This window comes from Poecile atricapillus, chromosome 4, assembly GCF_030490865.1.
Source record: "Poecile atricapillus isolate bPoeAtr1 chromosome 4, bPoeAtr1.hap1, whole genome shotgun sequence".
Classification (NCBI taxonomy): Eukaryota; Metazoa; Chordata; class Aves; order Passeriformes; family Paridae; genus Poecile; species Poecile atricapillus.
The window spans coordinates 54689470-54833648 of NC_081252.1; the positions used below are offsets into that span (position 1 = coordinate 54689470).

At 35.4% G+C, this 144179-nt stretch overlaps 1 protein-coding gene across 1 annotated transcript; it reads left to right on the forward strand.

The window, feature by feature from the left end:
- Positions 1–10198: 10198 nt before the first annotated feature.
- Positions 10199–118582, forward strand: ARAP2 (ArfGAP with RhoGAP domain, ankyrin repeat and PH domain 2). The gene is made up of 32 exons (XM_058838005.1): positions 10199–11152; positions 17348–17418; positions 18334–18413; positions 23283–23365; positions 24143–24499; positions 26763–26832; positions 32588–32708; positions 35373–35554; positions 61047–61162; positions 62325–62524; positions 63266–63351; positions 64013–64195; positions 65924–66098; positions 67606–67740; positions 71007–71151; positions 73369–73471; positions 74112–74310; positions 75531–75594; positions 83193–83356; positions 85352–85564; positions 87194–87299; positions 89139–89286; positions 89991–90059; positions 92283–92357; positions 93422–93539; positions 98297–98425; positions 104052–104191; positions 108769–108851; positions 110223–110258; positions 110733–110796; positions 114359–114490; positions 117810–118582. The coding sequence occupies exons 1-32, from the start codon at positions 10290–10292 to the stop codon at positions 118158–118160; spliced, it is 5061 nt and encodes a 1686-aa protein (XP_058693988.1). The 5' UTR covers positions 10199–10289; the 3' UTR covers positions 118161–118582.
- The last annotated feature ends 25597 nt before the right edge of the window (positions 118583–144179 follow it).

Below are 144179 nucleotides of genomic sequence, written 5' to 3' on the forward strand. Positions count from 1 at the left end.
TGGAACCTCATGTTGTCCCAGGGAATGTATTCTGAATTGCTACCTTTGCAGACTTGTGTTGAAAGTGAAATCAGGTTTTCAATGTTCCTAATTCACCCATCACTACTATATGAGAGGTGCTGATTAGAACAAATTTTACTGTTGGTTTACAAGTAGTTTCATGATAATTCGGAGCACCAATTAATCTAATAACTTCTTGGGAGAATTTTGCATGTGCAGTTGAGTGCTATATACAATATGTGAGCCAAAAAATTAATTCAGACTTAACTGTCACTAGAATTAGTAAAGGAGAAAGGAAAACATCGATACACTGTAAAAGTAACTAAAAAAAATACTCTGTGGGATACATTCATTTCAAAAGTCATATACCAATATCAAAATAGCTGAAGGGACTACTTCATGAGTCTGTCAGTAGTTTTAACAAAACATAGACTGCATTAAGGTAAAACTTATAGCCATTAAAAGAAGATGGTGAAACTGAATATCATTGTGTTATCATATCTGTATAAAATTACATTAATAGCTTATAAAATGATAGTCCAAGAATCCATCATGTGGTACAGGGAACTGTCTTACAAAGCTTCCTGGAAATCAAACTGACTATTAATTAAATTAAAATATGGGGTATGGGTCAAACTGCCTTACAGGTCTGACTAAAAATGGAGGCTGGTATCCAATATGACATACAAAAGCAACTGACATACTACTTTGAGTAAGTGGCTGAGAGGAATCCCAAAGACACATATACAGCTGCTAGAAAATGCAAAAACTTATTTTTACTTTTAATTTAACTCTAATGCTTATTCTTATCTGCAGTCCTATAATTTTTCTGAAGCTTTTTATCATTTTGTCTTACCCTGAGTGAAACATGTTAGCTCATGATAGAAATCTGCTTATGAAAATTGTAATGCATTATTTAATTTCCAAGGTTAGTTTTCCTGATATTTTTATTAATAATAATAATAATAATATCAATGTTATACTATAACAATAATAGTGAGGCTCTATGAATTTTATTATCTCTGCTTTGAAGAGGAGCAAATGAGACTGAATCAATTGCAGAAGACCAAGTTCAGAACTTAGACTTTGCTTGGACTGATCAATAAGACTAGTCAATAAGAATATGTGGGCTATTTGTTTTTTTCCCAGGAGAAAGCGAAATAATCTCATTAAAACTCACAAATAAACTCAGGTCTCCTGTGCATTTTTAGGTTGCTGACAAGCTTAATGTAAATATCAGAGCTACTTGTAAGCCATCCATAAAGGAAGGAGTAGCAGTTGTTTCCCCTACTTCGTCTTATCAATCAGTTGTTTGTGCAGCTGGATTTGGAGTTCTTAAATAGAATAAATATGCAGCAAGTAGAACTGATCTATAGTTTTGAAAATATACACATCTAAAAATTACAACATTTGAATGTGGACAATGTCTGACTACTTGAATCAACTTCAGTATAAGCTTAAAGAACACAAAGAAATGTGACAAACATCTATTTTGATATACGACAAACCACACACTGTGGAAATCTGGCATATATTTATATCCTAAGGATTAGTTCCTGTACAGTTTGATGATATTATTCCATCTTTAAATACAGACTTACAGGGTTATTCTTAAGGACTGATGTTAAAAACAAAAAAAAATTAGGTCAATATTAATGGCTGGAAGCCAGGCTTTTAAAAGGTTTTTTTAATGATAAATATGAGCTGGAAGGTATTCTTAGCATATTTACTATGAATGATCTTCTTATATGGTTAAACATATTTTAGGATACAAAAGCCCTAATGTCTTTCAGACAACGTACCAGAAGTCATACAGCTCCTATTTATAATTAATTTCTGGACTGAAATTTTGTCTTGATCTACTAAAAAAAAATCTGCCTAACACTTATTCATGACAGCAACATAGAAACACGAAGAGGAAATTATCAGATAAAACCCCTGCAGTTTTCAGGCCTATCAGTGGATTTTTTGAAACTCAGTCTTATCAACAAGTCTTAGAATGTACTCTGCCTTATGTCATATCTGAATTACACCAAAATTAGTAAGATGCAATTTCCTGCTAGATTTTTGTAAGACATTTGTACTGTACTGTTAGAAAGTTGTCATTCCATGCTAATCAGAGAACTAAATGCTGTAGATAGAGACTTGAGAGCTTTCCTAAAATATGACATATTATGCTACTTGATCTCTAACAAAGAGTAAAATACCATATATCAAATTATACTACCTTATTTCTAACAAAGAATAAAACATCATATGGGTTTGTATGGTACTGATGATATAACTTAAACACAAAACAAAAAATGTCAAGAAAAGCCCCTAAACCCCTAATAGCACAATATGACTTAAAATGATCTTGTGTGTATTGCAATTTTTCTGGACCTAATGCAAACAGGAAGAAGAACAACTGGGTACGTGTTTAACGTTCATTTCTCCCATTCCTTGCCCTCTCACAAAAAATGCACTGAAAAAAAATGTATCAGTTCTTGTGATCCAGTGTTGTGGTCAAGGAAACTAAGTAAGTAAAACTCTGTCTGAGACACTGTGTGTGGGAAGATACCAATACTGTACAGGTATAAATGTGCTGAGGGCAATTCTTTCAGTGAATTCCATGTGAGGGTCTCACACCCGTTTTTTAAAGACAAATGCTGAGCAGACCTTTATCTATAGTCTTCTGCCACTGGCCCAGTGGCATGGGCAAATCACATGGGTCCCTGGAAGAGGAAGAAAAGTGGGCTTTACAGAAGGACTTGGGAACTTTTTGACAGAGAATAGAGCTCAGGGTATTGACCAATGACCATACTCTTAGACTTGAGAAGAAAGAATTTCTAGCCCACCACAAACTGCTAATTAACTGAATTTTTGTATGGTGAGGTAAGCCTTGCAGAAGAGGTCGATCTTTTGTTGTTTACAGGGCCTGAATCTTTCAAATAGTTTAAGTTACTGTGGTTAAAATTCCTTTTCAAAGTCAGTATTCATTGGCATTCCTACTGTTCTGAAAGCAAGCTAGGCTTAGCTGGAAATGTTAGGTAAATCTGTGATCAGATGACTCTGTGAGTCATTAGGTTACAATCCAGAAAGGCTATGACAAAAAAGGGTGTTAGTATACTTACCTGAATCACATCTGTGCACTCAATTGGTTTGGAAACATATCAGCCCCTTAGCAAATAATTGGAAAGGGCAATTCCTTGTCTGAGATAGATGCTACAACAGCATTACTAAAAAGACAAGCGAGAACACAATAAATTTCTTTAGAATGTCAAAAAAAGGCAAATGCAAAAATGTGCTTGCCTAATAAAAGCTCAGGAGGTAAAATTAACAGCATTTTTGGGGTACACAGATAATTAAGTATCTAATAATTAGAACTTGCAGCTGTATTTTCACAAGGCTTGGGCACTGGTGAAACTCACGCTGTAATACTGAACTGCAAACTTCTAATCTGGAAATTTTGTCTGAAAGGTGTAGAGTGAAAAAGCTGTTTTCATTCTAAATTGTGATGCTGAAACCACACTTTAGTATCATGGCACACAGGTTTACTTGCTCCTAAGTTAGCACTTTAATTATTACCTTTTTTTTCTCAGTATATCTTTGCTTCTGTTCTTCTTTGGTACGATAGGGTGGGTGACAGACCTCGGACCTCAGCTGCAACACTGTAAACCCTCTGAAACCTCCTTGGATTTAACTACAAAAGTTGAGAGTTTACTCTTCAAGAAGACGATGTGTATGTCCACCAATGGACTACCTTAAAGTACTTTCCGTATAATTTTGTCTAACAAAATGCTGGTTTCATCTGAGTGACAATTTTTCAGAGACATAGAGGAGTTCCAAGAATTGGGGAATTCTTGGAAATCACTGAAAGCTTAGTACCTTTAGGTTTTTTTTTTTTTACTCAGGTGATGGGAGCTGTGTCACTTCTGGCAGGCTGTCCTGCCTCCTCGCAGCTGGAGCGCTTGCCCTCAGCGCGGCTCGTGTGGTGACTGAGGCGGCGCCGGGCGCCCTTTGCTCACCGGCCTGGCAGGAAGGGACACTCTCCGCCTGCCCAGCCCGGGCTGGGCAACACGGGACGCCTGTGAAGCGATGCGCTGGCGCACACAGCGCTCCGCAGCCGAAGCCCTGCCTGCGGGCTTCCCAGTGACTCCTTGGGAACTATGTGGCCCGGCCAGAACGCCCTGAGCCGCGGCGCGGGCGCGGAGGGCGCTGCCGGCGCGCCCAGGTGCGGCCGCCTCCTGCGGCAGGGAGGGCGCTCCGCGGGCGCGGCCTGCCGGGGAGCAGCGCGGGGGGTGGGGTGGGGTGTGGGGCCAGGCAGGCAGGCAGGAAGGAAGGAAGGAGGGAGAGAAAGCAAGCAAGCAAGCGAGTGAGCGAGCGAGGAGCCGCAGGGAGAACTGAAAGTTGAAGCAATCTAAAGCCCTGCGCTTCCTTCCTCTGCCTCCCTGACCCTGTCAGCCACTTTGCCAAAGGTGAGGCGGCCTCGGCGGGCGCGGGGTGTGCGGGGTTTTGGGCAGGCTCTGGTCGCTGCCGGGGGAGATGCTGCAGCTCCCGGCCCCACCGGCCGCGAACGCCGCGCTGCTGCTGCTCTGGCCCGAGAGCTGCCGAGTGCGCGGGGCTGGTCCCACAGGAGCGACACATAGCCAGGCCGGGATCGGACCAGGAACAGCAGGTAGGCAGATAGAAAATAAGGCGTGTATTGCTCTCTGTTTTCCTTATAGCTTCCATAGTTTTAACGATTTGTACGTAAATGTCACGCTAAAGAACAGTGCTTTGCTATTGTGTATTTATTTACTCACTCTGTGAGTTGTTTTTGTGAAATCAGATGTGAACAGACCTCATGTTAGCTGCCCTTATATACCTGGAAGTTTTATCAGAAAATTTAAGAAAGTCGAAGAAGATGTAGTACGTCCTGGATTCTGGAGAATACGAAGTGAATGGTAAAGCACCCGAGTGCTTTGCCCAGTTGCCACAGCAACTTCCCAAAGTTCCAATTCCACCTTCAGTTTGCTTATTCATGCCATGCAGTTTCTTACTCCAGCGACTTTGCAAGTTGTTCCACTGGAATTTCTTGCAGCATGAGGCTTGACTCCGAGGTAACGAAGGTTGCAGAACCTTTTTCTAGAAGGCAAGTGCACTGAAATAAAAAAAAATAAAAATAAAAAACCCCAACCAAACAACAGAAAAAACCCCCAAGAAACAAAACACCAAAAAAACAGCAAAGAAACAGTTTGACAGAAGATGTAATTAAAGTAATTTTGTAATCATCCACTAGGTTGACCTGTGCTTAGTAACTTCCTTGTATTGGTAAAGGCAACAGTTCTATAGGAGTTCTTGCAATCAATCAATCTATCTATCTATCTATCTATATATATATATATATATATATTTACTTTTTTAAAAAGCAGTCAGTATGCTGATTGTATAATGTAGGTTTTGGAAAAGATCTTCACAGTGTTTTGTATGTTAATCTTGTCAGTTTGTATGGAGACAATTACAATACGAAAATGAAATTCACTACTTGCAGATTTCATTCTGCTCCTTGGTAAGACCTGTTTTACTGTTTTATTTTGCTGGGGTTTTTTTAACATATTTATTAGGCTCTTAATCTAGTATGTGGTTTAGCAGAAGTTGGGAGCAAGCCTGAACTTGCTTGTGTTTGTTGAACTGATTGCTCACAGCATGATTATCTTGCCATGTACTTTTGAAGGTTTGACAGTTTCTTCAGGCTTGTATCTGTATCGATATTAAAAAAGGGGAGAAAAAAAAGCCCACTTGAGTGTTTCTGTCTTCACCTATAATCTACTGTTCACACATTATTAACATTTGGATTGCTTGCTTGCTTCAACAAAGATTTGTCTGTCTCCCAGTCAATTTTGTCTTCAAGACTTTTCTATTTGAAAAATTGTAGAATGAAAGAATTTAAAAATTAGTAGAAATAGCTTTCCAGAATTCTAGATGTAGGTGCTTACCCTCCACGCGAAGAAGGTTTCTGAGAGTTAGAATTGCCATTTTTCTTTGAAGGTATTTAGCTGTCAGTTTTAGTAAAAGAAAAGAACTGTTAGGCCACTCAGAGTTTTTTTGCCACTCCTTGTCTAAGTCCCTTCCATAAAATGTGAAAAAGAAGAAATTGACAATTAGTTTGTAAACAAGTGTGAGAAACATCTTCTTTGAAAGAAAGGAGGATGATCCTATAGAAGGCTTGGGGTGTGCAACACACATTGCAGTTCATCCCCTGCTGAATTTTTTTCTTAGAAGAAAAGCCCAGATATTTTTCCTTGTATTGCTTTTTTCACATAGCAATATAGGTGTTTTGTCCCTATTTTGATAAAATAGAGTGGTCAGGTGTCTTCCAAGAAGTTTGAGGTTGTTTTTTTTTTTAATAACCATTATAGCATTTTCCTATTTTTAGCAACCATGTTGAGAATAGTGATTTTTTGTCTTGGTTACGCTACTTAGAAGAATATAATATTACAACAAGAATCAATTTTATTTAAGAAAGTTCAAATTCCCCTGGTATTTTTTTGTTTCTTTGTTGGTTTTTTTGGGGATTTTTTTTTTCTCTTTATTTCCAAGTGGGAAAAATCTATTTTGCCTTGTTTCTGAGAAGAGGTTTGTTTTACAGAATATATGCAACCATGTACACTAATGTTGAACAAATGCCAGATTTGTAGTGGTAGAAATATGGATGTGAAAAAGAATGAACGTATTTGTTCGAATGTGTATATGTCACTCCATTTCTAATACTGCACATTCTTTAGGGTTTATTATAACTTACTTTGCAGTCAAGGCTAAGGAGGAGATTAAATTATTTTTTAAATTGATAAAAATCGTATCAAAGAGTAATGAATAAGGTGGTCCTTGTGTTCTGCCTTTCTGTATACTTCTTGAGTTCACACCTTATAAAACATTTTAAGAAGTTACTACATATTTATGTTCTAGCCTGCAAAACACTCACCAGTGTGTGTAGATTTGTTTAGTTGTTTGTTACATTAACCTTTGTGTAAGTAGTGAAACCAAATCAGTTGTCAGCATAAACCCTTGCTCAGACCCACAAAATACGTGATCTTAGTGGTATTTAACCAGTTGGATAGTTAGGCCAAATCTATAGCAAGTCTTCAGAAATCTTGAATGATACACACTGATATTTTCTGCCATAGACAACTACAGAAACAGAAAGTAGCTTTGGGCTTTATCTTCCAGCACTGTTGGCATTTTGTGGGCAAATTGTCTTCGTCTCAGCAAGAAGTTCCTTCCTTCCTCTGCTACGTGCTTTGTTCATAAAATACACAGCAAAACATAATCATTCTTACAGATTTGGAAGCAAAGTTTGTTCTGTGCTAGGTTACCCTTTGCATTGGTATGTGGTTTATACAAAGATGGGTTAGAATCCAAATAGCTGATAACACATGGCTGTTTGAGTTCCTGAAGTAACAGCACTGGAGGTGTTCCAGAATGAGATGTAGGCAAAGCTATTGCATGTAGAAAAAACAGGAATAAGATAGAGAAGAGAGAATGGGTGGGTATAAATACATACATTTATATATAACTTTATGCATTTATTTATAAATACAGAGCTAAAGGTACTTTCCCAGGTGAATTTTTGGTTATGAAAGGTGGAGGGATTGATAAGATGCTACTGTCTGAAAATGAACACTAACACCTTAGGGAAAAAATAGCCAAATGCTACCATGAAACCCAGAACTGTCAAGGAAGGTGGAAATGGCTGAGATAACCAACTGCAACTTTGAAAGCCTTAGTATATGCTAACACTGTAGGGATTTTATATACTTGAATATGTGTATGGTTTGGCTGTTGTTTTTTGGTATTTTTCTTGTTTGCTTGTTTTTATTTCTCATTTTTTCTTTTGTTTGTAGTCTGTTTGATTGTGTTTTCTATTTAGTTACTGGGTATCTGAAAGACTATTTTCTGGCCCAAACAGTACTTGTGTGATAATTTTTTCCCCAGTAAGAAATTTCTGTACTAATTTTTTTTCATTCTGTGCTCAGAATCTGAGAATATATATTCATCTTGTTAAGAGACTATACATTTACATTTTCCAGGGTTTAGAGATGGGTGGAGACCACACTATTGAATTTTATCCTTTATGACTAGAGGCTGCCATGAAAATTTTGAGGAAATGCTGAGTTTTCAAATTTTTAAAGGAATGATGAAAGTTTATATAAGCATGCAGGTTAGGCTGGGACAAAGGTAATTATCAAAGTGGATTGTTAATAAGTTTAGGTCAATCAAACACTTTTTGAATTTAAATGACTTGGGAATCTTTAACTGAGGGTTAACTCCATAATAAAGTTAATTTCTCCTGAGAGGTTGATATCTGATTGACCTGTAGAGTTGTCTCTCTAAAAGGTTTTAATTGCATCCGTTTGTTATTCAAGATAAGTCACTTCTCAGACTTGCGGGTCTGATAAAAATACATCCAGAAAAATGAAGCTAGAGACTAGAGAGAATCCGATGATTTATTTTAAATGAAGGAACATTTATAGTAAGCATACTGTAAAATGTAAGTTTGCTCATCTCCTTTTTTTTTGTTCTTACTATGTCACATACGTGTTTACATGGTGTAAGTATGAAGAGTCTAGCTTTTTCCTTGATTTTGATTACCATTTTATGAAAGTGTGGGAGTAATGAAGATATTTGCAAAATTTTGCGAGAAAAGACATCCAGTGATTGAGATAGTTACTTCATAATTTATTTCATAATCATAGGAAAGTACAATTGCCAATAGCAGTGATAGCAGCTGTGCTTCATGCAGTACATTATTTTAAATTTAGATTTATCTGTATGTGGCTTTGGGTAATGAGGAGGGGCATACATATTTATTTATTTATTTATTTATTACTACCTTGCTGAATAATGACTTAGATATTCAAAAGACAGAGGAATCTTACAGGAAGACAGTTCATCCTTTATTCAAGAATTGATGCAGTAAAAATGTAAGCAATGTTTTAACCTTCCATTCTATATCATAAGTACAGCATTTTTTGTCATGAAACATACGGAAGAATTAGGTGTCAATGCCTACTACCACAGAAAAATTCTGGGCATAAGATTTTTACTCTTTCTAAATGCTACTTAAATTTGATGCTCTTCCACTGAAGCTGATTTTCTTTTCCAGGCTGCTTAAGGCTAGTGCCTGCGTGCCAGGACAGCTGCTACAGTCAGCAGGTTTCCCTGAGGCCAAATATACAGAAGTAAAGAGAGAGGTGAAAAAACCTGTTGAGTGTTGGTGATCTTAAACCTTCTTTGAAGAAATACTATTTCAGACTGTTACAAACACCTTCAAAAATGTACCATCTGGGTTTTGTAAATTGTGAATTTAGATATGGCCTTGAAAGAAAGAATAACTTAAATGGATGAAATCTGGAATGTAAGAGCTGTGTTGGAAAATACTAAGGAAAAACTCATGGACAGCTAGAACTTGCCTATTGCGTCATGCCTTTTTTTCTCTTTGTGTCCAAGGGAAGACTGCTTCCTTGTCAGAGTTGAGATGCTGGTGGTTACCTGTTTCCTGTGTTCCTGCAGGACACTTTGTTTGAAGGGCTTGATGTACTGTTGCAAACCATGTTATTGAAGATAGTACTTGTTCAGTTGAATTCTCAGTTGAAGAGGGCTTGAATGCTCAGTTTACGTAGAATGCTTTAGGCAGTCGTTTTTCCTTTGTTCCATTTCAAGTGTGTTTCTATGCTAAAAAGATTTTGAGATTGGACGACAAGAGAGTAGAAGCCCTGTTCCATAATTAATTGGTGCTAGTGTGGAAATAGAAAAGCTTAAGGTTCCAGTTCTGGTTTTGAATAACTTTTTTTCTCCCTGATATCCAAGTACTGCATAATAAGAGAGTGTGTGTAGGTAAATGGTTCATCTCTTAACTGTTCATTTTAATGTTTAATTACTGGGAGTATGTGTTTTAAGTCTGTATTACTTGTGCTGAGACTTTGATTTTGCTGTTTTCTTCATATAGGCTAAGATACAAGGATGGGTTACAATTGTTGAAATTATTGTATACTAACAGAACAATTCAAGTGACAGGGAGTCTTTCACAATTTTATTCAAGGTAATTGTGAGGTTCAGGTGAGAATTTTTTTTTATGTCCTTTTTCTTTTCTGTATGTTTGCAGTCTTTAAAAAAAATCAGTTTGAACTGAAGAAACTTGAAGAGGTGTGAGGAAATGGGTGTTTTCTGCTGGCTGGTGGACATCAAATTCAAGAGAGTTTCTTGCTAGTGAACATGCATACAACTTGACTATTTCTACATGACTGTGTGGGACAATATGAAATGAAGTCATGTCATCCACAGGCAATGGCACTGATATTGAAGAATTTTTGGTCAACATTAACCTTGTACAATATCTTCCTAACTTTAAAAAATATGGCTATAACAGTGTGACAGATTGTGTGGGAATAAATAACAGTGTGCTTCAGCAAATGGGAGTGTTACCTACAGGGCATCGCAGAAGGATTCTTAAGCAGTTAGACAGTCTTTTGAAAATTCAAGGAAGTTACTTTTTCTGTGAAAATCTAAAATTCAAAGACTTGAAAGGTTTGGAAGAAAAGCAGTATTCATCCTCAGATCAGGAGTCTCCTGTAAGCAATTCAAGTTTAGATGGGACTGACGTTAAACCTGCAGCATCATCAGAACAACTTCTTAAAAAATCTCATGTTAATAAGGAAAAGTTTGAACTTGCAGAGGAAAACTCAATGGAGGCAAATGATGATAGTTTTACAAATTTGGATTTTTCTAGGTTATACCAGAATTCAGACAGCATAGTAAAAACTGTCAGTCAAAGCAGAAATATCAAGATGAATACTCAGCCAAATGCATCACTGACAGAAACTGCTGCATACCAAGCTGATGAGCACTTGACTGGCCCTTTGGTGTTTCGTGATCCTCCTTCATTTGTTCGTTCATGCGAGACAAAATGCAAGGAAAACAAACATCAGAGGTTTGCAGATGAGGGTGATTTATCTGGTAGTAGACCAGATTCTTCATTCTATAAGTTTAAAGGAGAAATGATAGACAATGACTTATATGATTCCTGTACACCAAACTGCATGAAAGTATTTCCAAGAGCAAGCCGATCTTTTATCTTAAGGCATCGACCTGTACCAGAAATTCCTGAATCAAGTAAAGTTCAATCTTCATCAAGGTAATTGCTGTTCATTACTAATGAGAAATTCCTGTCATGGTAGAACTTACAGTCTGGGGATTCTTGATTTATTTTTTTCTTTCTTTCTTTATTTCTTTCTTTATTTTTTTTTTTTGGTGTGGATTTTTTTAATATGCACTGTAAAATAGACTTGATTTGATGTGAATGTTGCCAAGTTAGTTGAAGAAAGATTAAGCTTCAGTATAATTTAAAAGCAAAAATGAGTGTAAAGAGAAATTTTAGAACACTGTGTCCTTATAACCTCCCATGTTTTCTCTGCATCTACATATTAAGAAATAAAGAAATCTTTATTGCTTTTGATATAACTCTTAAAAACAACCATATAAAGCATAAGCAAGAACTTGCTTCAGGATGGCTTTTTGTTAATTTCTGAACTGGTAGTCATTTAATTCTTATCTTTGGAGAATGAAGGCAACCATTTATTTATATTATGTGTTGGCTTTTGCTGGTGGTCTCATAACAATAAAAACATTTAATGATATTTCTAGTTAGAAAATATTTTTGAGATATTCCAGCAGGGGAAAACAGCAGTAGAAAAAGGAGGAAAAATAAGACAATAGATGTGAAATGTTTTCAGATTTTATGGAATCATTGACTTTGTTTCTAAGTATTCAAGTGATGTGACTATGTATTTTTCTTCCTTCAAAATGGTTGAGTTCATAATGTGAATCCACAAATTACTGAGTGGCACTTATTTTCTTGAGAAGCATTAGTTGTTGTAGCTTGTCTTGGAAAAATATGATAGATGTTGAGAAAAATATCTGCTGTTGGGACTTAATTCAAGACCTATCTTAATAAAAGTATAATTGTTTGAATGTTAAAAATAATAGGCACTGAATATGTAGTCAATCACAATACAGTATTACAGTCTGCAAGCAAAAAATGTCTCCATAAATGTTAATTTGTAATATTTTTGGATCTATTAAGTAAGTTTTAGTTTTCATGCCGGCTAAGTATCTTAAACAGAAGAAAAATTAATGCAAATGTGTATGCAAAGTTTTGTTGGTGTAGTCGTATCCAAATCATTAGATTGCATTTATTTTAGTTTTTAAAAAATTTTGAACCACAAGCTGTGCCCAGGAGGGACATGTCTACGAATGTTTTGTATTTATCTTGGGTTTTTCATCTGCATATCTCAGCAGTTAGAAACATGTCGAGTTTATACATGCTCTAAATGCAGGATTTTCCCAGCATTTATAAGTTTTTTTAGATTACCAAAAGAAGTCAAAATTAATCTTGTAATACAATCGTTTGAACGGGTGGAGAGACAAATATTCCTTGCAACAATTAGAGACTTTTTTGTGCGCCTGAAAAACTTCTTCATTGGTGTCTTCTAAATGACAAAAAAATTGTGATCACTGAAACTTAAGTATATGTATCTTTCAGTGAGGAACAGATTTATGTTAACTTTTGTCGAGTGATTATCCCAACTTCATTTAATAAGGTTGTCTCTCTCATGCTGAGACAAAATGGGATTCTTAACCTAAAAGATAATAATAACTACACAATAAAGGAGTACTCTTACTGTCTCTTTTGAGAAATGATCATCCAGTTGAGAGAATATGCTGTATTTGTAGTCTTCCCACCATCGGAGTCAATCCTCCAAATCCCAGTCTGTCAGTGATTGGTATGTGACTGGGTCACTAACTTCATTACCCACCATTTTGATTTGTGAGCTCCAGCTTCTTTTCTTGGTCATTATACTCTAATTATAGTAACAGGGAAATCCTGGGGGATCAGTCTGTCTGCTGAAGATTGAGACTAAACAAGAACTGCACAGCAGAACTTAAAACTTCGCAGAAACATTCTTGATGACCTTGCTGACAACCTCTTCATAGGGGCAGAGAACTAATACAGAACTTGAAAATGGCATTGTGGAAACATTTTAGCCTCAGGAAAGATTGCGTCTTTCTCACAGAATCACATAGACAGAGCCTCAGCTGGCCTTATTGACAGATGCCTGTTTCATTCTTAGCACGTTCTATAAAGGCTGTTCCACAGAGGCAGAGAAATCCTGCCAAAATCTGGCAAACTCAGCGTTTCCTTCTAGTCATTCATGGATATTAGTCATTAAATTTTTATGCAAAGAATACTTTTCTCATCACCTCCTATGTGCCTTTGGCACAGAAAGTTCATACAGTGGGTCTCCTTGTGCCCCAAGGTAGGGCTATGACCATGTCATTTTTTATTACTAATAATGCACTTACCTGCCTTGCAATTTTATCTGTTTCCCCGTGCCTCACTTCTGCTCCTGGTTCATGCCTGTAACAAAGCATGCTGGCAGCTGGAAAGACACTGCAGCATTTTAGAAGTTGAAAATACTTTGGGTTTATTTCTTTCTTGAATTATGGCACTACAGTGTGCCATCACTGTATTATTGGGTGGTGCGGAATTTAAAAAAAAAAAGAAAAGAAAAAAAGTGACAATTACACAATTTTTCTTAATAGTGGAGTTACTGTACAGATGTTGGTTTTTGTTCAATACTAATATGTAGTTACACTAGATTATTTTCAGCTAGACTTTTCCGTGTATCATTATGAGCACTCTGTTGTTGGAGAATTAGAATTAAAGATCGGTCAAAAGGTGTTTAAAACCACAAAGTGAACAACTGAAGGTCTTTGTAAGACAAAACAGTGAAGGTATTGCAATGGATGGAGCTAACCACTTATGTGTCCATAGGACAAGATTAAAGATAATTTTGAAATAGCTTTAGAAGCTTTGGATAATGTCAACTAGCAGTCTCTCTTCTATGAAATAGTTACCATTGCATCATTCCATGAAAGAATCTGTTCAAACAAAAAGCTGAAGCAGATTTATAACGTGGTAGATCTGATTTTTATACAGAAGGATACACAGATAAAATCTCAGACAGATGAATTCTATAATTTTTTTTAGATTTTTTTCATGTCACCCATCTATGTTACTTGTGTTGGCTGTAGTGGGGTTGTTCTGATTCTTTATTAAGAGAAGTAAGAAAAACTAGACCAAAATTCTGGGAAACATCTTGAATATGGGAGAAGATACAAATAAGTAAAATAGGTAATGGTGCTTGGCTTGAGCAGGCATCATTTGTTTTCTGCAGCTGGCAGATCCTGTAGTTGGAATTTCTTGCTTGGTGCTGATATCCTTTAGACTCCATTTCTTAACATACAACTGGTCAAGATTTCTAATGAGGCACCAAGCTGGTGTTGCTGTGTATCTCTGCTGTATTCTGCCACACAAAATAAGTTTTTTAGAAGAGAGGAGCTTCTCCCTCTCTTTTCCTGTGGTAAAGTATCACTATTACTTTACCTCTTCTAGCAGTCTATGAACCTCAAAGTTTTAACACAGCATGCTAGAGCAGTTTTGATGTGTTTGCATTATGGGAGGGTTAGGTCTTGAGATAGATAGAAAAGAAAACATGTCTTGAATGTTTGAAAACAAAAGCTGCTTTCATTTAAAACACTCAGCAGATGAATGCCAGTAAAGACTTGGAAGCACTGACTGCTTGCACTGACCTCCCTCCCTCACTTTATTTGCAAGGCGACAGGAGTATATTGAATAAACCAGCTTGGTGCAAAGTTCTGCGCCAAGGTTTAGGTTTCTAGCCTTTCAGCATTTAGCAAGACCAGTCACTGCCTCATCACATCCTTTCATCCTGTTTATGCATATTACAGGGTGCTAGAGAAGTATATGTAGCCAGAGCTGCATCCGGTACCTCTTAATATATGAAAACAGGGAGTCTTAATCACCACAGTTGTAACAAAGTCAACATTGAATAATAATTGAAATTATTATTATATCTTCGAAAAATTGGCACAATTTTTCATTGGCAGACTGCTTGCACTAACCTTCCATTAAAGAGCAATATAAAGAATATCAGTCTTCTTTGTTTGAGGTACTCAGTTTTTGAATTGAAAAAATTCAAGACAAGATGTATTTGCTTCCTGAAATGGCTGAGAAAGTCATAGATTGATATAATTATAAATTTTTTTTTCAATTTTTTTCCTCCAAAAGATGTCCTCAGTATTTTTCTCCCTTTTAATCCAGATATTTAATTAGTTTACTAGCTTTAACTAGCTTACTATTCTAATAAGCACTGACAAATTATTATTTTATAGCTTGCACTGTGGGTTTTTTATGACATATAATCTTGCAAGCAGATATTCAAAGTGAGCTCATTTAATTTATTTTTTATCTTGAGGCAATTTTTAATTAATATTATTTATAAATTTGCTTTTCAGAAGTTGTAATAGGTTATATTTTTGAATGCTGGAAAAAAAGACTATAGTTTTCTTTTTAGCAGGATTTTTTGCCACGTGTACAAAAATGTAGGTGCATGATCAAAAAGAATACACAAATCCTGAAAAGTATACAGATTAAAAAAAAAAGTGTGGGGTATTTTTTTGTTGCTGTTGTTTTTTCAATCTGAGTGGTTATTTTTCATTACCTGGTGAAATTATCTGTCTACTGTGAAACTAAGCAAATTACTCACTGTTCTACCTAAGGAAAGCCTCCATAATTTTAAAAGCTCTTTGAGTCGAAGCTGTTCATATGTAAATCTTAATTTAGTTTAGTGCTGCTAATACCCTTCAAAAGATACCAACCTTACAACAAAAAACTGATCTGTGTTGCAATACACTAGGTTAGGTTTTCAGGATTTTTTTAAGCATATTAAGTTCTTTAAAATTAGGTACATAAAAACACATGAAATTGATTTGCTAATGGAGCTTCAAAAGGTGTAACTACATGAATTTTAGTAAAATGTATGATGAAATACAGACTTTTAAAGTATTTGCTGTGTATTTATTGTAATTATGACTCAGGAGAATAGGTGATTATATATGGGAACTAGGCCGTGATTCACTTTCACTGGCCAAATTCACCCTGTGTTTTCTAAACCCAGGATTTTATAAAGTAATCATTGGGAACTTAGTTTGTGTTACCTGGATAACATTTAAAATGTCAAGTAACTTTTTAAGGTGTGGCTTCTACCTTGAATTTAATCTAATAAAATTTTTGAAAGAGATTTAAGCATGAAGTAAAAATTATGTGAAATAGTAGTTCATGAATGTCTGCCTTCTGTCACGAAGAAGCACCATTTTGTAGTTAGGAGTAATTCAAGTTGGACTTCATGGGAGAGTAGGTTTAAAGTTCTAAATGCAGCGTATCTTAATAGAGTTTCTCAATATGTTAAATGGGGAAACAAAAGTTAGGAGATTAATATTTTTAGTCAAAGATAATTGGCTTTAAAAGGTGGAGGACCCACAAACTGTTAGGAAAACCAATAAGGATCTTACATGGCATTTATCAGCCTCAGAATATTCTATAAGGATGCATAAGAACCTTTAGTACTCTTACTTTAAGCAGAGAAAATGTAGTTAAGAGGAAAAATGCTAATTTTGTTAATGGGTGACTTCAGAGCTTGACTGAAAAGACCTCTAATACAAACTGATGGACTAGTGAAGGTGGCTTAGAGATTTTCTAATTCTGATTATAAAGCTATGTTCTGATTATAAAGCTATCTTGGCCTGAAATATTAATACTAGCAATAATATTGCAGTATACTTGAAATTAAGGAAATATACAGGGCCAGCCCACCACTAATAACTTCTTTGCTGTTTATGGAGATACATTCTTACCCATGTATAAAATGTGTAGGGGTTGTCACAGGCAGTTGCAATGCAATGCCATTTATGCCTTGGTTTTAAAGCTTTGTGGGGAGAAATAATTCACCTTAGGAAATCAAAACTTTATGGCAATTTTTTTTTTTTTCAGTGGTTGGGAGCATGTTTTGGCTGGATTCTCAGGCCCGTTATGAGTTTAATGTTAAAGTAGATTTGTATAGTGCATCCTTTCTAAAATGCAGTAACTGGTAGTCATTGTGAAGGAGAAGGGAGAACTCTGGGATCTCCATTCTTCAAGCAGTCTAAAGGTTTTTAAGGTCACTTCAGAATAAAAAGACCCCGAATTTGGGATGTCTTCTAGGATCAGAGAAGTATTCAGTGTCATAAGGGGAGGAAAACAGATTGTTGTGTGACTTTTAAAATAAATCAGAAATTTTCCCACTTTAAAATCTATTGTTTCTATATTTGTATATAATTTTAATTGTTTAACATGAGATGGTTTTGCTTATTTTCTGGGAAATTCCAATTCATGTTTTCATTCTTTGTTTTGTGCTTTGTTTTGTTCAAGTTCCCTTCAGAGAAGAAGAAATATGGACCTTGTAAATATTTCTTGCACTGGGAGGCAAATTTCACAAAACAGTGAGTTAAGCATGCTCATATTTACAACTTGAATATTAAGGAAAAAGAAACATTGGACCGGTTGTCTGAAATAAGTATTACTTATATGTGTTAAGAAATATTGGGCATCTCAAAGGTCTAGAAGAATTGATTTATGTGATAGCAGAGAATTTAATCACTTCTGCATTTTTACTTATTTTTTGATTATGACCAAATAAAGTAAAAATAAGAAAATCTAGTCTTTAAGCTCCATTTATTTTAATACACTTTTTCCAGATTTTTTTAAGCAGAGTTATGTTCTTGAAAGATATAAGGAGTGTATTGCTGACTAATGCTGCTTAATTTATTTATAAGTGCTCATAGCTCCAGGAAACAACAGGAAATTTATTTTATTAAATAGTGTACTGAAGCATTTAGAAGTCTTGTGCAGTCAGCTGGAAACGTGTTTCATATTCGAAAAATATGTTTTGTTTGAACTTCTGTTTATTATTTCAAGCAAGTACTTGGTGACTAAATGAAGATTATGCACAAAAGAGTTGTATGGTTATTTATGTTTGGTGTTTTTTTAAAGTTAGAATAAAGAGCGCTTTGGCACTATTGCTTCTTAGGTTAGACAACTCAAGGATTTTTTATTTTAACTTGATGCAGGGTAGGAAAGAAGAAAATGCCTGTATACAAGTTATATTCAGATTACATAACAATTGTGATAATGTCTGTGGTGAAAAGAAGGTACCTGGAGTAAACTTAGAAATAGGAAATTGTTTCTTGTCCCTCAAAGTTTTTTTCTGGGAAGGACAGAGAAATTGCAAGCTGGAAAATCTGTGTCCCTTGTTGATTTTATTATGACTTTAGCAGAGCATTTGTGACTCACAGTAGAGAACTGTGTGACTGTCTTTATTTATTTATTTATTTACTTATTTATTTATTTATTTTAAGATACTTTCATGGAAGAAAAGCCACCCATTATCTCTCCATATGGGGAAACCTTTATTTGTGACAACTCTAAAGCTGCTAAAGTAAGTTGAGAAGCCTGAATATATATAGTCTGTCTTCACTTTAATCTTCATGCTAGGTATTTCATACTGGCTTTAATTCTTTTTTTATTTTGTGCTTTTTTAGATGCCAATACTTTTTCTGTCTTTTTAGGTATATGCAGAGGGTTTGTGAGGACTAATGACTTTTGTGCATAATTGAGGTTAAGCTGTTGAAATCTGAAACTTAGAATTTACTAAGAAGGGTAAGAGGTTTTTTTCTCATCTGAGAATTGTAGATCAATTCTGGGCATCTCTACTCAGAGTTTTGCATATCCTGTGAAAGCAGCTTGCACATTAGGTTAGGTGATATGATCGTCACATTTGGCCTTGCCCTTTTTCAGTTCCTGTGTATGAAAGCTCTCAGGACTTCTTAGTTCTTGCATGATATTTTACATGCATCTCCTAAACTTGCTGTGTACCCAGAAAGTCACTTTGCTTTTAGGATTCTATGAAGTGAACGTTTTTGCTGGGGTCAGTAGTTGATGATGTAAATGCCACAGATGACATGTGGACAGACTTCTGAATCACCTGGAGGGAGATATAGGAGGTAAATTGGCTTAGTGAGGCATTTGCCAAATGCCACGAAGCTCCTGCTTCTCTCTCAGCAGGAAGTAGACCAGAAATTGTTGGTTCTGTGATTACTTACACTTTTTCCAGCCAGTGTCAAGCCACAGAATTAAAGATAACAGAAAATTCTTCTCCTGGTCTTCAATCTAAAGTTTCTTTTTTAAACTATTGTGAAGTATTAACTAAATTAAAAACTACTCAAACGGATGTCTAGGGTTTTTATTTCTCCCATTCTAATTTCTTAAGAATTGATGAATAAGAGTAAATGGTTCAAATTCCATCTTCTAATGAGAGTAGTTTTATAGGAATAAAAGTAATCTCTTTTTGATAAATACTTTCTTTTGGAAATATACTATGCCTTTTTTTTTTGTTGTTGACTTTTTAACACAGTACACAGAAAATCATACCTTGTCTTTCCTTCTTGTTCTTACTATGTGCATACAAAGATGACTTTTGACTGTTAGCTTTCTTTCCTTGAATGCAGTGTCTTGTCTGCTCTAGTTATTGTTGTCTGTGCCAATGTCTTTAAAAATTTAAAATTTAACTTCTTTGTAATTACTTGAATGGTTTAAGCTGATTTTCTAAAAAATGTTTCCTAGCCCTCTTGTCACTTCTTAGCATTATTGTGTGCATTTCATTGAAATGGTTGTTTATGAAAAAGCACACCCAGTAAGGTTGTCAGCACTCTTTCTTATCTTACAAAGGCACAAAGTACAAAAATACCATGCTGTTAAACTGAATCAGCTTCTTGAAACTAAATTGCTATTTTGCTGGTTGTAGAATCATGGCTAAAGCAGTATAACATCCTTTACTAGATCTGAAGATTTTGATTTTAGTATCACTTTCATATATGTGAACAGTTTCTTATATTATGTTTATTACATGCCTGTTGGAAACTTCGTAGCTGACTTTAGTTCCATTAGCACTTAATTTTGGACAAAGGTCATAAAGAAGAACTATAAAACAAACATCTTGAGATACATTTCACTTTCAGATTTTTTTCAGCACAAATATCCTAGGAAGAAATAAGACTATTTAGATAACACGGTGAAGTATTTGAGATTTTAGAGGTTGTTACTGCTGCTTCATGTTAAGTCATGAGAGTATAGTTTGTCCATATAGAATGAGAGGTGTCAAGTTGTTATACTTACTGAGATTTTTTCTAAGGGCTTGTATGTTAGCCATCACCCTTCTTTTTGTTTCATTGGTGTAAAGAAAAGGCTTCTGCAGGCTTTTATGAAGGGAGTGCCTGTAGAAATAGGTAATGAGTCACTACAGACTGGAAGGGGAATGAAGGTTATAAAGAAAATACGCCTTTGATTTGGGTCAGGAAGAAAGATAAATTGAAACAGGAACCTGAAGGGCAACCTGAAGAAGGAACTTGTTTTTTTCAATATTGATTTAAAAATAATGCAAAAATCCAAGTGTCTTCCAAATGTTTTATTGTTGTATCTAACTAAAAGAGTCAAGTATATTAGAAATCTTTCAGAGGAGGACTGAATTCTAATGAGTTTAGGCTTCACGAGTGAAGTACTGGCTTTATTTCTTGCTATAGACAGACTAAATTAAACATGCAATCTGAGCTTGGTAAATGGTGTGAGCTCCTGAGCATTGGGATGATGTGGAAGGCTGGCCACATGGCAAGCTTTACCACTTGAACATGAGAAGCCTTAATATTTTAAAAGGAGGAATTTATCTTCATGGACCTATTGCAAAGTTGTGTTGCCAGACCATGATTGAAGAATTAACCTGACAACTGTGTGACATTACCTTTAATAGACTTAGGTGGTATCTCCCAAGGAAGATGCCTCTCCTCAATGGCTTTGAATCTTCATTTAATGTAAGCTCAGTCCTGATACCCTTTGTGCAGTCTTTTAGTGTTCAGGTTTCCTGTCTTGCTATTGAAATCAGAAAGACTACCTTTTAGAAAAAGCTAAAACCAGAAATGTATCTGAATTACTTTCTGATTAAAAGTAGAGTGTTTTTATACAGGCCTGAGAGTAGGTAATTCCATCTGTCTGGGATCCAGAAGCCATATTTCTTTCTTAAAAATAGGTACTTCCTATGCATAAGAGCAGTATCTATGTAGAAGAAACGCTTCCCTCTATAAATGTGTCTACATGAGAAAATGCTGCTGTCTTTGTATAATAACTCAGAGACTTGCAAGAGGTGGGGATTTTGTCTTGCATTGAGCCTGAGCATCTTATAAGGTATTTCTGTAAAGAGGACAATGCAAATGCTTGGGTTTTAATTTATTTGAAATAGACTTTTGTGAGCAAATAGAACTTCCTTTACCCACAACCTGTCTTCATTTGTCAGCTTTTACATTTTAAATTCTACTGACAAGAGAAATGCTTTTTTTAGTTGTTGCTTGGAAGTTACCTGGCTCGCTGAATTCACTTGCTCAGGTACTGAAGATTATGAAGTGAGCACAAGCAGGACATCAGATTGTAGTGGGTCATGACAGTCAAGAAGAGGTACTACCATGTAGCTTCAGGGGATATGGTTTGCAATTGTTTGCTTATAAACAAATGAAGATAAAGGATACTGATTGTTTTTACTCTGAAGATGTTTCATGCACCATCTTAGACTACTGTGCAGAAGTGTGGCTATTTCCCCTTCTTTGGGGAGATTCAAGGGAAAGCAATGGATAGATTCTTTCAGAATTTTCTGTTTACTTTGTTTACAAGGTATACTGATGCTTTTTGCTTTTGTAGGGTTTGGTTGATTGGTATTATTGATGTGTGGGGGAGTTTGTGTTGGTGTTACTATGCTACAACATAGTACTGTGATGTGGGGGGAGGTTATATTTTGGTGAGTTTTTATTTTTATAATAGGTCTGGTTGGCAGAGGAAGGCAAACAGTTCACCTAGGTTTATCCTAGCATCAGACTGTGTTTGCTGCACACTTCCTCTGCTTTGAACTGTGTCCTTTTTTTTAGTCTTGCCTTTTTGTATTGCCAAGGTATGGTCTTCAAGTACAAGATGCTGCTACTCAGGAAACAAATGGCAATGTTATAAAAGCTTATCCACTTTGTTTCTGCCATTGTTCAGCTTCATTGCATACGCATAAAAGCTTAAATGAGATAATTAAAACACTTCTGTCAGAAAGCATGAAGATGTTAATTTTATTTTTTGTTTTGTTTTTTTTTTTTTTGAAGGAAGAAAGACATGTTGGAAAGCTTAATAGTGCAATATGATTGTTAGATTGTGTTTAGGAAGTGTGAAATGTAATGTTCATGAGCAGTGTTAATCTTGACATTTTGTGCACTGTGAGCAGTTTATGATAAAGGTTTCTAAGCAAAAGTTAATAGATGAGCCTTTTAGGAAGAAGATCTTGGCAAAAAAAACCCCAAAACAACAAGATACATTCAGTATGGCTGAGTTCAGTGTTGCTTCAGGATTTTGAGTTTGCCATTATTTTATGTTTAGTGTTCTATGAAGGCTGTACATTTATTCCAAGAAGAAATGCTGTTATGTAAGAGAGGCTAGCAGTCTCAAATCATAAATGGTACTTTAACTGCATGTAACGTGTGGCTTTTGAGCTTAAAAACTGTTCAGTTATTGTGGTTTAACCCCAGCTGGTAACTAGAACACAGCTGCTTGCTCACTCCCACTGCAGTGAGGAGAACTGGAAAACAAGTAACCTCTTAGATGGCGGAATAAAACCAGTTTAATAATTGCAATAAAGCAAAATACTATATACTACTACTACTACTACTACTAATAATAATAATAGTAATACTGATAGTAACTCTAGTGGAAAGGAGAGAGCATGATGCTCTGTGGTATGGAGCATCCCTTTAGCCAGTTTGGGTCAGCTGTCCTGGCCATGTACCCTCCTGTGAATGTGCTTGCTGGCAGAGCATGGGAAACAAAAAAATCCTTGACTTAGAGTAAGTTGTACCCAGCAACATCAGTGCATTATCAACATTATTCTCATTCTCAAATGCAAAACATAGTACCAGCTGCTGGCAAGAAAATTAACTCTATCCCTGCCAAAACCAGGGTGTAAGCGCTGCCTTGAGAAAAGTCAGAGGAGTAGTATTTCTATACACTGAATTTCTTTATCTGATTTGTTTGTATCATTTGTTTTGGGCCATGCTTAAATGTTGAAAATAACATTGCTTAAAATACAAAAATCATCTTTCAAGTTCATGTTTGAAAATGTGGGAAAGAACAGCTTTTCTAGTTAGGCTGTTTGTGTGTGATTTATATCTACAGTAATTTAAATATCACTTACTCCTTCAGTACAAATGTTAGTTACAATATATTTCTTTTCTAGGAACTTCATGGAGATGAATTCCTGGCTTGTGAAAATAAATTGCATCTAGGAAAGAATGAAGAATATTCTTCCAAGAATCTATGGTATTAAATAAGAACTACTGAGAAACTCAAAGTGTAAAGAAGAAAATGTTATTTGCTGATGTCACATGGATCTCTAGCTCTGAGGGCACAGCCATGACTATATACGTTTTCTTCTATTAGAGGCTTTACCCCATCCTATATGAGGCAAATCTGGGCACTGTGGCTCTTCTGAGACTGTTTAATTAATTAAGAGAATCTCTTGAGGATTTGAAGAGTGTCCCTGTTTTCCCTAGTCAGAATAAGGGAGACCAAGTTCTATTTTTGTGTGTCTCATAGCTAACTGTATCTGAATGCTCTCATAATTTAGTTTGTCATTAGAGAAAAAGCAACCCATCCAAACAAAGACATAACTAAAACACACTCACCACTCCTGTCATGAGACAGTGGCCAGTTTGATGAAGTGGGAGCTAATATGCTTCTTAGTTATTCAGTCTGCACCAGGCTCCTGTTGGGGTGGGAGAGGGAAAAGAGGTGACATTGCAAGTCAACAAGTGTTCAAAACAGCAAAGCTAGTTTGCTGAGGAAGGAGATTTTAATTTTACATTTCTGTTCAGGCTGTTCAGGAGTGTTATTTTGGTACTGTTCCTGTTGAATGGAGAAAGTAGGATTCAGGATGGTCATAGTTGTAAGGTAGATTGTGTTTAGCATGTCTGTGGTTATCACTGTGATTATACAAGTTATAAACATATAGTACAAGTATTTGTTCTAATTACTAATTTCATGTATTTGTGCATTGTAGTAATAAATTTTAAGAGAAAATTCACTTTGTATTTACAGTTACTGTAATAATCAGAAGGAGAAGACAAAAGAATTTGCAAAAAATGAATTCTTGTCTCAGGAAGACCCATCATTAACACCAGAAGAATCTGAAAGTGAATCTGTATATTCTATTGTGGAACAACATTCTTTATCTTTAAAGAAAAAGAAAAATAAAACGAAAACACACTCAGCATCTTTCAGTAAGATACAAAGTGGAGATTCTGATCGCTTGGCTAGTGAACAGAAGAATTTTTGGCAATTTAATGGAGATAAAACTTTGATTGGAAATGAATCGATAACACCATATGCTTGCTTTTACGGACCATCAGTAAAGAAGGTTAAAGCAGGATGGCTGGATAAATTATCCCCTCAAGGGTATGGTATTTGCAGTGGTTATAGTGTAATCATGACAATGTATGTTTGCATGAGAGATAGTAAGTTTGTATTTAGTGACTGCTTAATATTTGTAGTGGAAAGGGAATTGTTTTCATTGAAAGAGCATCAAGCCTTCATGTATTTAAATATTTTTAGTGATGTTACCTATGCTAAAGTTTCTTTAGGAGATGCTTTCAGGAAAAATATTTTTCTTAAAATTGTTGATCACCACTCAAGAGCTATAGTGGAAAAATACAGGATGAATTTGTACCAGTATTTCCAGTTGCTACATTTTTGCTCATTTTTTGTGGGCTAGAAAGTGAGAACAAACTCTGATTCTGAAATACTACTTTACTAATTTGATCATGGATTATAACTTAATAATTAGTGTGACTGGGGGCCCTGTTGCTTTCTGTCTGTGTTACTTGAGCTGTGAGCTTAGAATTCACCTGGGGTGAATTCCTTCTAGTTAAATTTATTTTTGTATCTAAAATTTGATGTGAGAAATCTCAGCTCAAGTCTTAATATTCCAAATAATTAAGAGAAGGGTCCACAATAGAAAATGAATTCTCTGTCACATTTGGAGGTTAGATGACAACAACAGATGACAACAACAAATCTATATTTAATTTCTGTTATAGGTTTTTTGTTTTATTTTAACTGACCTTAAACTCCAGCTATTGTTAAACTGTCAAACTGTTTTTCTTTCTTTCATTCTTTTTTTTATTTTTTTTTATTTTTTTTTATTTATTTTTTTTTCCCCAGAATTATTAGGGTACTGACATCTTGGAGAGCTGCAGTTGCTTGTAACTTTTGTTTTATTTTACTTACAGGATTTTTTTTTTTTAAACAACACTTTTGCCAGTTAGCTAGCAGAGTGATGAAAAGTATAGTTCTTGATTCCAGCTGTCTTGTCTTGCTCTATTTGAAGGAATAGAGTTGAGAATAAGCTATGAAAACTTCAAGAAAGTGCAGTGTGAGAATTATTTGGAAAAGATAATGAGTTAACCACAAAATTAGTGCTTAGTACTGAGTAGAACAGTTGCACTGTCATTAGCCTTGATCCAGTGACACTCCACAGCTGTATTTCAAGGACTTTTTCTCAGGGGTGGTTCAGTGTTTGATACATTTTTGTTTCTTTTTCTTACAATACCATTTCTCAAACATCTGAAGAATTAAAAAAACCCAACCAAATTTAGAAAAGGATTTGTTTTTTCAAACTATTGAAGCTCTGTCATATTTTATTTCACTTCCCACCAGCAGAGAATTTCATTCTGTTCTACACCTCCCATTCGTTTAATAAAGGTCCAGTTTACACCCAGCAGTTTTTGATTCCTTGGGGAAAAAAATATATACTGTTTCCTTAAATTGCTACAAATCATGCCATGACAGTATGGCCTCTCTTTTTTTAGTTAATTCTCTAGAAATTGTATGGCCATTCAGATTGCTCACATTGTGTGTGGTGCTTAGATTCACTCGACCCTGTATAATCTTGAAGTTTATTGACATTTTAATGCAAAATAAATGGTACATTGACCTTACCATGTTATGAAAAATGATGATTTATTGTAGTCATATAATTCAAGTTAATTAAGCCTGAGCTGCTATTTGATTAAAGTTTTGATAAGCTATCGCAGTCTACTAATCCTAAAGCAGAGCACTCAGTTAAAAGGAAAGGAAATAGTGTTGGGAAAAGATATTAGTGGGGTCTTGTTCTTGCTTAATTAACATGTTTAATAGATTTTAGAACTGAGACATTTATAGAAGATAGCTAACAAGCTGTCAACATTTTTAATGAGTGTAATGGACTACTTCAGGTTGATGTAAAAATATATTTTTAGAAGGTCTTTATGGGGCTTGAGTTAATGGCACACCAAAAGTTTCTCATTAATGGTGTCCAGTAGATAATACACATTGAAAATAATAAAATTTCATGTTGTACTTGTTGGGAGATGTGGTGTGCTGCTATCGATTCATTGGCCAGAAAACAGAGTCTTGGGGAGATATGTTGATATTGAATGACTGAGGGACAGATATATCCCTGTCATAAGCATAACAGTGAGATGGTCCATTTGATGTTCTCAGCTTTCATTTTTGGAAAGTATCTTAATAGAGCTTGTAGCACTTAAAGTAATGTTCTATGTTCAGAATATTCATTTGAACAGAAAGGTAAACAAGACTTGACCTTTCTACAAGTTGTGATTGAGACATTCTTAAAACCAGTGTTAGCTGTACATTAATTGTGTTAATTTTTGGTTCACAGCAAACGTGTGTTTCAGAAGCGCTGGGTCAAATTTGATGGAGAGAGCATTTCTTATTACAACAATGAAAAGGTAAGGGATATGTTTTGGCCATATTTGGACTTGGAACAGAATACATCTGTGTAATACAGAAGGTACTATAAAGAAATTATTGAATAATTACAAATGAATATTCATCTTAAGTTAATTTTCAATTATAAAATACTAGGGTGAGATGTAATTAAATATTTTAGGGTGTCCTTGTCTTCATGTATTGTTCATCCTTTTGTTTCCTAGAAGGGCTTGTATTACCTTTCCAGGGGGATATCCTCAGATATTTTTTTTTTAAATTTAGTGAGACACTGACACTGCTGTCTTCAGACCAGGATCATACTAAACACTTTTGAGAGATGTTCTTTTGATGGTTTTTGCAAAGGGTCTTGTCATGGGAACCTAACATGCTGGAGATTGTAAGAGAGAAATTAAAAAGTAGCATGGAAGACCATTAAAAAAAAACCCAACCCAAACCTATATGCTTGTTGACTCTTTGATTAAAAATGTCTTTTTCCTGTTTATCTTCTCTGAATAATTGCATGTCATGAAACCAGGTTAGGTTTGAATGGGAGTGTTCAAAAACATTACAGTACTACAGTGTACATGGCTGTTTTTGTTTCGGTACCTGAGGATTGAATCTTGCTGAAACATTTGCAGAGTCATGAGCTACTTTGATTAAAGTAATTCACTTCTTATATGTGATACAAAAATGCATTTTGAAATCATGGTTTTCAACAAAGCTTATATTCCTTGTAATTCTCTTGTACTTCCACGTAATTATCCTTCAGAGCACTACAAAATTTATTTATTTTTTTTTTGCTCTGTGGTTTACTAATTAATTTTTCCTCTTGGAAGTAGTGAAGATGTTCTTAGACTTAAAAGTGATAGATGACTGTATGATCTACATGTTAAGGGAAGTTGAAGTTCCCTTCTATATGCATATGTGTTATTTTAAATGCTGTAAATAATTTCCTGTTGAAGATGCATATTACATTAGGAAGAAAATACAGTTTTAGGTAAAAGTTCTGAAATAGTATGTTGATTGGTGGTAAGAGACCTATAGATGCCTTATGATGGGGTGGGAGTGTAAGAACTGAAGTAGGATGAGACTTAATTTTCTGAGGGGCTAGGGAACGAAGAACAAGATCAAAAATTATTTACATTGATACTGTGCCTAATGATTACAAACTTGAAACAATTGTTTTAACTTGCTTTGCTTCACTTTCAGTAGAAGACATGATTTTGTTAGTGAAGGGAACAATAGAATAAGGAGAATAACGTTTAGATTGCAGTGACAAAAAATGGTACCCCTTTGCAGAATTGATCCCATGGCTTCAGAGGAGCAGAAAAGCAGGGTTGATAATTAAGAAAGACTTGAAAAAATACAGCAATGGGATGTTCTTAACACTATCTGTAGCATAATTAGGGATAGAAATGCTAATATAGAATTTAAAGTCTTGTATCTGCACTGGGAATTTATTTTTATTTTTTTTCTTCTTTTTAAAAGTCACTAAAAATGTAACTTGGAGGTCAGTTGTGCTAGAATAGCACTTTTTATGCATCTGTTTGTCATAAGAGATTCCAAAAGTCTTCCCTTCTGCTGAAATGAATGTTCAGTGTGTCACAGAATGCATAGGAAGCTACCAGCTCTGCATCCTCTATTTAAAAGGTCGGTGTGGTAGGTTAGACTATCAGCAGCTTGGCAGACACCTGTGTTTAATCCTCTTGCCTTGCTTTTCCTGGAATCTGAGTCCAAGTGTCACTCTGGGTATTGAAGATGCTGCTTGCTCTCTGTGTGTACTGTTTGACCAAATCTGGGTGTCTGACTTGTTAACTTGGTGAGTCACATACGTGAAGAAATGTTGTATCGGAGAACTGCAAGGCCTGAAGCAGATTCCGGGAAATGAGGACTTGGTGAAACTCAAATTAGCTTGCAGGTAGGAGGAAAATATAGTTGGGTACCAGTATTTCTTAGTGCCCAGTGGGATTGTGCTGAATGAGCAGCGGTGTCACTCAGGAAAATGAGTTTTTGTGCTGTGGTCTCTGTTGGATCACTGTCTCCACACCTACAGGTGTTTGTATTTCATGTGAGATAGATATCAGCATTTTCCTGCTGTAGCTTGTGTGTTATTACCTTGACATTATTTGCAGACCTGTCAAGACCTGCATGCAGCCTGAGCACCTTGCATGTCCCCCTTCCTACCTACATGGCTGGCCACTTATATATTTAAGTGGGGAAGTTGTTGTTTTAATTTTAGAACTTAATGGCAAGTTCTGTCTATTCTAATCTGTGTTTGGCTTAGGATGTTCCTACACAGACAAGCCTGTTATAAAGAAACTATACTTTTGGTTTCATGTATCAATTAAAAGTAGTTCTCAGAAGGAAATCAATTCATGCTTGATATTTTTCTTCGTACTACAAGCAGAGAAGGTTAGGCTCAGTGGAATGGAACTGTTTATTTTACCCAGAAACACTACCGATATTGAATAGCTCTATTTGTCATTCGAATTAGGAACTAGAGAGAAGTGAGGTTCTCAAGAAGGGGAAGTGTACTACATGGCTAATGAAGAGTGAAGTAACTGGTGACTATAGAGGGAAGACACAGAGAATATGTGAAACATTCCTGGAAGTGCCCCTTTGAATGATTTAAACACCAATTTTATAAATCTTTCTCTAACCTTGTTGTGTACATCACTTCTACTTGATAGAGATCTGTTCTTTACTTCGTATTTGAATACATGAAAATAAGATTCAGCTTTTAATGAACAGCATCTGACCAAAACTGGGAAGGTTTTGGGTTGAATCTGTGTTGCTTTCATTTCTTCTGTGTTTCTAATCCTGAGAAAGCTGATGTAATCAGATCAACATCCCATGGGGCTTTGTCTCAATATAGTGTGGTTAACTGAAGAGGGGAAGGTAGAATTTGAGATTTTTTTTCAGCTACCCTATATGCACAAGTTTTGTTTCAAATTTCTTCCTACTTTTGGCAGAGCTGTGGTGTTTTACCGTGCACTTTATAGTAAGACAAAAATTGCTGGTTATGTTGAAAGTTTTTATTTAAAACAGCTTGGCATCCCTGATAAATCTCTTAGTGAATTAGGAAAAATACTTCACTCTTCAAGTGGAGAACTTCAGTATTTTGTTGTGTCACGATACAAGTTACAAAGAATTTACTGCAAAACAAGTGAATCACTGTCATTCTTGAAATAGGTCATACTTAACCTGTTGTCAAAGTAGTCCAAAACGGTATTTTCCAGGATCCATTAGTTCATCTCTGAATCACAACTGTCAAGGAGTGACATAGAGCTTTATTTGAAGATAAAAATTTATGTTGAACCAGCTGATACAAAAAAAAACCCCACCCAAACATTTTGCTTTCCCTGCTAGAAAATGTTTTGTCAGAGAATTCTTAACAGCTCTAAAACTAGTTTACACCACTCAGTAACAGAATAAATTGGCTATGTTTGTTTGGCTTTGTTTTCTATATTCTTAAATAATTCACCTAATTTATAGTCTGGAGTATTTCAAAGAGAGATATTGTGTCTTGATCTACAGGAGCTTTTTAACAGGCATTATATTTGCACATGAAAGAAAAACTGCTGCACAGGAAAGATAGATTGATAAATTATTATGGTTTAAACTGTATTTGAAAATATGTATGCCTTGGAGAACAAACCTTTAAAAAGGATGATAGATGATTGTTTAAATAAGAAAGCAAAACTATGCTCAGCTTAAAAGGAAATTGGCTTTTTTTTTTAGCAAATAAAATAAAATAGTTGTAACTTGCAGCAGTCTGTTATTCTCTTGCAGTAGTACCAAATACAGCCAGTAGATGCCTGCAAACACCATAGCATACTTATAAATGAACACCTACAGAGCTGTATATGTAAAAATTTTGTTTTACCATTGAAGGATTAGTAGTTAACTTTATATCCAACCTCATTTAAAAATTTGTTAAAAAGACTCTTTCAACAAATACAGCCATAATGAAAATAGCTATGCAATTCTATAAATTCAGTGGTCATTCTGACTATTCCTTGTGTGTAACTATAGTAACATGCTTGTTTCTGCTGTATTACAATATTTCTATTTATTTATCCGCTAAACTGCCTTCACTGACATGTATTAGTACCTCCAAGTGAAACAACATTAGTATATTAAACTCAGTAAACAAAAAAATGATCCAGTATATCCTTCCTGCTTCGCATTCACAATCTTCCTCGAATGCTTGTATGAAGTCTGTTATAATAATTTATACTTTGGGAGGGAAGTTATTACAGCACAATTTCTTTATGGGGAGCTAACTCTTGGACTATTACTGTGTCTGAATCATAAATTTTATCAGTATGTCTGAGTTGTCTTGGTCAGAAAATGAATTGATAAAAGCATAGTGGAGACAAGAACAGCATTAACTCAGGAATCCAGAAATAATGCAGATGTATTTCTGAAGTGCACGTCTGCTTCAGCTTTTCTTCCTGCTAACTCCCACCCCAGACCCTTGGGTTAATTATGTTAAAAGGTGAGCTCCTTGAAAGAAGTACTTGTGGCAGTTACTTTTTCCTGTCTTGCATTTGTGTTCTATTCAGTTGTCCTAATACCTAGTTAGAAATCTAAACATATTGGGAAAATCTGCTGACCCCAAATTATTGTGGTTTCACCTCAGCCAGAAACCATGCCCCACACCCACTCACTCTTCCCCCAGTCAGGATGGAGAGAAGAATCAGAAGAATAAATAGGAGAACTTGTGGGTTGAGATAGAGACACTTTAGGAAGTAAAGCAAAAGCTGTGCACAAGCAGACCTAGGAATTTATCCAGCATTTCTCATGGGCTGGCAGGTGTTTGGCCATCCCCAGGAGAGCAGGGGATGCATAATGGTTACTTGAGAAGACAAACTCCATCACTGTGAATATCCCCCAGCTTTACATACCTGATGCCACATGGTATGGATATCCCTCAGGTCTGCGGGGCTCAGCTGTCCAGGCTGTATCACCTCCCATCTTCTTGTGCACCCCCAGCCTCCTTGGGGCTGTGGTCGAGTGAGGAGCAGAAAAGGCTTTGGCTCTGTGCTAGCACAGCTCAGCAATAGCTGAAACATCCCTGTGTTGTGAACCCTATTTCTATCATCAAACGTAGCCCCAGACCGGCTACTGTGAGGGGAACTGACTGTATCCCAGCCAAAAACAGCACACACATTTAGCAGAAAAACATGCACCTGATCCAAGATAGAGCATTCTTGTTAGCACTGACAGGACAGTGTATATTTCCAGTGATGTGCTTCTTTGTGTTCAAACTTAGGGATAAAATCAATGAATTTACTTTTCTTACTGACTACCCGCTGAAGTGGCAAGGTGTGGGGGGAACAGCAACACTGTTTGGAATGCTCTGCCTGGAGAAAGTATAATATTTCTCCCATGTCTGATTATATCATGCAAGTATAATAATTATATATTTTAATTTTTTTTCCGTGAGATAGTAAATGTAATTTACTTTGGCATGAAATTGTAAATTAAGGTGTGATGTTCTGCAGTATTAATGCCATGAGATAATTTATGAAGTTGAATCTCAGATATGCACAATCTGTCTCATCATGGGATTTTACTCTATTTTAGAAGGTAGTAGATGTGCATAGATCCAGAACAGTGAAGTTGGTGATAGGTTAGTAGTGAAGGGGTTCACTTATTCAAGTTATATTAAGTGCAGTGAGCTTCCTAAACATCACAACAAATAGTATTTCATCAGAGAAATTTAAAGTTCCATGAGAATTAAATATTCTGACTGCCTTTTTATTACAGGAAGTGTTCTCAAAAGGAATAATACTGCTCTCTGCAATAGCAACTGTAAGAGTTCATGGGGAGAATAAGTTTGAAGTTGTCACATCCCACAGGACTTTTGTTTTCCGTGTGGATAAAGAGGGTAAGTAGAAGATGCGTGTTTCTAAAAATTGCCAAAGAGCCATGTAATCACTGTTGATAAATTCTTCTTTGTGAAATATAACTTATTATGAGAGATATTTCTGGAATCCAGATGGTTTAAGCTCATAAAGTGAAACTGGATAGAATTCTAAACTTTGTAAGAACAACAGAAATTGTTGGGCAATGGCTTTTTCAAATATCAAATTTTCCCAACTCTTCTGCCTCCTCCCCCATCCTTCCTGAAGATTAATTTGTCTGAACATTTCTCAAGTCTCACTAGCAGCTCTTACAGCCTGTGTGCTCTCAGACAACTCTGAGTCACCACTTGATAAAAAATTGACAAAGAGACAATGAATGATGCCTGGGAAATGATGCTACGATCAAAGGAAATCTGTGGTTTTCTGTCCTACGCAGTATTTTCAGCCAGGTATTGATAGAGATTACAAATGTAAATTGTAGCAAGGAAGTTAGTATGCCTTCTAATTGAATGCTTTATCAACGTACAGCTGTAATATGTAATATGTGGAATCAATATCAGTGCATGTATGATTTATTTATGGAAAAAATCAAAAATGAATGCCTAGAAAAAAAGAGTTGTGCAATATGAATTTACAGCAGTACATGCTAGAGCCATTATAGCTAAGGGTCTCTCAGCATTTCCATTATCAAATCCTATTTTTATGGGTTATAGTTGGTTGTAAACATTTGCTGCAGGCTGTAACAGGAGTGCAGCATCAGTGAACAAATCCCTCTTATCAGGTTTGGCTCAAATATTTTCAGTCATTTTTATGCTCATAGCTGAGTTTAAAAGTATGTATTTCTTCATTATTTTCTCATTTATCTTCCAAATTTGTTTTTAATATTTTTTTTTCATAAATTAGAATATAACCATCTTGGTGCAATACATTTTGAAGGACTGCAATTTGTTTTGTGGACCTTTGCTTTGGATACTATAAAAATGTTAAAAACATGTACTGACTTACAGAATATATTCAGAGCAACCACTTCTTACACATGAAATTCCATTTTCATGTAGTATATAACCGTCTCTGGACACAGTAACCTCTCTGTAAAGCTGTTCACTTAAGATTAGAAATGCTAATTGTATACGGAATTTGTCCATTACTGTATCCAGAACTGGATGTTGTATTCCCAGTAAAGTATGTAAATAACCCCGCTTGATTTCTGTTATGTGCAAAAAACAAAACTGTTACTTGACGCTATTACTTATGTGGATTTGTGGTTGGGAATTGTTCTGGGACTATTCAAAGGGTACTTAACTTCTTTCAGAGATTTTGAAATGGAGACTTTTATATGTATTTTGAGATATCAGAAATGAGTTACTTTTGGATGTATTTAAATATCTGGAGGGAAAAGTACTATATATAATGGTTTGGAAAGTTTTAGGGGCTTTTGGGGGCAAAATAAAAAACCAAACAAGGGATAGCAGTGAATTAGAGCATAACTTGCTCAGGTGCAGTGAGATTTTGTTTCACCAGAGTGAAATACCATTGAGAAAAAACACTTCTAGAGTAATTTGATGCCCTCAGCTATACTAAAGTACTTTGAAAAGATTACTGGAGTATTTCAAGCATATACGTATTTTAAAGCAAAATTTTTTACAGGAGCACTTGGATCACATACCCTCTGCTAATCTGGCAGGCTTCTGTCTTCCTTTTCTACAAAGTATTTTATGATACCTAAATTTGTGTATTTGTTCCTTCATGTTGCACACATGCCATTTATGAAGTAAGCACATTATTATTTCAGTGATGCTCCCTGCAGTCTTCCACACTCATTTTGACAGCTTTATAAATACTGTGTGTGTAGAACTTCCAATCCTTCTCTTTCCCCCCTCTACTGGCCCCCCCACCCCCAATATATTTTGTGATCTGGCTCTTTCAGAGCAAACAGTTGAAATATTCATGATATTCCAATCACATAAGGCAAACCTAATTTATTTGGACTATTCAGTATTAAAGTATATTGATCTTAGTCCAGTGAAATGTCTGAACATGGTGAATGAGACTGAGTGAAACTTTATTACTTCACCTCCTTGTATTCATGTATTTGTAAGATGTTACATTAATAATGCATGCAAAGATGCTCAAATATGCATTTTCTTAATTACTCAGTACCCTTGACAATATCAAGCTTAACCACCACACCTTAATGGAATAGATTGTAAACTACCGAGTGTTTTTTCTTAAAAGCAGGGCCAAGCATGGAATCGCACTGTTTGCCTCTTTAGTGACAGATGATATTTAGGCTCCCTGGTTTCTGCTTACATAACTGCTGTACTTCTTTCCCATTGATCTGGCTTACAGAAGGTTAACCTGTTCACTTGTCTGCCTTCTCAGTCTTTAAGCTATCTGGAATAAAGTGTCTCAGAACTAGCAGTCATTATTTCAAGAATCTAGATCATCAGTTTGTTTGGATTGCTTTGTGTTGATTGTTGGGCGTTAATTTGATGGCTGTCCTTCTAACACTTCCACTGATATAAATTCTCATTTATTTTATTTACACCTCCTCCTCAGCGTGGATGTTCTCTTTTATTTGGAATAGCTGTACTATCAACCAACATTGGGAAAACCAGTGTGTAAAGAAGAATGAGGCTGCTGCTTAACTAACTGTCTTTGACAAAAATTTTTTTTTTCTTGTTTAGAAGAAAGAAATGACTGGGTTAATACAATACTCAATGCCTTGAAATTGCAGTCTGATAATAACTCTCAGTCTCGAACTTCTGTCACCCCTGAGAAAAGTGGATATCTAGAGCTGAAAGGATACAAAACCAAAATCTTTATTCTACTTCAGGGGAGTACGGTATGGATCTGCAAAAATGAGCAGGTAAATTTTTCATGTGCTTTTTTGTGAATGAAAGCTTATAAAAATGGTTTAACTAGTGAGTTGGAAATTGATGGCTCTTTGTGAATAGGTGCATTTCAATATAAATGCATATCTCTTTATATGGAGTACTTTATTGCTGCAATTCTCAGAAGGCTTCACAAAGCAGGCAAAGAATCATTATGTCTGTCGTACAATAGAAAAAAGTGAATATATAGAGAGGTGAAGTGAAAAGCTCTGAGTGTCAAAACATGTTAGTGTCAGGGCTGGGATTAATTCACTCTTAAAATGTGGGCCATAAGCACTCAACTTAATCAGAAGGCTTATTTTGTGCACTGGTTTCAGTGTTTTATAATACACTGCCCTGGAAAGTGTGCTATACAGAAACACATTGAGGTATTTAACTGATACTTCAGGGAAATGTTCAGAAATGATGCTCTTTTTGTTTCCAAGAATAGAGACTGGCCAGATTCTGTTGTGCACTGTAATATTTTAAACAAATCCAGTATTAAAAAATTAAGTAGGCATATCTTTTCAACTTCCAAAATCTAGGGCTTTTAGCTTTGGTTTGGCCATGACTGTATAATGATACAAAGTGGAACTCTCTAGAGTGCCATAGGCAGGGAATAAATGGGGATAGTAGGGTTCAGTGAATAATTGTGTGAACTAGCGGAAGAAAAATCTATTGCACGACATTAAGTGGCAGGTGCTATTTCTTTGTGAGGCAATTGATTACCCACAAGTGGCTGGAACCTGGCATGGCATTGGGGGAGGTGTTTTTACATGCTTGCCTTGTCCTGATTCTTTCAAAGCTGTGTACAGGCAAATGCCCATCTCTAAAGTGAATGGTCTCTCTTGGAGTGGGTCTCACTTCCTCTACTGTTATCCTTCTCTGTGTGCAATTATTTAGGTGTGCTTGACGGTCCATGTAAGGCTTGATATAAAATCTTATCATTCTTTCCCAGGGTATGGCAGGAAATTAGAGACTGAGAAGGACCTGTTTTTCTTTCTGCTTACTGTTCTTCAAGGAAGTTTTACTTGCTAGGTACATTCTTTGAGGTCAATCCACAGCCAACAAATCAAAAATGTTGTGATTGGGTTTGCATGGCAAACCTGAGGAGGGAGGACCAGCAGAGAAAAAGTGTGATGGACTGACTACAGCCCCCCATTCCCCAGCCCCCTTAAGGTGCTGAGTGGGGAGGAGGTAGAGAAAATCACGAGTGAAGTTAAGGCCAGGAAGAAGGGACAGGTGGGGGAAAAGTATTTTAAGATTTCAGTTTATTTCTCATTATCCTACTCTGGTTGGATCATTAATATAACATATAGATTAAACTGATTTGCCTGAGTCTGCTTTGCCTGTGACAGTAGTTGGTGAGTAACCTCACCCTGTCCTTACCTCATCCCTCAATACTTCTGTCATATTTTCTCTCCCCTGTCCAGTTGAGGGAGGGGGAGGGTGATTGAGCAGCTTTGGTGGGCATCTAACATCCATCCAGGATCAACTCACCACGAACATGATACAGTTTATGGATTTATGCTGTTCTGTAACTATAATAAAACTCCATAAATTATTTAGATATGTGTATTTGCTGTGTGTCATTTGAATTTAGGCCCACAGCATATCTTTTGCTGAATGAGCATCAAGGAGAGAAATTGGTTCATAGCTGAGCACAGTGCTCTTTATATATACTGATATCTTCAGGCGTGATTATTGTAATGAATAGGTGACCTGTCAGTTAGTATGTTTATTTAAATTAAGTTCACAGCTCATCTATAAGGAGGACCAAAACCAAGCTGCAAACGCCACACTCCTTTCTGAGACCCTGTATTTCACTGAAGTGCTCTTGCATTTAGTAAGGATGAAGTAGACCGACTTTATAGTTGTTGCTTCTGAGACTCACACTATGAGTGTGCTCAATGTTACTCTTCTGTCTTGGAATTTCCAGGTATTTTATCTGTGAGGGTCCATGGAAATGATTTTCATCCATGAAAATCTTTTTGTTGATGTTCATTGTTAACGAGCTGCTTCTACTTTCAGAACAATGCTTTTTGAATCTTATGCCCCTGAATATTTTTGAGTGGTCCTTGCTGATTTTCTGAGCTTTTTCATTGGGTAGCTAAGATATCCAGACCTGTGGAGGAATTTCTCCCCCGGAGTGACAGGTCATTTGAAATTAGTTATGTCCGTCTTGAGAGTTGCAGTAGCAGGCATCAAATTTTTGCTTTTTTCTTTCATTCTTACTCCACTTGGATACAACTGTTGGGAGCATCTTTCTTGCCTTGAGTAGTGCTTTGAACTTCCTCTGTTGATACAGGGCACTCCCAGCTCTGCCCACTAGCTGTGTCAGTTTTTCTGAGTGTATGTTGAAACAAAACAGACCCATTTACTCATGAAGGGTTCTTGATTGCTCTTTTCTGGATTTTAGAGTGCAGATTATATGATTCAGATACTCTAAGACTGCTCCCCTCCCCATCACTTTCTGTTTTTACAGATTTTTTTAAAATTATTTTTTGTGTGTTGGTTTTATTACTTGTGCTGTTGTGTGGCAGGTTGTATTTGCTCTGCCCTTTCAGCATCATGCATTTCAGAATTGCTTTAGCTGATCATGGAAGCACATCCTTATACAGCCATTTTACAAGATATTTATTCCCTTCTACTACATGGATGCTCTGCAAAGATCACTGACTGCAGTGCAGCAGAAGGCAAACCAAAATCAAGCCCTGAAACAGAATGGTTAGATGTGCTGCCAGCCTGTTAACGCCTCCTGTGTGTATGAATATTGCAAACAATGGTGCAAAATCATCTTCTTCCCAAAACTTACTTACCTAACCCCCAGAAAATTCAAATGGTCGTAAGACATTTCTTTCCAGATTCTGTATTTGAACAATGTCCTTTATTCATGCAGTTTCTGGATGTTTGTGAATCAGAAGAAATAGCTTCTGTATTTAGGCTTTCAAAGTCTGCAATTTTTTGGCTACCTCTTGTGTTTTAATTTCAAGTGGAAAACAGAATGATTTTTACTGCAGTACTGAAGAAAACCATTGCAATACAGCACTAACCCTTTAGAGGGCGATGTTGATCTAAAAATCCTTCCCTGTCTTCAGTTTGCAGTTGAGCCAGTAATTATCAGGCAAATCTGTCCAGGGATGTCCTCAAATCCTGTTCATATTGGAATTCACATCCATACTAGACTCCCGGAGAGCCTTAGAGGGGTTTATTATAACTGCAGTGCTAAAAGACACCTATTTAGACTTCTTACAATGTTGAAATGAGATTGGATCGAGCTTACTCATTGATTTCTAATAAACTTGATAGAGGAGAGTCTGCTGTTACTTTAAAAAAAAAAAAAAATCTTCAGTGTTAAAAGTGGAGAAGATCCTAAGCCAAATGCCAAATCGTAACATAACCACCATGAACTTTGTGAAGTTCAGATTGAGATCAGAACATTATGTCTCAGGCCTCCTTCTAGTTAAAAAGTGATTGGTTTAGCTTGAACTTGTGGCAGTGATATAGTGCTAGTACAAAACCATCAATTTCTTTGACTCATGTAGTGTAGATTTCTTAAAGTTCCTCTTTTGAGCAAAAGTGAAAAGTAAATCGTACAGAATCAATTTGTTCAACCTGCAGCTTGCTGAAATTCCCATTTCTTTTTCAAAGTCTTTCGTGCTTAAATAAAAACATGTAATCTGGTAATTCATGGCAGTTCAAACATTGGCTTGAAATGTCAGTCTGCAGTGGCAGTGGCAGTGACAACCTTCCCTCAGTTACCCTCAGAAGGGCTCTGACAAATGCTTATCTTGTCTGCTTTAATATATCCCCTTTGTTAGGCTAAATTCAAGATTAACTGGTATCTAATGCCAGGGAGGGCCTAGGCGTCATAGTGTTTGTGCTAGGATTTGGCTTTGAAAAGAGAAATCAGGATCTTCTTGTTACTGCTTTGGGTCGTTAGATGTATTTACCTGGGATATTTTGAGGAAACTTTGCCACATATAAAGGTGAGGGACTGGTTTGGTTGTGTGCCATAATTGTGACATTATTTCTCCATGTCTGACTCCAAGTTAATGGTGATGAATATTCTTTCCATTATGTATAAGCAATAGTATGTATTACTTCCTAAAAACCTCTGCTTTCATTTTGGCACAATGTTCCTATTGATTTCAGAGGGTGTTTTGTTTTGTCAAAGATTGAAATGATCTGCCCTGTGGCAGATGGAAATGTTTATTCATGTTGAATGAACCAGTAAGGGTGCCTAGTAATTTTAATTTCCTCTGTAATGCTAATGGTGCATTTAAAGCAAAACTGGACAACACCAAAGGATGTATTATGAGAAAGGGTATTAAACAGGGAGAAAATGGCAAAGGGTGGGATAATGTAGAGAACTGATACAGGGACAGCTGAAAGGACAAGCCAAACCTGATGCTTGATATTGGCATCTTGAAAGGAAGTCATGTGAATGTCAGTGGAAGGAAGCAGAAGGGATGTATGCATTAATCTCTCTCTGTATAAGAGCAGAGGTATGTTCTTTGTTAAGAAATGCAGGCTTCAAGGGGAGTGTTTTTGAGCAACATGATCTAGTGAAAGATGCACCTGTTAGATACATGTTTCAGGGGGATTGGATTAGAAGATTTTTAGAGGTTACATCTAACCCTAACCATTCTGTGATACTGTGAAATACAGTGCCAGAGACATTGTGGTTGGGATTCAGGGGCAGACTTGGAAGTCTTCGTATTCAGGACAGTCTTTGGTATATACGGGAATTTACAATGATACTCTGCAAAGGGGATTGTTCAGTAGGAAATGTTCTGGTTTAACCTGGAGAAAATGGAATCCTGATTAATAATCAAGAACATGATGAATGAGAGAGAAATATTTTTATAAGAAAAAGTATCTATTAAGAACAGTCAAAAGTGTTTAACAATGGAAGGTTACCAAAGAAGAACAGTTAAATGAAGTCCTGAACACGAGTAGTAATGGTTGGTTGTCATGCTAAAGCATCATGAAAAATTCTTTTTAATGTATATAGATTCTTTGGTGTATCATCATGATTATATTTGTGAATATGATGACTACAAGGTGATAGAAACAGTAATAGGAAAGAAAATTGGGGAGAGGAGTTGAATGCAAGTAGAACAGTCAGGAACCCTGAGAAAAGCAACTGAGTTCTGAAAAGAAAGCTAGGGAAAATGACAGGGGAGTAAAGGCAACAAAAGGAAGCAGGAGGAGGAAGAAGAAGACCATTCAGATGGCTGATAGAGGGTGAGAGGAGAGAGAAGTGCCTGGTATGTATGGTGTGTGGCAGTGGAAAGAGGAATTATTGAGAATGAGAAAACAAGAAGCACAATTCTTGTAATTGTGTTTCTCTTTTTCCCCATTCTCATCCCACACCCTCATCTCCCTTGCCCCAAGAACATGTGTGCTTTTCGAGATTTTATGATGAAAAACTGTTGCTTGTAAAAACTGGGAAACTCTAAAGAAACTGTGATGTACTTGATTGCTAGTGCAGACCATGATCAAACATGGTTACAAACATACAACTGAGCTTGTTCTGGAATGCCTTAAATAGGCAAAGGTAACAGAAAAACAAAAGAACATTTACTCTTTATTTTTTGATTCATTCCAGTTTTGCTCTTCCTTCATAAGAATACAAATCCGTAGCAAATTTTAAAAAAGCAAAAATGGAATAACGCAAAAATATACCAAATACATTGGAGGGGGAAAGACTAATATGAGGAAGTGTTTTAAGGCAAAATGTATGATCCCTTGTAGTGGAATCAAATGATCCAGCCTCTTTTAAAAATAGTTGTTTACATCAAGCTGTAGCTGGGATGATAGATTAAGGTCATATCCCTAATTTTCTAGCGGTTCCTTGTAAGAAACTCGTTCCAATTTTCCACACTCAAAAGCATTGCAATGATCAGTTGCTGTGCATGGCATAAGAAACAACTGAACAGGAAGTAACTTGAATTGTGTAAGAAACCTTTAAATCTTTTGGTTTTGCTTGTTACAATGCAAAATCAATGATCACAAGAAACCATGTTGAGTAGGGAAAAGGTTTGTTGTTTTTATGACAATTGCTTCTTCAGTTTTAAACTAGTTGCACCCCTAATTCAAAAAAGATTAAAAAATGGATTTAAAATTATATGCTGCTAAAGTGGCTTAATCAGAGAAGAAAAATGTGTCAATGACCACTTTTACAGGGAAGAGCTGCATTTTACATTCAAAAATAATTTTGTGTGATGTTTTTCTAGGTTCTGGAAGATGTTACAGAACACAGAAGGGCATGAACAGGACTTCTATCAAAAAAAAAAAGAGTTAGTCTTAAGTTCTATGTGCAGCTAAACTTTGAGGGCTTCTTCCTGTTCATTTGTTTTTATGCTAAAGTCTTGTGGAGGTGTAAGTACACCTAAAGCAGTCATGAAACATGGTGAAAAGTGTAATGCTTCCACAATGGTAAAAAGCTTCCTGATTAATCTGTTGTAAAGTTGTCAGTTTTTCAGTAATGCTCTGTCAAGCTTTATGGATGACTAACATATATATAGCCAGCTACCTTAATCGCTTAAAAATTAACAGTGAAGAAAAATGGTATTTGTTTGAATATCATGAGCATTTACATAGTGGCAGAGCACACGTATAAGAACTTGAAGAAGGTTTCAGGTCTACTTGCCATAAGGCTGTAACACTACTAATGCAATGTGGGGAAAATCCATTTACTTCTAAAAGTACTGGAATTTCCCAGGACCGTTGTCCATCATCATATATGTTGCTTGTTTTTAAGAACTACTAGTTTGGCTTCAAATCCCGTGGTTAAATAATGTGTTGGATCAAAAGCCCTAAATATAGGAACCAGAACATTGTTATGGGAACTTCCTTTTATAATTGTAGACTGGGGTTTCATTTATCTTTTTATTTTAAATTACATGAAAAAGTTATTTCTGCATTCAATTAATCTGAAAGGTTGTATGATCAGCATATATGTATGTGTATGTACACACACTTAAATAACAAAGTATTCTTTTTTTTGTGCGTGCAACGGGAAGGTTTGAGGTAACAATGAAAAAGAAAGTATTTTTCAAGAGCACTTGGATCTCTCTTCTTTCAATAGCTCAATATATTGTAGAATTAAATGCAGCTAGAACACTATTTGACTTCTGTTTAATTGTAAACATATTAGTCAGCTTTCACAAGAAACATGCTGAAAAAGTGGTCGGTAGCTTTGGTTTGCTTTTTCTCTTTAAATTGAAGGCAATGTAAAACACATTTTCCCCATTCCTCTGTTATTTCTATACATTTGCTACATTTGATTTAGTTTACTGATTACTTTTTTCTTCAGCCTTTTTTTCTTATACTTTATTTCAGATTTTAAACTGATTAGCATAGCTAAAATACTAATATGTAAAGTTACATGGCCGTTAAAACAGCAAAGACATTTCTGAAGCAGTGTAGACAACATATCTTCACAGAAATATTTGTTCCACAAACATAGGTACAAGTGTAGGTTAAGATCATCATAGTATCATCATAGAATGGCTTGGGTTGGAAGAGACCTCAAAGGTCATCTAGTTCCAACTTCCCTGCCATGGACAGGGATGCCACCCTCTAGACCAGGTTGCTCAAAGACATGACCAACCAACACAGCCTTGAAGGCTTCCAGGGATGGAGAATGCACAGCTTCTCTGGGCAACCTGTTCTGGGGCCTCACCACTTTAAAAATAAATAATTTATTTCTAATATCTGGTATAAACTTGCTCTCTTTCAGTTTGGATCCATTCCCCCTTGTTCTGTAAGTAGGTACTATTGTAAGAAGTCCCTCTCCATACATCTTATGGGCTCCCTTTAGGTACTGAAAGGCTGTACTTAGGGTCACCCTAGAGTCTTTTCTTCAGGGTGAACAAACTCAGTTCTTTCAGCCTTTCCTCATAGGAGAGGTGCTCCATCCCTCCAACCAACTTGGTGGCTCTCGTCTAACAAGTCTGTGCCCTTCCTGTGCTGGTACCCCAGAGCTGGTGCAGCCCTGCAGGTGGGGTCTCAGCAGAGCAGAGCAGAGGGGCAGAATACCCTCCCTGGCCCTGCTGCCCACGGTGCTCTGGATGCAGCCCAGGACACGTTTGGCTCTCTGGGCTGGGAGTGCCCATGGCTGGGTCATGTCCAACCTCTCAGCCAGCAGCATCACCAAGTCTTTCTCAGAGCTGCTCTGGATCTGTTCATCCCCCAGCCTGTGTTGATGCTGGGGCTTGTCCTGACCCAGATGTAGCACACTGCACTTGATCTCATTAAACCTCATAAGGTGTCAACTTACCAAGTTTGTCCAGGCCCCTCTGGATGCCATCCTGTCTCTTGAGAATTTCAACTGCACCACTCAACTTGATGTCATCCTCAAATTTGCTGAGGCTGTATTTGATCCCTTCATCTGTGTCATTAATGAAGATCTTCAAGTAACACTGCTCCCAATACAGACCCCTGAGGGGCACCACTTGTCACTGATGTCCAGTGGGTGTCTGGTCCATTGACCACTACCCTCTCGATGTGACTTTCCAGCCAATTCCTTATCCACTGAACAGTCCGCTCATCAAATTTGGGTCTCTGAAATTTAGAGAAGAGATGTTGTGGGGGTCTGTGTCAAAGGCTTTACAGAAGTTCAGAAAAATGACACCTGTGACTCTTCCCTTGTCCACTGATGTAGTCATTCTATGATACAAGGCCGCTAGGTTACTTAGGCAAGACTTTCCCTTGATGAAGGCAAGTGGGCTTTCTCAAATCTCAATCTTCTCATTGTTTTCACCAGACTTCCATGATAGTATATGTGTATTCCTTGTCATAGTTAGTTAAAAATACTGTTATATGCTATTGCAAATTTTTATTTAGTATATAACTACTGTTACTGATTTGCCAGGTTTGAAATCCGTTACAACTCAATTAAGTAGGTGTAGTTTCTGAATTCAGTCTATACTACCTGTGGCAGAGCTCAGACAAATAATGTCACAAAAGGATATTTTTCTCTTTTAGTACATTGCCTATGTGATAAAAATCTAAGTTGTATGGATATCCTTCTGTGCAATGTAACAGGGTTATTCTTTTGTCCAATCTGAAGTGGAAAAGCAGTATTGTGAAGACCAGGATTTGCCTAATCTATGACAAGTATCATCAGATGAGCACTGGCAGTCACTTTATGATGATTAAATTTTTCTCCTTGGTTGCAAAACTAAATAAAATCAGTGTTCACCAGTAGGAGACCAAAGAATATGTCTTTGTACAGATTTGAATAATCTGCCTTGTAGCTGTAATGTTTAGGACTCCAAGCACTTAAAAGAAAGTGATTGATCATAATGCATTTAGCTTGCAATGGCAGTCCTGATCATGCATTTCCTAATGCACAGTGTTCATAAAACAGTTTTGGCATTCATGGATTTCTGCAGTTACTTAGTGATGATTTTCAAGAATGGGTGGTCTTACTTCAGTCTCTGTTGGAGTTCATCAGAGTAAAGACCTTTGCAACTTTTTGAAAATACACAGGATTGGTAGTACCTCCTCCCTTTTTTTTCTTCATTCTTTTTCAGCTTCTACACCTTTTTTTACAAATGCTTTATTCAACAATAGACATTTGGTCCAAAACTTTTATTTTCTGCACAGTGTGGGCTGTAAATGGGAAGAGTGGCTTTGATGGCAGCACAGAGAGAGCAGGGTGGAGTTACTATAGGACTACTAAATTAAACCATTGGAGTTTTCATTAGTTATGCAAAGATGAATAGTTTAAAATAAGAATTATAGAGATGATCCTTAAAATACTAAGATCTTCAATATCATTGTAGCTCAAGTGACGTTTTAATATTTTTTTTTTCTTCATCTGTGCTGGTTTCTTTATGTCATTTGGAGCAGTATGGTTTTGTTCAGATAATAAACATTTTTTCCTCTACTTCACTATCTTATATCTACAAATTTTATTCTAAATAAATGAACCATCCTTATAGCAAAAGGAGGAGAATTTATGATTTACAGCTTGGTATCAGTGTGGGGAATACCCCAGTGTGCTTTCTCAGCAATAATTTCTGTCCCTAGTTAATAAATTGCTAGGCCAACAAATTTGAACTTAATCAACTCAAACTGTATTCTTACTACATGAAACACTTCAACGTCGTGGTTATTAAATTAAATTCTCCCTCTTAATATTTTGCATACGAAGTAACATTTTTAGGGGTGGAATGTTTAAATCTCATTCATTAAAAATCAGTGTCTTATTGATATTTCCAGAAAACTTCACTCAAAAGTTACTTCCATCACAGCATGTGGGTCAGGACCCCTCAGAGATCCATCAGAATGATAGATAGATAGATAGATAGATAGATAGATAGATAGATAGATAGATAGATAGATAGATAGATATCTAATGCTTTTAAAGAAACAGATGAAAAATCGTACATTTCTGAGGAGCAGAAAAAAATCAAGTGTTATTACCTTCAGTTAGGTTGTCAAAACACTTGGCTGTGGGCACCCAGAGAACCATTTGAACAGGCCTGGACCATAGTTGAAAGAAAAATATATTTAGGAAAATATATGGAAAGTTATGATTCAGGAAATAAATGTAGAAATAATCTTGCTTGTATTGTGATTCATGCCTAGTGTTGTACATTAGTATGTTTTGAGCATTTCAAACAACTTTTATTTGCTTTGCCTTGTTTTACTTGATTCTTTTTTTCCTCTTGGTAAACCTTTTTATTATACTTCTGTAGCATTTTCAATAAAATTACTTTGAAAAGAAAAAGCTGTTCCAAATAATGCAATGGCTGAAGAATGTGTTTTAATCACAGAGATAAACATTTCCATTGTTGACTTCGCTTGTCCTTTTTGGGGATTCTGGTATGCAATATTTAATTATTACATTAAATAGATTATTTCTCCATTTCTTGTTTAAGGTCAGGCTATTAAAAAAATAGTATAAAAAACTCCTGCTGCTGTCTGTGGATATGATTCTATTTCAGTTTTCGCAAAATAGGTTTCTATGCTCTGCAGGCAGGCAGAGAGGAGTCTATATCCACTATATTTCATTTGCCCACATTTTCCCTTGTCTGTGGTTTAAGACCAATATGCAGACCTGTGTTAGAAATACATGGTTGAGGTTTTAAAACGGTTTAAAGCAGAGTGGCTGCAGTGGTATAATAAATATGGCTTTGTGTCCTGCTTCTTGGTTCAAAATTAGCCTGTCTGGCACTTATTTGAGAGGCTCTGCAGGATGTTGTATGTATGATGCTTTTTCCAGCCAAGGGCTGTTATTCCTTGCCATGGGGTTATAAAGAAGTTCAAAGGCAGATAAAATGACAGCAGTCAGCAACAGCAGCTCAGTTCCTGCAACACAGGAGTAATTGCAGCCCATTATTACAATTGGCTCTCCCTTCTTTCCCCTGAAGGAATGGAGCAGCTGCCAGTTTACTGGGCTGCAAGAAAACTGATGAGACAGGAGATGGGGGTCATAACAAAAGTTGAGGAACTGATCAAGGCAAAATTCATTAGTCCTGAGTAGCTATAAGCGAAGAGAAGGAGACAGTGCTGTGACTGGTCATCACTGATGCCCATGTGGGAGATGGATTCTGACTTCCAGGTTGGTTTGTTTGACCTTGCACTTCTTTTTTTTTTTTCACAAAGAGAGGCAAGGGCGATTCTATGATCTTTCATCTTATTTTGTAGCAAACAAACCAACCACACAGCAGAGGGCAGGAACCTCTTCATGGGACTTACTAGAAAGGGTTTATTTCAGCCTGAATAAGTGCATCAGTTGGTTTTTTGTGTGTACTGCAACTAAAAAAAAGGGATGATCTACAACTTGTTTGGTTTTATTTAACACCAATGTGCAGTTGGATGATCCTTAGGTACTTGTGGTAAATACATGCAATTAGCCATTTGAAACTTGTGTGTCTTTATTGGTGTTCTCAGCAATAAATGCTAATGTAGAAATGACACTGTTACATGTAGGAATGAAAGGGTTATATCTACATAACCTGTGTTTCAGACTGTTTCTTCATCCGTCTCTCACTGATGTGCTATGGGGTATCAGAAACATATTTCTTAATGTATGCAAGTGGAGATGTAGGGGAATTTTACAGGGAGAGGAAAAAGTAAAGGTTAATAGAGAGCACTGTAGATACAAAAACCAGAGGATGTTATCACAGTTCTGTGTGATTCTCTGGTCCTGTTCAGGTCTTCTAATTGTGCAGGTCTTTTATTCTCACACCTAAATTTCATTCTTCTGTACTGCATCTCAGTCTATTTTAAAATGAACTTGAAGAGACGTGCAGATTTTTTTGTAGCTGCTTGTCTTTCTAAATAGAAGAGTTAAAGATGCATTGTGTTGTCAGTATTTATGGGGCCATATAAGGAAAGCTGTTTCTTGTAGGATTTGTACACAGATACCTGGGGTGAATTTCCATCTCTTTGAATGTCAGTTTTTCATTTTGGTGCAGTATTTTGTTTCATTCCTGAATTCTTCTTCATCCTGGTTTCTTAAATGACACGTTCATGCTGAGAAAATAACCTTCTTGTAACTTCAGTTAGTTTCCAGATTGCAGCTGCCCCTTCCTACTAATATAGAAGGGTTTTTTGGTAGATTTCCTGTTCTTTAAAACCATTGTAGCATGTTCCAACCCTCCCCACCCACAAATGGCACAAAATGCTGCTGCTGGGTTTCTGAATATCCTAAATTGAAGTGATTTTGTAATTCTAGTTCTATTTTTACTGTTTGTGAGATTCTCTTTTATGTGTTATCTTGATCGAGTCATTGCAATTTTGATGCAACTTGTGTGTGATGAGATGCATCTGCATAGTTTCAGTTATGAGCCAGTAGAGTTTTTTAATCACTGTGCTTCCCCCTGACATGAAGTGAGTTCAGTTTGCTGCTGTCTAGGTCAGGATGCCAGGATGCCTTTAAATCAGTGCTTCCCTGTTTCCTTTGGTCACTTTCCATGAGTAAATTGCCACTACAGGTGCTGCTCTTCACTAATCATTGATTTGTAATGTATCTTGACTAATCTGAACATAGCAATATGTATTTCAGAAATTACTACTTTCTTTATTATGAGTGATTTTGAAGGCTATTCTAGCACAACATTCAGGAAAGAAAGAAGTTGCAGTCTAGGCCTGTTGCCCCTACCCAAAAATATGCTCTGTGGCATAACTTAACATTGCTGTTGACAGGTTTTGTTTTTTCAGTTTCTCATGAAATTCAGATGAGTGAGATTTATTTCTTGCTTGTAAGGGCATGAATGAGATACTCGAGAAGTGAAAAGAATGTACTACACAGGTGGAATCAGTATGCTGCAAAGGAGCCATGTATCTGTAGCTTATTGTGGGTCCTAATAGACCTTCCTGTATTGTTCAGTGGGTGACAACAGGAATCTTAATGAAACAAGCAGAAGATAAATGTGTAAATGGAGATAATTTGTTAAAGATTTAATTTTTAGTGTTCTTTCTATTAACTAACTGTCTAGATAGTAACACAGAGTATAAAGGTTATTTGTAAGATGTATGTGGAGGGCTTTTTTTAAGGATTTTGGTTTGTTTCTGGCTTCTAATCTGTTGAAGTACATTTTTTTAGAGTATGGTTGCTCCATATTTTTACAGATAATTTGTCCTTTTCTGTTAGGCATTAGTCATTGCTCCTCATTGGCAGAAAAATAATTTTCATTGAAAGCTTGAATTTACTTTATTTTTACATAAGGTGCTTCTAGCTCATAATTTGTGATGGGAAATGATATTCATTAAAAAATTAAATTGCATTCATTACGATGAAGGCATTTTGTTTGTTTGGCAGGGTATATTAATTCTACACACAGTCCTGAAACATGAGTATTGTGCAGATATTTTAGAACTGGGTCCTTCTTTAGCTGTGATAGTTTCCCATCTTAGCTTTGATTATTGTAAAATCAAAATTTAAAAGAATTAATCACTAAAATCAAATGGCAATGGCTTTTACAGGGACTCATAATAAATCTTATTTACAGTGGATTTACTAGGAATTCATTAATCTCTCTATTTAATATTGTACCCACTTCACTGTTGAAGTATGGAGAAGTAGATTTGTTGTTTGCAAACTGTATTGATTCTTTAAACTCTCTTTCATATATTTACTTTTATACTAACTGTTTTTTTGTTTTTTTTTTATGTGAAATCACTACCTTCATGGCGTAAAGCCTAGGCAAGTATGGAAGTGAATAGCTGCTTAGCAGTAGCTGTATGTGTGTCCATAAGTGATTCTGCTTTATAAAAATTCAAAACAGTTTCTCTGCATTTATCTGCTATTTGCATCTTTGTTTGTCACATAGAGACAAATTAGTATGAGTGAATCTAAAGCCAGCAGAAGAATATGCTTTCTTTATTAACAAAAATAAACTAGTCCTTCAAATCAAACAAACAAAACCCCAAACCCAACCCACTCTATTTGTGGCTGAACTAAATGTAAGGAGGATGTCTTCCCAGGAGAGATAACGCAGAAATGACTGAGTGAGTTAGGAAATGTAAGGAGGATGTCTTCCCAGGAGAGATAATGCAGAAATGACTGAGTGAGTTAGGAAAGATTCAGCTTATGAAAAGCTGCGGTGCAGAGTTGCTGTTGTTATGGTATCAGCCCTCTCTTGGTCCAGGCACAGAAGAATGTATGGCAAAACTGTTGGTGCTGATGTCTCTTCACTGTTTTAGAATAAGTATTACAGAAGTGGGAATGATTCACAAATCATAAATTGCTCTTCTTAGGTTTCTGTTTCTAAACATTGGTGGGAGGTCTGTACTCTACACTGGCTTCTAGAAAAGGTCTGAACCTCCATGAAGTCTGACATTCTTCAAAGTTAATGAGTATGTGTGCACACTAAAAATTTAGATCTTCTACTAAATATTTATTTATGTATTTCACAAGAAAAAAAACCATTATCTTTTTGGTTCAGGTAGTCCAAAAATTAATGAATTTCAAATTTTAAGCAAATCTGAAATTTTACAGCATTTAATGTTTCTTTCCTGCAGAGGTGTACATTTATTAGATAGATGACAGTTTATAGTGTCAGGCCAAAAGCTTTTTTCTTTTTTTGAGGGTCTGTAATCTCCTTAGCTTATTTGTTCCTTTAAAATTTAAGATCATAATGTCAGCTGTTAAAGTGAAACATTTTTCTTCATGGCTCTCTAAGAAGAAGGTGTCTAGAGTGCCATGCTGGAAAAAGTAGTTAGCACAGTCCAGAGCTCTCCATATTTCATGTAATTCTTTTATTTATTTTTACAAGGGGTGTGTGTGTGTGTGTTTTGTTGCAATATACATCATCTCAGAAGAGTAATTCAGTTTGATAGGATCAGAAATCTAAACTGTTTGTTTTATCCATATCAGCTGGAAAATCCCATAGGGATCCAGTTATGATAAAATGGGGTATGTTTTGAATATATTCAGATAGCCATAAATACATTTCTTTTAAGATGTGAAAATGTCTCTAATAATTAGTCCTATTTGTATGGTACTTCAAAAGCAGTTGAAACTTTTTCTAAAATTAATTTCCCTTTGTAAATGTTTTGAGTTGTGCAGATTACTTGGAAATTAGGTTTGTGAGTAAAAGAAAAAGGCTTTGGAAAACTTTCTCCATCAGGAAATGGTATTTTTGCTTAGTATTATGTATTTTGTTACTTGTAAAATATCACATCATAGAATTAAATTTCAGTTTATTAAAGGAGGTAGTAAATAAAATGAGAAGTCTTCACATTTACTGTGAGGACCATTTGTCTTAACACCTTACTATTTGTAGTCAGTAAGTAAAAGCACTGTGATTGGTCAATGGTACTTTATTGTCAATATCATATTTGTTTATCTTCATGGGCAAATTGTGGAGGAAAGCAGAAACTCCGTTATTTGAAGGATTTCCTGGTTCATTAGGGGAATTTTGCCTGTGGAGATGTCATAGCAGTCTTCTCTCTTGTCTAGTGACAACTGTACTAAAAGGCCTGTGAAAAGATTTGGCATTTTTGCCTGACAACTGTTGTAGATTTTAAGGTATTAAAAAAATGTTCACAATCTGTCCATCCTGTAGGAGTTCAAACACTTTTTTACCAGTTTTTCTGGATTATGAATGCATAACAATTTTTGGTGTGTATGTAAAGCTTTGGCAAGAAGATTATAAAGATCTGAATTCATAAAATTATAGCTATATGTGGTATCCTAAAATCCACCGATCCTTCTGGTCTCCAGAGAACAGTCTTGCCTAATCTAAGAAGGTTTCCGTTTGTGAAGCTCTTCCAAAGAAGAGTCCAGGTGGCTACTGAATATTGTAATAAAAATGGTCTTGCATGAACAGGAGTTGCTCTGGATGCTTACTGCAGGGAAGTGTTTAAAATGCTGTGTGAATTTGAGATGGTGACTATAGGGACAGCTATTTCTGCTAAATGAGAAAAAATAAAGTTGGAAGGGCACTGTCCTGGAGTGACTCCCTAAACCAGGACAGGCTCATACACTAAAAGTGAGGGAAATTGAGGCATTTCTACGTAATTTTGGAATTTGCATATATTAAACAGGTATCCCTTTGGGACAAAAAAGATGTAAATTGAGTAGCAAGAAATGAGCTCTGAAATGGAGTTTCTATGTGTCAGAAGTTGTGCATCTTAAGGAACATGATTGCCTCTTCTAATATGAGACAATGTTATGAATAGCTGTTGGAATAAAAGTAAAGGTGAAAGCCTTGAATCTAGGCTGTACTTGCTCCTGACAGGCTTTGACTTCTATTTACACGTTTATTTAGCTGCACCATCTTTATGTCCTCTCACGATTTTTCATGAAGCAGCAAAAGTAAAAATCACAGCCCAGGCAGCTGCAGTGGCTTCAGCCCCTGTAGCTAATAAGATGCTGATTTCTGAATAAGCTTCATGCTGCAGAGAAGCCCTGCTGGAAGGGAGCTACTGTAATTGTTCAAATTGTAACTTTCCCAACACTTATCTTTTGTGTGTGTGGTGGGGGAGTAGGGGACACAACACAGAAAGCAGGTTTGCCTCTCTTGCTTGGTACTTGTAGGGATATTTGGGAAGATAGCAGGGAAGGTTTTGTATGCAGTATCACCAGCTTCCTTTTGATGCTCAGTTCTGTCTTGTGTGCCTCAGATGTGAGACTTTTTCTTTCCTAGTATGTTAAGTGACAAGAAAAAGGAAGCATATGTCTGAAGAATGGAATATGGTCTGAATTACACTTTCTGGCATTCAGAAAGCTGAGCTCTGAATTGTTGAATAGTTGAAGAATTCAGGTCCTTCAGTGTATTTCTAAAGCAGGAATGCAAATGACTGGTACCCTTAAGTCAAGAAATCTACTTTCCACTAATAACTTCAAACTGCTTTGTGTTAAAATGTACATCTTTATGTAGAATTCAGGTTCTTAATTGATGCAACAACTTGCACATGTTTCTGAAGTACATAATTTCCATACATACAAATTATTTGTAGTGGCAAGGCATGGTTGCAGCATGGATTGTTCCTTCCCTTTCCCTCTTAGCATGTTTCATCACAAGCGAGAAACTTACAAATATTTGGAATTATGATCTTTTCTCTACTCTTTGTTGTCTTCTTCTCTCTTTGCTTTTTATGATGAAGAAATAGCTTTTAATTTATATGTTTATGTGTTTGTGGCTGTTGGCTTTGAACATCCCCTTCCAGATTGCATCATCGTGTCTCAATTCACTCTGACCATACACTAAAGCCTTTTCTAACGGGACTGGGCAGTGCAGAAGTGCAGAAATGCAGACTCTGAGTTCTCTGTTCTGATCTACTTTCCTTAAATCTTGCTAAGACCCGGAGATTCATTGGCTGCTATTATGTTGAAATTGATTGAAGTCAGGGATCTGTCTGCTCCTGTGTTATGTAAACCTAATTTTTTTTTTTTTCACCTAAAAACCTTTGATAACATTACCTCAATTACAGATTTGTGCAGCCCTCTATCATGGGAAAACTAGTCTTATTTCTGAGACCTTAATTTCACCCGATTATAATATTGTGCAGTAGATACTATAATATGCTATTTCCTTTCACTGGAACACTTCCTCTTTCACTGCATTGCCTATTTAGTAATTGTTTGGTAATTTTAATTTATTTTCATGATGTAGTCCATGCCTTTTTTATAGCACACTGTTGAAAAGTGCCTTACATTCAAGGCACTTGCATGATTACTGAAAAAGGAATGTTCTTTGAAGAATAATGAGGAATTTATTTTTCATCAGTTCCTGTAAGGTAAAGGAACATGATTGTCCTCCATGTGACCACACAGTTCTAGAGAAACAGAATGAAGGATTCAAATATCCATATATTTTGCATTCTCTATTTTTTCCAGTCTTTTATGGTTGTATGGGAGGGAATAGTTCTCTGTCAAACTATACCTGCTCAAAATACTGCTTTCATAGGTCTTGGCTGAAGTTCCAATTGTTCAGCAGTTCTGCAAATCAAACCCAAGAGCATAAAGTCAGATAGTAGGAAATAAAAAATGTGCACTGAAATGACTGTATGCTAAGGCTTTAATTTACACTGAGTAGAAACTGGAAAAGGCAAAGATAAGAGCTAACTCTCCAGTATAGTATCCAGTCACTTTAATTATGTGATCATCCTCATATTTTTTTGTATTTTGCAGTCAATAAAGGAAGGGAGCTTTCATCTTCATGTGTCCTAGATCCATCCCATACAACAAGCAAGACATGGGTCTAATGGTGCATAATCAAGTGATATAAAATGGTATTGATATTGCAGAATATATACACATAGCTGCTGAAGTGAGGATTCTGAATTGCTCCTCTAGTAAGTGAATAGAAAGCTCTGTAACTTAAATGAGAAGTAACATTTAAGATTGTAAATACCTTAGAGTGTTTGTCAGGAATGCATTTTTTAAAGTAATCTCTTAGTTATAACCACTTCTTATGTATTGGCTTTCATCATAGAGCCATCTCAAAGTACAGGTATTACATTTCTTAATAAAATAAGATGTGGAATAATACAGAGGGATGTACTCCAGCAGTATATGCAAAATACTCAACTGCAGCTTACTACATGACACTTTAACCCAAGCTTACTACATGGCACTAACCAGAGCTAGTCTAAATGGCCCTTCTTGCCTTTTGTTGTCTGCCTTCTTTGAAACCTCCAAAATTTTGGCTGCCAGGTTGTCATTACAATTTTTCTCCAAAAACAGCGTGAATCATTTTCAAGTGGTTCAATAATGGGGGAAAGAATTCTGCTTAGTTAGGTGAAGAACTTAAAACTGATGATGTGACTACCTCATGTATCAAAACAGCTGAGCACCTTGCTACTGAGTTAACATGCACAGACAACTGGAATTCTGTCATCTTCTCGCTCATCAGGGCTTGAGTTAGCAACCTTCATGTTCTTTAAACATTATTTTCTTGAGTGTGTAATTATATACTGTATGCTTCACTGTGGTTTTATTTTGGGACCTCATTAGAAGACTGTAAGACACAGTACATATGTGGTGGTTTGTATTACAATCCACAATATGTTAACTATCACTGGAAATCTGTATTAAAAGGTTTTGGGCTGTGATGAGGGATGTAGAGAAGCCTGATGAAAAATAACTGAGGGCGCTAAGTTCAGTATCTGTAGAAAGAGAGGAAATCAATGCGAACTTAATATCATATAAAAAATTCCTGCATTACTAGTCACTCCTTCTCAAACTCTTTAATATGTAAAAAGGTCTTAATTTTTCATTAATATGGAAACCAGTTTTTTCCCATATTTCTGTTACAGAAATTAGCCCTCCTTAATACCTGGAAAGGCTGAAGTATAATGCCTCCAAATAATGAGGAGAGGAAAGAAACTATGAATGCTTCACCTGAATCATTCTAGTTACTGGCTTTTAATCTTTCTGGGATAATTTGGTTGTTTGGAGGGAATCAAGTGCCATGGGGTAAGAATGATGGAAAAGACTAAATCATGATAAATTGTTAAGGGAGTTTTCAGATCTTGCAGGAATAGTGTAATTGTCAGAAACTTTGTGGTAACTTCCCCAAGGTAAATCTAAAGAGCTGTTGTGAATTAAATGAAGAATTCAAGGAGCCATGTAATGTCCTATTTGGAGCTGTGATCAGAGATACTATAATTAAAGGTCGAGAACTTTCTGTGGATGGGTTGGAGGACAAGAGTAGTTTTAGAAATATGAGTAGTCTTTTTATAAATTAGTGTTAGGGTGGTATGAAAGATGTTAAAAAGGAAACAAAAAAGTGTGCATTTGTAATTACATGCATATATATTTGTGTGTGCAAATATATCTTTGTATGTAGTATAATGTTTTTGATCTGTTACCTCTTACTATCGTTAGAGCTTTATTTTCTATCTATCTGTCTGTCTGTCTGTCTATCTTTCTGCATGAAAACACTTAGATATTGCATATCCTCAAGGACAGAGAGCCAAAGTCAAAAAAAGCAAATGTGCCATGATCTCATAATTCACAGGAAGGAAACTGATGTGCAGTGAGAATACTCAGTTGATGTAGAATTTCCAAAAGTGCTGTGTTTGTACCATATATCAGTGCTATTTCTGTACTTCAGAGTTCTGTATTTTTTTTGCTTCTAAATAAGCCACAAACATTCATTTATATATTAGTATTATATATACTTCTGTGTGTATATGCCTATGTGAGTATGAAGAAACATAGTCTCTTGAACTCATGTCAGCAATTTTCCTTTTTCTCTGCTGTTGCTGTTGTCCACTTAGTCCTCCACCAAAAAAGAAAGAGATAAAAATATGGATTGATATTTCTAATATGAAAGTAGTAGTTAGTTAACCTTTTATTTTCAATTATTTTTATGTGAAGAGTATGGGTGAAGTTATAATTGTGGCTGAATTTTTTGGTTTCATTTCTCTGAGATGTTTTCCTGATGCAAGGATTTTTTTATAATCAGCTTAATACATTGGGGAGCTAATGTTAGATCCATGAAAGACAGTGCATCCAAAGACATGATAATAAATGCTGAGGAAGACAAGCAGCGTCTCTAGAACTCCTGTGTTCAGATGAATTTTGGTTTGACTAAACCAATAAGAATGCCAGCCCTAGTGTTACTGGAACAAAGCAAAGTGGAAGGGAAAAAATAGAAAGAAAAATATAATTTTTAGGTAGGAAAAAGGTTTTTTGTTTTGTGGAGAACTGAGAGTCACAAGGTTCAGCCTCTGATTTATTTATGACTTGTATGGAGAAGGGTGCCCAAGTCTGTCTTTTTAAGACAACACACCAAAAGTTAGGTATCCAGCAGCTCTAAAAATTTTACTTGTTCAGATATAGGTGCATGATTTTATACATCCATACATTAGCCTTCCTTAACCTTGGTGTTTATTTCTGTGTTTGTAAAACAGTGGTGGTATATTTAGAAAAGGTATGAGACTAATTTTGAATCTCCTTGAACTTCATCCAAAATAGCATTGAAGAAATGTTAGTAAAGCCTGTCACAAGGGACCTTTGCCTATGAAAAGATAATGCATAGTATAGAAGGCAGTTTTGTACACCAAGAGACACTTTATAGATACATATTAAAGGTACATTTAAATATAAAAGTTAAATAATTTCATGGTTTATATACAGATGACAGGTTTTCATAGGTTATGTCTTTTTCAGACAGGGGTGATAATGACAGCAACACTCACACATTATAATCATTCACCCTTCAGGAATGAGAAACAGCTAATCAGAAAGCCAGTACTCATCTTAGTATTTTTAGCTTTCAGTTAACTGTGCTGTTTAGTGAATGCTTTTAATCTATTATTATATCTGTAAAGAATTTTTCAGGGTTTTTTTTTAAAGCTCTATTGTCAACTCATTTTTCAACCTTTCTTAGAATTCATGAAGATAGTATTAGTATAACTACACACATTTAAGTCATATCTATATTAAAAAAAAAAAAAAAACCCAAACCAAAAACCCCAAGCCTCATATTTCTAGGTGCATTTTTAAATCTTAAAGTTTTCTTCCTTTGTCAGAAAGCCTAGCTCAGTTCAATGTATCTGAAACAATGAGCTTTCAGTGGGTAGAAGCAAGACAATTCTTATTCTGAAAAGATACTGCTTGCTTTTGCTGTCGATATTTTTTGTATAGTTCTTGAATAGCCCTATTGTCCTTCTGTGCACTCAAAGTGAGTGAATTCATCTTTCAAAGTGGAGTATTTCTTTCTTCCCTGTACCAATTCCCACTTCTGTTTCTGAAGTAGAGAAGACTGCACTCCTGAAAGCATATAATTCTGAGTACTGAAAATTAGATTACAGTGTACCTGTCACTCACAAAGCCAGGTTTATCCAAGTGTTGTGCAGTTACCTTAAGGAGTTTGTTTGGACCATTATGGAAATAACTTCACTCTAATATACCAATGAAATTGCTTAATTTGCCACCATATTCTGTTCTGAAAAGTAGATTCTAATTTCTTAATGTTTCTGACATTCCTCATACTGAAATTCAGTATTGTAAGTTCTCATGCCCTTGCTGAATATAAAACATGAGTTATTCTTTCTTTAGTGGGATTATTCAGACACTGGGCACATGTGCAAATTTTGGAGGGTTGGTGCTGCACCTGAAGGTAAAGACTTTCAAATTAATGCACTTCATTTCTAGAGTACTTTCTTGGTTCTGTGTTGTTGAATGTAGTACAACGAAGTGTGGTGTCTGTTTTCACAGACATTAATGTGTGTGTGATCTTCGTGTGGCACATTGCTTCCATGCGGCTTGCTCCATTTTTCTCCAAGGAAAGAAGATGCAACCAGCTGTTTGAAGGCATAAGAAAGAAACTGAAAGGAATATAGAATAAATATTTTTAAGAAGGAACATTATGGAATAAGTAGGTGAATGAGTTTTAGTTAGCGTTTCTTTTCTCTTATGTTTTGTAATGAAATTTTCAGTTGTCAGGCAAAAAATGGAAAATTCTCAGTTTGCAGGTGGCACTATACATATACAAATAGACCTCCTTTTTTCACAACCAGTATTTGGGAAATTTATGAGGTAAGATCCTGCAGAGACCTCAAAGCATGTCGTTGTTGTTGGGCATTTTAATTCTTTGAGGATGTATCTGTCAGTGGTTAGTGAGTATAATTTTTTTTGCTGCATCTGTTTGTTTAGGGACTTTTAAGTGCTTAGATTGCTGGAAGCTTATTTGGGAAGATAAGCATGTAGCTTTTCTTATTTGCATTATTTTTATGACTGTCACCAGTATCAAGTGCCTAAAGGGAAGCTACACTACAGGGGAACTTTTGATCTGGCTCAATAACGTAGTTATTATTTTTGTCATCTTTGTTAATAATTTACCTTCAGTGAACTTTGATCTGGACCTAAAAGTATATTGAACACCTTTTAACCATGGCTTCTGGTGGTTTTTCTGCTGTTGTTTAATAAACAAAGAATGCATTGCACTGTGCAGGTTCAAGGATGGGCTTGTAACCTCTCCTTTGAAAATCAGGATTTCTTAAGTCCAACTATTGTAAATAATTTGAAATATTGGAATCAACAAATGAAACTTGCATCCAATTTACATCTCTGAAGCATAAGCCATTTAATTCTAGAAAGTTAATGGTTTGGGGTTGTTTTGGTTAGGTTTTTTCTTTTTCACTGATAGAAATTAAAGTTTTGTATTTTTCTATCCTCAGTCTTTTTTTTTTTTTGTTACTATTTCATGCTCTTATTTTTCTCACTGGTGATGTGAAGTTAAGAATACTTCTCTGCTACAGAGGATGCTGTCAAGTTCACACTCAAAAAGAGATTATTCTGCCCACTCTTTTCCCGCAGAGGGTGAATTAGGGACTGTGTAGGCTTAATAGAACTCTCTTCTCTCTTCTAAGGCAGGTGTGTCAGTATGAAACCCCTTGATTTATAGGAAAATGGAATGGGGGCTGAAGATGAGGAGAGAAATAAAAATGTCTAGGTTACAGGATAAGAGGGTAGAAGAAAATTAGAAATATTTAAATTTTTTTCTATTATTTTTTAATATTTTTTAAAATAAATTATATGAGGAGTGGCTAAGCCAGGTTAGTTATTGAAAAGCGCCTACTTTTTATAAAGGTTTGTGTTGAAATCTGCACCCAGTTTCCTGCTGTTACTGTCAAAGGTAATGGCATGGAAAAAAACCGCAAAAATTCTGAATAAGAAGTCTGGCAAGGAAACATTAGCTAACTTATCTCACAGTATATTTAATTAGTGGGCATTCTGTCATTCTAAAAATCTCACCTTACAATGGACATTTTTATGCTTTTTGGGGCATTATTCTCCTCAGTGCCTTGTGTGATACAATAGATACTTCTGCTTCTGCATAGACACGCACATATATGTGTGTCAGATTTAGCCTTAGCAATCCTGGCTGAAATGTATTTTTATTTGCTCATACCTGCAACAGGGAAATAAAATGAAAACGTTGTGAAGTATTTTCTCCATGTAGGCTTTAGTGCTCAGAAATTTGTGAGTCTTACAAAGAGAAACTTGTCAGGAATGCAGGTTGAAATATGTATTAAGTAGGAAAACAATTCTCTCTTCAGAGGCAGGCAACTCTGAAGCTTTTACCCTTCAGTGCTTTTAGTTTTATCAGTCTGTACCAACTACTTGTTAAATGAGAGGTAACAGTGAATACACAAATGGTAAGTTATGTGAATTCAGCTTTTTGCTCGGCTTTATTTACTGTTTTTAAGAAGAATGCTGCTATTTCCAGAAATTAAACTTGTGGAAGTGACTGCCTTGAGATGAACATATAAATAAATTTAAAGAAGCAAATGCTGATGGTATTCCAAACAGATAAGAAACAACATATGAATTCATCTGTTTTTCCAAAATCCATACATTTGAGAGGCCCTCACAGGAGCTCAGTGTAAGCTCACATTTTATTTCCCAATTCTGTCAATACAAAAGTTATTTTTATTTTTAGTTCATTTTTCCTTGCAGCAGAAAAAAACCCCCACCAAACAATTTTGCTTGTTTTAAGGCAAAAATACTTTCTTATAACTGAGTCATAATTGACCCTTAGTGTATTTTAGGTGTTTTGTAGGATCTTTTTCAAGAACATAGTTCATGTCCTTGACACTTAATTAATGTACTACATCAGAAAGTTTAAGGAAGAATTTTGTACATATTTAGTTTGTTAAAACACTCAGTTTTAAAGCAAGAAAAACTACTGTCAGTGAGAAGGATTTAGATGTATAAAGTTTATTTAGACACTAAAGCATGATTTATGCTAGGTCCTTCCATAATTTTGCATTCACATTTTAATGCTATTGTTGAAAGTTTTTTTAGTGTTCTTTCCTTTATTAATAGTTTGAGCATGCATTTTTTGCCTACCAACAATCAAGTAAGGTCATTCTGGCAGCTGGAAACTTAGTGGTTGGACAAAATTTAGTGGAGGTTTGTTTGACCATTAATAAATTAGAAGTGACAAAGATGTCTATTACTGATCTTGTTTTTCTTGGACCATGATGAAATAATTCTTCTTTACATGTTTTATTCTGGAATGATAACCTCCTAAACTTGTATTATCTTTTTCCTAGGACTTTAAGACAGGATTTGGTATCACTTTAATTCCTATGAATGTGGCAAATGTAAAACAATTGGATCGGGCTGCAAAGCAATCTTTTGAAATAATTACTCCTTATAAAAGCTTCAGGTAAGAACTTTATTATTTACTTTACAAAATAAGCAATTAACTAAGGCACTAAAGGTACTGGCTTCATTCTGCAGTGGTGTACCTACTTTGGATGAAAATATAATGTTTTTCTTAGGGATGTTCAGCAGCTTTTAGAAAAATGGGAGGATTTTCTTTGATTTTTTTAGTTGTGTGCTTCATCTGTTAGCTCCTGACTAGGCATATTATGCCCACAGGTCTGTACTTTTATGTAGCCTTCTTTGTTTGTTCTGTGCAAGGGCAAAAGGGAAAAAAAGAGAAATTAATTCCTCCACTTTCACAAATTGACTTCATCCTAAAGAATAATAAACTTCAATAGTGAAATAATGCTGCATCCATTTAGTATTATGCATTTTATTTCAAAGAAGCTTTCATGTGCTATCCCTTGTAGAAATCCTTGGCTGAAAGCAGTTCAAAGTTTCACTTAGGCTAATTGCTGAGATTTGTAATGATTTTTTAAGAAAATGAAAGTACATGCTAATAAAAGCCTTTTGTTAAGTGTTGTAGTGTTTCTTAAATGAAATGTTGCAATGGAGGAGAAAAAGAAATTTCTTTGTTCTCCTGGGCTTGTTAAATGTTAGCAAACGCTTTAATTCTCAGTTACCTAGCAGGTAAATTAGTCTTGCTCAGCAATTTGAATCTGTTGCTGGTTGGTAGATTGCTAGTTCTTTGATTTTTTTTAAGATGTAACCATGTTGATGTTTCTTTTAAAAACATAAATTTAAATGAAAAGCAAGTATTTGTTTTTAGTGCTCAGGAATTTTTTAAATTCTCAGTCTTTAATTCTCATTTAATTTTCCATGTTTCCTTATGTCATTCTATGCTTTTTGTTAAAGTTCAGTCTTTAAGTTTGGTAATTGCTAACATAAAAGGATTGAGATTAACTCAGGGATGTTACATGAATGTTACAAAAGCTATGTCGCTTATGCTAGTAGTGGTTTTGTTGAAAACAGTGGTAAAACAGAGGGAGTTTCATTGACTAAAAATACAAAATAATACATTCCATCTTAGGATTTATAGCTGTGTGGAGAAAGATTTTTGACTGTGATTTTGGGTGTAAATGTAATAAATAAGGAGACTACAGACCATGTTTAATTGGGCTTTAAAATAAAGATCAATAACACAGAAAAGTCAATTGTTTCAGCTTTACAGCAGAGTCAGAAAGAGAGAAACAAGACTGGATTGAAGCACTCCAGCAATCAATAGCAGAAACTCTATCTGATTATGAAGTAGCGGAGAAGATTTGGTTCAATGAGTCCAACAGGAGCTGCGCTGACTGTAAAGCTCCTAGTCCTGACTGGGCATCCATCAATCTCTGTGTTGTCATTTGTAAGAAGTGTGCAGGTAGAGTAATTAATGACAATCTATGTGGGTTCTACAAAATGTCATATTTGCATATCTATGTCTGTCCTTGAATTGGAACTTTTTCTTTTAAGTGTTATCCTTGTGGAAGTTTTGAGAAACAAAATGTGAGCATAACTGTTTTTTAGTAACAAGGACATCCTTATTCTGAAGCACTTCCACACATAAATGACATGTCTGGGGTGATTGAGTTCTCTCAGGTGAATCATCCTTCACAATTAGTGCAAATTAAGACACAATAACACTTCATGTGAAAGGAATGGCTTTTGGAAGGCTAGATGACAAAGAATAACAATTTTTAGTGTATAAATTTTGGGTGTTAATTTTGATACGTCTACACATATTTTACTGCCAGTAGGGATAGCTTTTTAAGATAATATTCAAAATAGAGTTGTGTCATGTTTTATATTGAAGTATGTGCTTAAGCGATAGATTCAAGGAAATAATTTATAATTCTAGGCTTTCTTTCAAGCCAGATTCTCCCAGAAACAGTCTACATTAGGCAGCCTACTTTGTTTATTCATTACTATCAAATTAAACAAACTTTTTTTTTAAAAAAAAGAGGTGCATTTTTGGTGCTTATTTAATATTCAAATGTCAAACCCAGCCTTTTTTAAAAATTGCAAGTAGAATAAATCTGACTTCATCACATTTTTTTGTTATCTCAGAAGAAGAGAAACCCAGTTTAAGTGCCTTAGTTAAGTAATGCTCTCGGATTTTCAGGACAACACAGATCTTTAGGACCCAGAGATTCAAAGGTCCGGAGTCTAAAAATGGATGCCAGCATTTGGAGCAATGAACTTATTGAGGTATGTTGTGATATTCTCTTTTTTCCATCTTGAAACTTACTGTATGAAGAGGAGTTTTTACTGCTTTACTCACAAGAAAACTGAATGTATAACTGCTAAACAGTATGGTGCTGTTACAGTAAACTTGATGTTTCTTTGCATCAGGTACTTCTTTGTAATTCCAAATATTCATTTGTTTTGCTAACAGAATGTACAATTTCTCTTAGTATTTCTCCAAGTATCTAATATTTTGGGAGAAAAAGAGATGCAGTGCTTTTGGAGACTGCTTATGATGAAGAAAGGGGAAAAGAGAGGAAACTTGTCACTACCAGGATGTTAAAAAAATGCGGTCCTGGTAGAGAGGGTTGGAGCCATCTGTTTTTTTTAAAACACAAGCTACTCTTCTCTGAACTTTAACTAATATTTTCTAATATGTAATGAAGTGTTACAACTGATTAGCCCTGTAAAGCTTAACTGCTATTGATGGTAAATGATAACTGCAGGCTTTATTATTCATTTATAGATGACCATAGACAGTGACTTGAGAGAGACTTCTGTTTCCTGCAGGCAATTTTCTCTGTAATAACTTTTTTTTTCAACATTTAGCAGCTGAAAACTGTTTAGAGGCTGGTTTCATATCCTTCATACTATTTTGCTAATTTATTCCCTGCATCTCGTTCAGCTGTTTATTGTCATTGGAAATAAGAGGGCAAACAGTTTTTGGGCAGGAAATCTACCTCCAGATGAAGAATTGCATATTGATGACCCCGCAGAAAAAAGGATTGCATTCATTACACAAAAATACAAAGAGGGAAAATTCAGGAAAACACCTTTTCACTACAAAACCAAGGAGCAGTTGAATAAGGTAGTATAGCACGGTTAAGCCTATACTATGTGTTGGATTATATTGTATCTATGTGAAATTTCTTCTTAAACTTGTGAGAAATTAATTCAGCATCCTGAGTGACATTCTCACCCAGCTGAATAAGGGTTATTTAGGAACTTTTGCAGAAGTCATTGCAGTAAGCTACTTAGTTTATTGTTTTTCCTGGTAGTTTGTTTGCAGAAGGTTATTGTAGTTCTTCCTATGTCTTCCTTAGCCATCAAAATATGGATCTTTATTTTAATTCAGCTGTAGTCTAGGGATGCAAATTTACACTTTACTTCTTTAGATTACTTTATGGGTTTGTTTTTTTTGGTTTTTTTTAATATCCCACACGTCTGACATCTAACATTCAAATACAGTAGATGATTCATTGTTATCAATTGTGAAAATAGCTCATACACACTTATATAGTTGCTTGTAGCTTATTGGGAATGAAAAAACTAAAATTAATGATGGAAATGTGTTCTCTTCTTTTACAAAAATAACAAATTATTTAGAGTTGTAAAATGGAGAATATCAATTATCAATGTCTCCGTAAATTTTTATGTCCATTTGACTGAATGCTAAGATGTGATGGTTTGAGTCATGATTTTTCAGGGATAATGAATATAGAAGAGTTTTAATGCATTTTTCAATTTTAATGCATTCAATTACATGAGTCAAATTGTCTCAAAGGATATGCAGAGATTGTGAAGTTTGTTTTTTGTGGGGAAGGGTATATACGTAAAATAATCATTTAAATACTGGGAAAAGTTACCAAATTCCTTGCAGACACGTGAAATTACCATGTAATAAGGCATTCATTGCCAAGTAATTCTAGAACTTTTACTGAACTGTCTTCTTTGTTATCTTGTGTCTCCTGGATGCTTACATTTTTATTAGAACAGCTAAGTTTTATAGGAGTAGTCTTTCTTTTTTGAGTGACTTTTGCTTTAATAATTTAAGAAAAACTCAATCACTAGTTAAATAACTTAAATAAATATTAAATCATAGAAATTTTAAGGGAATAGGTTGGTGTAATTGTGTAGCTATTTTTGGTTTTAAGGTTTTGGACAATCTTTTAAAAGAAAAAAATAAGTTTATCATGTTTTTCTTTGTGTATACAAAAATAAAAGGCGAGTCATGTTTTAGGATGTGGTGAGATGTTTAAATTTCAATGAAAATGAACAAGTATCAAGATACTTAATTTACTCTTAATAAAAAGAGTAAAAACATCTTAATATGTATTAATAATCCTAATATATCTTAATAATACATATTAATAAAAAGAGTAGTTTACCTTTTTGACTGACTATGGTTTTTAAAAAAACTACCTGGGAATTTCACTATGTGCCCTAGGAACAAAGTTTAAGAATCCAATCTCATCTCTTTGGTTGAACTTCTGAGGTCTGAAATAGTAAGAATTTTTCTTTATTAGTTTGATGTAAATAAACAGCAAGTTTCCCCTCCAATTGTATTTATTCAGGTTATCTTTCCCAAGTGAAATTTGTGAAAGCGACATTCTGCTGGGTTTGATTGATATTTTGAGATATTTTTTTTGTTGTTGAATTTTTATAGATTCAGACCATACTTCATACTTCTGATACTTATCAATGTTTATGATCTAGCTATCTTAGAGGTGAAAGGATTTGCATCTACATTGCATGTGTTTGTTGCCAGTAACTTTCTAATTTAAACAGACTACCTGTTTCCCCTCTCTATGACAAGGCCCTGTGTGCTGCTGTAGTCAGACAAGATGTGTTAGAAACTCTGATGTTACTCTTCAGTGGGGCTGATGCGATGTGTGCCACTGGAGACCCTCTTTACAGCACCCCTTACTTATTAGCCAAGAAAGCTGGACAAAGACTGCAAATGGAATTCCTGTACCATAATAAGTTCTCAGGTATGATGCATTTTATTCTGTTGATCTAATTTTGTATTGTGAAAAATAGAAGGAAATAATTCAGAAGCAAAATTGTCTTTGCTTTGAAAAATAGTGGTATAGCAAAGGGGCAATTGTGGTGGCATTAACTGTATTTTATCAGTGCACAGTTTCAATTGTGGGCAGATTTGCAGATTTGCTATTTTACTCAGACATCATGTTTAGGACTTACAAAACTCCCAGACAACACAGTGATAAGTCATAGATCTCATACCCTTAGTTATAGCACAGAAAAAAACACATTATTTTCTCTGCTAATACTATCAGTCTTTTACCAGAAAAAAAATGGGTACATAAATTTAACATATGTCTAAAGAATTCATCTTGTGGTTTGTTTTTTTTTTCTTGAAGATTATTTAAATTTATATATACTCCTATTACACACGGACCTAGCAGTTTTTTCACAAACTCTCCTCCCAGAATAAAACTCACCTCTTGAACCTGCAGTATGATCTATCCCAGAAACCTCTCTTTCCCATCACAGCTTCTGCTGCAGCAGTGGAGCAAATGATAAACTTGGGCTTGGGAGTCAACAGTTCTGTTTGCTGTGTGTGGCTGCCATGAGGCTCCTGAAAACAGAAAGCTGCTCTTAACTGTAAATATATTGAGGTGTGACTGAGCTTTTCTTTTAAAGGTGCTGGACAGCATCTGAAACTGTCAGGGGCTGAAAGTTCATGTATAGACCTACACAGAAAAAAAAACCAAAAGAAACTGTGTGGATGTTGTCCTGGACCACCTTTCCATTGGCTTGTGTCACTCGGCAAAGTAACACTAAACAAAAAAAGGTTTAGTGGGAAACACAGGAATGAATTAAGGCTTCCAAGGGCAAACACAGTGCCTTAACTTCTGCCTGAGTATTGCTCAGGCCAGTGCCATGCACTGGATCATAGGATGTTGAGCTCAGTTAGGTGCAGACATGTAGCTAGGGTGTTTTTTTTTGCTACCTCTGGTCTCAAGTGGTCCTAAGGTTACTGAGGGAGAAGTTTGCTTGTCTTGGCCCTGTCTTTTCTACTTTTGGCCCTCAAGTCAAGGCAGCACCATCATGTTCTTATCTTTAGGGAAAGGGAGATCAGTGCATGTTGATGACGATTGTCAGAGTCACTGTCTGTCTGCTGCCAGAGTTGCTGGTAAACTCTACATAGGCCCTCAAAAGGAGCAATCTCCTTCTGTTGAAGTATGTTACACAAGGGATGAAAATGAAGTTTGGTACATCAGAAAACAGGGTTTTATATTACCTTGGCAACCAGTGGTAGAAAATGGCAACATTGTAACAAGTGTGAAATTTTTTTAAAAATTATTATATTTTCTAATTATAAAAATAAAACCAGTAAGTTTTATCAGTGTTGTAGTAGGGATACTGCAAAGCAGCTCCATATTTACAGACAAGCATTTAGAATGACATGGAAAAATGGCTTCAACTGATTTAACTGAAGATCTGTATGTTATTTACTCCTTTGTCTTTGAATAGATTTCCCAAACTATGATCCTTGTTTTGAAAGTGACTTCTCTGAAGATACTTCGCATTCCACCTTTCTTTGTGAATTCTTGTACAAAGTTTCTTCTAATGCAGCTAAGCTTCCTACAGAGAAGAAATTAAAAGAAGGTATTTAGCTTTCAATTTATGTATTTGAACAACACATGAATATGTATGATTTGGATGAATTTTACTCTTTTTAACTTCTTGCATTACTTTTTTTGAGATAAAATGTCTTTGATATGACATGTCCTCTTTTGATTCGGTAGACCTCTTTCAGATAAAAAAATACTGTTTGTCTTGATCTCTTCATTCAGTAGTTGGCAGAGGAAGAAGACTGAACTTCTGAAAAATTGTACAGTTAACACAGTAATTGATAAATAAAAAACAAATAGAAACACTTCTTTCTTTAATTATATTTAAATTAATGCCAAAAATTATTTTTCATCTAAAATGATTCTATTACAGAAATCATTTACAAGCACTGACTTTTTAGTAGGATATTTCTCAAGCTCACAAATTTACAAAATCTTCGAAGTAGAAATGATCTTCTACAGCAACTCTTTGACAACTTGAACTTTGTGGGGTGATAATGCATGTATATCACAGCAGATATACATGGTCTCCTGTGCATATCTGTCTTCTGTTTTTCTTTTTTTTTGTTTTCTGAGAGAGAGAGCTGTTATCAGATAATTTTTCCCTTTTTCTTCCCACTAGTCTTTCTATGTTTGTATTATTATATTTTTCTTCCATCTAAATAGATAACATGGATTTTAAAAATCTGTAGTGATTTATTATTGAATTTATTGTTCCTAAAATCCTTACATGGGATCCTGCACTGTTATATACATATTTTTGTATGATTATGGCCATATTCTCATGGCATATGCCTTTAAGATCCTTAGTGGACATTAAAAGCATGCTGAAGCATAGAACTCCTGTTTAAATAGACTTTTGAGGAATCTGGATGTTAGTGTGGCTCCAAATCCTTGGAAGCATTGGGTGATAACTGAGCTAGTGGCTGATTAAATTAATGCTAGGCATTTCCCAGCAACTTTGCTGGGAAAGATGCCTGTTTTGACAAGAGGACTGCTGCTGGACAGGACTTTTTCTGGGGTTGCTCTGAAATTGCACTGAGCTTCTTTGGAAAACAATTTAATAACTGCAAACCTCATTACTACGTGCTCCAAGTTCAGGCCTGATCTTCCATGCTGTGGGTATCTGCATATATTCATAAAGAAAACTATAAAAAACTCCAGAAGTCAGTGCTTAGCCAAGTGGAGAGCAGATACAAGGCAATCTCTTCTGACATAATGGCATATTGGAAGTGCAGTATTTTTATAAATACTTGTATAGACTGAAGATTTGGCTGAAAGTGCTCACAGAATGGCTTCTGTTGTCCTTTTTGGGGGAGATGCGCTGTGACTGAGCATTGTTAGTTGGGTATCTTTAAATTTATGAAGAATGCCCCCAGTCGAGAACATTTGACTGTCTTCCATTTCAAGTCTTCAGTGGACAGAAATGAAGATGATTAGCAAGTTTTTAGTCAGTTGCACTTACTATTTGAGGGAACATACAGTAAATGGAAAGGAGCCAGATTTCTCTCAGCTCAGGTTTTGTTCTCTGAAATTGTGATTGTGTCTTGAAGATGATAGATGTTCTATTGTTTGCTTTTTTGTGGGTGGGTGTTTGTTTGCTTTGTTTGTTGTAGTGATGTTGAATTACCCCTGAGTTTGTCAGGACTGGTATTTCTGGGATGGGCTACAGATACATAGGAAGATAGGTTTTCCTGACCATTTGCAGTTCAAGAAGACAAGTGGAACAACGGAGGGAGATTTAATGACATCCTTTCAAAAACAACAAAAAGCCTGCAACTTTGAATGAGAAACTACTCTCGCATTAAGCCTCTAATCTATCTCTGCCATGTTTAAGAAGCAGTATGACAAAAGTACTTTGTGCTATTCAAAACATAAAATATGTAATCTTTCTTCAAAATCTCGCTAACATGAAGTAGCCCTCATATTGCAAATTATTGTGAATAATTGGAAACACGATTTTTCCTTCTTACTGTCTTCAGGAAGTAATTTGAGGGTGAGAGTACTAAGATGTGGGAGAAAATTTCAGTTCCCTCCTCCACCTGCAGATAATCAAATAAGGTCATGTTACCTGAAAAATCTGACTGAACTGTCTAGTTCTAGAGAAGAGAACTGTTGAAGCAGTTCTGACTTGGCTCTAATGGTAAAAGAACACTGAAGAAATCATGCAGTGCTGTGAATTAACCAAAGTTTTACAACAACCAGGTGGAACACCTGGAAATATAGCCTCGTTTTTCATTATGTGTGTCTCAGTACAGGAGAGAACCAACTTTGTGTATATTTCTCATTATAGTGGCATCAGTGTATTCGGCAGAGATGCATAAATTTCGAGGAGAGTTGTTGCTAATTAACAGCTGTTGATATCAGCGGGAAGAGAGCTCAAATGTTGGTGGTATTCTGATGTAGTGGGTCAAAAGGTAAAGCTTAGTATTTTAGGTGCGCAAGTTAGTTTTTTGCTTTTTTTTCTAGTGTAAAGGGTTTTATGGAGCCCTTTAAAAAGACTTGATATTCGAAAAAAGTCCTTGAGAGTTTAATAGTTTAATGAATACTGAAGTAGTGAGCTGTTTTGTAGAATAGGTTTTGGAAGATGGGAGAGGGAAAGCTGGGGGACAAAAAGCCTGGAGCTTTCAAAACCTTAAAATTTTGTGCTGAACTCCCATAAACTTATACATTTATCTTATGTTTATTTTGGTACTTAACGTGTATTTGGACAGAATCTAGGTAGTACTAGATAGAAAATAGCATGATTCAAATAAATTATTAATAAATATTTATAATTATATAATATATTTATAATTATATAAACCATATAGAAAAAACAGGAGAGGTAATTGGATGACAGATAACATAGTTAATATTTGCAAGTTACAACTGTTTATTTGTTTGATTTTTGTGGTTTTTTTTTTACCAGACTGTTTTACCAAATTCTCAGAAGTACTTTTCCAGCTGTATAGGAATTTTATGACTGTAGGAAATAAAAATATGTAAATATTTTCTTTTAGGACCTACTACTCTGCAGAATGGAAACAGATGCACCTCACATTTTGTTCTAAGAACTAGACATGAGCTAGAAAGAATTCATGACTATTTTCAGCAGCAAATAGACATTACTATGCTATGTTGTGTTGTATTCATATTTTAGGTCTTAAGACGGAGTAAAAATTTATTTGTAATTAAATATACTAAAAAATTCATTGAAGTTGCTCTGCAGACTTTTTTCTCCCTCTTGTATTTACTTATTTAAAAAAAAACAAAAAAAAATTAAGAAAATCTGACCTTTTATAATTTCTTTCATCACAGATTGCAACAAAAGATGGTGCACTTTGGAAAGTGGCTTTCTGAGCTACTATGAAAATGATAAAACTACCACTCCTAATGGTATGATTGACATCAGTGAAGTTATCTGCCTTGTAGTACACAAGTCAGACTTCTTTTTAAATAGAGGGTAAGCTCCTGAATTCGTATTTCAGTAAACAAACTGTTCATTTTTCCTTGAACTTTGAGTAGGCAACTTAGAAAAAAAGCTGGTTTTATTTGACTTCAAGAAATTAGTGCTATGTGATATTTATGGATATTTTTTTTATAGTTATAGAATGAAAATATTAGGGTAATTTAAAAGGGCAGCTTAAATTAGATACATCTGTTTCTTATTAAATCTGTAATGCATATGCTCAGTGCTTGAAAGGTTATATGATGATAAATTGAATCGTTAATACTCATCTTTTTTTCTGGGATTGACCTCTGCCTCAAGCCAAAATTCTTGATTTGCTTCTTCCTTCCAATGCAACAGACTAGAGCTCTGTACAATGCTTCAGGATTTGGTCACAGAGGTATTGGTCTTTGAAATCCATTCTTTGTTCTGTAGCTGAGGACAACAGTGGAACTGTTGAACATTTTTAGTTGGAGGAAACCAGCTTTTATTTTTTTTTGTGCAGTCTTGTTTTTTCTTTTATAACTCCCTCACATCCCATTTGTACATGAAAAAAATCACAGGGAAAGTGACCTAAATGTTATTACAGTGATACTCAATTTCTTTAGTGCAACATTTTTTATTTAAAATATACTTTGTATTTGTCTAACAGATGCCAAAACACTTTATGTTTTTTAACATGTGTGCATGCACCTAAAAAAAAAATAATTTTCTATAGTAGAATACTGTAATGTTTTTAGTTACAAAACAAAATTGTCTGTAATGAAAGTGTAGTCTATTCAGTAAGCTTCTGAAAAAGAAAGAAAGGAATAGAGGACTTAGACTGCTACAGGGGAGAAAAATCTTGAAACATGGTGATGTCTCAATATGCTATCAAATACAGAGAAGTGACCCCTCGCTATTCTGTAGTAGCTCTGTCATACCCAGAAAAAAGAGAAAAATCACGTTTTTCTTCTGTCTTCAAATCTAACCTATTGCTTGCTGCATTTCTGACTGGTTCCATTTTATGATAATACCTACATTTAAAAACATGTTGGCTGAATGCTTCACTCTTTGGAAATAACTGAACTCCTGTTGTGCTTTACCTGTGATTGAGGAGTTTTATGAGAAATTTTATTTAGATTTGATATTTCATGTAGTGGAACAACTGGTACTTAAAAATGCCTATTCTGTTAGTCAGAACTAAATGTTTATATAATTTTCAAAGTGGTTATTGAAAATTATATAAGTGACTCAGGCTCAGTTTTTCACATTTAGACCAATCTCAGTCTTCAGCATTGAATGGAAAAAGCATACTCATCTATTTGGCATCTAACAAGAGGTCACAGACAAAAACATAAAAATTCGCGAACCATAATTTTTAAGTTAAAGACTGACTGATCCCTAACTTCAGCATGATGCTTACTTTCCAAATTCCACATCAATTTAAACTTGCTGTCCTTATTTGTCTCCATTAAAGATTGAATAAACCGGGTTCATCTGCTTAAATTGTGGTATAATTTTTAAAAGGAAAAAAAAAACAAACATGAATGTCTGTTAAGAAAACTTTTAAAAGCTTCTTGAACTACAAAAACTTCGAAGTATTCCTACTCATCTTGGTGATGGCAGGTGACCACACTTTTCACCCAAGCAGATTCAGGCTGTCTGACAGGAAAAGCCTCTTCAGTTAGAGGGCAGGTGGAGGGCAGGAACAGGTTGGTGACAAGAATAGTACTGTCCATCCTTGACTGTTTTCAAGGCTCCTCATTGTGCTAACCTCTCTTTCAGCAGGAGATTAGACCAAATGACATCTAAAAGTCCCTATGAAGCAACATTTCAACTTGTTTGCAGCTTCCCATTCAACTAGTCATTCTGCTTATATTAAACATACAAAAAAATATTTTGAATGTGTCACAAAAGTATACTTGATCAAATAACATGAGCTTGCAAAAACAAAAAATTCCCAATGCATTTTTAATGACTATATGTAAATATTTTTATGCATTTTGGAATTATGAATGTAACTATTACATTGTAGCCTTTAAACATGTGTTATTGACCTGCAAATTTGATCCTGTTGTATTGTAAAGTGCTTTATTATTAGCTGGGCTGTACTTCTAATATTGGAGGAGAAATGCAGATGGATTCCATTCCGTATATATGAAAGAATGAAAAAATAGTGAAATAAAACCCTGGTGTGTCTACTCTTTTGAAGACTAAATACAGCTGTGTTTCTTCTCTTGCTTGCTTTAGGGACATCTTTACGTTTGAAATACACTTAATGTCAGAACGTGTTTTTCTGTTTGGAGCTGAAACTGCATATTCACAAAGAAAATGGACTTCAGCAATAGCTAAGGTAATACTGATAGTTATCTTTTTCAGTTAGGCCAGGAGCCCTTGCACAAATAATAAAGTGCCATTGTTAGCTTAAAACCTTTGAGAAGTCATTATTGATGAATACTGATCTCTCCTGCATGTAAAGGTTTCTTGTGCAGCAGGAAGAAATAACTTCTGTGATTTAATGTTTGAAACAAGATAATAAAATGTGAAAGGAGTTGAAGCAGCATTTTAATGCCAACCTTAAGAATATATTAAGTGTGCTCTAGTATAAAGACATATACTGTATGAATATATTTCAGCTTATTTCAGTTTTTTATGGTTGCAATTCTATTGAATTTGCTGAAATGGAATTTCATAAAATGATTCCATATTTTATACTGTTCCAAATGTTAATAATCACATTACTAATTAAATCAATGGTAGTTTAAAAGCAAAAATGTTTGAATTGCAGAGCATGAATAGAAAAAATGTTAAGCTTGATTTTACATTTTAAGTTTAGTGTATCTATGGGTTTATGAGTGTGGGGTTTATATCTCAAAGTTTTTTTTTTGTACTGTGACCTGTATCCTATAATCCTATAGATTTGCAATATTTTGATTTTTTTTTAGGGGCAGAGGGTTTTTTCTTCATCTGACTCACCCCATTTTCTTTGGTAGCATTTTGTTCCCCCGGTGGCTGAATCATTGTTAGAGCGAGACTGTGACCTTATTGGGCAGCTGTACTACAAAGATTGCCATAACCTGGATCAGTGGAGAAAAGGCTGGTTTGCTATAGAGAAGTCAAGCCTTTATTTTTGTCTTGAAATGGAGGACGCTGAAGAAGATTCCATATATCTAAGGAGGTTGCAAGAACTTAGTAAGAACATCTAGTATTCAGAAAATGTTCTGTGGAATTAATTCACTGTTAAGGACATTTCTATTGCATTTCAAAATAATAAATACTGGGAAGCTCAGTAACTATTCCTTCACATGTGTCAGATGTTTTTCCAACTCTTATCTAAATATGGAGTTGGTTAATTTCTGTCTTGGGTTTTTTTCCCTACTTTCTCGCACATGCCAGAGAAATTTTTCACAGCTTTAAAATGAATGATGACAATTTTTGTTCCAGTTGCAGCAGTATCTTTATTACAAGAGTAGAGAATTGAATAATAATATATAACCTTTTGGGATTATTGTCTCACACTTTTGACAGGGCAGAAATACTCACTGCAGAACACAGTCTTGAGATGATTGACAGGTCTAGTTTTAAAATACTCAAAACATACTGGAAAATTATAATTCTCTTGGAAAACTATTTCACAGACCAATAGATTTTTTTTTGGATGCTAAAAATCTTATTTGCTTAATACCATGATGTGGGGAGATAAAAATATTTGTACAAATGGTCTTCTATGACCAATTTTATATCATTGTTTGTAATTATGCTCTGAATCCTCTTTTAAGCATATTTGCCCTACTTGTTTTTATATTATGCAAGGCAATATGCTACATGGAAAAATACATATAAATTGAGGTTTATAATAAAGTAGCACAGAGAAGATAATTCAGCTCTTTATTGATGGTGCTATTCATAAATGCTGGCGGATTATGGACTGTTTTGCAGGACCTTGCCTAAATGCCATTGGGTTTTCTACTGTTTATTTACACCTTATATTTGGTGTGGATAACACCTTGAAGATGGTTTTTAATCAGAAATGTTTTTATGCCTCCAGGTGTCATTTAACTTGTGAATACTTTTGATCTTAATTCAGAATTAAAAGATTAGACAGTAGGAGAACTGTTCCTGGTACTTGTTTAGATGATGCAACTGTGATTGCCTCTGCCAGAATCGTAACAGCGTGCAAAATCTATATATATTATATCTCATGTATAAAATTGAAACACTTTTGACTTTCAGTTGAGAATTAGTTTTACTTGGGCTTTTTAATATTAGCTGTACTTCTTGGAAATATTATATATCCATACTCTTTTCTTTGATTTCTGCTTTCTCCAGAATATATATTTTCCACTATTAATACTGACTAGTGTAAATGAAACTTTGAAGGTCATATGAATGTGTATGTGTTCTGTTTGCAGCAACCAGTAGTGTGATGCAAAATGGAGAGAGAATAGATGTCCTGCTACTCGTTGAAAAAGGAAGGTAAGGTTCCTATCTGAAGAAAATCTTTGAACTCTTTTTATATTGATATTCTAGAATAATAGTTGATAAGTTCTGGAGTTTTTTCACTTAGGGTTGCTAGTGAGAGAGTAAATTTGCAGACTTTTTAAAGGAGGGAATATCTTTGTGCATTAATTACATTTTATGTCTGTGTCACGAAATGTTAACAAGCACTACTTAATTAAAAACAGTTTTCCCACTGAGAAAATTATTCCCAGATTAGTCTGCCAATAATGATTTCTTCAAAAGGACTAACTCCATTTACCCTGTAAAAAAACAGTACTTCTTCAGAGCATTTCCTACAAACTTCTTGATTTTTTAATAATTCTTATGTCTCAGAATTTGGTGTCTCAGTCTGCCTAGGTCAGGTTTGAGAGTACATGAATGAGTCCTCTGGTTAGTCCTGTCCTCTGGTTAATCATCTTGTAATATCTGATCTCAGTTAACAATATACTTTCGAGGAAAAAGCATACTTACAAAACAAACATGATCCCTGTCTGCTTCCAAGTAAGTAATATTCAGCAGAGATAACTGTGTCATTTTTATAGTGATAGGGGAGGTTGGAACTAGAGGTGAGGTAGATATTTCTGTCTCATATAGGAGTACAAATTCAAAGATGAATTTAGAGAGTAAAAATTGTGGAAGATAATTCTTAGTTTTTAAGAGTTTGAGGATTTTTTTTTATTTCAGTGATAGGTTGTTGTCCAAGAGTCTGTCTTAAGTGATGCAATATTTATACAGTCTTTTGAAAAGCCAATAATAGGTTAATAAATGAAGAGTGTTTTTCTCTTTGGCAAACAAAAAAAAACCCATGGATACCTTTGACAATATTCAGAGTTGGAATATCAGAAATGCATTGTAACTTGTGTGTTCTGAATTTTAACTCTTTCTAGGATATTGTATAAGTTTCAGAACTGAGTAACGCTATGCAGGTTAGAAGGAAACACTTTTTCTTGTATTTTTGGGGGGGTTCAATTTTGTTTTGGTTTTTTTTTGTTTGTTTGTTGGTTTGATTTGTTTTGGTTTGTGTTCAGGTGTTTTTCGAAAAAGCATCATGAAAGATGCAGAGTTAGGTAAGCTACTTACACCAAACAGGGAACCTGAGGTATCCTGTTGAAGGTGCAGTCTAAAAGACAGGTATAAATCACACATATAATTTCATAGGTATTAATGCTGAGCAAAACTTTTAGCTCCAAGTCAGGGTTTATTATTTATTTTGTTGTAGTATTTCCATCAAGTGAGGGTAGCTTTTCCCTGAACCACTTCAATTGTTTAAAGGAAATTCTGAACTATTTGAAAAGAATTTCAACAGGGACATTGGCTGATTTAAAGTAGACATAAATATATTTAATTTTTCTTCACTGGAGTTTGCTATAAAGAATTTAAATGCATATTCTTCACATTTTTCTTAAACACTGAAAGCCATATGGGTATATCGGCTTTGGCATGGTGATTATTATTTAGGATATAACTTCAAAACTATCCAGGTGTGCAGTGCAGTTATGAGATTGCATCTTAAAGTGATAAGCAATTTAATGTGTTTGTGGAAAATGATTAAATATAAAATCACCTTTGTCTTTAGATTTAATTGTTTTAATTGGAAGTAAAGCCACTAATCCTCTGTGTACTCCTCCAAGCTCAAGATAAATTAATGTCCTTGAGATGTCATCAGCATCAACTACATGAAATGTCTAAATTTCTAGGTTTTCTTATTATGTCTGTTATTTTCTGTCTGTGCTTGTCTCATGTCAACTTTGGCACAGATTGATCACTTGGAAGAGACTCTATGGAGCTGATGACTTTTTTGTTAATTTGTTAGGCACTTAAATGCAGGATAAATTATAAAATAAATAAAAAGTAGTATTGAAAGAATTAAATTAACTAAGTAAGACTTTTACAGAATTAGGAAACGTTTACGAGAGAAAAACAACGCAATGACCATAAGCAAAACCGAAAAAAGCCACCCTCCTTTGCATAAAAAAATAAATTTGGTCAATGTCTTAAAGTGTCTGCTTAAATTTTATTGGAAAATATTATGAAAATTCCTTGAGGTATTTTTCTACTGATTTTCTGTTTTTCTAAGAAATACTTATGCTACTTTTTCAAGTCTCAGTCTTTGAGCTGATTAATTAGGGAAAGTCTCACATTTACATGTTGCACTTATCTTTCTCTTTCACAACTTTTTGTTTAATTACTGTAGGTAAAAGAGTGACTTCAGTTGTTACAAATGGACGTCTCACTTATGAATGATTGCATATGCAGGTTAACATTTTCAGAAACTATAAAAACTTCAGGTCTTCCTGCTGAAATTATTACAGTGTAATAAATCTATGAATTCTTGATTCTTAAAAACATAATAAATTTGGGATACAAAAATCTAACATTAATCTGATACATATCTACTCAGGAAAAGAATTTACAATTGATTTTGGATATGTAATATATGTAATATTTTCTAGCCTGTATAAAGTACAAGAATACAGAGACAATACTACAAAAAAAAAGACATGTAAGATTTTCTTGAAATGTCTTAGATAATAATACAATCCACTCCTATATCTTCTTTTTTTGCCCCCTCTTTCTTCACCCTGCTCTCTGCTTGGCACCCTGCTGTTCATTTATTCTCTATATGATATGTTTAGCTTATTACGTCTATCAGCTCAGAAATAAGAGGAGGCAATCATACCAAGCATATTATCAGAGGCTGAACCACACTGAAAGATTTCTGAAACCACAAGACTGCTTCTCTTTTGAAGATTGCTGTCTGTTTTGAAGCTCAGTATACTTAATGTTTGAAGCTCATCGTAAATTTTCACAATAATTCTAGATGACTTTCAAATTTTATTTTTTTTTTTTTCAGATCTCAGACATGTTTATGCTTGTGTTTGAGTATCTTTGCTAGAGTCAATTACAGAACACACTTGTTTTTTAACACCTACTGGAATTCTGTTGCATTCTGGTTTCCACTGGAGCATATTGTCTAGACTGCTAGAACTGTATCTAACTCAACTGGAAATCTTCTCACAACACTGTGCTGTATAGCTTTACACCCTAATCAAGGTCATTTGCTTTTTCTTGATTTCCACTTTCATGGTAGAAATATTCTAGTTTCGTCATTAAAATGCTTCTTGACTTCTTGCTAGAAGTGGCAAACCATTTTAAGGTTTTTTGTGTTTGAGGCTTCCCTTCATCACACAGAGCTGTCCTCTGATTTGATCTATATTCAGTTTGGATTTTTTCCATTGATCTCTATTTTTAAAATGCTTGAAGTGACTGGTGATACTTGACCTCCTGTTGCTATCCAAACAGAAGTTGCATAGCATATTGGTGAAACAGCTACTCCTGTGTAGTTCAGCAGAGGTTAACGGAGGCATCTGCACGATGAAAAGAAGAAAGTTGTCTGAAAACATCTGTATACAGTAGTTTAAATATATCTTTTATATATAGAATTTAATGCCAAATCTCTAATGCTATGCTTTAAAGAAACAGTTGTGGAGATAATTCAAACATTGCTTTTTTTTTTTTATGAAATAATTTAACCTCTCTCTTAAGTGTCAGTGAATGTTTTCAGACCATAATGTAATCCAGATGGTGCTTTTTTTCCCGTTATGCTTCTGATATAGTTAGCTCTTTCTTATTATGGATAATAAACTTTCCCTACATACTGGCAAAATTTCTTTAGGCTGATGGTTCATTCACTGCTTTCTTCTTAACCCTTTGATGATAGCAGTAAGTTTTCTCATAAAATGCAGTTATGGGCACAAAATTCTAAAATCCAGAACTAATATAAGCTTAAGAGTCAGATGAAAAGACTTGTGCTTCCAATATGTTATGCTGATGTAAGACCTTTTGAAGGGTCCCTTGAAGAAATACTGCTCGGTTACATTTAACAGTAATTTTTAATGGAACATCCATGCTTCTGTTGCAGTTTGATTTTCCACAATAATTCCATATCTATATTTACATTTCTAGTACCTCTGTTTTCAGACAGGTGAATTATTAGAATCATGTGGGAATTGCCAGAGGGCACTAAGTTGTGCCGATGTCTGTTTCTCACTCTCCCTGCCCACCTTACCCAAAATCACCTCCTACCTCTGCTTTTCCCATTTTGTGCAACAAAGCTTTTAGACATAGCTAAAGCCAGGGGACTTTTCAGGAGGGGTTAAAGAGAAGCCTTTGCATTCTTGTGGATGAAGTTTGGTCATGTATGTTTGTTTGTCTGCTGGGGCAGAAGGATGTGCTGGTAGTCAGCAATAAAGCTGTACAGGTAACAGTAGCTCCCTTACTGTTGAGACACATTGATCTGCTGCAGTAAGTTGTGCCAATTCAATTCTCTCAATTCACTAAGGCAGAAATCTATGTTGGCAGGCTGCCTTGTTTGTTTGAGTACTTAAATTATTAATTTCTTGGCTATGGACTGTATGTGCTTCACATAACATAGCAAAAATTCTGCCATTTTTCACCATGTTGTCACTATTGCTAACTATTTGTTATGAAATGTGAGATCTTTATCAATTTTTAGAACTGAAAAAAATAGCACATGCATAAACATACTATAGAAGGCAGTGCATTTGTATTGAAGAAATGCATTTTGCTTGAGTCTGTGGAAAACAGTTGGTAATCTGCTTGGAAGATCTTCATAAACATTATAGTAAAAACTTTTTCAAACGTGATTATTTCTACAAGCTCTTTAAATTCCTCAGTTTTGTGCTACATGGGACATCACTATGTTTCAGCCTGTGTTTATGCTTAAACCTTAGATTTAATTTAACTTTAAATTTTCATAATGACTGTTCAGTGAGAAATGCATGTATTTGTTATTAATTCTGTCTGAAAACTGTGTGAAAAAGGTGAACACAAGAGGGTAAATCTGTGAAGTTATCTCCATTGCTTCATGAAGTTCTGTAGAAGACTTCTGCTATGCTTGAAGAAAGCTCTGCGCTCTCCTGCTGGAAGTTATTTCCCTTTTCCTTTTCATTACTTCTAGGTTCAAGGAGATAAAAAATAATTTCCAACTTGGTGGAAGAAAAATTAGTTTTTAAGTTTGTCCAAAAGGACTAAACTGAGAAGGACTGCTTTAAACATCTCATTTTTAAATTGTTCTATGTTTTTCTGATTACAATTTATTCCAGGTGTGTACTGTCTCAGCCAAAAATTATTGAGGTTTGAGATTAGATTTTTAAGCCTCTTTCATAAGAAATTGACTGAGTTCTGAGATGTGTCTGGCACTGGTTTAATTTCCTTTTCTCCCTCCTTCACTACTGTGGTATTGTACTGAAAATGTGTCTCTGATTTATCTTACTTCTTGATGCCGCCACTCTGGAAATTTTTGACTGGGCAAGTATAATTATTTTAAAAATAATTTCTTGCCATTTATGAACGATCCAGGTTCCATCATAGCAGTAAGATTTTCACATGTATATTTCTTACTGGCAACATTTCTTTCACAACTGTGTTGGTCATTTGGGACTACAACTTAAACAAATACCGCATTTTCTTTGCTAATTATTAAGTAGCCTCTTCCTCTGTAGCTGAATTAAGCTCAACAGCTTCTCAAATTTTAGAAAACAATGAGAACGTCATTACTTTGTACTTCTGATATCTTTTTCTAATGTGATGCATTGAGGCGAAGATGGAAAGATCCGTAAAATACAAGGTGATCTTTTCCACATAGTTTAGGTATTTCATGTATCACAACAATTGATTGACAGGCACATGATTTAGACTTTCGTATCTCTATGAAAAATGCTGATAAGTTTATATGACCTTTGAAGTTCAGTACGGTATTTTTTCTCTCCTCCTCTGGTATCAATTCATTGATATGCAGCAGAGTTGCCCTTTTCTTGTTTAGAAATAATAATATTTTCACTTTGCAGTATGCTGCTTCCTGTATTTATTGTAATTCTTTGGATAAAAAATAATCTGTTGAGTCTTCTATTTAGCCTTTTGCATAATACCATAATGTGAATCCTGCTGTTCTTCAGGAGAGATAAACACACAGTAATGTGCATATATAGGTACAATTCTTGTGTTGGAAAGCACCATAAATCTTTCATAAATCATTGTCTTAACCTCTTCTGATCTGTGAATAATAGTAGGAAACGAGTAGAGTATCATGCGCTGTCAAACTTTTTTGTACTCGCTTCAAAATTTTACGTTCCTTATATAAGTATGGCAGTAGCAATACCAGAAAATGTGGCGATGTATTCTTGGTAATGCATAGATTGAGAACTACCTGTTTTGACAAGTCTTAAGGAAACTTTTGACAGCATTGAATTAAACTCACTCATTTTGCTACAAAAATAGGAGAGCTTTATGCAGATTGCTATTTTTTTTTTTCTTAGTGGAAGATAGAGTCTGTTTCCACTATACAGGCATGTTTGGTAGTTACCATGACTTTTGAAGTCATAAAGACTTCCTAAGAATGTGGTTCAGTGGGATGAAATATTTTAGTGTCATTTACTCTGTTGCTGAATGGCTCAGTCTGTATGGTGGATCTCAAGAAGAGTTCAGATCCTGGCTGTGTGTATGTTATATATTGACTGCATCCCCACTTCCTACAAAGATGGGAATGCTAGAATGAAAACATTTGTACAAGCAAAATTGAAAGATACAAAGAAAAATAAATGAAATATTCCCTCATCATATAAAATGCTTTCCCCTTCCAAAAATGAAATAATCAAAATAAAGGTATTTTCTGTTTTGATTAAACTGTTTTTATAGAAGTTCAGTAGAGCATTCTGACTTTTCCTAATTAGCAAATAAATGGTTATTAAAGGAAATTGATCCCTTACAGGTCTTTAGTGGGAGATAAGCGAACATATGTATAAGTTTGCTTACTATTTTAACACTTTAAACAGTTGTTTGTTACACACATTCATATGTTTGAACATACCCCTTTAAACTTCTGAATTTTGGTATTTTCTGTTAGAAGCTAGCTTGTCAGGGTAGCACACAGGAGATTACTGTAGCATGCTTAAATAAAAGAGTCAGAACAAGGCTGTGCTTTCAGATACAGGCAGAGTGTTACATTAACTTATTCTGACTCAACTAGTGGCTTTCTCATGTGTGTTCCTTAGCTTTGTGATAGTGGGGGATCATTCTGCTACCTACGTAGGAGGGAAGTTCAGTATGTCTCAGCTACTCTATAGAAGAGGTTGTTGGCTGTAGGGGGTGTTTAGGGGTGTGAATACAAAAGAAGGGAAAGCTTTTTGCGGCGTTGAAAGTTGTCTCTAAATTTGTTTCCTCCTTAGCCATGGCTTGGACATATGAATAATGTAGAAGCTGAAGACTGAAGAAGAGTAATTAAAATGTTGGCAGGTTCTTTCAAAGGCTTGTGACAGTGTTTGTGGATCTTCTTTCATTTTTTTATCCTACTGGTAATACAAATGAATTTGGGAAAAAAAAAAAAAAGTTGTAACAAAGACCACCATCACAGCTTTATGTGGTGAAAAGTACCTTGATGACTTACTCCAAGTATATTTTTTTTTTTCTTTCTGAACATCTGCTTTGTTGCCATGGTACAATAACATCATTTTTTTATTTATTTCCCAAACTCAAAATATTTTTATACTTTTCAGAACGCTATACCTCCATGGCCATACAAAGCTGGATTTCATGGTCTGGTATACTGCAATTGAAAAAGCAGCAGGTACAGATGGTAATGCATTACAAGATCAGCAGCTCAGCAAAAATGATGTTCCTATTATAGTGAACAGCTGCATAGCGTTTGTTACACAGTATGGTAAGTAGAGTGGATTTTATTCAAGCTAAGAGCATTTGTATAATACCTAAGTGCCCCCAGATCCTTTTGAATGAGTTTATATATTACTTAAAATAAAACCATGCCCGTCATTAGCCTTGCCATTTTTTAATTCTTTAATGGGATGGTGCAGTACACTGCCACACGTTAGAATGGCCAGTTTGGGGAAATACAACTTTGTAAATGCCCTTTATAGACACTTTTCTATTTTAAATATTGTGTTGTTTGCCTTATGAAATTCAGCCTTGGTATCCACTGCCTGAGTGAAGACAATTGAGCCCAGAAAACAAACTCTGCAGACCTGGAAAAGCTATGGTCTGAACACATCTTGGAAGCTGGCATTGGCTGTGGAGTTGACTTCAGTCTTAGGCTGCTGTTTTTTTCAGTGAAATAACCTAAGGATTTAGTTGGTTACCATTTATTTAAGTAAATTTTGCCAGCATAACTTTCCGTGACATTAGGTTATATGCAGATGATGTTTGTGTCCTTTTACTGCTGCAAATTCATGAGTTTCCTTGTGAGATTGCTACATGCATATCAACCCTGTAAAAATCTGTCTTTGGTATAAATGAGTCTGTAACCTCTGTCAGTATGAGAGCTCCTAATTTCTGTTTGAGTTGTTGAAGTTTAACTAAATAACCTTTGGATATGGCAACACTGAGTTATTGTAAAGAGTTGTATTGGGGTTTCACCTAGTGACTAAAAGTAAGAAAAAAGGCTTTTGCTAAGTTATTTTTAATCATTAGCAATAGAAATTATTCCAAGTATAGTTTCCGGCATTTCATTCACTAAATGGTTAAAGCAGGGTAATTTTGACTGCCACTTAGAACAATTTGTGTAGTCTGAATTAAAATTCAGTTTCCTAATGTCTTTTAAATCACTTAAATCTTTATCATAAATTTGCTTTTCAGGATCAGCATTAGTAGCTGCTAAAATGCTCACTTGAAAGCTGAAGGAATTATTTGTATGCATTACTTGCATCTTTTTTATCATCATTGTAAGGATTCTGTCTTCAGCTGCAGTCTGCAGAAGTCAGATGCGATTGCTGTCCAGGGCTGTTCCTGACAGTAGCACCGCAAAGGCCATTGCAAATGGAAGTGCTTGTGGGCATTACAGGAAAGGTGAACTGTAGAAACATGATTTCACAGATTTTGAGAGAGTATTTAATTTGACAAGTATATAAGAAAAGCAGGGTTTTGCATAAAGTAGTGTCCCCTTTCTAGATATGCAAATTCGGAAATCACCTCAACAAGGATAAATAGCACTGAGTATCTGTGCCAAACTTAGTCAAGTTTTAAAAACCAGTTTCGACCACAATAATATATGCAGTGACTGAAGGTAGTCATGACTTTGTTTTAAAATTATACATTTTCTTTTTAAGTTGACTTCAGTGGTTTTTGTTTTTTCATATAAGAATAGTAGCTGACCAATGTCTTCCAGAACATGAGAAAAATGAGAAGAAAAGGTATTTTCTACTAATCTTGAGGTTTTTAAGAATCAAATATTTCGGGTTGGATGAATGCAGTAATACTTCAAGTCTTAAACTGAGTTCATCTGTAGAGCAATAAAATAACAGGAGTTTTCTCATGAAAGCAGCTGTGTTTTATGAGTAATATAATATCTATCATCGAAACTTCTCTTTACTGTGCCATTTGAAAGTACTGTTTTAGGAAGTGAGAGATTTGGGGAAGAGATTTGGGGATTTGAAATGCCTGTTAAATGCTCTTGAAATGTGATCCCAGGTTTGCTTACTATTATGATGATTATTTTTGCAAAGAGATCTAGTTGGGTGTAAGAAGACTTGGCAGTGTTTTACTAACAAAGTGAGTATGTGTAAAAGATCAGAAAGATTTTTTTTAGGAAACACAAAGTGTTTGACAGCCACATATAATTTTCATATAATGATGTCTGGAATTTTTAAAAGAATGCTTAATTTTGCATTCATTTATTTTTTTCTCCTGTATTTTTGTGCCGTAGGTTTAGGTAGCAAGCAAATCTATCTTAAGAATGGTGATTCTTCCAATGTGGCTGAACTGCTGGAAAGCTTCAAAAAAGATGCAAGAAGTGTTAAGCTAAGAGCAGGAAAACATCAGCTTGAAGATGTGACTGATGTACTGAAAAGTTTTCTTTCTCAAATAGATGATGCACTTCTCACTAAAGAACTTTATCCATTCTGGATCTCTGCATTAGGTAATGTATTGAATAACATTCAATACAATAAGGGCTTTATGTATATTTTCAGTATCGAATTTGAGGGGTTTGTTAATTTACTTATCCGGGGTCAACCTATGTTATTTCATAACTGGCAAAACAACACAGGAAAAAAATATTAGGGACATGGCTGTAATAGATGCATGTTAATCAGAGACAATTTTCATAATATCCTCTTAAAATATTAGTTTCCATATTGCAATATTTGCAAGCTACAAGAAAGAAGGTGGTTTCCCAAGCTGTGCTATAAAATTGGAGGTCCAGCAGTAAGAGATGCATGGACATTACATTACATTAATGTTACAGAACATTAATTTCTATCTTAATGCATAGGAGTCACACAGACATGTTTACTGTGTGGCACATTTTGTCTTTAAAGAAAGATATTAAAAGCATAGTCTTCTCTGACTTTAGTTAAGTTCAAATATATGGATGTTGCTTTAATATGAGTCACTAGACTTTCAGGAAACTAAAATATTATCAATAGTACACATTTTTGACCTTCAAACTCAATTTCAAAAACTGGAGGAAAAAATATTAAGAGTTTATCCACTTACCACATGATTAATCTCATCAGAAACCTGAAGAAGTTCTGAGGCAGTTTAGATTTAAGTCAGCTCTTTTTAACGGTGTTACAGTGATTCCCCATCCTGATATGTACATGTGGCTAAAATTCTACTTCATCTTTACAACAGAGAATACTGTCCTGTTAAGTGATACAGAAGGTACTTCTAGGAAGACTAAAACATTTAAGGAAATAGTGTAGAAGACCTTTAACTGTTGTTTTGTTATTTATTTTTTCTTCCAATTACCAAAGAAACCAAAACATTGTCAGTAGTTAGTGGAGAGTACCATCAATCAGCCAGAAGAGTTCTGTGCTTGCTTTTCAAAAACTTGAGAGAAGCAGGAGCTGAGAGGGAAAAGCTAACCGTCTAAATACAACCTACATTAACTTTTTTTATGCCCTGAGCATAAAGGGGCATAAGCAGCACAGGGAGGCAGACTTAAGATAGAGAGCTGTGGTTGTTTCAGCTACTGTCATTCCCAAAACTGGAATTCTTGCCATCAGCACTGCCGTTGTTCAGCTATATGTAACTTGGTACAACTTATCTACCAGCCCTTTCCCTTTTCTTTCCTCTAATCAGTCTTATATACACTCATATCCTTAAACTGCTTTGTGCCTTCAGACACTTTTCCAGTAAATATTTAAAATATGAAAAGGTATTTTCCTTTCTCATTGCTGGGAGCTCTTAGAAGTACATTTGCACTTGTGCATATGCAGTTGCACTCACATGTGAACACACACAAACTACAGATTTAAGTTTACTTTGAGAGAAAATGCAATTGCTGTTCTGGGCTTTAGTCTTAAGCAGTGGCAAATGGTGCTTGGATATAGAACTGTCCCTCTTTAACTGTTCCTGAACTGGTGTACAGTAATAGACTTTTTCAATAGTATATTATCAGCATTGCCTTTATGAAGAAAAGGCAATTACTTGATTTGGTAAATAGTAATTTTAAAAGATTAGATGATGCAGATATAGTTAATGAGAACTGCTGTTGATTTTTAGTGTGCATTGTTATTAATGCTCAATGATTATTTTCTGGCAGATACGCAGAATGAAAAGGAACGTGTGAGGAAGTACACAGCTTTTATTCGGAGTCTTCCACCAGTCAATAGAGCAACTTTGGCTGCTTTAATTGAACATCTTTACAGGTCATGGCAAATAATGCATTGTGGCAGAGAAATTCTTATAATGTGTTCTCAGTATAACTCCACAATATATGAAATGTGGCTTGTTTCATTAACTAGTAATCACAAAAGCTTATCTAGTTGCAGCAATTAATTAAATTTGAATTCCTGTAATTGATAGTGTGTTTTTTCTTTGCTTGTATTTTTAGCAGTAGGTATCTATAAAAATCAATGGATTGGAACAGTCTTACAGGGAGAGAGGGCTGCCAGTGTATGTGTCCAAGTAGGGTAATTTTTGATGTAGCTTCTTTATGCAATTTCATTTTACTCCAGTCTGCTAGTCTTCCAGAGGATTGTTGCAAATGATTCTTGAAATTAAAATATTTTTTTCAGTAAAAATGTCCTTCTCCATAATCTGTTTTGCACATAATAACTTTGAGAATTGCCTACCCTTTCTGTTTCTCATAAGTGCTTCATTTTACAACTAATGTAGTGGTAGAGAGTATCCAAAATACAAACTTGTTTAAGCACCAAAGGTCATAGCTTATTCCTAGATCAAATAAGGGGCAGAAGATGTGTAAAAAATATGTGATAATGATTCTGAGGTATCATGGTTAAATAGTGCTGGTCTATATTATATCATCTATTGAACAAGTTAAATTATATTTTTGGTGAATTGCAGTGACTATAGAATGTGCAGAAACTTCACTTTACAGGATGGTGTGTTCAGAAATTATGTTACATAGCCAGGTACATAGCAGATGTCATTTAGAAATACTTACATGATTGGTGCCATTATTTGGATAAAGACTGTGCTGCATATTATGTTTGAGAAGTTTCTTCTAAGCATATCTAGGTAGAGATATTGATAAAGTATTGCATCTGTTCTGAAAGTAATATGAATTCATGCATTTAACAGCCAAAATTTTGTGGTAGTTTTAAGTGTTTGCCTCTAAAAGAGGACATGTTATGTGAACAACAGAACTGATATGAAAGTATTACTATATGGCTAGAACTAAGAAGGACCTAATTTATTTCCACATTTTATTTGATCTTTGATCTCAAGTTTGTAGGTAATACTTACATTGCTTAATATAGTGAAACTGTATTTAGCAGTGGTTTGGCCTCACCTGGAACCCTATGTGCAATTCTGGGGTCTGCAGTTAAAGGGCATTAAGGTATTTGAATGCATCCAGAGGAAGGCAACAATGCTGGTGAAAGGGCTGGAATTCCCTCTGGGAAGTGGCTGAGGACTCAGGGCTTTTCTACTTCAGAGACAAGGAGGCTGAGTGGTGACCTCCTTGCTCTGTATGGCTTCCTGAGGAGGGGAAGGGGAGAGCGAGGCACCAATCTCTTCTCCCTGGTATCCGGTGCTAGGGTGCCTGAAAATGGTTCAAAACTGCATGTAGGGCAGTACCAATCATTAGGAAGCATTTCCTCACTAGAAGGGTGGTCAAACACTGTAACAGGCTTCTTAGAGGGATGGTGGATGACCCAAGCCTGTCAGTGCTGTTGGACAGTGCCCTTAGCAACATGCTTTAGCTTTTGGTCAGCCCTTAGGTGATCCAGCAGTTGGAATAGATGATCGTTGTAGGTCCCTTCTAACTCAAGTATGTTATTCTGGTTTTTATAATTTTCTATTCTACGGAGTTTTGATATCACTTGAAATGAAGTTAGGAAGTTTTCATTTCTGTAATGAGAAGCAAAGAGTATAAAGAAGTATTAAATAAATAATAGTACCTGTTTTCATTGCATTTGATGTTGTTACCTTTTTTTGAAGTGCTCTCTATATTCTGTAAAGGAGCCTCAGACAATCGTAGAAAAAATGAAACTGTCTAAATATGTTTATTTTTCCTTCAACAGAGTGCAGAAGTGTTCTGAAATTAACCAAATGAACCCTCACAATTTAGCCATGGTGTTTTCCTCATGCTTATTTCAAACTAAAGGCCAAACTAGTGAAGAAGTCAATGTAATTGAAGATCTAATTAAAAATTATGTGCAACTTTTTCATGTAGGTACCTTTATATGTATCCTAACTGCTCAAATGTTAGAGATTCAAAAATAGGAAAGTCTGCTTTAAAATGTGCTTCCTACCAGTTCAACAACCTAAAGATTTACAGGGTTTTTGACCTCTAATTCAGTGGACCTTTTTCTTGGCCTGTTTTAAATTTTATTTTCAATCAGTTTAACCTGTGTAGGAAGGACTGATTTAAGGGATGCTGTGAGCTATGGTTTTCCAAAATGATACTCATTCTCCTTGCCATTAAAAGCTTACAAGTTTTAAGAAAATTTTATGATTATTACTATTAAAAATAATGCTTCTAATCAAATTTTATGGGCCTGATCAGAACTGGAGCATGGAAAGATTTTGTGTTAGTCTCTGAGCTGTGGTTACAATTTGTTTTGTTCCTTAAACCCAGAAATAATGTTAACTCTAATTGGATTGAAGAGCTATTACTAGCAACAACTCATGTTAGCCATTTTGATTTGGAGTTGGCTGCCACTATAACATTGTTTTGGAGTTTTTCATTGATTCCTCTCTGTTTCATTATGTGTTCCATGAAGTTTATAGTAATGAGTCCTGTCAATGAAGAGCTGTTTCTGACTTATAGGATATTTCATATACCTGCTTCTGTGAGAACATGATTGATTGGAAGTTTTGGCAGTTGTTAGAATAATTATTATTAATCACACCAAAATTATTTATTTATACAGATAAATGAAGACCAAATCAAACAAATGGATATAGAGAACAGTTTTATAACAAGGTGGAAGGACACTCAGGTAAGTGTTCAGTTAGGCATGGATAAAAGGGAGTGAGGCCTAAACATCTCAGTACTTAGGTGCGTGGGTGCTCTTCTGTTCATCACTGAGACAGTATCGCCCAGGCACTGCACACTTGCTAAGTCATGCTTGAACCAGGTGCGAAATGAAGTGGCTCAGCTCACGTTCTTGCTCAACCACCCTCATCAGTTCTCCACAGCAGTTTTCCACAGGCTTCCAGTTACAGTTAAAACTAATGATGTGGTGCGATTGAGTGATCTGACAGCAGCACTGTAATCATGTAAGCATCATGGGTAATTGGCAACTTAGGCCTCAAGCAACTACAATTAAGAATTGTAAGAATTCTTTACATTTAACAACTGATAGTCTGACACACCAAAATGTGTGCATATGTGTGGGAAAATCAGTGATGTAGGTACTTAATACTTTGGAATATATAGGTTACCACAGTACTGTTATCTCTGGTGATGCAAAATGTTCTGAGAACAACTGAACTGAATTTCTCTGAAACTGGATTACTCAAAGTTCACATGTCTGAAATGTCACTGAAGTCCAGGTGGCACTTCATTAGTCGCTTTTCATTTTCTGACCACCATATACTTATGCCAGCTGTTGCAGTAATTTACATCACATTTTCTCTCCATACGGTTGTTTATATGAGCCCAGTGGAAATCATGTGTCAGCTTCATTCTTATTTCCAACCTTTTTCTGTAATATCATCTGAAAAGCAAATTTTATAACTAAATGAGCTTTTTTGAGTCTGTGCCACTATAATTAAGCAGCTTTCTTCAAAGTAGCTTTGTAATGTTTTTCCTCACAAATGTTTCCATTAATTTTCTATTCTCAAAGGCTAAACTAACTTAAAAGTTGCTGTTTTTCAGAATGTTAATGTTCTTTAAAATTCAGCACTGCCAGTTATTTTTCTATAGAAATGTAATCTTAGCTTCTGTAAATTGGTCAAAATGTATCCCAAAGCTCAACTGCTTATATATATGTGTGTATATATATATATGTGTTTCTATATACTTTTCTTAATCTTTTTCTCTGTTTGTAATGCATAAATAAGTGGCATCATATCAATACCATTCTCGAAAATGAAGACACAAATTGTTATCTTAGTGTTAATTTGATTATTAGTTCTTCATATTTGCCTATTAATAGAATGGTACCTTCTGATAGGTCCCTGTTTCTGCCTTTATTTTTCTTCCTATTCTCTGATCATCACTTATTTTTTAGGAAATATTTTATGGTAGTGGATTGAGATGAATTGAAATCTTTTGAAGATGCTTATGACTATGCTAAAAGAATTAGAGCAGGCAAAATGTGAGACATTTTTAACATTAGAAAAATACAGTGATTTCTCATCCATGAAGATAATTTTATTGCTATAGATGAGGAAACCTAGTTACAATGGAAAGTATTACATCCCTTCTCATAAATCATAATTTCCCTCATGATCATCGAATGTTTGATTTACTATATTTCTAATTTCTTTCTGAGTTTTATGTTGTTAGACATTCTTAAATAACATTTGTTAGTATTGTGTATATGAAACTATTATATGTCATAAATTTGCTTTATCTGATTATTCCACATAAGCATTGTGTGTTAAGTATAACCTTCTCTCCCACAAATTTGAAGAGCTATATTTAACACAGGTTGATATCAAGAGCATTTGTTTTAATTCCTTCTTTAATTAGGTAGTGACAAGATTTCATTCTGATTAAGAATCATAAATATAGTATTTGTAGTAATGAATTTTTATTTTCTTGATATGTGCATATAGCTATGTGGCTGAAATAGTCTTTTATATCTAATTTTTCATCTCACTTCTAACTAAATCATTTTGGTTTACAGTAAATTTTCATTCTTTTAAATTCTGTTCATCTGTTTTGATTCTGAAGTGAGCCTGACTAACCTCCAAATCAGAGTTAGGGTTCTGGCAGTTTAAGATACTAAGATGCACTCATGTCTTAGACTTAATCTTAAATATAAATTCAAAATTCCACTTATGCCCTGTCGCCTAGTTTTTCTACTTTTGAATGTGTATTTGTAAATGAATGTTAATTCATTTATGATATGAGTCTGTTGGATTTGTTCAGGGTTTGGATTTTTCTCCTGAATCTGTGAATTGTTTTTTTTTCTTTACAATAGTTAAATAATTGTACTTTTTTAAAAGGTTAATTTTTAACAATTATTTTTTCTTCAATTTTTTCTCTTTAGGTTTCCCAGGCTGGAGATTTACTTATTGAAGTTTATGTGGAAAGAAAGGAGCCAGACTGTAGTGTTATAATCAGGGTCAGTGTATAAAAATGATACAGTGATTTTATGAAGATGTTTTACTTGAAGTGTATCAGATTTATTTTAATACATGGTTTTATATAAGAACACAATGAAAGTATGAATTTATGTTTATCGCTATTCTTTTAAATATTTTGTTTTAGAATTTTCAGTTTTGCCTAAATTATGTAAAGAGTGATTATTTACACATTTTTAAGAAAAAAATTAAGAAAAATTATACCGTTTTAAGGCTGAGATGTCCTGCTTTAGTTTTACTGTAGTATTCAGCAGTATAAATTCTCCCGACTCTACATGTGCAACACAAGCATTAACAAGGACACAATGAATGTTGATTTTATCTGATAGCTCAAGCCAGTAAAATAACATTCCTCCTTTTTTTTTGTCTGTGGCTTTCTTCTTTCTTTGAGTGTTAAAAAACCAAAGCTTGTTACTAGTGTAGAGATTTTTGAGCTTTCTGTTTAATAGTGTGTTTAAACACCTGCATCTCCAGTAGTAGTGTTCTGATATTTTTCGTTAGAACTCTCTGGTTTTGTTTCCTTTTTGCTCTCTTCAGCACATGACTCTCAAACACTTTTGTTTGTACAGATATATGGGGTATGTGGTATACATAGATAGACATGTGCACATAAGACATGCTTTTAAAAATAGGAATAAAATGGGAATATGCATTGGTAAGATACAAAAAAACGGTGCTTCTCTAATATTTATCTTCCCACACCCAAGAAAATATATCAAAGCTTTTCCTTTTTCCTGATTTTTCTGGGTTACAGAAAAGGAATTTCATGCTAGCAAGTTAACCACAATCTTACAAATATAACTTCAATCTCATTGAACAAAATAAGGAAAGCCTGCTGGAATCTGATAGATACGTTATGGGTTTCCAGCTCATATTTTTGCTGCTTTTGTTTGTTTGTTTTTGTTTGTGGGGTTTTTCAGGTTTTTTGGTTTTTTTTTTTTTTTTATTTTTCCTTAGGGCAATTGCAGGGAGGAAGACTTCGAAAAAATTAAATCAGAAATCAGTAATTGAAATGTATTATAAACTGACTCAATTTGTATTGCAGGTATCACCTTTGATGGAAGCAGAAGAATTAACTAATGATGTTTTAGGAATCAAAAACATTATTCCCAGCAAAGATGATATCTGGGCTGCTTTTGAAGTACTTGAAAATGGAGAATTAGGTTAGTGACACTTAAATTTATGCCTGTCAATCAGCTTTTATTATTTTAATTTTTCAATACTTTTAATGGCATCAAAAGCTTTAAAGACTTTATGGAAACAAGGAAAGAAATAGCCTTCATGCCAGTGTTTTACATTTGGTTGTTATGGCGCCTGCGTGATTTCTTTCTTCACTTTGCCAGCTATGATGTGATGAATTGTTGTAAACTGCTTATAAATTAGGAGCTGAGAAGATCTTTGTATTACACTGTTTTGCAGTTCATTAGTCATCAGCTATAGAAAAGTAGGTCTTACCAATAAGTCTTAGAAGAAAATCCTATTTTTGTAAGAATGTCAGCACTTGATTTTATAAACAATAATGCTTTTCAAAAAATTAAATGATAAAATACATGTTAGACTTAGGATCTTTTTTATTTGTTTTATTCAAATATTTAATGTACATAGGTGAAAAAAGGCATAAAGCATGTAATTCCTTACACACTTTAATGTGTATTTTTGGCAAGTGGCATTATGGTGTGTCTAGCAGAATCTTGAAAAATTTGTTTGAAATATGGTTCTGCTGCCAACAAAAGCAAATGTCACATGGCAACAATATTCATGAATGGTAAAGAGGTTTTAACATTGTGAATACTTTATATATGCTGGAGCATGTTTAAAATGCTGGAGAATTTTATTTTTAGAGATACCTAAAATAAAGTAATAGTTTTCTTTTTTTAATTAAAACATATTTTGATGAATATTCCCTAAGGTAATCTTAAGGATTTTTTTAAGAATATATGGGGACAGAAATATGCAACATGTATTTCCATTTCCTAGTAAGCTGCTGCTCTTAACTGTTCTCATGTTACAGAGGAGGACTGTGGACTTATTTTTTTCTATAGTGAAGATACCTATTTTCAAGTCAAGAAAAAATAAGAAAGTGGACAAAATAAGATTACTAAACGTCGGTCTAATAATTTTTATTAGTTCCGTTGTACTTAATTTTAAGATGTGCTTACAGTAATTCCTTCAGTTTTACTAATATTACTTACGTACTCAGTCTTGAGCCTGGCAATATAAAAAACTAGAATGGAAGTGTATTCTCCCTTTCAACTCAAAATAAATTATCCTGAGTCCTCTTCACGTCTTAGAGTTGGTGATGCTGTATAGAATTGTAATACAGAGTTCCTTTGCAGATTCGTAGATGTGGGTGACAACTGACAAAGAATGCTAGCATCTCTTATCTTTGGAAGAGTCCTGATAATTCCTACAAGTGCAGTACAAATCATATTTCTTTAGACTGAATAATGGAAAAAAAATGTAATTTTATTTTCTTAAAGTTGATATATGACGCTTACATGAAAAGTAAACTAGATACAGCCAAGAGAACATAAAAGTAAATAAACAGATATACCCCACAACAACTTCTTGAGGTATTTAGGTGCAACAACTAATATTTTAGTGGGGCATTGAAATGTGTGAGCTAATGACTGTAGAGGACAAAATAAAGCTAAGAGTGAGACACCAGAGGCCCTAACACAATAACATAACACCATAAATATGGGCAGGATATTAGAATGCATCCTACTGAAAGAACAGTTTCCAACACAAAGTTGAAATTGCACACCAGTGTTTTAAATCCAAAACAACCAATGAAAAACCAAACTAAATTAAGTCCTAATTCATCACCTGACTTCTGTCAATAGAGACTGTGTTGATGAAATGTCTTCTTCATGGATCCCTTTCTGGAAGAATAAGTGCATCAGAACAAATGAATTACTGTTTCAAAATAAAAATGATGTAGTAAAGAGACACTCATCAAGGTAGACTCCTGTGATCCTATGGCTGAACCTAACAGGTTTGCAGAGGGTGGGAACACAGAGAAAATTAGTTCTATAATGTCTGGTCCAAATGTGACGCTGAAGAACTAAAAGACTACTTGAGTCTTCCCTACTGGAAGTTGATTTTACTAGTGTCATTTGACAAACACCATCTGAGGCATTTGCAAATTAATTGAGATGCTGACACATAATGGCAGAAAAACATTTGCACATTTGTTTCAAATGTACATCAATAATCACTGTGTCTTTCTGATAAAAATAAATTTTCTGCTTTTTTTCCTGCTGCATGTGCGTGGTGGTATTCTGCTTGTTACACTCAGCTCTGAATTTTTTTACTTTTTAAGTTTTTATTTTACTTTTTAATATATACTGTCAGAAAAGCAACCCCTAAGAAAGCAAGAAAATTAGAATCATATTTTCTAGAAAGTAGTTTTCTGCTAATAGTTAATGTTTAAGGTGAAAATGACTGGTTTAGGATATTTCCTAGCATATGATGACCTAAGTGAAGGAAAGGGTAATTGAATGTATGTGTTGACTGCTTGCTGTTCAAAATACTAGAATTGCAACATTAAAAAATCAGCTAAATTATTTGCAAGTAGAAGAGTTGCAATAATTGATGATTTTATCAAATCTAATGCAGAATATTTAATACCATATGCTTTGACAAAATAGGGGGTTTATATATATTTTTTTTAATAATATGTGATTGATGGATAGTTTGTAAATGAGGTGTGTTACCAGTAAAATAGCTAATGGTTTTCTGCATGATGATTTATGTACCATGTAATCAATGATGACAGAGGATCTTAAATGTAACTATAAATAAAACAGTAGGTGTTTACTGTGGGAGTGCTCGTGTTCTAGGAAGATGTGGTGATTTACCAGTCTCCTGCCTTTGATTTGAAAAATTCTTCTACTTAAAGTGGATTTTCTCTCTTGTACAAATGCTATTATAACTCTGTCCCCAGCCCCTCCATTACCACTGTCCACCCCACAGTGGCCAGGGAGGCTTGCCAGATGAGGCCCTAAAAACGAGGCTCTTTCCCTTTGCTGAGATGGCAGTTGCAGTTTTATTTCTTGAGATCCTTCAGGGTGAGATGGCAGCAGGGAAAGAGGAAAGGTATCGATAAGCAGCTCTTTTTCAAGGCAGGGGAAAGGGGTGTGGGGGAATTTACACAACTAATAAGGGGAACTGGGGAGAACAAGATAAGGGAAAGAACTTACAAGTCTACATTTTCGGGGGTACATTCTTTGAGTCATACCATTTTTCCTAACTGCATTACAACATACAAAGGCATCAGTTGTTTAAGCTTTATCACATCAGAGTCCACTGTTCCCCAAAAATTTAGGAGTCTGACTATTTAAAACAAAAGGGCCAGAAGAAGTGGTTTTAATAAAGTAGGGGTTGAGCTGCTATCTACAAAATGGTATTCTTGTTAGGCTGCTTCGGTGTTAAGTCTGAATAGTGAAACCTTTCAATAGCTAGTATCACAGCTCTACAGGTAGCATAGGTATTTTTACATCCCAAATTAGGGTGTTTTTTTCTGTCACTTAAGTGCATTATTTGTGGCTGCTGCTTTCTGAGGCTCTAGTGTTCAGGTGTTCTAGAAAATACATTCTGATAGACCGTAGTGCTGGAACGTCCCAAAGCAGCTGTTGACATTTCATATTCATCTACCATAGCAGGAATGAAAAATGAGATTATGGCTGCATACTTTGCCCTTCAGTACTCAAGGGACGTGGCTAGACTGTGTGACCCAACATGACAGTGTCACAGAGGTGCAACTTTTCAGGAGCCATACCCAGCTCTTCTCAAGGCCTGACCCACATAAATTGGTATGCAAATGGAAACACAAATATTTTGGAAAAATCTCTCTTTGGAGATAAAATGACACTTGAATCCACAAAGTCATTGTTAAGGCTTTTGTGGGTTCATGAATTACAGCAGGTGCTTGCTGCTGAGCAGGTGAAAGCCTTCAAGGATGTGAGTGTCTTCCTCCACTCATATCAGTGTTGTGTCAGGCTTTGCTGTTCATGTGACACCCAGATTACTGCAGGATCTGGTAATGCAGATTTAGGGACTTCTTGCAAGATCTTTTCTGCCTTCATTTGGTAGGTGAAATGCGGTTTGTATGGAGTACTGGCTGGGCTTTCTTATCACTGCAGTTTTTCAGTTCTGTGCTGGGTCTCAGAGTTTCTCTTCTAGGGTGGATGATGCCTATCAAAAACTTTGAGCATCTGAAGATTTGGAGGGCACACATACAGTCTGGTCATGCCTTCAGTGGCAGTTTAATGTTCCTGCACTTTTTGTACAACATTGAAATACACAGGTGGAAGTTTGGATATTCCTTAACCACAGCAACAGGGAGAAGACCTAGTAAGACCATATGTTTTTTCTCTCTAGTAAAAGGAATCTAATGAAACCAGGAGTCTGTTTCAGTCTGCTTTGATCAATAACACACAGTATAATACATACCAGTTGGAGGCATTTTTTTTCACTGTGATCACTCCAGATTCTTTGGTTCTTTGATTGCAGAGAATTGATAGCTATGATGTTTCATTTTTGTATTGAGCATAGGTCAGTAAGGCACAGTATAGCTGAAGGCCTCAGTTCTGTTTGATCATATTTAGGCATGCCCTGTAATAGGTCCTTACTTTTGTATTTAGTGTGAAAGCAGTGTGAAAGAGTCACTGAAAATTTGGCTACCGGTTGTTTAATTTTATATTCATTACCTGTGCAAGTGCTGCCAGCAAAGGTACTGTCAATGAAGTGCCTAATTGTCTTATTTTGAAAGCAGTATTTTTCTTCTGTAGCTTAAAGTCAATGAGATCTTGTTGTGTACAGGCAAATGTAACTTCTGAGTGCCTCCAAAATTGTTGGGTTTTCTCTTTTGTTTTAATTCTAGTTTTCTGTGTGTTGTTTCTTTGGCATTTTTTAGAACGTCCTCTGCATTATACAGAGAATGTACTAGAACAAGTTCTTCACTGGAGTTCACTACCAGAGCCTGGCACTGCATATCTAATAATAAAGAGATTTCTAACAGCAGACATGGTGAATCTCTACAGTGGTATGTAATTTATTTTTTTTTTTACTTAGTTATTTTATATGGAAAAACAAGGGTAGCAATTATTTTCAGTGGAACAAAGTGTCCCAGAACAACTAAATTACTGCTACTTCATAAAAATTACAGATTTACAGAGGGTTGTGGTGGTGACTCCCTATAAAAACACAGAGATTATGGATGTTTGTTTCTACAAACTATAAGCTCTCCCATTGAAATATGAAGGTGTACAGAAATTCTGCAGTCAGTTCACACTCTGAAGCTTGAAACTGCTCTTACCTAAGACATATTGTTTAAGTATATTTATATAGCTATGGTATACTAATAGAAATTTCTATTATCTAATTTGATGCCTCCAAATTACGAAGCCAATTTCACAGAATCCATCACAGAATATTCTGAGGAGTTGGAAGGGACCCAGAAGGATCATCAAAGTCCAGCTCCTTGCCTTATACTGGACAATGCCATGTGCCTGAGAGAGTTGCTTCTTGAACTCTCAGGCTGGTGCTGTGACGACTGCCCTGGGGAGATGTTCCAGTGCCCAACCACCCTCTGGGGGAAGCTTTCCTGATACCCAACCTAAACTTCCCTTTTACAGCTTCAGACCATACCATTATCCTGACACTGGTCACCTCAAAGTAAAGATCAATGTTTGCCCCTCTGACTCCCCTCACAAGGAAGTTTTTGACTGCAATGACGTCTCCCTTCAGTCTCCTCCAAGCTGAACAAACCAAGTGACCTCAGCCACTCCTTACACTTGAGGGCTTCCCCTCAAGGCCCTTCACCATCTTTGTTGCCCTCCTTAGGACACTCTCTAACAGCTTTAGATCCTTCTCCCACTGTGGCACCCAGAGCTGCACACTATTCAAGATGAGGCTGCCTCAGCTCAGAGCAGAGTGGGACAATCCCCTCCCTTGCCCAGCTGGCCATGCTGGGCCTGATGCCCCCCAGGACACGCTTGGCCCTCCTGGCTGCCAGGGCACAATGACTCATGGTCACCTTGCCGTTGACCAGGAACCCCAGGTCCCTTTCCATGGCACTGCTTTCCAGCATCTCATTCCCCAGACTGTGTGTATGTCCAGGGTTGCTGTATCGCAGGTGACATACTCATTTGAATTACATACTCAAGCAACTGAATAATTTGGAGAGTATGTCTTTAAAAGGGAGCTGACACTTAAAATACAGATCAAGTGTATAGTCAAAATATATGGTTTACACATTGCCCCAGTTGATCTTTTTTTTTTTTTCCTCCACACAATACCTGGCTTTAAGTCTCCTATATAATATGTTTTATCTGCTTTGTGCGAAGTGGGAATTTAGGAGTTCAGAAATTATATCCTGTTTTCAAGAAGTTGAAATCCTGTGTGCTATCAGTGTATAATGTGTGATAGTAACACATGATGCCTGGTTTAATGTTCATCTTATTTTATCTAATGACACATTCAAATATATCTACCTTTTCGTCTCTTTCTCATACATGGAAATGTTAATCGTTCCATTCTATATATCTCGTCTTGACTTCAAGAAGTAAAATTTACACTATTGTACTTAACTCTTCTGAAAGTAATGGCCTTCTTCCACCATGCTTTATTTTTGTAAAAGCATATTTCATAAATGTGAACGAACCTGAACAAGTGTGCTGTTCATGACTTTTATGGTTACGTTTCACTGTCAATAAATGTGTGATAGCAGATCATGAATGGAGAGAAATGGCCTACTTCATTAAAAGCTTGATATATGAACTCTCATCACCTCACTAGGAGTGTGTTGAGATATAATCAGAAAAGGGAATGGGTCATAAGGATTGTGTGAATCACTGCTCTAAGAAACACATAAGGATTAGACTAGTGTCAGTTTACAAAATGTAGTCAAGTGATCTGCTGCTATTTGTACTCCTTCCGGTCTCCTAGATTTTACATCCATTTGTTCTCCCAGCCTATCACAGTAATTTTTTGCATCAGTTCCATTCAGTTTGATCTTAGTATAGACACACTGTCTTTTGACTGTTTATTGATGCTTTTTATGTTTAAAATAATTAAAACCTTATCAAATAAATTGTATTGGTTTTCTCAGTGGTTTGAAAAGGAAAATTTCTACCATATTTCAGACTTGCAGTGTTGATGTCTGAAAACTCGACATGGCAGAGTAATCTTGTGAATCCATCACTACATAGTGTCAGAATGAGAAAATATACAGAGCGAAGTCATTAGGGCAGGGATGTTCCCAATGTCTAGGGTACAAGGTGTACTTGTGGTGAGGCTCTCCATCTCAAAGTACTTGAGAAATAACTGCTAGCTTGAAGGAAGAACGGGAGATCTTTTCTGTCTTTTACGCTCTACGTGTGGGTAACTCCTTATCACTGAAAAATAGGGCTGAGGGCAGATGTGCAACCGCTATGGTTTGAAGTTTGTTTTTTAAGAGTAGATTCAGCCCATACAAATGGGCAACTGGGTGAATGCATGTCCTCCTACTTTGCAGTAAAATTAATAGGACTGTGATCATATGACGTTTGTAATTTAATGCCAAGAGTATTCCTTGGTTCCCTGATTTATTTAATAATCCTAAAGACTATTATATTCCTGAATTTTTTTTTTTCTGTTAGTATTACCTAAGAGATTTTCATTCTCAGAACTTTTCTCCTTTTTCTTCCTGAGTGTATAATGTTGTTTGAAATAATGTTGTTTCCATAGTGAGCCCAAGGAACAGCTCTTTTAGCCTCATTTCATTTTGGCAATTTACCACAGTCTTCTCTGTCAGTGCAACTTTTCCCATGTTTTTTATATGTAATATATTCCTAATTTTGAGACTTATTCTCATCTTGTCCATTTTAAAATATTTTCTCATGTTCTGCATCTGAACTCAGTCGTTTAGAGCAGGGTGCTAATAACACCAAGGTTGTGGGTTTTTGATCCCTATGTGGGGCATTCACCCAGGAGTTGGACTATATAATTCTGGCGGGTCTCTTCCAACTCAGACCATTTTGTGATTCTACAATCCAAACCTTGTACTGAGGTCTAGATGTATGTTTTTTCTTGTATAGAAACCAACTTTCCTTTTCAAGGAAAAAGTATTTATTTGTATTGATACGTTTCAGCAAATTTATGGTGAGTTTTCTACTTTATTCCAGCTCTTCAGTTACTTGTTCCTGACAATTTATTCCATAGCTTTTCATACTTGTTGTAGGAGCACTCTTTCAAGTGCTGTTCAGTAGGGCGATGTGTGCACTGTATTTTGGTATAAGGGATACTCAGGACAGCTTAATTCTATTTCAAGACCCTTTTTCTTCTTGTTACCTAAAAAATTCTCATATTAAAGTTGTATTTGTTAGAAAACCAAATATTATTTATTTGTTAAAGTTTACTTTAAGGTCTGTGTATATAGGTCCTTGAAATTTTTCCAGTACGGTGTTGTATAATTTAAGTGGTAAGTATTGATTTCTGAGAACAGGAGCTGTTATTCAGATATTCTTTGAAATGCAAGCTTCTAAACCATAGGTGGATCAATCCTGCATGGATTAAGTGTACTTACTTCCTAGTTGTAAAGTTTGAGCAAGTTTAGCATGTTTTGTAAAGTTTGTGTCTGAAAAATACGTTCTGATTAGGACACATCTTACTGTTTTAGGTTTACTTAATGAAATGCTAGCTTCTAAAGTACATGGAATATCATCAATTTAGAGAATTATTTTTTTCCTACTTCAGGCTATTCTGATATCTTTGTAAGTATCAAGTGTTTGACAGATTCACTACCATAGGAGTGCTGTGAAGTTTAAAACGAGTTTTTGTCATGTTGCGAGCTATGTGCAGAAATTTAAAATCTTCTAGCTTGGTACAGATGTGGAAGTATCCTGCTACTCTCATTAAGTACTCTGCTACTTCATTTTGTATAGTTTTTTTAAAAAAATGAAAAAGAAAAAGAAAAAAGTGCTTGTAATTGTGTGGATAAGGATTCATATTCTGTTCTGAACATGAAATAAATACTATTACAAGCAAAGAGAGAATACATCACTTTTTTTTAACTGTGCATGCATATTTGCACTTATAACTGAGGACTTCTAAGTAATTTCTATTTTTAATTGTTGAAATGTATTGATTCTGGATTTAGATTCTTATTTTTTGATATTTTATCATGTGCTGCTTCCTAATAATAGAGTTTTGATGTTGGATGCTCAGTCTAAGTGGAGTTTTAGTGATAAAAACCAATTGAGTACTTGGGTAAGGATGAGATTTTCATTACACCATATTTCAATACACCCCTTTTACATCACAGTTTTATTTCTTATCCTGAAACTAATATGGAGTCATTCTGTGACTCCTGAACAAGTTGGTTCAGTATTTCCTAAGTAAATGAATGATTTACAGGAAGTACCGACACTTAGCTAAAAATAGGTGGTGAAAGCCAACATACGGCATAAGTAAGTAGTAGTCTTGCAGTGTCTGGGGATAAAGGAATTATTAACCCTGTTAATCTGGCTTTGTCTTCAAGGTAAAATGGTATTCAGTAGAATGGAGAAGGCTACATCTACCTACATGCACTCTTTTCATAGCCACAGTCTGCTTCCAGCACTGTTTACCTCAGGGTGAATAGAATACTTCAGAATTCTGCTGAATTCTGTGTTCTGTCACAAAGACAATAGGAATTATTGTCTTTTTCTTTGTTCTTCCTTAGTTTAACTATGAAAGTGCCATTTTAGTTTGAGTTTCAGTTTATATGCATGAGTTGTGGCAGCATGGCAATGACTGTAATTAGTGTTCAGAAATTTTTGCTGGGGAAGGGTACTTACTAGCAAAAGCTGATAAAGTAGTGAAAAAATATATTTTTTATTATTTTTTATTTTAAATTTATTGAGCAGAATAGGAAACCTAAAAATAACATGAAGTGGTGGTGCAGTAGTTTATATGTACCAGTGATACTTCTTTGCATGATTTTATTTAGGATTTTAAATTGCTGAGACTGCACTGAGAAATCTGGTCTTTAACACTGAAAGCCTTTGATAGCTCTGGTATTTTTCTATTTCAAATAAAAACTTTCTCAGTACAAAGTTAAATGCTTTATAAAGCTGACTCCAAAGTTACTGTTTGGGTTTGTGTGGGAGGTGGTATTTTTTTGGAGTTTTATGAAAATGAAATATATGTGAGTTTGTGTGTATTTTAACACAAACAGAAAAATCCAGACAGACTCATGATAAAATCAGATCTTTATTGAAATGTTTTGCTTCACTTAAGCACACAGATTAGAAGTATCCATGTCATACCCTTGGGTGTAACTGCACATTACATGCTGAAAACATTCTTTGAATTAAAGTTTGTTGGTAGATTCTTTGCATGTTATCATAGAAGTGAAACAAAGACTTTTTTCCCACCAATGATTAAAACAATAGTGGCATGTATATGTAAGAATAACCTCCTTATCAATATAGAATATATTAATACTCATTATTTATTGAAATGTAATATAGAGCATATATATGTGTGTGTATTTATACATATATAACTAATATAATTATTTCTATATATATAGCATAATAATGAATCAATTTTACCAATATAATTTTAGGTTTTGATATGTAATAATACTTAAAAGCTAGGAGATTCCACTGTTGTAAAAACTTCTAACAAAATGCCTTTTTTTCTAGAAAAAAATGAGAAAGGTAGTGTGAAAGCAGGCAATCTGAAGTACAAGGAAGAGCCAACAAAACTACTGTCTGGAAACAAATTTCAAGACCGTTACTTTGTGTTACGGGAAGGAAACTTGCTTCTTTATAAGGATATGAAGGTACAGCAGACAAACTCTCCAACAGGCTTTGCATTAAGCTTTCTTTTTTGCATGAAAAAAGAAGGCAAACAGATAACATTTCTCATATTAAATGGCAACTTCTGCAATCTGGGGTTGACATACAAGACTTTTGCTGTTTCACAGTTGCATTAGTAGAAGGAGTTTGTGTGTGTTTGTCAATTAGCTGTTGTAGTTACGCATTACTGTAAGCTTTAAAAATTAAACATAGAGCAATATGGTGCTTTGTGCTGACACTAAAATTATTTGAAAACCTGCTGTAGAGAGCTGCAGCAGAAGTAATATGGAACTGAAATGAGTGCATGCCATTTTTTCTTGGTATTTCACACAAAGCCCTTAAAAGTTCAAGCAACAGAGTTCTTACAGACACACAACTCATGATAGAAGAGATTATAGGAAACAATAACTCTCAATACACCAGGACAATATTTCCCTGCTTCCCAGCAACAATTTTCAGATGTATTCTCAACCCTCTAAAAACTAGTACTGATAATTACGTTAGATATACCTCAGAATTGCATAGAAGTGAATTTAGTCATGATTAATAGCAGGAAGGGTTCAATTTTAAATATTTCATGGCAGTTTTCTTGAAACAGTGGGTGTGAGTGTACGCAGCTTGTATTTAACTATAAAGCCAAATAATATCGATCATGAACTGTGTTTTCATTTTAGTACCAATAATTTCAGGTTTAAAAAAAAAAAAAAAATGAAGTTTCAAGTGCTTTTATTTTTGCTGTCTGCGGTTTTTTTTCCCATCCAGAAAATACAGATGTATATTACTGACCGTCCTAAGGTGGATTTTTTAAGGTGTATCCATTGCTCACGTAAGCTAATGTACTGTGTCTTCTTATGAAGCTGTGGATACAATCTTAATTAGAGTGACCTCAGAATGTCAAAAATAGTGTCTGATAATTTAGTGCTAAAACTCAGATTGTCACATATGTGAGAATAAATTAATATGCCCATAAAACCTTAATTAGTGTCTTGGGAAGAATTTATGACAGGATTATTGTACCACTTTATAATCTCCTTTTTAATCCATTCTAATTTATAAAACATTGAATTCCCCAAATCAGGAGGTGCTTTGAACACTTATTTTTCAATGGCTTTACTTTTTTTTTTTTATAATGCAAATGGCAATACCATTTTGATCAAATAGTATATGAGGGTTTTTTTACTTTCTTTTGAGAGATATTAATCTATGATGAATAATCTTGGTTTAATTTTAGTCATATTTAGAAATGAATAGTAGGAAAGCATGACATTGCAGATGGAAAATTGTAGTTAATAAGACCACATGTACTAATTAATTTATAAATTCTCATTAACAGCAAATTAACTTTGTATATGCAGGTGGAGATACATTCTGTTCAGTGTTTCTCTTGTTCAAGAGCAATTATCAAAAACATTGAAAGTTTCCATGAATACTGTATGCTAAATTAGTATATTGTGCTAATTGACTGAAATAATTTACCTCTTTAATGTTCTTTTGCTAAGAGATAAGTTCACAGACAGAGAAATGGCTCCCTTAAGGTGCATTATTGTGAGAAGTATGCAGTTGTTTAACTTAATAGTATGTTCTGCAGGGGTATTTTTTCATCCTGACAGTACCCTTCTTTTGAGCTGGAAGTTACACAAGAATACCAACCATAAAACTGTTGCGTGTTTTGTTGTTTTCTTAAGTTCTCTTAAGTGTCTATTTTTCCCCACACTGGAGTGTTAGAAATTGAAAGGTGCAGAATGGGAAATTGAGAATCCAGGGACAGTAAACATTAGGGAGTAGCTTTGTGTACTGGGACGATAAGATTTGTTCTTTGGTGTATTTTTTTCTAAATTGAAAGCTAAAACACTTGACCTAAAAGTACAAAAGGAATGCTTTTGTGTTGTGTTAAATATTGGTTTTTCTCTGTAATAGTGTGCATTTATTGTTTCCTTTCAGCACTTCATCTTCCAGTCACATTCAGTTCTCATACCTACTCTGAGTGTATGTCTGCTGTAGATTGACTAAAGGTAGTTTGTTCAAGAAGGAGCAAGCAAGGAACCTCAGGAGATCCTTGTCCAACTTCCTGTGCACAGCAGGCATAGCTGCTGAGGTCAGGACATGTTGTTCATGGCTTTAATCAGTTAAAGTCTTCGAAAACCCCGAGGACAGATTACACAACCTTTCTGGGCAGGCTGTTGCAGTACCTGACTGTCCTCATGGCGGAAGGTTTGTCTGTCCTTAGGTGTAGTCTTCTCACAACATAAAAAGCCTCACTCGGTCTGCTTCTTAACTTCCCTGCAGGCGCTGGGAGGCTGCTGTTAGGTCAGCCTCTCCTCCAGGGCAAGTTCTCCAGCCCCCAGATGGCTTGGTGGGCTCCTGCTGAACCCTCTCCAGATGACTTGCTCTTCTTTTCTCTCAAGGACCCAAAAGATAACAATCACATATATAATGAAGAAAGGAGGAGAATCACTCTTCACCTACTCAGAGTGCTTCTGCTAACTCAGGAAAATGAGGCCAGCTTTGCTTTTAGGATACTCTGCTGGTTTATGCTCAGCTTGACACCTACCAGCATGCTCAGGTCCCTGTCAGCAGACCTGCCTCCCACTCTCTGTCATTGAAGGGGGTTTTCCTTCACCTGTGCAGGAGTTTGGATCTATCATTGTTAAATTTAATGAGATCCCTATTGTCCCATTTCTTTGTCCTGTATAGGTTCCTCTGAAAGTCCTAATACTGGTGTTTTCCAGAAACTAGGTGGATTTCCTCTGTCTTATTGAACTGCCCTTTCTGAAGATACCAGGAAGAGCAAAGCCCTGCCTTCCCCATAAGAGTCCCATAAGGGTCAGGATATGTTACCCAGCGACTTCTGTGGGTTGTTCGAAGACATAATTTGCTTTTTTTTTTTCATTCTGATTTAGCGGCCCCAGTGGCCTAATGGATGAAGCACTGACTAAACCATGGATTGTGGGTTTGAGTCAGTCCGCACAGCTTCACCAAGGGCAAGTCCTGCCCGACCAACTTAGTGGCTTTTTATGATGAGTCGGCTATGTCAGTGGACAGAGGAAGAGTTGCAGGTGTCATTTTTCTGAAATTACATAAGGCCTTTGACACAGTCCCTCACAATATTCTTTTCTCTAAATTGGAGGGGGATGGAATTGATGAGTGGACGGTTAGATGGATAAGAAAGTGGTTGGATGGTCTCATCCAGAGGGTAGTGATCAATGGCTCAGAGTCCCAATGGACATCAGTTACGTGTGGTGTCCCTCAGAATTCCTTACTGGGACTGGTGCTACTTAATGTATTCATTAATGACACAGAAAGAGCGGTTGAGTGCATCTTCAGCAAATTTGCAGATTGACACCAAGAGGGGGGTGTGGTTGGTACACATGGGGGACAGGATGCCATCCAGAAGGGCCTGGACAAACATGAGAAGTAAGCTCTAGGGAATCTCAGAAGGTTTAACAATATTAAGTACAAGGTGTTGCACCTTGTTTGGGTCAGCTCATGATACCAACACAGGCTGGGAGATAAGCAGGTCAAGAGCAGCCCTGCCAAGAAGGACTCAAAGTGCTGCTGGCTGAGAAGCTGGACATGACCCAGCCATGGGCACTCACAGCCCAGAGAGCCAAACGTGTCCTGGGCTGCATCCAGAGCACCGTGGGCAGCAGGGCCAGCGAGGGGATTCTGTCCTTCTGCCCTGCTCTGCTGAGATCCCACCTGCAGGGCTGCACCAGCTCTGGGGTCCCACCACAGGAAGGGTAGGGACCAGTTGGAGTGAGTCCAAGGGAGGCTACCAGGTCGATTGGAGGGGTGGAGCACCTTATCTGTGAAGGCAGGCTGAGAGAACTGAGTTTGTTCAGACTCCAGGTTTTTCAGCCTGGAAAAGGCCTGTTTGTGGCCTTCTAGTACCTGAAAAGAGCCTAGAGGAAAGATGGAAAGGGATGTTTTAGAAGAGTGTAATGCAACAGGACAACAGGGAATGCCTTCAAACTGAGAACAGGTTTAGATTGGATATTAGGAAAAAATCTTCACTGTGAGGGTAGTGAGGCACTGGAACAGGTTGCCCAGAAAAACTGTGGTTGCCCTATCACTGGAAGTGTTCAAGGCCAGGCTGGATGGGGCTCTGAGCAACCTGGTCTAGTGAAAGATGTTCCTGTTCATGGCAGGGGGGTTGGAACTCGATGATCTTTAAAGTCCCTTCCAACCCAAACTCTGATCTCAAGAAAATGCTCACCATTCCATAGAAGAGGTTATTTAACAGAGGTCAATCCCATTTCCTGTCTTCTTGTCTTGTCTCTCTTCAAGAGTTTGTATTCATATATAGCACTACATGTTAATTATTGTAATTATGTTAAAGTTTTGTGATTTCATGTGAACCTTAAGTTCTTAATCAGTCAGCTTCCTATAACAGTGATTGGTAAACTTTTTTAATGGAAAAGAAAGAGCCAAAATATTTTAATAACCTCCTAGAAAATGGGGGTGCACTCCAGGAAAGAAACTGAACTGTGAAATCAGTCATGTGGCATTTTCTCTCTGGCACATTCCTGATACAATAATTAGAATTTTACTTTATTTGCAGGCTAGCAAACCTGAAAAAGTGTTGCCTGTCAATTCTCTGAAGATTTATCTTGGAGTGAAAAGGAAAATGAAGCCACCAACAAAGTAAGAATAGAAAAGAAAATAAACACTGTGTTAAAAAGTGTTGTAGTATCATCAGTAAAGTGTAGCATAGAACATTGTGGAGCAAGGAAAAGTCAAGAAGTCTACAGCAGTATGCTGAATTAAATTAACCCATGTAATATTATTTGTTCTGTTCCTATATCTGTTTTCATGTTAACTAATCTATGCTAGGAAATTACTTTATTGATTGGCTTTTCATAATCTAAAGTGCATTTATTATCTCTTCTGGATGTGGTCGCTCCTGGCTCGCTTTGTTTTCTGGTATATGTCCTGCATGTCATTGGTGGACACACTTGCCTGGCACCAGGTAAAAAGAGAGAAGAGAAAACCAGCTAGTCATGGCCCTTCCTGGCAGTTCCTGTTGCTCAGCAGAGGATTTTCCTTTTTCAGGATCTTTGTTATTTTGATGTTTCTGTTAGCTGAAGACTACAGTGCCCTTTACAAACATCAGTAACTATCTCTCAGGAAAAGAGCAGTGAAAAATGACACCTGTTTTTCTCAGATGTTTCCAGTTCTTGTTCGGTCAAAGCTTTGAGATACTGAGACAATGCACATAGGATCTTATCCCGGAGGGAGTCTAGGTTGGCTGTAGCCTTTAAACAGATCTGCTTGAACTTTTCCTTTACAGTTGGCAAATCAAAACACCCCAAAAAGATTGGTGAATTTCAAAGCTTAGCCACGTTAAAGAAAACATTGGTGGCTTTTTTGCAAAGTTTCTTTTTTTTTTTTAATTCAAGTGCAGAATGAGTAGGAGATTAGTCCAAAGTATGAGTAAAAAGATAATGTAAATGAGTCTTTGCAGGTCTTTTTTTACCTTGAGGTTTATTTTTAATCTACTTTCAAAAGCGGAGCTTACTCTTCTGGGTCTCCAGGAGTGTCTGTTTGTTTCGCCTCAGAGACTTCATTGTGCACCCGCTCCCTTTTCTTTTCCCTAGCAATTATTAAATTCCTATAAAATCATGTGATGCCTTTTGTTTATAGTATAAGCATATCTCTTTTCACTGTGTAACTTCTACACTATAGTGGACTTTATACCAGGTATCTTCAGTTTATTTCCAGCACCTATTAGAAAGCATAGCCACAGCAAAAATGAGACATGTAGTCAGGTGTCATCTGCAGTCCTTTACTATAACCCTTTGTCTAGAACAGAAAGTTCATTAACTGTGAATCAATTGTGAGAAAATTAGCAAAATCCATCCTCAAACCTAACACTTTATTCTGAATTTGCAATACACATTTAGAGTTTGCAACTTAATTTTATTTTTTTTCAAATTAAAAGGACTATATAAACGTAATTAATCTCTGCAGTTTGAGGAATATGGAACTAATTTTTGAAAATCTTCTTTCTTTCAGCTGGGGACTTGCAGTATTTTCTGAAAAACACCAGTGGTAGGTAAACATGAAACGGAGACTTAGTTTAACTTCACTGTTAACATATTCGTTGAAATATTCAATTGCAAAATAAGAGTGTTTGAAAACTAATGGTCATTATTTTGCTTTTGTGTTTAATTTTATTTTTGTTTTTTTTAAGTAAAGAAACCTTCTTAATTGATACATTTGGTTCATCTGTTGGATTTAGGTGTCTGGCTTCCTTCTGTGACCAGAGAGCAAACGATAGTCATAAAGTTAGAATGATAGATTTTAATCCTGTGTGCATGCTTAAAATGAAACACAGGCATTGTCTTCAAAGTAGGTGAAGTCATAATTTGAAGTATTTATATATGCCTATTTTTTCTGGGAGTGTTAATAATAGAGAGCATAAATGAATGTAAGCACTATTTGAAATAGTTTGGAAGCCTATTCTTTAATATGTTTAACTGGAGTCTCCATTGTTTTTCATGGTAATTATGTATTGTGTTCTAGGTATATGTGTTGTGATGGACAAGATATGCAGATGGAGTGGATGATCAGCATTTTTATGGCACAGGTACTAATCTGATAAAAAAATGTAACTTATTCTTCTGTTAAGAAAATCCCATTAAATATGTTTGTGTTATATATGCCAAAATTTCTGGAATACGTAATGCAATAAAAATGCCAAAAGATGTGTCTTAGTCCATGAAGACTATGAGTGCTTTGAGAGTAAGTACATTAGATTCTGGCATCATTTCCCCACCCCACCCTGCTCTGTTGTAGAGTAGCTTTTTAAAGGACAGTTGTTTCCTTTGCTGAAAGCTCTTGTGGATGAAATTCTGGCCATTGAACTAAAGAGTGTGTCTGTGTGCCACAATACCCAAGTGCTATTTCTCTGTTCTCTAGTTTGGGTGCTCCTAAAGTAGTCAAGAAGGAAGAGTGTCATGTTTAAAAGCACAGTGGTGTGAACTAGCCCTGTTGAAGAGCTGTGCCAATATGGCTTTATTTCTCTGGTATCCAGGTTAGCTTAGTTAACACTGACGATTCATTGTGTTGGGTAGGCTTTATTCTAAACTAAGTACTCCACTGCTTGCTGTGAGATTGTAAGGAGGGTATGTTTGAATGACATATAACACATTTCTGGAAATGGAGTTTAAGATTTACATTCGAGAAGTGGAAGTAAGTGAGATGGGAAGAACTCAGCCTGACAGGAGCCTGGAACAAAGTTTAAGGTTTCATCAGGATTTTGTATCAGATGTGTCAGATTTTTATTTTTCCCCATGATGTTCAAGGAGCTTTGCAGAATATCACTATGAATAAACATTGCTAGATTTATGATTACCTGGGAGCTTTGTGTTGCATAAAGTAGGCTGAGCACACGACTGTTGAAATACAGACTTCTTAGAAGCTTTCTAAAACAGAATCTGACTTTCATAGATAGTAGTGCTAGAAGTATAATGCCTGCCTTGAAAGTAAGACTTCCAAATTCTTGTCTTATTCAGCTCCCTCGACTGAAGTGACTGTTGTTGTTTCTATGGAAACAGCTGGCATACATCTCATGGGCATAAAATGAGCAGTGTCACAGCAAACAGGCTCAGAGGTTATTGATATACGAAACTTAGAAATAACTCATGCCAGCTTGGTAACTGTTGAAGTCCTTTTGACATAAAATCACAGTGAAGGACAGTCTGTTAGGATTCTGCTCAGGCAGAGGTAGAATGTTCCTTTGACAATATAGATAAAGAACTATAAGCCATTGCTCAATGTCCAGGATAATTTTTTCTAACAGAAAAAAAAATAAAAAATCATGTACATTAAAAAAATTTCTATTAATTAATACTAGTATTTTTAACACTTTATTCCAGTAAATGAACAGTGCAATGAATTAGCAGTATAACAGTGAAGGGTTTTTTTTCGGTTAGTCTTGATTTTTTGTGGAAATTGTTGATTTTTTTTTTACCAGCATTCTGGACGTGAGTAAAATTGTCAGTCTATAAGCAATGTAAGAAATGATGTGCTAATGATGCAGATTTAGTGTATTGTTGTTACTGCAATCTGCTACTTCATGACAGAGAAAAATCTCCTTAAGAATGCAGTCCCTCATATTGGTAGAGTTTGCTATAAGATCTCTAAAAAGTCTTGTATCATACAGCAGCAGACAATTATTACCACATTATCCCATTTCTGGACCAGAAAACTGTAAATGTCAACTGAGGTTATTTCTAGTTAGAATTTTCAAGTTGAGACCATCTTTAGGGAAGTCAGCTTGATTTTTTTTATTGTATATGTTGTCACTGCTTTTGAACACACATGTAAGAGAGGGTGCAGGCAGCACATCTTCTTTGCCAGTGGAATAACTTAGATTAGAAATTGAAAAATACTGTAAAATTGGTCTTGAAGTATTAAGACATTGCCATTGAATGATTGTACAATTAAGAGGGACATAAACCAGTATTACTGTGCTCCTCAGTGCTTGAGCAGAGTAAAGCTTTATTAGTAATTAAGATTACTAAGATAGTAGTACTATTGTTGCTTTTTTCCTGTTGTCTGAAAATATTTATTCCTCTAGTATAAATAGTGCAGAGTATATATATAGCAAATTGTAGGTACTGCTGTAACCTAGTGACAAGAATACTTTGATACAGGCAATCAAGTTAACCCAGAGGTTATTAATCTTCCATTTCAAGCTGGTATATAGTAAGTGTTTGAAGTAGGACCAATATTTCTTTGAGTTCTATGCACAGCCATCCTGAAAAGCATGATACTTGAATTCTGTAATATTCTGTACAAAATCTCTTAAGACCATGCATAGCATACAGTTGGAAGTAATTAATTGGTATGAAGAACGGCACAATAGTATTCTTCCAGTTTCCTTGCCTTTGATCATCTGGGTACACATTATATTACCATGAGGTGCAGTTGAGCAGAGGGCTCAAAAGTATGAATAAGTGCATTTTTTTATGTGGCCTAATATGTTGCTAGTATTTCTGATAGTTTCTCAAAGTTCTATTTTAAGAAATGTTACAGGCACAAAAGGGAAATCGGGCTGCTTAACTGACAGGGATGGTTTCCTTAGGCTTGCTGGGATTTAAGGCAGACAGTTTTCTTCAGAAGCTGATTAAAGTTTCTCCATCACTTTCTGGACTGCGTTTGTTTGTTGTATCTTGATCCGCAATAAACTGATTTTGGTTGGCAAGAGCTGCTCTTTCAGATAATACTTTCTCATTTCATTGGAACAAAATGTTCTTAATGGTCACTGGAGAGAACTCTTATCACAGACTTTTGCGTCTCCCTGGTCAGACCATGTGTGAGAATTTTTACTCCATTAAGATACGAGTCTATAAAACTCTTCTTCTAAATTTAGAACCAAGGCTTCCAATTTCCAGTCAACCATCATGAGTCAATAATCACTGATTCTGATAGTTTTTTAATGGTAATGCTGTTTTTACTTGCAGACCATCTGCAAGTATGATCATAGCTCCACAATTTTTTTTTTTAAATACAGTCTTGAAGAGACTTGCTTCATGAATTTGCAGTCCTGTCTTGCCACTTTCCTTCGAAGTTTGATTCACAGAATCTTGTGTTGTTGATTTTTCAGTAAAATAGTCTTGAAATACCTTGTCCTCAAATCTGTCTTTCTGGTTTTCATTAATGTTACCTGAGGACTGTGAGCTCATGTGCTCAAATTTGAAATGTTCAGTAAGTAATTTATAGTTTTTTACTTCCCTTCTCTCCCCAGTCTTGTTTTTCCCTCAGAGTGAAACTTTGCGTTTTTCCCCAAAACTGACATGTTTCAGTTGAACTAAAGCAAAAAATACTACTGTTGAAAACAGATCTGCATATTTGTAGGTTGTGTTTTGGGTAACATGTTGTTATCATAGGTTAAGCAATTATTTTTTCTAAATTGTTTAATAAGGTGACAATTATGTAGAGGCATTTTGGTTCTTTTCACTCAACATTGTGCATCACTTACAAAATATTAGCATAATTTAAATCATCACAGGGTTTTTCCCTTTCTCCCACAAGAAGAGGGCATGTGCATTATATAGCTTTTTCCAAGGGAGTTTTACATACCAAAGAATTCTGTGTGTTTATGAAATTCCACAAGGAAAATAAGGAATCATTTTGTTCTTCAGCATGCAGATATATGGCCACCTTCTGGAAAAGCAAGAAAACAGTCCGTAACTAAAAGTCCAAAGATCAGAGGCTTACCTCTAATTCCCATTCATCAGGAGAAGAGCACTTGTAAAATCAGAGGGAATACAGAAGTAAGTGGGGTTTAAACTTGATGTGGAACTTCTAACCACAATGGTGTAATAAGTAGTCCAGTAATAATGAACTCCCTAGAGCTGGATAAATATAAAATGCAGATGCTCTTATTGTCAATGTCTCTTCCAATATTTTGTCATTAAAAGAACATTTAGGACAATTTAATGTAAAAAAGCTATTGTAGTCTCAACTTGTATAACCTCTCTGGCTGTTCAGTAAAGCATAATGGACTTTTATGTGTGCTTGGACTTTTTTTGAGTAGAGATGGTTCATTAGGAATAAATAAGACTTTTAGCTGGAATATTATGCATATTATTACAGTATGGGCTTTATTTTTAATAAGATCCTTGAAAACTGTCCTGCATGCATATCTTACAATGTCTTTTTTTCTGTCTAAAATAACTGCACTGTTTTAGTTATCCACTCTGTGAATATAATGGAAAGGCTCAGATGGAACTAACTTTGATACATTTAAGTTGTACTATTATTACTCCCGAAGCAGAATAAGAGGCTTTAGTTTCAACTCTTTGAATAGACTGAGCTTTGTTACTACATTACATGCACTAGTGCTATATCTGAACCTTATCATACTAGCTTGAGATCCTGGTATCCACACATGGATACTGGTGCCTGTGGGGAGAACTTGCATTACTTCCAGCTGAGATGAAGCAGTGGAGGCACTCTTCTACTAGGGAATAGTAGTGATAACAGGCCTGACTGCAGCAGTGAGTAACTTGAAACAACAGCTTGGTCCTTTGACTGCAGCAGTATCGCTACTTGCACATTTTAGAACATTTTGAATGGAGGTATTTAATATGGGATGTGTTATCACCACTAGCAGAGATGGTTGTTCAGGTACAGAGTGGTAAAGTTGACTTTTTCCATAGTAAACCAAAAGCAAAAGGCAAGCATACTGCTTTTTGTAAAAGACAATTCCATCTTGAGTTACACTGTCTTCCAGAAAGAATTTCTGCTCTGCCTAACAACAAGAGTATAAAACTGTGTGAATATAAGTATTTTATAATTTGTTTACAAACTTTTGAATTTTGTTTAATTTATCCTTTTTAACCTTCTTTCTTTCAAAAATTATTTTTGCAATTTTTAATAAATTCTTTCTGATCCTTGTACTTTCAATCTTCTTTGATGAAAGTAAATTGTAGGTCTTGTTAGTCAAAAGACTTTATAACCCTTAGGTGTGTCTCTTACCTGTTCTTTATGCAAGTACGCTTGAAACATCTAGTACATTCTTTGAGTTGGCTACAAATTCAGACATCCTAAGATAAAAGTTTTATTGGATTTTGAGCTTCATTATTAAAAATCCTTAATGCCCTATAGTACTGTATGTATTTTGGAGGTTTTTTTTGTGGATAATTTGCTTTATTAGGGATGACTGTAATGTTTTGCACACTGCAACTTTGAGGAGGTCTGCATTTAAACTTAAACTCAGAAATCCACGATCTTCATTATTTATGACATGACATGATCTAGAATTTTTATGCAAAAGGTTTTGCATACTTTAGGAAGGTTAACACAAAAATACATAATGAAAAATAAAAACTAACACTGTTTTTACGTGGAAAGCTAACACTGGAATGAACAGTAAAACAGTGTCAGAAAGGATATGTATGATATGGTTTATTAAGAAGAAATATTGAATAGCAGTGGAGTCAGTTAAAACAAAGATGTACCATGAGACCATGCCTTCAGTCTTTCCATGAAGTTGAGTACTTCTCCAATATCTCAGTTCACAAGAATATTTCAGTTTTAAAGCATTAGAAAGTAACACCAGGAACAAGCATTTTCTTAAAGATGGAGGTCTATTTGCAGATCAGTGTGTAAACTTGTAGTAGAAATGTCGTCAATTTATACAGACAGGAAAAGAGACTGAAAGTTTTCCAAACAGTGAAAAAAGTGATATCTTTGTGAGAGAAAGATGACTGGGGGAGAAAAAACCCCAAACCACTATAAGCTCAAAGATACCCAGAAGCTGAGTTTAATATTTATATTTTTTGCTTAAAATGTCTATATTGAATGCCTGATTTTCCCCCAGTGTTAGAAGCAGTTTTATTGTGTGTTAGCAAGATAAATGTGTAATGCCAAAGGTTTGAAAGACTCAATAAATAAGAATCCTAATAAAAAATAGAACCAAAACATTTTGGTTATTTCTACACCACTTGTTGCACATGTGGATAGTGCATTTAAAATATGCATATTTCTCATATAGAATTATTCAATTGCAATAGAAAGATATTGCTGTGTATCTGCAGTAAGTATTTGGTTTCATTTCAAAATACGAGACTGAGGAATGAGGAAAAATCTTTTCTTTCAAGCACCATCAAATAGCATACTGACTTACAATAGGTCATACAAGAAAGGCCTACAAGAAGGTCCAAACCATTCTATAATTTTGTGTATCTAAGCTAGCTCCTCCCTAATGTTTGAGTAGTATTTGATGTTTGTTTTAACATGTAGGGTGTATTAAGATTCCAAGGAACAAGTTGCTCATATGCTGTGGATAATTGACTCGATAAAAAATGCAGTCAAACTGAACAAGTTCCACACAGGAAATACAAAAAGACCCAAAGTCTCCCTCAGCTTTCTCTACCTTCTGGTTGTCAAGAAAGATGCCACGCATGAAAGAAGTGTTCCAGGACCTAATTTTCCTTTAGAACTTCCGGGCTGTTCCACAAAAGGAATGTTCTACCTACTGCCACACCAACTGAGTAGCCAGAATACAATAGTGCAAATTGAGATGCAGCATCTGGTTTACCTTTAATTTTCTACAGCTTAAGAACTTGAAAACAGCCCACCAATATGCAAATTGAAAAAGTCAGTGTTTATAACATACCAGTTAGTATTTAACAGCTGCTGAAAATGTTTATGTGATTGAATCACCTCTCATATATTCATGTTGCTCAGTCATTATATTATCAAAACTGCAATATACACAGTTGTATTCATTCCATCAAACAATTCTAAGTCTTTAGTAGTATATGGATCTGCTGTGAAACACTTAAATTTAGTCTGCTGTGGTAGAATGAAAAATCAATTGTGATTATATGAAAATAAATGTCTTCATTGGCATGCTGCATTTATGTAAATTTCAGAAGTACCACTAATTGAGAATTTGGTCACTAAATATTCTTACTAAATGATCATAGGACAATTGTGGTAATTTAAAACTGACTTGCTGTCTTAGCTCTTGAGTAAGTTTTTTTTTCTTTAAAATTTATGTGAAACTAATGAGCAAAAATTGCAGTCTAAACATTTTTTTAATATGGTGTGAATGAACTTATTTCTCTTTGCTTGTTTGGTAAGCATATAGCACTACAAACTGGAAAATCAAGATTTGGTGAACACCATGATAATGAACTTCTGGAAGAAAGAAAAAACTTGAAAGAAAAAGCATCTATTGTGGCACAATGTTTGGAAAGAAAGGAGGAGAAAGTGCGAAATCATGCAAAAACACATCATAATTTGATTTCTGAATATGATGCAGGCTCAGGGATGCCTGAATTACACCAAAGATCACATAAGACACCGAAGAAAAATAAAAACAAACCAAACAAAACTACTTCGGAACTAGATAGTAAATTACCATCAGATGTGATTCAGGAACTAAATACAGTGCTGCAGAAGAACAGAGCACTTCATGAAACCTCCAGTTGATTTCGTGAGGCTGAAGCATAATGCTTATATATATATATTCTTGTGTTTTATATATATATATTCTATTCAAAAGTAAAGTTTTGAAGTGTGTAATTTGTACAGTGTGGAGGGAATAAAGAAATATAGTTTGTTTATATGCAGCTATTTATTTTGTATATGTGTATGCCCAGTGTAATTATTTAAGACTGAACTGGGAGAACTGATAATGTAAAACTCCTGAAGTTTGGAAGTTTTTCTGTGCAGTGCAAGGACACCAAAGTTTTGTCTATTTTGTTGTTGTTGTTCCAGATTTTGTTTGATACAAGGATTCTGAGAACTGGCAAAGGCTTTTCCTCTGTTTATATTCTGTACTACTTTGTAAATGCTGGAGAGATATTTTTAAAAGAGAAGATACACTCTGAAATTCATACTATTGACTGCAATATTTTTAACTGTCTAACACTATAAAATTTAGTAACATATGATTTGAAATTTTTTGTTGTTGTTTTTTGTTGTTGTTGTTGTTTGGATTTGTTTGTGGTTTTGTTTTGTTTTTATTTAAGGAGAAAATTAGTATTTGCTTCCATAGAATTGTCTTCTGAAAAGACATCTTGTGAAAGAATCAAAAGGGAGAGACATGTAGTAAATGACACAATGTATTAATTCTTGTATCTTGAAACTGTATCTCTAGGGTGTACATCTGATTATGGAATCTAAGTAATGAGATCATAGAGGAGCACAAAAAAAGTCTTCAAAGCAACCTCTAACGGGTACATGAATTGGACGAATAGCACCGTATCAGTGGGCTGAAGTACTTTTCTAAGCAGGCCTTTCTCAGCTCAGGGTGACAAAGGGGAGCTTTTCCATTGCTCTTTGGATAGAGCTTGCTTGGTACTAACAAAGTCGCTGACCTCCCATGAGTATTTAATATTTAAATGAGAAATTAATTCCTTCAAGAAAAGATGGTCCCCATGCAAACAAATCAGAATGATACCAACACACTCAATTAAGAAATGCCAAATCCTAAATGGGGGAAGAGATTTACCTTTCTCTTTACCATGCAGACGAAGGTAAATAGTAATCTGTTTGCAGGGACTAGAAATGCTTGTCCTACAGCTTTACCACTGCTCTTCTGAGTGTAAGGGCTGGTCCCAGAGAGAGCAGCCTTGCTTGCTGCCTTCTGAGTATGTGGGTAGCAGTTCCTGAAGATAGCGATGTAGCACAGTACAGCTGCTTTGATTTTTAGGCCCAGTGTTCCCTAAATTTAAAAATCAGCATTGCTTTTCAAAACAAAACCTATTCAAGGAATGAAATTATTTTCAGTTGTTTTGTAGATATTATCTCCACTTATCCCTTGGGATTGCTGATTTTACTTTGTTCCATAACACCTGGATGAGCAAAAGGTGCTGCTGTGCTAGGGCTGTTTTCAGGTGTGGTTAAGCAGCAGGAGCAACAGACCAGAGCACTAATGAGCTCACACGGCACTTTTGCTTCAAGGGAGGCATCTGCTTGTTTTTGCTGCTATCCCTTTTGTGGTCTGACTAGTCACACTGCCACAGATTCTCACCAGCCTTTTGAAAACTTACTGATGCCTTTAGTGTTTGATTGGAATTGGCCAGATCTCTTAGAGTAGGAGAGAGGAAGCACAGAAGCAGTGTGCTCACTTAGTCTCTCTTCTATTTTTGGTAGTCACAGGTGCCGTAACATTTCTCACATCATTTACTTCTATTCTTGATTACATTGAGCAGCTTAATTGGAAAAATAATTTGTTTGATTGAAGAAATTAGACAAGTGACTCAAATCATGTATCTGGCAGCTCTGCTAGGAAGAACAGAGAAAAAGAGATCAAACTCAAATATTTTACAGTAGTGTTTATTATTCTGGAATGTAGCACTGACAGAGCAAGTCTAGTCTTTCACACTTTGCACTTACCTTATTTGACCAGTTGTTAAAACTGAACCAAGTTTGTAGATTTTAATTTTCCCAGTGCACTATTGACTGTTTTGCTACCTTCATTTTGCAATCTTCTAATCATTGAGGCCCTGTCTCAAGAAAGCGTATCAAGAAAGCCTGAACTCAAATTTTATTGATTAAAGCTGGAGTTTAATGTTAATAAACACATTCTTAAATGCTGATTTGAATTGGGGCCTAATACCAGCAGGAGAAACTGCTTTATTTTCTGTCAGGCTGGACTTGAAAGTACTATTTATAGTTTTATTTGCAGATATTTCTCAGTATTGAGTTATGGTTCTTATATTGTTTATCTTTTTATTGGGACCTTAAGAATGACATTCACTTCACTGCTGAAAGCCTCATGCATCATTTAAGCCACTACACTAATGGAATAAATGGAGCAGTGGAAGGGTTTTGTGCATTGAAGTGAATATATCCATGAAGAAAATGGTTTGTGTATTTTTATTGGTTCTAAAGACTACAGGAACATTTGTTCTATTTCAGAACTGTGTCACAGGTAAAATATCTCTATAACTGCTGCTAACAGGCCAAAAAAATCAAGATGATGTTTAATAAAATGCATATAAATTTGATGTTGTATGTATACATACACAAACGTGCACGAATTTATGTGCACATTCACAGAGGCACACTGAATGGTGACAGTATTAACACATGTGAAATTTATTTGAGGAAGTAGAAACTAAATTTGCAGTTAATTATTTTAAATAGGTATCAGCATTTTGGACTAAACATTCGACACATGATTGTTACACTACACGTTTCAGACTGATCTAAGACCTGCAGAATATATGTGGTTTGTTGCAGTATCTTAATGGCTACTGATCTTTTGTTGTTCTTGTGCCATGTTGAGGACTGGTAAAGTGTAATTTTTAGAGAATTGTAATTGAATAAATGCTCTTTCTCAGAACTAGGTGATGGATTTTTTTAGAAAAAAATCAGTAAGAATGTTAAAATAATTTGTCCCTGCCCATATGAAAGCTATTGAGTAACCTGGTAAGAGCTTACTTTCTCATCTGCAAAGTGAAGTTAAATGGGAAACCAGTCTTTTTTGTATGGGCTTATAACTGTGACAAGACTAAGATTAATGTCTTAATAAATTTTAGTAAATCTCAGGTTCACCATTACCTTGTTAAACTTCTGCAGTCATGATAGGTAGGTGTAAAGTTGACATGTATCCATTGTTTTTGTTGTTTAACATAATGCCTGTGGTTTTTTTCACATTTATTAGGATGTGTGATGGAGGCAAGTGAAAACCCAAGAAGTATGAGCTAGATTCTTTGTTTTGTTTTTTGCTTGTTTTTTTTTTTTTACTTGAGCTGGATATTGTCTGCATTTTTAGAATTTTTCTTCAAAACAGATCTCTTTCTGAGGTACTATTCTGGGATGCCAGTTCAAAAGAGCACTTTGACTAATAGCTTTTGTGCCTCAGCAGAGACTGCTTTAGTGGGGTTGATTTCACCAGCTGGGATCTACAGTGTGTTCATGCAGCCCTTACCTTTACTGTGTGACTTGGGTTGAGATGCAGTTTTGGCATTAAAAGGTTTTGCAAATGTTATCCGAGAATCTGTCCAGTGGGGAAAGGATATCCCCAAAGATCTTTTCAGTTAATGGGGAAGGCTTGGCCATATCTCTGATTTTTGTTTCTTCCCTTGGAAGAGCTCCAGGTCTATTCTGCCTAAGGCAAGTTGTTAGGATGCCTCCAGCTCTGTCTGCCAGAGGCACCCCTGGGGTGCCTTTTGCTGTCATGTATTGGGGTAGTTTTAGACTGCTCTGGAGATACAGAGATTTGGTTTATCTGAGAGTAAAAGTTACAGGAATTTTATCTCACTGCTATGATTTTTCTCTCCCCTGATACAATGCTGGCACAATTTGTGTTCCTTTGAGTGCTGCCAGGTTCCCACCATTTCCACAGCTTAAATTCCAGATAAAGAAGTCGAAAAAAAATTTACATGCTCTCCTGAGGATGGGGTTGGTACCTCCAGGAAATAAGGGGTGCATCTCTCACTGGCTATGACACTGTATTTTAGGCCTACCCTGTTACATCACCTCTCTGATTTTTATATACTGTTTGCCAGTGCAGCCTGTTTCAGTGGGAGAGTCAGCTATTAGACTTTGCTTGAATTTGTAATAGAACAGCTTCAGTTCTGCCGGAGTCCAAATGGAAACTGAAAAAAAAAAAAAAATAGGAAAAAAAGGTACTGACTCAAGTCCCTGTTTGGAGCACAGAATGCTCTAAAAATTTTTTTAGATTTGGACTACTTAAGAGAAACTTTTGGATTCAGTAAGTTACATTGGGAAAACTGAAATATATATGGGTGGGTTAGAAACAGACTGCCTTGGTTGACAGATTGAATGTGTTCCAAGTTGAATTGTTTGCAAAATTATGTATTAACTTGCAAAACTGAGCCTATTGTGGCAAGATTGCCTGAAAAGATTAAGGATTCTTCAGTACAGTATTCCTGCTTCAGAACTGCTGGAGAGATTCTCTCTGCTGTCAAAAAATGAAGTGTTAAACTCACTGTTTCTTGAGACTAAACTGTTCTATGTAAAAAGGCAGAAACCCTCGCAGTTTTTCAGTGGTTCACGGTCAGTTTGGAGATTGCACGACTTTTCCTGTGACTCTACTGAAAATGGGATCCATCTGCAGCTCAGTTAAGGGTAAAAACAATCCTGCTATTTTAGCTCTTACCACTGGTGTACCTTAATGGTTTAGTTATTACCTTTGCTGAAATTTCTTTGAGAATATTCCTGTTACGCTTTGCTACTCATCTTTCACTAGAAATTCATGACGATCTGTGGCACTGATGAGGAGGAAGGATGTGGATGTTAAAGCCAAATAGACAACTCTATCTTCCTGCTTACCTGTACTTTCACTGCAGTTCAGAATTCTGCTTAGTCTACCTGACCTTACTTGAGCCCTGCCTCTTTTTGCTCTAGACCCTGTTCGGTGTCTTAGACTTTGGAATATCATAATCTTTAAGGTATCTTTTATACTCACTCCCACTCTGGTCTAATTCAAATTCTAAAAAATGTTAATTAAAAATTCTGAGTTCAAACTTTAGCCATGATTTCTGTTTAGAACCCATGACATCTTTGAATATTTTTTTTTGCCTCTTTATTCAGATAGTATGTGCAATACGGTCAAGACCATTATGTCAAGGTTGCGTCAACCTTTTTCTTAAGTCCAGATAGAGATTTTCTCATTGCTACCATAGAGAAATGAATTTCACTGAAGAGAGACATAGATTGAGATGTTGGCCAGTAGGTATTCCAGAGTTCTGTAACCCATTTTTATACATGCCTCTGAAGATCTACATACTTAAATTTGTAGTCTTTAGCAAATCAGAAGCCAAACTAAAGCAAATGTACTCTCTTTGCCTTTTTAAATTATTTTAGTTCAGTTTCTTAATGATCCTATAATAATTTCTTGTTTCTTAATAACAAGAATAACAATAACACTGTTTCTTGCAAATTATACCTTCGGCTACATAAAGTATTTTCTTTCAAAATTTAATTAAGATTGGTTTGTCCAGTACAGTTGAAAAACTGATAGGTTGAGGTTTGCTCTACCTATGAGTTTTATTACATTGTTTTCTCCCCATTCACATTGACAATATGTTTCATTTAAAAGCAGATAATTTTTTTGTATTTGACTATTTTGGCTTTATCTATTTATCTATTATATCCATTATCTATTTATCTATATCTATTTAAATTGAAAATCATGATTGAAATATAATTTCTTCAAAAAGATTGTAGCCATTAGCCTTTAGTTTATTGTGCCTTGGTATTTTACTCTTGTGATGGGTGTCCAGCACTTACACTTTCAGAGTGTCTCTTTTTCCCCACTGTTTACTCATTCATCCTACATATTGTGACTGTTAAATCTCATTAGATGATAAGTATTTTAAACTGCCTATAACAATTCTCAGGTCTTCCCAGGCTGTTAGAGGTAGAACATTTTTCACATGAGAATCCTTACATCCTTTCCTTCCAGAGGAAATCAGGTTTTGTGACAGATTACAGAACTTTCATGTAGGAGAATGTGTCTTTGAGTCTTGGTTAAATCGCTGAGTAGAGCAACAGTACACTTTGTCCATAACCTAGAGATAGTAGGATTGGTTCCCTTTCTGTCACTTGATCTTATATAGCACAGCTTGGCCAGGCAAATGATGTTTGAAAATGTTTGCACAGGATCTGTTCTAAGAATTAGAACACAGAAAACCAAATATGAAGCATCTTTAAAATATCAGTAAATCTGACCTTTAGTTTAAGAAAGTTTCTGGGTTTACTCATTAAATAGCAAATGCACTTTCACTTTTTTTTTCCTTCCAGATTTTAGAGATTCTCACTAGCTTGAGCTTTCTATGGATTTTCAGTATTGGTAACCAAGTTTAATTTAGAAAGCTTATTTTTCAAAACATGAATCTTGATACAAAAAGGTATTAGAGGTAAGTTTTTTAAAAAGACCTTTCATAAAGGTTTGCTTTCCTTTATACTAGTTTCATCATAGAAGCATTAATTTGTTTAGTTCTCTCTGATTAATATTTCAGGGATAAATGCATATCTTGTGATGATTGTTGATCTTTTTTAATGTCAGTTATGAAAAAAATTTAAAAGTTTTCCACATATGACTGGATTAATAAAAAATGCAAGTTTACATTATTTACCATTGGGGTTTGTAAAAGTAACCTGACAGTATTACATAAAATGTTTCTATTGAGATTCAACAGCCCTGAATATGCTGTTTACTTAAATAATGCAGTCTTGATTGGTTATGGACAGTGATGAGAAATTAGTTACAGAAAATTTGATGTTTCTCAATCAGCAGTTAATTTATCTCCAGCTGAATCTCCTGCAGCCATCTCGTCTTTCTCCAGACTTCTTGGTTTTCAAGGAAAGATACTAGTTTAGAATTCAAAATGCACAGATGTACAGCCAGAAATTAATCTTGAAAATTCTATCACAAAAAACAAACAAACAAAAACCTACCCCAAACAACCTACAACAAATAACCTTCCTCTTTAACATGTTTGCGAAAGGTTCCTTTAATGAATTTTTTTTGAGAGCCATTTAACAAAACAGAGGGAGGACACCCATGCTAAAATTCAAATCAATTTTGAACACTGTTCATGGTTTCATGGTTTTTATTTCAGTTATTGTAGGTATCCTGAGTCAGTTCAAGGTAGTAGAATTTAGGACTTTCTGTAATTCTCTTCAGTGAATTACAGTGGACACTGTAGTTCTGTAAAGAACAAAAGTTTTATATCCAGATTTTTGTCCAGATTTTCATTAACAGTGTTCAATTCTCCTTTTGAATGTTTGTCTTAAAAGAACCTCCATCCTGACAGGTACTGGAGGTTTTATGTGATTTGGTTTTTTTGGCTAATCAGGCATGTCATACAGCCAAATTTTGGATCTCTGGTAGACATAACCTGGTATGTTTGAAGGTATGTAACAAACCAGAAAATGTTAAATGATCTCATGTATTACCTGTTGGTAACTTTTTTTGATGATGCTGTTACATCACTTTGGTTTTCATAGTAAAACCTTCATTATAATTAAAAAGTGATTCAAAGATATTTTACAAAGCAACTAACATTTTGCATTCAAGTTTTACTTTCAAGTTTTTGTTTGGGCTTTTTAAGCAGACATTTTAATAGGCAGAGCAATCAATTTTTTTCCTGATTGCACTAAGCAAAAGCAATGAATAGATAAGAAATGTTGTATGTACCTTATTTCACCATAATTTCTCCATTTTCAACACCTTTAAATATATTTTTTTAATTTAGTAAATAAAGAGTGGTCAAATTGTTTTCTGGTGCACTCATGCTCCTTGTTATTCTGAAGAGAATCTCTACCCTTGCCTGTTGTCAGCTGTTCAGAGATGAAAAATAAGCAGAAAAAATTAAGGACAGGTCTGTTGCTTCCAAAAGTACAGTATAGGATATACTGCACCTTTTTATAAATGTTTCAGCTTCTTAGCTCTTGATACTCACCTTTCTATTCCCTAATGTATCATTAGGGAGATGAACACATAAAAGTGGATCCTTCCCTCATGGCCATACAGGACTCTATCATAAAATTGCAAACTCACCATTCAGGTTATCTCTTTGCAATTAATGAACCATGAAAAGAAATTGCACAGTGAAAGAATGTAGCTGTATTTATGATTAGGTTTTAAACAGAAGGCCAGTTTATATGCTACTTGGATTGAAAAAAATCTTTCTCCCACTATATTTTTATTATCAAGATAAAATGTCTAGTAGGCCAACAGGAGTAAAAATTCTGAATGCAAGCAAAATTATATAGGCTTTATTCTGAGTAAAACAATGTCTCATGAACATTGCTATTTATATATTCCATTTTGAGACAATAACTGTAGTTTATGAAGAAGCTAGAGTTCATATCACCATCTGCTTTCAGTAACAACTTTTGAACTAATACGTGCACTGGAAACTCTTTCCTTTCCCTGAATCAGAACTTTTTACCATGGATTTCTAGAAGCAAACTGGATTTATATTTTAAAAGTATTTTTAATTTCTTTCACAATTAGCTAACTCAACTTAATTGACAATTTACCTGAACCATTAGAAAGCTTTCCCATGCAGGCTGACACCTTCCCCATTCAGCATGCCATACATTTTACAGGATTGAAGAAAGAGACATATTGCTATTTTTTATGTTCCCTTTTAAGACCAGGTCCTTGTTATTGTGTTCCCTGGTATATACACTTTAAGCTGTGGAGCTCCAGTTTCCAGTGGAAGAGAAAAATTTCTCATCACTTCATTTGGTGTTGCCCTAAACATTTACAGGTGAAGGAGGTGTGTTGCTTTAAAGAGGTTTCAGAATGAGGTGATAAACTTGTTTGACAGCAATAAAAGTTCCCCAGGAGGCTGCACCTGCATCTTCAAGAAACAAGTAAGATCATCTCACTCTCATCTACAGTTTGATTCAGGCCCCCAAAGGCTAATGTCCAGCACATTAGGCATGTTATAATTGAACTGTTGAGAAGCAAAATATTAATGAACTGCCTTCCCTTTGGAAGTAATCTAGGTTTCTCATTACTAGCACTGCCAGCATTCTTGTTCTTAGTGTCTAATCGACGCTTAATGGCTCTCTCTTGGTGTCTCTAATTTTCCATAATTAATGTGCATGTAAAATGAATCTTGTAAATAATGTGTGCTTATATACCACATGCTGAATAATGTAAGCAAGCTATTATAGGTTGCTTATTTTTGCCCCTTGTGGTCTCTGGATCTCACAACTTTGCATTAACTTGGAGCTGTGAGGGAAAAATCTACCAGGCATCTCACCTCACTGAAGCATAAAACCCAGAAACAATGAAGAAATTTTATGGAGCAAGGAGATCAAGTAGGGTCTTTTTTTGTTGTTTTTCCCTACCAAACCAGTCTAGTGAAAAATAGATTGCAGAATTTTCAGCTGATATGTATTAGACTGTTTTACAAATATACATCTCTAAACTGATTATGTTCTAAATATCTAAATGTCTTGCAGATGGTCTTTGAGACTATTTACCAAGACAAAAGTTGTCCCCACTTGTGATATCTAGTGAAATTATGAAGTACAAATATGAAGTTTTATAGCTTGTTGAAATTATATTGAGGGACTCTACCAAGTGGATTTTTTTTTTTTTCCAATTTTAACTATGGGCTGATTTTCCAGAAAATCAAATATCAGGTTCACTATCCAGAAATTTTTTTTAGATTAGATAATCAAAAAATTATTTTTATTTTTTATAATCTATTGTACCAGTCTCTGCAGTGCAGAATGCTGGCTTAGTATTACTGTACTTGATAACTGTGATTAAAGAAATGAAGATTTTCTCACTTTATTATTTTGCTGCTGTTATTTTGTATTTAATCCTGCTTCCCTTGTAAGCTTTACTGAGTTTAAAGAGCTTTTAGTGAGACAGGTCAGGGATTCTCAGCCCTCACAGAAAATAGATACCAAAAGAGTGTCATCTTTTAACGGTTACGTTTTTAATAAGCTCTTTTCCAGCTGCTGCTTATAATATACAGTGTGTTTCATGGACATCAAATAGAGTTTTCATTTTTTCTGATTGAAGTTATAAAGGGCTTGCTCATCAGAATTCTGTACTAGTTCTCTTTTTTCATCTCTTCATTTATCACCTGCCACTGGAAATTACTTGAAGGTTGAATCTAGGTCCATGCAGCAATCTGGCAGCTAGGATGCCTGATTTTGATACATTTTTCCATACAGATTCAAATAAAAATGAATTTTAAAGTAGAGGAAAACTTAAATAAATATGGATTCAGCTTAATTGGAAGAAAACTTATGGCATCCTTACTACAACAGAGCTGTCTGTAAGTGTAAATAAATGGCAGTCCACTATTGCATGTCTACTATAAACTTGAAGGAAATGGTAGTCTAGCAGACTGTAGCACATACACTTTTGTGCGTGTACATGTACATTTTGAAAGAAAATATTTAGTCATGGCATTTCTCTTTGCAGTTAATCAATTATTTCTCTAATGCTAATGTCCCTTCTGCTGCTGTGAGTTGCAATGCATGTGTATATTAAATATATTTCGAAGCTGCTGTCATTGCCTTGTGGCTAAGCTGATAGCAGGTGTGCTGTTGAAGCCTAATGGGTTGTATTCTCCAGGAATGCCAACCTGACCTTTACTACTGGCTCCATTTTCCCCCTCTTCAGGCTCCCCATTCTCATGCTTCCTAGAATTACAGGGAGGGAGGTTCCTTCAGTCCCACTGATGCATTTCTAGTGTCAGATTAAATTAGGATCTCTCTGTTCTACACAGACTGGGAAATGGTCACAGACCTCAGTTACCAAAACATTGGTGGGAACATTATGGGCATCTAACACTAGTAGTAATATTTTTGAAACAGCCATGCAGACGTGAGAGACAAGTGCCTTCACTTTCTTTTTGTAGTTTCTTGCAGTTCTTCACCATAAAATGAGTCGAGAATGCAACCCATGTTTTTCATGCCATGGGGATTTTTGTTGATTTGGGGTTGACAGGGAGATAGGAAAAAAATGTTAACCATCATTAATGCAGTAATGGAGAAGCACTAAATATATTAATTCAAACACCACCTCCCCCACACAAATTCCTCTGCCTGCAAAAAGCAGTGGTTGTTTCTGAACCATTTTTTAAAAAATTGTATCTCAGTTCTCCTTGAGTGTTAAGTCCTGTCTTAAAGTATTATAGAAGAACTATTAATCAGTCAGTAGTTGCACAAATAATTATTTTAGTAGTCTTTGAATGATAAATTAATATTTAAAGTTTAATGAAAAAAAATCTAAATAATTTGCTAAAAATTTGTATTTTCAAGCTGTTTTCTTCAAAAAGTTAGCTGGCATAGATCAAACCTTAAATGGAAGTCCAGTATCAGCTCCGTGTAGCAAAGTGAAATCACAATTTTTATATACATAGAAGTGTTAAATTCAAGTTCAGCAAAAAAACCATTTGTATCTTAACTCACAGAAAATTACTAGCATCCTATTAAAATCAGGTCAAGAGAAAAATGGAATGGAATTCTTAGATAAACCTTTTTTCTTAATCTCTGCAATGTAATTTGGAGACCTGGTAATAAGTATTTGAAGATTAAATGTTGATACAACTTTTTTTACTTTATTATAGTTGCCTTACGGCACATTAATCTCTTGTGGTGCCTTGCAGTGAGCTAATACGAGTGAGATCTGAATGTGGAACAATCTAGATAGAAAACACCACTTCAGCAGGGAAAAAAATAATGACTTAGCTTTTGGAAGGCATTACAGCGAAGGATTGAAGCTGATGCATGTTGGTCTGTGCTGCTTATCTGATGTATATTTTCTACTTTGTCTGCAAATTCATAACCTTAAAGAAAGGCTCATGTAAAGTTGTGAAAGGCTGTTTCCACTGTATGTAGTTACTTCCAAGAATCAATTTATTTTATGGTGAAGGGCTATTTTAAAACATATTTTCTCAACTCTCTCAGCAGATAGTTCAGGATAATTGAGTCACTTGGAAATTCAGACTTTCAAACAGTTCCTTTCTTTTATGCTGAATGTCCTGATCTTACCTTCAGCTAAGAAAGATTATCTAGGCTTGGAATACTGGCAATCTGCTCCTGTAGAGCAGAAGATAATTGTATTTCCTAGATTTCTCTGCTCTTATTTAAACAATAACAGATGCAGATAAGTGGAGGTCATCCACTGCTAATATGAGCAATGTAGAATTTATCCATTTTCCGTAGCTAATCTGGACACTTAAACAGAGGTACCTTTTTCTTTTTCTTTTTCTGTTTTTTTTTTTTTTTTTTCCGTTACTACTGCACCACTATTACAAGGAAACACCTTTCCCAACTGCTGAATTTCTCCACCACAAAATGGATGGTTAATGGACAAGATGATTCTGCCAGGTTTTGAATTGGAGGCGATTCAGGTATTAGAAAACTGAGTAATGTTATCCTACTCTGTTCCCCCTTGACAAAATTAATAAATACAGTAAGTATAAAAACAGTGTAATACTCTATAATATTAAAATTGATAGCACAGGTGTTTAAAATATTTTGGAAAAAATATGCCTAGACATTACTTATATTAACACCCTATTTGCTTCACATGTAGTCTCATCATGCCACGTGCATTAGGCAAATAATCCTGAAGTGCAGAGAAGGTCTCTAAACCACCAGGGAAAGTGGGGTGTAAAATATTTTGAGGCAATTATAGTGCAAATTTCCAGTTGCAGACTGTAATGTGCATTCAGGCTATGGTCATATTTAATACATCACAGGCATAAAATTTGTGTTTTGCTAAGTCTTACATGCAAAGAGGTTCTCATCTAGTTTTACTTTATAAATAATGAATGAAGGTGAGATAATGATGTCCTACCATGATTAGGTGTGCTGGTAAGGGTGACTCATCAATCCTAGCTCACCTCTGTGGAAAATAGCTTCTTGGATAACTTTAAAGTCAAAGAGAAAAATTACACTATGTACAGTGTTTCAGCACACTTCCAATTTAATGTTACTTTCAATTCAAATTAGAAAAGGAGAACTTTTTGGCAAATGAACAGTTTTTCCTTATTAATGCTGACTGGAAAATAGAGGAAAAACAGCTATTGACAAGTGAAGATACATATCCCACCATATGGATTCTAACACTTTAATTATATTGTTCTCTTTCTTTTTATGGCAACTTTTAGTGATAATAATTTTTCAACTAATTAAAGACCAGCTGCTACTTAGCAAGCTAGGCACCCAATTAGGAATCCAAAACCTGGTAAACAACCTTTACTGCCAGACAGCTAGTTGAAGCACCTCCTGTCATGGGCATGGAAGTCTTTTTGTAGTTTTTATAAATGCACATTTTGGTCATATTGTCTGTCGCTGCTGAATGCTCTTCCTTGAGACTAGAAAAATAATCGCACATCATGTTCACTTTTTTTTTCAGGACAGCCTTGAGTACCATGTGGTTTTCTAATTTTTTAATTTATTTTTTTTAAGTTTGCTAAAAATTAAAAGCTTTTTTTTTTTTTTTTTTTTAGAAAAAGGTTTACTGAGGAGAAAACCAGATATATTTCCTGGATGCAGACAGCAGTTTGCCTGCAGCAGCTTCCAGCTACTTAATGATATTTAGAGAAATTACCTTATTTCAGATTGAAGTCTAGTTCTTCTGTGTAGTGTACCGTCCATATGAATGCACCCCATATTTTTCCTGCCTAGTGCTGTGGAGTTAAGAAAACAAAACACTAAAACTCTTAAGGAACAGCAGTCATGGAAGGGAAGTCTTCGAAAATTGTCCTGACTCTCTTTCCTGTTCACTCTGATATGTATGCTTACTTCTGAATTTAGTGGCAATGGGAAAAAGGGAGGAATTCTACAGCTGACAGAACATGGATGTAAGTTCAGGTGCACAGTTCTGGAAAAATATGACACACATGGAAATGGAATGATTCATATGTATTTCAGCAAAGTATCTTTGGTGTTGTAGTAAGAATAATAAACTTCTATTTTATATACATACTTGCTCAAAAAACCCCAAAATATTAGCATGTATCAACATAAAATAAAAAAAAGGTAGTAACTACAAAATGTAGTTATGAGCTTTTCTGTGGATCTAGTGCTTATTTAGATAGTAGTGAGGAAAAAAAAGCATCATTAACAGACCTACCAGAAATTTTAAAAGCATGAGAGAAAAAATTGAGAAGTCTTGGGTTATTAGGTTAAAAAGGTAGTAAAAGAATAAAAATATTATTTTTATAATATAAAATAAATTTTGTAAACTTGATACATGAAGATTTATATTTCATAGTTTTAATTACGAAAAATAAGTCATGTTCTCACAGCAGACCAACAGCTTCAGGTGAGAGAAAGTTTCCTGTACAAATTATAGTCAGTTCCTATGGCAGCTGTTGCTTTATTGCCTTTGCTCTGGCTTTGGAGGTCTGTCAGGCACAGAAGGTAAACTTCACAGAATGAAAAGTGGATCTTTCAACAGAAATACAATATAGTAAACTTTGAAATTATAAAAGAAAAAAAGTCCTCAAAACAGAACAAGAACTCTGTCAAAAGGAATGGTCTCAGATGAAGATATTAGAAGAAATAAATGCTTTCATGAACTATGAAAACAATTTTTTTTTCAAAAGAGAGAATTTAATTACTTTGGAGAAAAATATAGATACTCTTTTGTGTTTTTACTGGAAGATATAGTTTCTAGTGTCAAGATTAAGAAATGTCACAGTTTCAGTCACAAATGTGAGATCAGGTGAGTTTCCCCGACTTAGAATTTCAGCTAAATGCCTTTCTTGCCATCATCTTATGCACTCTACACTCTGACTTTTCTCAAGAGGGATCAAGATCATCTGTTGTAATATTTTCTCCCTGTTCCTGCCACTTGTAAATGTTTAATTTTACATGACTCTGCCCACTTCTTCTGCTAGTCTTGATCAAAGTGTCAGAATTGCAAGCAGAATAACTCCATTTGTCCTTCCCAGAATCAACCTGGAACCAAGGACTCTTACTACATGCAAGAATTAGATTGTCAGCACCCTGCAACAACCAGTTACCTACTCCTTGCACTGGTTGAGCTGGTAAGTATTTTAGCCTATAGCTCTGCTGAAAGCTCAAGGTTTTTTTTATGCTGCTGAGCCTTTTTTAAGCCTTGTCCCATAAAAACAGACAAATAAAATAAAAACACACACAAAAGTGATAGAAAACATATTGGGATTGTAGTTTTCCCTTTGTGGATGAAATTGTTTTCATGGATCTGGGACGGCAGACACAGTGATACTAACAATGGAGTATACCTCAAGAAATGCACTAACTTCCTGAAGTTGGTAATTTCTCTTATTAAGTTAAACAAATTTCTCTTATTTATGATTAGATTAAAACTGAAATCAAGGTATATCCATCTGAGCTGGGTTAAAGCTTCTCAAAGATGTTTTGAACAGCTTTCTTTTCTGAACTGCTTTTGCAAATTATTTTAACCCAAATAGAAGTATTCAGAGCTTTTGTGAGACATTCATAGTATTAATGTTGCTTAGTATTGTGAATGCTAAGCAGCTGTTCTGAAAAGTTAAAGAACATTTCCCAGTATTTTTTTTCTGAAGAACTGATGAGCTTAGTGTATTTATGGATTGTCTACTTGTTACATTTAATTTTGTCCCTTTTCCTTCTCTTAAGCCCAGTGAAAATAAATTTAAAACTGTATCCAAGCAGTATGCTTTTACTTTGTATGGGATGTAAAAAGAACATCTAAACATTAGATGTTTCAATGTAGTGCTGACTTATTTGATTAGAATTAGAATTTGGTTATCTTCTCCCATCTACTCAAATTGACCATATGTTATAATCTGATTAGTGAGAGCTGTCTCTGTTCAAATTAACGTGCAAATTAAACCATATGCCAAAGTCAATAATATGGATTTTATTTAAAGTTCTTTTGAGTCATCACCTTTATACAATCCAAATTCTAAGTATCCACAGGGTGGTTGCAGATGTTCCTATAATTTGAAGTAGCACGTGTGTAAGCGGTTACTTCCTTTTCCGTCGTTCACCATAGTGGGGATTTTTCTCCAGATACATTAAACAGAATGTTTTAACCAGACCTTACCTCTGCTAGGCTTGGAATTAGCACCTTCCTCTTGTGCTTATTTCAGGTACTCACTGTGGTGGCTTAATTATGGCAAGTTCCTTCAATGGCTTTGCAAGTGTTTTAAGACGGACAACTGTACTCTGCTAGTGCTTTCCCTTATAAAATGGGAACTGTATAGTTACCTGCTTTTTACACTGAGTGTTTAAGTTTATGACTCTATCTATGGGTAGCCTTTATATTTAGAAGTGGGCACTGTGTCCAACCTCCTAAAATTACTCCTGAAAAAAGCCCTACAAGACAAACAAAACCCCAAATTCAAAACAGAGGATCTTCGTCTTCCCTGACACTCATGCTAGAGGTTCCCCCACTGGCCTCACTAAGTGGTAAAGCAAAAACTAGTGCTGCTTAAACTACAGTAGCACCACATTGGGAACAAAGAAGAGAAAGAAAATGAAATGGGTTAACAGTGGGTCACATACTGAGCTGACTGTGGGAGGTGTATAGTTATGTGCCGTGTTTGGCTAAGACAGATTTTAAAATCCTTTTTTTTCTGAGAGAGAGGAAAAAAAAATCCAGACTAAATTTCTAAATTATCAAGAAATTTCAGTAATGACTTAGAGATCCTAAAACCCCCAGCATAAACATGCATTGTGACCTGCCTCTAGATACAGGCAATCTCCAGTGTTTCATAAGAAGTTTTTTCTTGAAGGAGAACAAGAAGAGGAGGGGAATCCTCCTCCAATGCAATCAGCTAGCTTCTGGCGTTACACAGAGAAGAGATTAATCCTCATGCCGCAAAAAACAAATGAGACAACACAACTTTCCTCGGGTGATTTCAGCCTTCCTCCAATATTTCAAATATGCATGTACAGGGATTTATGTCTGTGTGCAGATTAGTGTGGAAACAGAGGTTTGCGGTCACACTGCAAGTGCAGCTTGCACAGCTTTGGTTTTGTTTCCATGGGTCTGACAGAAATCATTATACAAATTATAGGAACTGTATTTCATTTGTGGAATAGAAGAAAATGATACATAACAGTATTTATCCAGAGATTTGCATTAATTTCCTGTTCAATATATTTTCTTTTTTTTTTTTTTTCCTGTAGGTAGCAAGTAAGATTGACTTTTTTTTTTCCTTTACCTTTGTAAAAAAAATTATTATTTTGATTTTTTTTTATGGCTAAAAGAAGATAGACTTCCCAGGCTGGGAAAGAAGAGGCTACAGTTTCATTTGGGGCCCCAAATACTAATAATTCATTAACACTGTTAATATTTGCTTTGTTCTTTTAGACAGATCTTGATGAATGCACAAGCACCTTTATTTCTTATTTTTCCAGAAGAGAGCAGAGATTATCAGCCTGCAGCAGATAAGGAAGACAGCCTATGCAAGATTCTGGAACACTGGAAATGTGTTACCAGTGCTTGATTTTTTCTCAAAGGTAGCAGGATGTGAGGTTGACTTTTAACCCTCAGAGGGAATGTTTAAAAATATCAATTATTTTAATGACCACTTTTTGGACTTATTGAATGCTTCACTTGGAAATGGCTCGTTAGGCACTCCTTATTGAAGGATGTCTTAACCTGAGCTGCAGTTTGTTTATAACAGCTCTGGCCGATAAACTCCCTTTCTTTCCACCAGAATTCTGACGAGTGCTTGCAAAATGTACAGTATTGTTTCTTTGCTCAAGCACAACTAATTTTATTATTACTTTCAGGATTTAAATGTCTTCACATATTTTGGGCATCTTAGTTTGGATGATGTAATTTTCATTCTTACTGTATTTGAGTAGGAACAAAGGATCAAGTCAGGATTCAGCTTTGTATGGCACATCTCCCAGAATTAGAATAGCCTGCAGGTGATTTAAGGTAAAAGAATGGAATAAAAGAATAATTTATCTATGGGAATTAAAGTATAGTTCTTGGATATAGTTTTTATATTGTCACATTATATTTGTGACTTATGTTATTTTTCCACAGGATGAAAATATATTTAATTTCTTTAGGGTAGCAGTGACAATCTATTAATCTTTATTTTTCTAATAATCAAATGGAAAGTATTCTTTTTATTTTTGAAGAAGTTTTCCCTTTCACTTTTCTTAAAAATGCAACAGCAATGACAGAAAAAAGGCTTTTCAAGACTGTTAAATCATTAGGAAAATGAAAGAAGCATGGTCTACCAAGAAAATTGTTCTCTTGTTAAAAAGTAAATCTATTCCAGAAAAATTAAAGGGCGTGAAGTCCTAACTTAAGGTTTGGTGGAACCTCAGCATTTGCACTTTATTAGGAATATTTTACCAAGTATTTTTCCATTCTGAGGTCGTATACTCTCTGTGTTTTGATAGAACGGTAGAATAATGGTATAACAGCAACTATGGGTTCCTGGAATTCAAAAAGGTATAGCACTACATTAGTCATTCTCCTTCTATATATGAGTAGTGCTAGAAGTTCATAACTGGTGTAAAGCAATCAAACCACACAAGGAAATTACTGAACAAAAAAAGAATTATTCTGCTTTGACATGTATTAGAAGAAATTATCTCTTTATAATTGTTGCTCTTTTAGCGTACGCAAGTGACAAGTGTTTAGTACATTTGTTCAGCTGACAAAAGAGCTTTACATTTTAGTACTTCCGACTTGTCTCTAAAAGACAGATGAATTAGAAATAATAATTCCTTCTGAAGCTACCATTATAGAATAAGGTAAAAAAAAATTCTCTCTTTGAAGTGCGTATCATATATCTGGCAGGTAAACCCAAAGAAAGTTCCTTCTGTTATTAACTGAATCCACAGGAGACAGCAGGGTTTGTAAGACCATGTATGACCTTACTATGTTGCTGGAGCACAGGAACTCTGACATGCTGTTGGGTGCAGCACCTTCACTTTTTCTTTTTTGTCCTGATATGCTATGGCACATTTAGCAGTGGAAGGGTTGATGTTGTGATCAGTGTAAGATTCTTCCAGATTTCAGGTCTTTAGAATTATATAGGAGGCTTTAATTTGTGTTTTTTACGAAGTACAGTAAAGTGTCATAATGATTCACTTATTTTCTTAATCATTTGCTTTTTGTGTAACACACATTGACTACTTTATAGTCTGGATTTTATGTAGTATCATACGCAAAACTAATTGGTATACAAGCTCAGTCATAACCTGAATGTCTGATGGATCATTTCCTAAGAATTCAGATATCACTAAAAAGATAAACATTATAACCAAAAAGTGAATTATAGAACACAGGATCTGAAGACAAAGGAGGAAAAACGTATTTCAGAAGTATAAAGTCGTCTCTGAAACAAAATTATAGCAAAGGTCTTTGGAAATAAACCTGGCAGTTTTTAACTGTACAGAAAACTCTGAAATATCTCCTTGAGCTCTCCAAAGATGCTCAGATGAGACAGAACAACTAAACAAGCATCAGGAATTTTCATCTGTTGGCCTTACTGTCAAATTACATCTGTAGAAATCCACATACTTATCAGAGATTTAAGACAGTCTAAAAATGGCATACTACCTAAACAAAAATATAATCAGAGATTCAAGAAGTGATGCTTTTCATTGCTGTTTAAAAACCCAACCAAACAAAAAAACAAAGCTCACTAAGCTCAATTAGCCTCAGCAATAGAAATACAACAAATCATTGTTTTCAGTTCTCTGACATGTGCTTACTTTTATCAAATAGCAGCATTTTTATCAAATACCAGCATTTTTATCTCTTACTGCAATGCAGTTGGTCTTTCAGCAATATGCAATAATTGCACATCTGTCTGTCCAAATTGTCATGCTAGGTAGAATATGCAAGCATTATAACCTTGGTTGTGTGCATGTTGTGGTGCTGCCTGCACAAGCACTGCATGCAGGAAATGCCTCCAGAGGGTTCCTAAGATATTTAGAGAATTATGACCCCATTATTTTTCCTTAAAAGTTTATTTTTCACTAACAATGTATTTCTTCTGAGCTTTGTCTTTCCCTTCTTTTACTTTTTTATTCTTGATTGATTACCACCATTTTTGTTTCTCATTAAATGTTTTCATGCTGATCCGTGTACTTTCCATGAGAATTGCATCCTCTTTTGTTGCTTTCTTTCTGAGTCCTTTTGAATATACATCTAAACTTCAGTCTCTACTGTCATTTTCTTAAAAGCAAAATCTGAGACCTTTTTTCTCCTTTGTGAAGATCAGTGGGGATGTCTTGCTCTATAACAGTTTTAAACTGTGAATTCAAGGTTTCCCTTGAGCCCTAAATCATCAGCATCAAGAAAAGCAGTATTTCACACATACCCCTATCCTTTGTATGTCTTGTTCTTTGCTGGCAGTTTTATTTTCTTTATAATGTCTGGTGAGTTAAATTATGATCCTTATTGGAACTACTATCTTAGGTTTCTAAAATCACAGCTTTCAAGCCCTGTCTTGCTCTTTACCAGCACTGTCTCTCTGTTGTCAGTGGGCAGTGTGAAGTGGTCCTTCAAATTACAGCTTCAAAGAAATTGATACCTATGCTGGCATGCAAGTGCATTGGTGTTTGTGGGTAGGAGAAGAGTTTGGGAATCAGTGACTTAATGAAAACTAGGAATATTTTTCGTTTTCCTGTAAGGTGTAACCTATCTATTTGTAGTAACCAGTGTTGTATCAAGAATATAGGCAGAACACCACACAGAAAATATAGGTGGTGTCTGCATTTCTCTCAAGAAAGTGTTAAATTAAAAGAATTTTTACATTTTTGGTACTTGCTAGTTTTCAGATATGTAAGGCAACTGAAGTCTGAATGTGGTCCTTTGGGATGAAACCCTGGTTTTCCCAAGGTGGCTGAAGTGTTCACATTGGCCTAACCAAGGACCTGATTTTGAATTCAAATTTTTATGCGTCCTGGAGGAGTACAGTGAGAGTAAAAAAAATTGTTTCAGTTTAATCTGTGCTACCGGGAAGTGTGCTGTATTTTCTGCAGCTAGAATAAACCACAAGTAGAAAGTGTGAAAGGACTAATCAGTAGTGTAAGAATGAATGCAGGATGTGTCCTGGCACAATATGAAGATATAATTTATATGAATTTGTGGTATGAGCAAAGGCCACAAAGAGCCCTTTTTCAGTTGTTCCATCAGCTATATCAGAAGGAAATACCTAAGAATAAAGAAGGTGTCTTTGTGGAGCTTTGCTGAAGTGTCTTCAATATCCACATGAAGAGTGTGGCAAAGGAGTTGACCAGTAGTATTGAATGTTGATAATGAGAGCATTGAATTAAACTCAAGGTTTGTTAGCGCAATTATACATTTGCAATATTTACTCTATGTAATATATATGCACATACATACATATATACACGGTTATATAAGTATGCATACATATGTATATGTACACTGCTAAAAAAAAGCCAATCAACCGACAACAACAACACAAACAAACAAATCAAAACCAAGAAGAAAGCATAAGCCCTTATGGTGCCAAAGCCACCTCTGTAAAGCAAAGCACATGGTTACATTGGCATGGTAAAACCCCTCATGAAAGAATTTAAAATTAAATTGCTTATTTTGTTATTCTTAAATACTTGTTAAAGAGAGAAAGTCTTAATCTGAGGGAAATACAGGGTTTTTTAATCTTCAGGTTTTGAAAGCAGGACAATTGTTTTGAGCATATACTCTTGCCTTAAGAGATGAAAATGTGTATTGCACTGACCAAGAAAGCAAAGGGAAAGAAATTTACTATTATTCTTTTAAGTGATGATGTGAAGAGTAGAAGGAAGGACTGTATGTCTCAGTATGGTGTTTCCCCCTTTTACAGGACACTACATTGTCACAATGTGACTCTGACATACTTTAAGCTTATGATCCAATGAAATTCCCCCATCCTCTTCTATAGCATGTTTTTTTGGCTACTCATTTCCCATTTTGGTGAGAAAGTGTTAAAAATACAAGCACTATTTAATTTCAGGAGAGCAGGTCATTAACTGTCTTGAGATGCCAACATAGCCACTGAAAAGTAACAAAAAAAACTCTGTTATTTTTATTTATGACTGAACAAGAAAAATTGAGCTGAATTGAAGTACCTATTATTCAGTTCAGATGTTGGGAAATTTAACAGATGCCTGTGAGGCACTGCTTGTTGTGTAAGGAGTTAGTGCAGTCACTGAGTACATGACTGACATGGTGTGTCAGGAATGAAATAGCTGAGAGTGATCCTGCATTGGAGAGGCACTAGGTTCTCTTTCCAGCTCCATTCTGGTGCCACGTATGGAGATAATGTTGCTACAACATGCCATGGTCCAAAGATAAACAGAGGAATTCAGTGGTGCTCAAATCCATGCAGCAAAGAAACAGGTGTCTATTTACTTGGACTTTTGGCTTCTTTCCATATTATTTTTAACACTCTAAATGAATGAGGTAAATAAAGAATTGCCAAAGCAAATTACTAGCTTTATGTATAGAGCACAAGCAAAACCAGAGGCATAATAAATAAATTTATAAAACCAATATGCTTTTTAATTTGATAAAAAGTATTTTATTATTTTTTTCTCTGTTTAAAATTAGTTCTTTAATAAATTTTACACATAATTAATGAGATAAATTTGTGAGCACCAGAGGTCCTGGCTTGCTTTCCTGGGTTAAGTAAGTCATATATTGTATTTTATCTAGAATTTGAATCATATTGCTTCACCTTAGGAATCAACATGATTTTCATGCCATCCATGCTTTGATTAATAATATTTTCAACATAAGGTTCATGGCAAAGTTTTTGTCGATGATTTTTTTTTTTATTTATGTGTAAAATTACCTGTCCTTAACTAATACTGCTGTGAACTTGATTATATAGGCCATGACAACCAATATATGGAAAATTTGTATTTAATTCAATAAAAATGCATATGAAAACCTTTTTATACGTATTTAGATGCTTAAAAAAGTACGCAATTTCTTTTTTTCACTTGAACTTGCTGCACTTGAAACAATTAAAATTGGCTTCCAGTTAAAAGAAAGTAACTTCACTGCATTTTTGCTAAGTTTTGGTCATGATCTTCTCATGTGTTACCTCAAAGCTGCTAGAAAACGGGATAATTTGAAATAAAGGTAATTCAGGATTTCAAAATGGGCTAACCTGCTTTTAGAAATTTTATTATTATGAGCAAGGAGAGGTTTATTTTCATGTGTCATATATTCCTGCAGAGCGGCAAACCAGTAAAGGAAATTCCATGGTAAGCACAGGTTTATACTGAGAAGCTGAAATTTCCCTGCTACTTGTTCTGCCTCGTGCTGTTTCCTTGCTCCAGTGTGGGGTTCATCCCACAGGCTGCAGTCTTCCATTGACTTTGCCAGTGTCCTTCCCGCGGGCTGCAGTTCTTCACAGACTGCTCAAGCACGGGTCACTTCCATGAGATGCCGTCCATGTGCTGCAGTGGTGGATCCTCCAGGGGCTGGAGGAGGATATCTGCTCCACTGTGGTTCTCCGTGGGCTGAGGGGAATCCCTGCTCCAGTGCCTTGAGAACCTCTTGCTCCTCCTTCCTCATGGACTGGTGCTACAGGGCTGTTTCTGATTTCTCTCTCACACCTGCCATGCAGTATTTTTGCCCTTTCTCAAATATGTTTTGCCATCTTGCCCTGAGGTGGGTCCTTTGGAACTGGCTGGAGCCAGCAGTTTCCAGCCACCCCACAGCTCCTCCTGCCAGTTCCTGGACACCAGCACCAGGCAACTACAGCTGAACTTGCCCAGGCTGATGGACACCTCTGGTTCAGGCTGAGGTGCCACCACCAGCACAATGTCCTTCCTTGGAAGGAATGAGAGTGTATCCCACTGATTTATGTGATAAATTGACAAATCCCTCATTCTTTGATGCCCCTATGTTGAACAGGTAAGCATACAGATAAGTTTATTTATATGATTTATTCTTGTGTAATTTCTTGTTTTCATTGGGGCTGCTTGAATATTTAATTTTAAAATATATTTATAATGCTGGAGAGGGGACCTGCATTTTCTCTCCTGTTGCTCAATACCATATGATGCCAGGAGCAGAGGGAGGGCTTCCATGGCCCTCAGCAGCATGGCTTCTCCTGCACTTAGAGTTTGTTCCCTGGTCAAACCTTAGCGAGATACTAAAACACCAGGCTGCAAAACTGGCTGTGTGCAGGTAGCCTCTGAGAAAGGAGAGGTTATGGAGTCCTTTTCCAACAGCTGAGGTTATTCTGTTCCCACTGATTTGAGATTTTACTCAGTATTCTATTGTTTCATGATAATTTCTTATTGAATGGTTCACAGGTTCAGCACAGCATTATCAAGACATGCTGAAAAATGGTGCTTCCAATTCATAATTAGAAAGAAATGGGACCTACAGTCAGAGATTTAAATAAATTATTTGGAAACTGCTGCATTGCAATGTCTGTGAAATTGCTTCCAGGCTTTTAAAAAGCAGCTTTTTCACTTGAGTTTCTGTTTGGATTTCATGCAAAGCATGTTCATTTATCTACAAATGAATCCTAATGAGGAGCCTTTCACGTTTCATGATGTGCAAAAGATTTCTGCAGAAACTGAAGCCACTCGCATACAAATTCTTTCTTACCTTGTTTCAGTGGTGGATCCTCTGATACCAGATATGAATTTTTCACATCTGACTCCTCAAAGCAGTTGGTAGCTTAGTAATAACATTTCAGCACCTGCAAATGCCATATTAGAAACACTTTCATGATTCCCCCGCAGCCCTGCACCAGGACTCACTTGCTGCAAAAATCTTCAGGATTTTCTCTGCAGTCAATTTTACACTTTGTAACCCAATCTATCAAGAATGTTCCCATTTGTATGGCAATATAGCCCTGGACTTCCTGTAAATTTTAAAGTATCTACAGGGATTAAAGTAAAATTATATTTTTGCTGTGACAGAAAATAATATTACCAAGCGTATTCAACCAACAGAACCATTTCTTTCAATATCAGTGAGCATATTTATTTTGATTGTTGCTGTATTTGGACCTACTGTTGTGTTCTTGAAAAGGTTATGTGTGTTCTATTTAGTGATTCAGTGGCAATACAAAAATTAAGATGAATAGGAAAATAGATGACATATCTATAGACTCAATTGATACTTTAAATCAAGTTTAGTAATTTATTATTGTTTATATCAGATTTATTTACATCACAGTCCAAGCATTTGCATGATTAGTAATATATTTTTCTTATGTTGATTCCACCTTGAGAAATTTGACTCATGTTTCCTTAAATGCAAGACAAGCAATGTCTCCTGGTTTCTGTCAAGTAAAACAACAAAGAAAAATTGATAAAAGATACACAACCCAAACAAAAAAAACATATTCATGAATGTCATTCCCTTTCCCTACAGACACAATCCAACAATCTGAGTGCTGAAATACTGTAATATAAATCCTAGTGTAGGTGCATAATTCCTGCTAAAGAAGTTTCATGTTGTAAACGGCAGTCTCAAAACATAATATTGTAAAAGTACATGTCCTAAAACAGAATTTTATGACTGGTTAAACTAACTTGAAAAAAAAAGACAAAAAGTTTTGTGTGAGGTACAGATCAAAACATTTTATTCTGCACTGTTTAGGTAGATTTTTTCCTGTATCTGCTTTATCAAATACTTTACTGAAGAAATTAGAATTTTAAATAATATTCTTTCATTCACAAAACAGAGAAACCAAGGAGCCCTAAAATATCTGCCATCTTAATGAAAATATTTAGGGTTCTTTTAGTGCAAGAGAGTAAATATGTCAGTACTTACATAATTCAGAACACACAAAAGTCCACTTTCCTTACTCAAATGCTTTTCTGTATTGAGTTTTAATTACCTCTGCACTTTTGTTATTTCTGTAATTTTGTTTACCTTTAGGTAGAACGTTTGACTATCTTTAGGGTTAAGAGTAATTTGGATTATCCTCTTTTCAGCAAAAATGAATGGTAAATAAAATGACTTGTATCACCACTCTTCTAGACCTCAATTGAGATACCTTGTGCTTCTTTCCTGTGGTCCTGGAGCTACACACA

Bases quoted from the DNA above. Each gene is read 5' to 3' on its own strand.
- ARAP2 (XM_058838005.1), top strand. From the start codon at position 10,290: ATGTCATCCACAGGCAATGGCACTGATATTGAAGAATTTTTGGTCAAC. The intron at 61,163-62,324 runs GTAAGAACTTTA...CAATTGTTTCAG, and splicing joins ACTCCTTATAAAAGCTTCAG to CTTTACAGCAGAGTCAGAAA. The intron at 83,357-85,351 runs GTAAGTAGAGTG...TTTGTGCCGTAG, and splicing joins AGCGTTTGTTACACAGTATG to GTTTAGGTAGCAAGCAAATC.